General features: G+C 43.6%; 2 protein-coding genes across 2 annotated transcripts; both read right to left on the bottom strand.

Annotated features, from left to right (window-relative positions):
- Nucleotides 1–2875: 2875 nt before the first annotated feature.
- Nucleotides 2876–4505, bottom strand: LOC138371257 (uncharacterized). The gene is made up of 5 exons (XM_069336064.1): nucleotides 4229–4505; nucleotides 3912–4004; nucleotides 3604–3721; nucleotides 3363–3491; nucleotides 2876–3180 (listed from the first exon to the last, which is right to left on the bottom strand). The coding sequence occupies exons 2-5, from the start codon at nucleotides 4002–4004 to the stop codon at nucleotides 3059–3061; spliced, it is 462 nt and encodes a 153-aa protein (XP_069192165.1). The 5' UTR covers nucleotides 4229–4505; the 3' UTR covers nucleotides 2876–3058.
- Nucleotides 4506–5541: 1036 nt separating this feature from the next.
- LOC138371134 (tripartite motif-containing protein 59-like) lies at nucleotides 5542–99216 on the bottom strand. The gene is made up of 5 exons (XM_069335968.1): nucleotides 98988–99216; nucleotides 89229–89299; nucleotides 27131–27802; nucleotides 26542–26688; nucleotides 5542–5556 (listed from the first exon to the last, which is right to left on the bottom strand). The coding sequence occupies exons 2-5, from the start codon at nucleotides 89232–89234 to the stop codon at nucleotides 5542–5544; spliced, it is 840 nt and encodes a 279-aa protein (XP_069192069.1). The 5' UTR covers nucleotides 89235–89299; nucleotides 98988–99216.
- Between the last annotated feature and the right edge of the window lie 25000 nt (nucleotides 99217–124216).

Genomic DNA, 124216 nt, shown 5'->3' with positions numbered 1-124216 from the left:
ACCTTCCTTCATCTGCAAAAAAACTAATCAAAAGACATATGTACAAGGCTAAAAAAATTCAGCAACACTTACCATACTCAGGCTAAAAGAATTAAGCAACACTTACCATACTCTTTTTATATTCACTGTTAACTTTTAGCTCATGTGACAGACTTTCCACCTGCTCAACAGTTTCAAGTGGGGATGGAAGAATGTCTTCCAGGATTGGTATATCTCCATGTGTTTTTGACATATGGGTTTCCGTCATTTTGACAATATTCAGGATATCCCCTGATAAAAATGTCAATTTTGATAATTCCTTCATTATGTATTCCATTTTTTCTGTTACTGCAAAAAAAAAAAGGCTTACTAGAACAAGCATTTAGTGTTGCATATATATGATATATGTATTGATCCTTAGTGGATCCTATTTTAGTGACAGACACATTGGTGTCAGGTCACTGTCAAATGGGCTACTGTCATGTAGCCTTCAATTATGTAACCTCTCCCATTCTATGATAGGGGTGACACAGGGCAGCATCCTTAGACCCCCTCCTATTTGTTATATACATCAATGATCTGCTTTATGTCTCTAACATGATTAAACCTGTATTGTTTGATGATACTACCATCATCTACTTAGTTGCTTTACAAGAATGTAAAATTTCAAGTCTGTACTCTCCCTCAATGTATTTTCTTGTATGTATAACAAAAAATAATCAACACATAATAAATCGGTACTTACTAGATTTTTCGAAAGGAGAGCTTTCAGTTCTGTCTTGTCTTGGAGTTTGAGGGGAAGGTTTTGTACTCGGCCTGTAGATAGACTTGTTGGTCCCACAAGATTCTGTCAGGGGTGGAAGCGTATTAGCATTGTATAGAAAATATTTACAAAATAGTTTTAAATACATAAAACTACAAATAGAAATTATTGAATTATTACATTAGCTTATAGCTTTTATGAATGCATTAAAAAATTTTGTTTCACACAATGGAGCGACACCATTTAAAGTGTTTCCATCACCCTGAAGGCTGGTAAAAATATATTACATTAAAATCATACACAAGTACGTTACTATCTGTGTATGTAAATGTTTCAACAGTTACTTAAAGCTTACCAGTTCTGTCTTGTCTAGGAGTTTGAGGGGAAGGTATTTTACTGGGCCTGTAGAGAGACTTGCTGGTCCCACATGATTCTGTCAGGGGTGGAAGCGTATTAGCATTGTATAGAAAATATTTACAAAATAGTTTTAAATACATAAAACTACAAATAGTAATTATTGAATTATTGCATTAGCTTATAGCTTTTATGAATGCATTAAAAAATTTTGTTTCACACAATGGAGCGACACCATTTAAAGTGTTTCCATCACCCTGAAGGCTGGTAAAAATATATTACATTAAAATCATACACAAGTACGTTACTATCTGTGTATGTAAATGTTTCTCCAGTTACTTAAAGCTTACCAGTTCTGTCTTGTCTAGGAGTTTGAGGGGAAGGTATTTTACTGGGCCTGTAGAGAGACTTGCTGGTCCCACATGATTCTGTCAGGGGTGGAAGCGTATTAGCATTGTATAGAAAATATTTACAAAATAGTTTTAAATACATAAAACTACAAATAGTAATTATTGAATTATTACATTAGCTTATAGCTTTTATGAATGCATTAAAAAATTTTGTTTCACACAATGGAGCGACACCATTTAAAGTGTTTCCATCACCCTGAAGGCTGGTAAAAATATATTACATTAAAATCATACACAAGTACGTTACTATCTGTGTATGTAAATGTTTCTCCAGTTACTTAAAGCTTACCAGTTCTGTCTTGTCTAGGAGTTTGAGGGGAAGGTTTTGTACTCGGCCTGTAGATAGACTTGTTGGTCCCACAAGATTCTGTCAGGGGTGGAAGCGTATTAGCATTGTATAGAAAATATTTACAAAATAGTTTTAAATACATAAAACTACAAATAGTAATTATTGAATTATTATATTAGCTTATAGCTTTTATGAATGCATTAAAAAATTTTGTTTCACACAATGGAGCGACACCATTTAAAGTGTTTCCATCACCCTGAAGGCTGGTAAAAATATATTACATTAAAATCATACACAAGTACGTTACTATCTGTGTATGTAAATGTTTCTCCAGTTACTTAAAGCTTACCAGTTCAGTCTTGTCTAGGAGTTTGAGGGGAAGGTTTTGTACTCGGCCTGTAGATAGACTTGTTGGTCCCACAAGATTCTGTCAGGGGTGGAAGCGTATTAGCATTGTATAGAAAATATTTACAAAATAGTTTTAAATACATAAAACTACAAATAGTAATTATTGAATTATTACATTAGCTTATAGCTTTTATGAATGCATTAAAAAATTTTGTTTCACACAATGGAGCGACACCATTTAAAGTGTTTCCATCACCCTGAAGGCTGGTAAAAATATATTACATTAAAATCATACACAAGTACGTTACTATCTGTGTATGTAAATGTTTCTCCAGTTACTTAAAGCTTACCAGTTCTGTCTTGTCTAGGAGTTTGAGGGGAAGGTTTTGTACTCGGCCTGTAGATAGACTTGTTGGTCCCACATGATTCTGTCAGGGGTGGAAGCGTATTAGCATTGTATAGAAAATATTTACAAAATAGTTTTAAATACATAAAACTACAAATAGTAATTATTGAATTATTACATTAGCTTATAGCTTTTATGAATGCATTAAAAAATTTTGTTTCACACAATGGAGCGACACCATTTAAAGTGTTTCCATCACCCTGAAGGCTGGTAAAAATATATTACATTAAAATCATACACAAGTACGTTACTATCTGTGTATGTAAATGTTTCTCCAGTTACTTAAAGCTTACCAGTTCTGTCTTGTCTAGGAGTTTGAGGGGAAGGTATTTTACTGGGCCTGCAGATAGACTTGCTGGTCCCACATGATTCTGTCAGGGGTGGAAGCGTATTAGCATTGTATAGAAAATATTTACCAAATAGTTTTAAATACAAAATAGTTCTGTCCAGTTCTGTCTTGTTCTGTTAAAAAGAAAACCATCATTCAAAAAGAAATAAAATGTTTTCAATTAAATTAAATTACCTGATTCCTGTATCATATTATTTTGATGTTCATCTAGAGTCAGCTTACACTCGGCAGTCTTTCGGGGCATGGAAACAGTTACTTTTCTTGGTGGTGAATCTTCACTGTCTGAAACAAAAACGTTTAATGCATTCAGAAAAACTATTAACATATATCTATATATATATTTTAATATATTACCTAGCAAAATATATTACCTAGTAAATAAGATTATTTGTTCCATTAAGCCAATCATGTTTCATTTTTTTAACAATTATTTTGAATAACTCTAAACATTCATTCCTACATACCTCTATCCACATCATTTGGTATTCTTCTGTATTTTACTGCCCTATGGTGATAACTTGTGTCTGTGTCACTTTCCATATTTGACGTTTCTTCTGCCTTTTTAAGGTGTTTTAGGGCAAGTTCCCAAGTACCTATAATAAAAATTAGAGTATATATAATTCATTATTACGAAACTTTGTATAACATCAAAACATTGAGAAATTTTTGATTTAACCATATGAATCAATGCTTGTATTTAATTACTATCAATGGAATAAATCTTGCTGATGTTGAAACGTCTCCATTTCGATGGGTCTGGTATTTCTCCTCTTTTGGCTTTCGATGATTGGTTTTCACGTGGCCAATAGCCCACGTTTGATCCCTGGAAAGGGGACATATATTTGTAAATATATGTATATGTAAATGTATGTCTCATAAATCGAGGCCCCACTGTATTTCATATATTATATACATATATATCTCTAAATCTATCAACATATATCATATACACATATTTTAAATACTAATGTTTTAATTTTGCAAATAAACAATATATATATATATTGACTTACATCAGATGCACTAAACATCCATTTGATATGGATGATTGACAATTCTCCTTCTTCATCTTCCACAACGATGTATTTATTTTCAGATTCAGCCATCTACAAATTTAAACTGATTAGGGACATTTTCTGCAGCACATTATCAGTGTCTAAGAAAATAAGCAGTCACTAATTTTATATAGTACTAAACAACAATGTTAACCTTAATTCTAATATGTTATGATGGTGAACAATACTTTTTACTAAAGTTAAAAGTTTGCAATGTAAGCAAAGAGTATTCCTACAGCTTGCACAAGAATCAAAAACAATCACAAGAAACTTACTAGTCATAAATCATGTAGTATTGACAAGAAGATATAAGTACTTTCTGTTTTCTTGATTAACATTCCTCTGGTTGATGTGTTAATCCTATACACTTTTTTTAAAAAGTCCTTACGTGGATTAACATTGAAGGCCCCAAATATTCTTGAATCACAAGGACTAGTAAATATTGGGCTTTGAAAAGGATATACCCTAACAATGAAGTAATTTTCTTCACTTCTTCGGCTGTGTACAGTCCTTAACACTTCACAGCAATTATATCCAGGTAACGAATATACATTGTTAGGAAATTTATGAGAAATTTTATTATCTGGAGATGTTTTATAAATCATGGTATTTTCAGCCTCCTTTATTCTTTTTGTAATTTGGACAATTGGATTTTTACTTGATCTGACCATCTTTTTCAGCTGATGCAAATAATTTTCAAATGGAAAAGCTGAACAACTGTCAAGAGTACCATGTTCCTCAGCATCTGCTGTTAGGTGAATCAAACTGTGAACATTGTAGACTAGAAAATCTTTCCCATACAGATCACCACACCTTGATACAAAATTCAGCAAAAGGTCATGAGCATATTTGTCGTATTTTAAGGACATACATGTGGGCGAAACAAGAAAACTTATACCAACACTGAGAGTAAGGAAATGATCATACATCTCTTGGGGTAGAATACCTTTCAATACAAGCTTTCCTGTGTAGAGAAGAAACTGTCTGTATTCAGTTGCCTTCCATCTGTCAATTTCTTCCAAACCTCGTGGTTTACGTGCAAAAATATTGGGCACAAAATCTTTTATGCTCACCAATCTAGCACTAATTTCAGAAATCTGGCGGCTACATAATTTAAATGTGTTTTTCCGTATCCAGGTGACAAGAAGTCGCTTCATAACACCAAGGCACACCTGGTGCATATAGTCAATGGGAAACGCTGCAATTAAGTCTATGTTCAAGTCACAGAATGGTGATTTACCATGATGATGTTGCGAGTTAGATTGATTACGGAAGCGTGTGTCTGTTCTAATGGTTAAATTTGTTACTTCTGGATATGTCATTTTCCCCATCCAAGTACCTTTCTGTTCACATTTGTCACAGCCATAATAACCTGAAAACAGTTTTATGGACTTCACCATAGCCTTAGCAGGTGCATCACAAATTACACATTGTAATTTTATGTTGATAGTTCTGTTACCATACTGAATCCCATGCAACAAAAGGTCATCCATATCAGATATAAAATCATATAAGAAATTTAAATCACTTGGCTTAGAACGTCCATACATGAGGACAACTGGAAAGACTTTCAAAGGTGTAATATTCATTACTGCACAGAGAACTGGCCACAAAGCATCATTTTTGCTTCTAAATATAGGAAGGCCATCAATGTTACATGACAATAATAATTGTCTCAGTCCTTTTATAGTTGCTTTTGGATATCTACTTATGTTTTTTAACAGTTCCTCTTTTAACCCAAAGTAGACATATTTCATTCCAGATTTTTGCTGAGTTTCTATGTACCTTTCAGAACTGATTAGTGTCCGAGCTGTTTTTGGTAAGTAGTCAATTCCCATTTGCCTCAAAATTTTTAATAATTCATCAACAGCATTGTGTGTAACACCATTCTTGTTTACCCACTGAATTAATAAATTCTGTGGGTAAACAAGTGAATGATGATTATCATGGTCATCATTCTCCTCCTCACTTTGAGAATTAGATAATACATCATGAATATCAGTAAGATTCATGTGTAAATCATCAATTTCAGAGCCTAATCCATACTCTTGATTTGACTCAGCTTCAAAAGAACTAATGTCATTGTCTGACGACTCAATCTCTGAACTTGATGCTGCCTCAGTAAGATTAATGGGTTCACTAGTGTGTACAGCTGTATTTGGATGCATTTTGTGTATACGTTTTAGCCTTCTTGATACTTGCATCCATCTGTTGTTGTATTGGAGTCGCTTTTTTCGCTTATACTCGTACATTCTGTTAAAGAGTGTCAAATTTCTACATTAGACTACCATATTACCTATATTATTGTTAATAATGTATTGACAGATGCAATATGTATTAAAATTCTAAAAATAAGTCATTCATTATATACAATGTGTGATAATTAAAGCTGGTGCATATAACATCCTTGTCAGGCACATGCAAAAGTGAACACTTCCAGAATTGGAGACATGCAGAAATGTAACATATGGAAATAGAGGCATGCCAAAACAAAGACATGCATAAATTCAAATTCTTATCGAAATAATTTCTAGTGATTATTATATAAATTATTCCATCAGTACTAGATCAAATATTCAATACCATCCTCCCATTGGAAAGAGTAATCATGTCCTGTTAGACATTAATTATATGTTGAGATATAATCTAAAAGAAAATAGGGACATTGAAATTGTTGTTAAACTCTATTTCAATAAAGGACACTATAGGGAACCTAGAACCCTGTATTACAAGTGTAAGTGATAATTTTGGAAAATTTAATTAAAGCTAATTGTGTAGGACACCTGGAGATATGGTGCCCATATCTAAAGAATCACATCAACTGGTAAAGGTATAGACTTGCCAATAAGTGGCTCCCAGGTTAGAGGCATAAAATGCCAAAACTAGATGGTAGAATAAAAAGAAGATATTGTAAAAGGTAACCAAACAAAGATGCCACAGAAATATTAGAAAATTAACTTTCGCAAGCAGCGTGGTAGACATGGTTGGAACAAGTTAGGTGAGAGGGTGGTGGAGGCCAAAACCATAATCATAATCATCTGTATCAAACCTTATTACAGGTAAAACCAGTAGGCAGTCTACTGTATTTTATCAAACCGATATTAGTATAATAGATCTCGTAATAATTTTGCAAAAATAATGGCATTTACTATTTTTAAAAGATTATTAGCAAATTTACAGAAATGGTGCATTCGGAAGACAAAACCAATATTTCACTTTTGACAATTGAGCACCTGCTACATCCAGATTCTAGGGAGGAAAGGAAGGACGATCTTACTGGATCCCATAGCCTCTCCGAGGCACAAACCAGGCTTTTACACAAACCCCCCCCCCCCTGCACCCGAGCTTTTTAAAATAGTAAATGCCACTATTTTTGCAAAATTATTACGAGATCTATTATTCTAGAGAATAATGCATATAAATGCATATATGCATATAAATACAAAAGTAAATGTAAATAATTTTACCTTGCACCTAGATCCACCAAGCCTGTATGGCGCGCGTTTCAGTACTTCGGAAATCTAGAACTATCTTGAATCTCTAATCTGCAATGAAACAATACATATTATTGCACTTACCAAAACATGGATGAATGTAGAAAATACAGAACTATTAGCTGAATATCAAATAAATGGATTTAATCTATTTCACACAGATAGATATATTAGATATTATATTATATTCCTTTCCTCCCTAGAATCTGGATGTAGCAGGTGCTCAATTGTCAAAAGTGAAAAATTTGGTTTATTTAACATACACGCCATAGACCGGCTTGGGAAAAAAAGTTCATAAAACCCAGGGGCCATAGACCGGCTTGGGAAAAAAAGTTCGTAAAACCCAGGGGCCATAGACCGGCTATGAAAGAAAATTTGAGAAAACCCTGGGCCATAGAACGGCTATTTAATCCCCTTGAACGGACCTGTGCATGGACCACTGAGGCATAAAAAAAAACACGGGCCATAGACCGGCTTGGGAAAAAGAAGTTCGTAAAACCCTGGGGCCATAGAACGGCTATTTAATCCCCTTGAACGGACATGTGCATGGACCACTGAGGCATCGAAAAAAAACATGGGCCATAGACCGGCTTGGGAAAACAAGCTAGGTTAGGCTAGGTAAAAAAGAAAGGAGCTAGGTTAGACTATGTATGTTTAAATCTCTGATTTAAACAGAGCCAGTGTTCAGTCAAATAACTGAATTTATCAAATCTTATCCTTGTATAATATACAAGCTGATGTGAGATCCCTGTCTACAGGTGGACTGGAACTATTATCCAGTAGGCAGTCTACTGTATTTTATCAAACCGTTATTAGTATAATAGATCTCGTAATAATTTTGCAAAAATAATGGCATTTACTATTTTTAAAAGATTATTAGCAAATTTACAGAAATGGTGCATTCGGAAGACAAAACCAATTTTTCACTTTTGACAATTGAGCACCTGCTACATCCAGATTCTAGGGAGGAAAGGAAGGACGATCTTACTGGATCCCATAGCCTCTCCGAGGCACAAACCAGGCTTTTACACAAACCCCCCCCCCTGCACCCGAGCTTTTTAAAATAGTAAATGCCACTATTTTTGCAAAATTATTACGAGATCTATTATTCTAGAGAATAATGCATATAAATGCATATATGCATATAAATACAAAAGTAAATGTAAATAATTTTACCTTGCACCTAGATCCACCAAGCCTGTATGGCGCGCAGTTTCAGTACTTCGGAAATCTAGAACTATCTTGAATCTCTAATCTGCAATGAAACAATACATATTATTGCACTTACCAAAACATGGATGAATGTAGAAAATACAGAACTATTAGCTGAATATCAAATAAATGGATTTAATCTATTTCACACAGATAGATATATTAGATATTATATTATATTCCTTTCCTCCCTAGAATCTGGATGTAGCAGGTGCTCAATTGTCAAAAGTGAAAAATTTGGTTTATTTAACATACACGCCATAGACCGGCTTGGGAAAAAAAGTTCATAAAACCCAGGGGCCATAGACCGGCTTGGGAAAAAAAGTTCGTAAAACCCAGGGGCCATAGACCGGCTATGAAAGAAAATTTGAGAAAACCCTGGGGCCATAGAACGGCTATTTAATCCCCTTGAACGGACCTGTGCATGGACCACTGAGGCATAAAAAAAAACACGGGCCATAGACCGGCTTGGGAAAAAGAAGTTCGTAAAACCCTGGGGCCATAGAACGGCTATTTAATCCCCTTGAACGGACATGTGCATGGACCACTGAGGCATCGAAAAAAAACATGGGCCATAGACCGGCTTGGGAAAACAAGCTAGGTTAGGCTAGGTAAAAAAGAAAGGAGCTAGGTTAGACTATGTATGTTTAAATCTCTGATTTAAACAGAGCCAGTGTTCAGTCAAATAACTGAATTTATCAAATCTTATCCTTGTATAATATACAAGCTGATGTGAGATCCCTGTCTACAGGTGGACTGGAACTTCTATCAACTAATCCATACATCAAACCTGTCCCTTACAGCCCACAATCTATCATTAGGAAAACCATGTGAGAAATCTTTAAGGAATTCTGATAAAGAAAGAGATCTAGGGGTGGTTCTAAATAGAAAACTATCACCTGAGGACCACATAAAGAACATTGTGTGAGGAGCCTATGCCATGCATTCCAACTTCAACAGCATGTTGTGGGGTGCCGATATTGTGTGCTAGGTTAGGCTAGGTTAGGCTAGGTAAAAAAGAAAGGAGCTAGGTTAGACTATGTATGTTTAAATCTCTGATTTAAACAGAGCCAGTGTTCAGTCAAATAACTGAATTTATCAAATCTTATCCTTGTATAATATACAAGCTGATGTGAGATCCCTGTCTACAGGTGGACTGGAACTTCTATCAACTAATCCATACATCAAACCTGTCCCTTACAGCCCACAATCTATCATTAGGAAAACCATGTGAGAAATCTTTAAGGAATTCTGATAAAGAAAGAGATCTAGGGGTGGTTCTAAATAGAAAACTATCACCTGAGGACCACATAAAGAACATTGTGTGAGGAGCCTATGCCATGCATTCCAACTTCAACAGCATGTTGTGGGGTGCCGATATTGTGTGCTAGGTTAGGCTAGGTTAGGCTAGGTAAAAAAGAAAGGAGCTAGGTTAGACTATGTATGTTTAAATCTCTGATTTAAACAGAGCCAGTGTTCAGTCAAATAACTGAATTTATCAAATCTTATCCTTGTATAATATACAAGCTGATGTGAGATCCCTGTCTACAGGTGGACTGGAACTTCTATCAACTAATCCATACATCAAACCTGTCCCTTACAGCCCACAATCTATCATTAGGAAAACCATGTGAGAAATCTTTAAGGAATTCTGATAAAGAAAGAGATCTAGGGGTGGTTCTAAATAGAAAACTATCACCTGAGGACCACATAAAGAACATTGTGTGAGGAGCCTATGCCATGCATTCCAACTTCAACAGCATGTTGTGGGGTGCCGATATTGTGTGCTAGGTTAGGCTAGGTTAGGCTAGGTAAAAAAGAAAGGAGCTAGGTTAGACTATGTATGTTTAAATCTCTGATTTAAACAGAGCCAGTGTTCAGTCAAATAACTGAATTTATCAAATCTTATCCTTGTATAATATACAAGCTGATGTGAGATCCCTGTCTACAGGTGGACTGGAACTTCTATCAACTAATCCATACATCAAACCTGTCCCTTACAGCCCACAATCTATCATTAGGAAAACCATGTGAGAAATCTTTAAGGAATTCTGATAAAGAAAGAGATCTAGGGGTGGTTCTAAATAGAAAACTATCACCTGAGGACCACATAAAGAACATTGTGTGAGGAGCCTATGCCATGCATTCCAACTTCAACAGCATGTTGTGGGGTGCCGATATTGTGTGCTAGGTTAGGCTAGGTTAGGCTAGGTAAAAAAGAAAGGAGCTAGGTTAGACTATGTATGTTTAAATCTCTGATTTAAACAGAGCCAGTGTTCAGTCAAATAACTGAATTTATCAAATCTTATCCTTGTATAATATACAAGCTGATGTGAGATCCCTGTCTACAGGTGGACTGGAACTTCTATCAACTAATCCATACATCAAACCTGTCCCTTACAGCCCACAATCTATCATTAGGAAAACCATGTGAGAAATCTTTAAGGAATTCTGATAAAGAAAGAGATCTAGGGGTGGTTCTAAATAGAAAACTATCACCTGAGGACCACATAAAGAACATTGTGTGAGGAGCCTATGCCATGCATTCCAACTTCAACAGCATGTTGTGGGGTGCCGATATTGTGTGCTAGGTTAGGCTAGGTTAGGCTAGGTAAAAAAGAAAGGAGCTAGGTTAGACTATGTATGTTTAAATCTCTGATTTAAACAGAGCCAGTGTTCAGTCAAATAACTGAATTTATCAAATCTTATCCTTGTATAATATACAAGCTGATGTGAGATCCCTGTCTACAGGTGGACTGGAACTTCTATCAACTAATCCATACATCAAACCTGTCCCTTACAGCCCACAATCTATCATTAGGAAAACCATGTGAGAAATCTTTAAGGAATTCTGATAAAGAAAGAGATCTAGGGGTGGTTCTAAATAGAAAACTATCACCTGAGGACCACATAAAGAACATTGTGTGAGGAGCCTATGCCATGCATTCCAACTTCAACAGCATGTTGTGGGGTGCCGATATTGTGTGCTAGGTTAGGCTAGGTTAGGCTAGGTAAAAAAGAAAGGAGCTAGGTTAGACTATGTATGTTTAAATCTCTGATTTAAACAGAGCCAGTGTTCAGTCAAATAACTGAATTTATCAAATCTTATCCTTGTATAATATACAAGCTGATGTGAGATCCCTGTCTACAGGTGGACTGGAACTTCTATCAACTAATCCATACATCAAACCTGTCCCTTACAGCCCACAATCTATCATTAGGAAAACCATGTGAGAAATCTTTAAGGAATTCTGATAAAGAAAGAGATCTAGGGGTGGTTCTAAATAGAAAACTATCACCTGAGGACCACATAAAGAACATTGTGTGAGGAGCCTATGCCATGCATTCCAACTTCAACAGCATGTTGTGGGGTGCCGATATTGTGTGCTAGGTTAGGCTAGGTTAGGCTAGGTAAAAAAGAAAGGAGCTAGGTTAGACTATGTATGTTTAAATCTCTGATTTAAACAGAGCCAGTGTTCAGTCAAATAACTGAATTTATCAAATCTTATCCTTGTATAATATACAAGCTGATGTGAGATCCCTGTCTACAGGTGGACTGGAACTTCTATCAACTAATCCATACATCAAACCTGTCCCTTACAGCCCACAATCTATCATTAGGAAAACCATGTGAGAAATCTTTAAGGAATTCTGATAAAGAAAGAGATCTAGGGGTGGTTCTAAATAGAAAACTATCACCTGAGGACCACATAAAGAACATTGTGTGAGGAGCCTATGCCATGCATTCCAACTTCAACAGCATGTTGTGGGGTGCCGATATTGTGTGCCATCACATGTAAACCAATCAAGCCCACAAATACGTCAACATGGACCAGCATTACACCGTCTAACATACTCTGTCAGATGTAACAACTAAATTTGTGAATTCAAGACCTAATCTATTGCATAACACAGTGTTAGTACGAGAAAAACATTACTTACATTCGAAGCCGTGTTTTAAAATGGCGCGGACCTTGGTCTACTGACGCTCCACACTGTGTGTTCGTTTGCGTATGATGAACGTGTGACAATTTACTACAACAATTATTTAATTATTCTTATTCTTTATTTTACTATTTTTAGGGTACATGAAATTTCCAAATTATTTGCACACAATAATATAATTGCATTGTCATAACCTTTATATATTACGGAAAATACGATGACATGAACGAAGTCAAAGTGAAGTTGAAGTCAAAGTCATTCGCCGAACGTATTAGTCATTTTTTTTCTCCCAAACGATAAGGGATAACAAATCCACAGAGCATATAAGTGTAGAGTAAAGTCAATTTTATTCAGGAAAGTACATACATAGTTGATTTACAAACATAATGTTGGATTTATAGATAGAGCTAGTGCATACAATACCTAAAGCCAATATAGTAGGCATATAGCATTTCAGGCAACCGGGCAGTATATATGGACCCCTTACTCAAATCTCTGAATATGTTAGATATTAAGTCCCTGCACATACTCTCATGTGTATTTTATATATATAAAACGCTGCACTGTAATGTCAATCCTGACCCTAAAAGCTTCCTAGAAGGTTGTAACAGATCCCATGAGCACCACACCAGAAACAAATACCTGTAGGTGTGTACTGATGGTGCCTTATAGTGTGTACTCGTACCTTATGGTGTGTACTGGGGCCTTATGGTGTATACTGGTGGGAATGGGAACTGTAATGTCAATCCTGACCCTAAAAGCTTCCTAGAAGGTTGTAACAGATCCCATGAGCACCACACCAGAAACAAATACCTGTAGGTGTGTACTGATGGTGCCTTATAGTGTGTACTCGTACCTTATGGTGTGTACTGGGGCCTTATGGTGTATACTGGTGGGAGTGTGGGAACTGGGCGAAGCATTAGCCGTGATTTCAGCAGGGACGACACTGGTGTGATGCAGGGCTTTGAATGTTTATACTGATTTCACTGTCCTGACATTATTTCTGGAGCTACGTATTTCATTTTTATAGCAATGTGTTCGCAATAGAAAGTTCTATAAGAACATGGGTAGAGTTGGCCAACACAGCGTCAAATAAATTTGCGGCGAATAAAATCTTACGCGTGTTTGTACCCGTGAGCGTCAAAAGTTTTTACTTTGCTCATGTTTTTCAAGTTTATACTTGTTTCACACCGTTTTTTTTTGTATAGTGTTCGGAATAAAATTCCCTACACAGACATATGCATATCAAATACAATTCCTTGGAATTCACAGCTGTAGAGATGACGGAAAACACACAACCGGAACCCGCTCTTAATTGACACTCCAACTCACACCCGCAACACCCACAAAAAAAGTTTCTCTTGTTTCATGTATACTTACTTTAGTTTTCGTGCTACAGTTCTCATTTAGGTATCAAAATATTCCTAAGAAAATAGACTACAATACTGAAACAATCTAAGACAATTATGTGTACTTACCAAAGCAAAGACGATTGTAGTAAAATAAGTTGAGCATTTTATCTCCACTCCACCTCCTTCAGGTACTGATTCCTGAAGTTGCTCAACAGATGTTCCTAGGTGGAGTGAAGCTGATGTAGGTGGTTATTTCTTGTCCACCCAATACACCCTTTTCCTGTGATAAGTGGTGTAACAAGGTATGACGCAAAGTGGAACATCGCATGTCTTGCACGCTATACCAGTTTCCTTCCTGATACCCGACTTTGAACACACTTCACACCTGCGACGTTTGGGGATTTTTACCAGCTCATGTTTCAATTTATAGTTCAGGCGAGTCTCTGCTATAACAACACGTCGCTGTTGTCTCTTGGTTGGCAATAAACTACTGTCTGAATCGTCGCTCTCACTATTGTTTTCAAACACTAATGTGGAATATGAATTATCTTCATCAGATTCAGCTTCAGCACTAGGTGTAGACGTGAAGAGAGGGCGCCTCACACCCGACGGGCCAGGTGTTGACGGGTCAGCAGCAGGATACACAGGACCAGTGTCATGATTTATGTCTGGAGCATGAACTAGATGTGGAGATGGTGTAGTTGTTGCAGGCCACTCTGCCTTGTCAAATTTCAATAAAGACCAAATAGCAACTTCATGGAACTAGAGCAGAGTTAGTTTCCTTCGATCATCTGTGTTGGCCTTGTACAATGCATGTACAATGCATTGAGTAAAGACCAAATAGCAACTTCATGGAACTAGAGCAGAGTTAGTTTCCTTCGATCATCTGTGTTGGCCTTGTACAATGCAACCACAAGTTGACATTGAATGTGAATTAACAATGAGACAAGTAAGATTTATACTAATACATTTATACTAACTCTGTTGAGCGTTGACCATTTATACATCAAATCTGTTGAGCGTTGACCATTTATACATCAAATCTGTTGATGTGAGCACTTTAGTTTAGTCTGCCGTTTAAAGAAAAAAAGAGCATATCAATGGTATATCACAGAAAACGAATTTATCATAAACTCATGTATTTGTCTTATCATATTGAACTGCATTCATATTTTTAATATATAACAATATGAATATACAAATTTCTGTAAATCCCCTACCTTGTTGGAATCTGTGGAAATGAATGAGCAAATGTGCTGGCTGAAGGCGCTGAAGGAAACCACATTGGTTTCATTTTGGATACAAATGTCCATGGAAATTCAAAATGGAAACTAATTATATAGTTGAACCTGCAGAGACGAGTTTAAGAATCTGTGTTGAGAGTGATGGACACAGCCTTCACAATTATACTTCAGAGAATGTAAACATCTAAGAGTCATTAGAAATATGTGTAGAATAATAAACCCTACATTGTTTGAGTTAGGGAAAACACCATTTGTGATATATAGATACTATAGCTGTTCTTAAAGATTCACCCTTTTTTGCACCAGCAAGATAACATATAAGATTTTAAGAGTTGACGAATGTTAATATTCTTGTTTGATAAACTGTGAACTTGAGACATAGTTAATAAGAACATATTAACACAACAAAATGTTTTCATAATCTTTAACACCACTTTCCAGCAACTTATATAATTTATATAAATTATTTTAGAGAATAATACATAAATTATATATTTAAACATGATATAGTGTTTAGTGGAATGTATAAGGAGTCAAATTGTGTTAAAAAGAGCAATTTTTAGAAAATTTGGAAAAATACTTTTTTCTGTTCAAATTATAACTAAATGGATTTTAAAGGTTTCACTCAGCCAATATATATCATTCACAATTTATTAATGAATTTTACAAAAAAACACCATAAATTTTATATTTAAACATGTAAAAACTATTTGTTTTACATTTGGAAGAAAATAATTGTAGAAAAACAATTTATAATTAAACCTTTGTGTTTGGATTTTTTGAGTAAAAGTTTCTCAAAGGCTTTCCTGCACCATTCTCAATGCAAATCATTCCCACACCTATGGCAAGAGATAGGCGAACGTTGTGTAGATGATTTGTGTTTGCTGGGCCTCTACTAGCAGGGAGTTGGTGCTGGACCTGTAGCTCTAGCTCCCCTCTACTGGCAAGGGGTTGGCCCTGAATCTGTAGCTCCAGCCCCCTCTACTGGCAGGGGGTTGGAGCTGGACCTGTAGCTCCAGCTCCCTCTACTGGCAGGGGGCGGTTGGTCCTGGACCTGTAGCTCAGCCCCCCCCCTCTTCTGGCAAGGGGTTGGTGCTGGACCTGTAACTCCAGCCTCCCCCCTCTACTGGCAGGGGGTTGGTGCTGGACCTGTAGCTCCAGCCCCCCCCCTCTACTGGCAAGGGGTTGGTGCTGAACCTGTAGCTCCAGCCCCCTCTACTGGCAGGGGGTTGGTGCTTGACCTGCAGCTCCAGCTTCCTCTACTGGCAGGGGGATGGTGCTGGACCTGTAGCTTAAGCCCTCCTCTACTGGCAGGGGAGTTGGTGTTAGACCTGTAGCTCCAGCCCCCCTCTACTGGCAGGGGGTTGGTGCTAGACCTGTAGCTCCAGCCCCCCTCTACTGGCAGGGGGTTGGTCCTGGACCTGTAGCTCCGGCCCCCATCTGCTGGCAGAATGTTGGTGCTGGACCTGTAGCTCCAGTCCCTTCTCTACTGGCAGGGGGTTGGTCCTGGACCTGTAGCTCCAGCCCCCTTCTCCTAGCAGAGGGTTGATGATGGACCTGTAGCTTCAGCCCCTTCTACTGGCATGGGGTTGGTCCTGGACCTGTAGCTCCAGCCTCCCCCCTCTACTGGCAGGGGGGTGGTGCTGGACCTGTAGCTCCAGCCCTGCCCCCCTCTACTGGCAGGGGATTGGTGCTGAACCTGTAGCTCGAGCCTTCCCCCTCTACTGGCAGGGGGTTAGTGCTGAACCTGTAGCTCCAGGCCTCCTCTACTGGCAGGGGATTGGTGCTGGACCTGTAGCTCCAGCCCCCCTCTACTGGCAGGGGGTTGGTGCTAGACCTGTAGCTCCAGCCCCCCTCTACTGGCAGGGGGTTGGAGCTGGACCTGTAGCTCCAGCCCCCCTCTACTGGCAGGAGGTTGGTGCTGTAGCTTTAGCTGCAGCCCTCCTCTACTGGCAGGGGGGGTGGGGTGGTCCTGCACCTGTAGCTCAAGCACTCCTCTACTGGCAGGGGGGTTGGCCCTGGATCTGTAGTTCCAGCCCCCTCTAGTGGCAGGGGGTTGTTGCTGAACCTATAGCTCAAGCCCCTTCTCTACTGGCAGGGGGTTAGTGCTGGACCTGTAGCTCTAGCCCCCTCTACTGGAAGGGGGTTGGTGTTGGACTTGTAGCTCCAGCCCTGCTCTGTTGGCAGGGGGTTGGTGCTGGACCTGTAGCTCCAGCCCCCCCCTACCTATACTGGGAGGGGGTTGGTGCTTGACGTGTAGCTCCACCCCACCTCTACTGGTAGGGGGTTGGTGCTGGACCTGTAGCTCCAGCCCCCCCCCCCCCTTTACTGGCAGGGGGTTGGTGCTGGACCTGTAGCTCCAGCCCCCCTCTACTGGAAGAGGGTTGGTGCTGGACCTATAGCTCCAGCCCCCCCTCTACTGGCAGGGGGTAGGTGTTGGACCTGTAGCACCAGCCCCCCTCTACTGGCAGGGGGTTGGTGTTGGACTTGTAGCTCCAGCCCTGCTCTGTTGGCCGGGGGTTGGTGCTGGACCTGTAGCTCCAGCCCCCCCCCCCTATACTGGGAGGGGGTTGGTGCTTGACGTGTAGCTCCACCCCACCTCTACTGGTAGGGGGTTGGTGCTGGACCTGTATCTCCAGCCCCCAACCCTCTACTGGCAGGGGGTTGGTCCTGGACCTGTAGCTCCGGCCCCCATCTACTGGCAGAAGGTTGGTGCTGGACCTGTAGCTCCAGCCCCCTCTCTACTGGCAGGGGGTTGGTGCTGGACCTGTAGCTCCAGCCTCCCCCCTCTACTGGCAGGGGATTGGTGCTGGACCTGTAGCTCCTGCCCCCCTCTACTGGCAGGGGGTTGGTGCTGGACCTTTAGCTCCAGCCCCCCTCTACTGGCAGGGGGTTGGAGCTGGACCTGTAGCTCCAGCCCCCCTCTACTGGCAGGAGGTTGGTGCTGGACCTGTAGCTCCAGCCTCCCCCCTCTACTGGCAGGGGGTTGGTGCTGGACCTGTAGCTCCAGCCCCGCCCCCTCTACTGGCAGGGCTTTGGTGCTGAACCTGTAGCTCCAGCCTCCCCCCTCTACTGGCAGGGGGTTGGTGCTGAACCTGTAGCTCCAGGCCCCCTCTACTGGCAGGGGATTGGTGCTGGACCTGTAGATCTAGCCCTCCTCTACTGGCAAGGGGGGTTGTTGCTAGACCTATAGCTCAAGCCCCCCCTCTACTGGCTGGAGGTTGGTGCTTGACCTGTAGCTCTAGCCCCCCCTCTACTGGCAGGAGGTTGGTGCTGGACCTGTAGCTCCAGCCCCCCTCTACTGGCAGGAGGATGGTGCTGGACCTGTAGCTCTAGCTCCCCTCTACTGGCAGGGGATTGGCCCTGAATTTGTAGCTCCAGCCCCCCCTCTACTGACAGGGGGTTGGTCCTGGACCTGTAGCTCCAGCCTCCCCCCTCTACTGGCAGGGGATTGGTGCTGGACCTGTAGCTCCAGCCCCCTCTACTGGCAGGGGGTTGGTGCTAAACCTGCAGCTCCAGCTCCCTCTACTGGCAGGGGATTGACCCTGGATCTGTAGCGCCAGCCCCCCGTCTACTGGCAGGGGGTTGGTCCTGGATCTGTAGCGCCAGCCCCCCGTCTACTGGCAGGGGGTTGGTCCTGGAAATGAAGACTCCAGCCCCCCTCTACCGGCAGAGGGTTGACGCTGGACCTGTAGCTCCAGCCCCCTCTACTGGCAGGGGGTTGGTACTGGACCTGTAGCTCCAACCCCTTCTACTGGCAGGGGGTTGGTGGTGAACCTGCAGTTCCTTCCCCCCCCTCTACTGGCAGGGGGTTGGCGCTTGACCTGTAGCTCCAGCCCCCCTCTACTGGCAGGAGGTTGGTGCTGGACCTGTAGATCCAGCCCCCCTCTACTAGCAGGGGGGTTGGTGCTGGACCTGTAGCTCTAGCTCTCCTCTACTGGCAGGGGGTTGGCCCTGAATCTGTAGCTCCAGCTCCCTCTCCTGGCAGGGGATTCCTGCTGGACCTGTAGCTCTAGTCCCCCTCACCTCTAATGGCAGGGGGTTGAAGCTGGACCTGTAGCTCCAGCCCTCCTCTCCTGGCACCGGGTTGATGCTCGACCTGTAGATCCAGCCCCCTCTACTGGCAGGGGGGTGGTCATGGACCTCCAGCAACCCTGTACTAGCAGGGGATTGATGATGGACCTGTAGCTCCAGCCCCCTCTACTGGCAGGGGGCGGTTGGTCCTGGACCTGTAGCTCCAGCCCCCCTCTACTAGCAGGGGGGTTGGTGCTGGACCTGTAGCTCCAGCCCCCCTCTACTGGCAGGAGGTTGGTGCTGGACCTGTAGATCTAGCCCTCTTCTACTGGCAGGGGGTTATTGCTGGACCTGTAGCTCCAGCCCCCCTCTACTGGCTGGAGGTTGGTGCTGTAGATTTAGCTCCAGCCCTCCTCTACTGGCAGGAAGGGGGGGGGTGGTCCTGCACCTGTAGCTCAAGCACTCCTTTACTGGCAGGGGGGTTGGCCCTGGATCTGTAGTTCCAGCCCCCTCTAGTTACAGGGGGTTGTTGCTGAACCTATAGCTCCAGCCCCTTCTCTACTGGCAGGGGGTTGGTGCTTGACCTGTAGCTCCAGCCCCCCTGTACTAGCAGGGGATTGATGATGGACCTGTAGCTCCAGTCCCCCCCCCCCCCTCTTCTGGCAGGGGGTTGGTGCTGAACCTGCAGTTCCTTCCCACTCTTCTGGCAGGGAGTTGGTGCTGGACCTGTAGCTCCACCCCCCTCTACTGGCAGGGGGTTAGTGCTGGACCTGTAGCTCCAGCCCCCCTCTACTGGCAGGGGGTTGGTCCTGGACCTGTAGCTCCGGCCCCCCTCTACTGGCAGGGGATTGGTGCTGGACCTGTAGCTCCAGCCCCCTCTACTGGCAGGGGGTTGGTGCTGAACCTGTAGCTTCAGCTCCTATCTACTGGCAGGGGGTTGACCCTGGATCTATAGCGCCTGCCCCCACCCTCTACTGGCAGGGGGTTGGTCCTAAAAATGAAGACTCCAGCCCCCCTCTACTGGCAGAGGGTTGATGCTGGACCTGTAGCTCCAGCCCTCTCTACTGGCAGGGGGTTGGTGCTGGACCTGTAGCTCCAGCCCCCCCTCTACTGGCAGGGGAATGGTGCTGGACTTGTAGCTCCAGCCCCCTTCTACTGGCAGGGGGTTGGTGCTGGACCTGTAACTCCAGCCCCCATCCTACTGGCAGCGGGTTGGTGCTGAACCTGCAGTTCCTTCCCCCCCTCTACTGGCAGGGGGTTGGCGCTTGACTTGTAGCTCCAGCCCCCCTCTACTGGCAGGAGGTTGGTGCTGGACCTGTAGATCCAGCCCCCCCTCTACTAGCAGGGAGTTGGTGCTGGACCTGTAGCTCTAGCTCCCCTCTACTGGCAAGGGGTTGGCCCTGAATCTGTAGCTCCAGCCCCCTCTACTGGCAGGGGGTTGGAGCTGGACCTGTAGCTCCAGCTCCCTCTACTGGCAGGGGGCGGTTGGTCCTGGACCTGTAGCTCAGCCCCCCCCCCTCTTCTGGCAAGGGGTTGGTGCTGGACCTGTAACTCCAGCCTCCCCCCTCTACTGGCAGGGGGTTGGTGCTGGACCTGTAGCTCCAGCCCCCCCCTCTACTGGCAAGGGGTTGGTGCTGAACCTGTAGCTCCAGCCCCCTCTACTGGCAGGGGGTTGGTGCTTGACCTGCAGCTCCAGCCTCCTCTACTGGCAGGGGGATGGTGCTGGACCTGTAGCTTAAGCCCTCCTCTACTGGCAGGGGGTTGGTGCTAGACCTGTAGCTCCAGCCCCCCTCTACTGGCAGGGGGTTGGTGCTAGACCTGTAGCTCCAGCCCCCCTCTACTGGCAGGGGGTTGGTCCTGGACCTGTAGCTCCGGCCCCCATCTGCTGGCAGAATGTTGGTGCTGGACCTGTAGCTCCAGTCCCTTCTCTACTGGCAGGGGGTTGGTCCTGGACCTGTAGCTCCAGCCCCCTTCTCCTGGCAGAGGGTTGATGCAGGACCTGTAGCTCTGGCCCCCCTGTACTAGCAGGCGATTGATGATGGACCTGTAGCTTCAGCCCCTTCTACTGGCATGGGGTTGGTCCTGGACCTGTAGCTCCAGCCTCCCCCCTCTACTGGCAGGGGGGTAGTGCTGGACCAGTAGCTCCAGCCCTGCCCCCCTCTACTGGCAGGGGATTGGTGCTGAACCTGTAGCTCGAGCCTTCCCCCTCTACTGGCAGGGGGTTAGTGCTGAACCTGTAGCTCCAGGCCCCCTCTACTGGCAGGGGATTGGTGCTGGACCTGTAGCTCCAGCCCCCCTCTACTGGCAGGGGGTTGGTGCTAGACCTGTAGCTCCAGCCCCCCTCTACTGGCAGGGGGTTGGAGCTGGACCTGTAGCTCCAGCCCCCCTCTACTGGCAGGAGGTTGGTGCTGTAGCTTTAGCTGCAGCCCTCCTCTACTGGCAGGGGGGGTGGGGTGGTCCTGCACCTGTAGCTCAAGCACTCCTCTACTGGCAGGGGGGTTGGCCCTGGATCTGTAGTTCCAGCCCCCTATAGTGGCAGGGGGTTGTTGCTGAACCTATAGCTCAAGCCCCTTCTCTACTGGCAGGGGGTTAGTGCTGGACCTGTAGCTCTAGCCCCCTCTACTGGCAGGGGGTTGGTGTTGGACTTGTAGCTCCAGCCCTGCTCTGTTGGCAGGGGGTTGGTGCTGGACCTGTAGCTCCAGCCCCCCCCCTATACTGGGAGGGGGTTGGTGCTTGACGTGTAGCTCCACCCCACCTCTACTGGTAGGGGGTTGGTGCTGGACCTGTAGCTCCAGCCCCCCCCCCCTTTACTGGCAGGGGGTTGGTGCTGGACCTGTAGCTCCAGCCCCCCTCTACTGGAAGAGGGTTGGTGCTGGACCTATAGCTCCAGCCCCCCCTCTACTGGCAGGGGGTAGGTGTTGGACCTGTAGCACCAGCCCCCCTCTACTGGCAGGGGGGTTGGTGTTGGACTTGTAGCTCCAGCCCTGCTCTGTTGGCAGGGGGTTGGTGCTGGACCTGTAGCTCCAGCCCCCCCCTCTATACTGGGAGGGGGTTGGTGCTTGACGTGTAGCTCCACCCCACCTCTACTGGTAGGGGGTTGGTGCTGGACCTGTATCTCCAGCCCCCAACCCTCTACTGGCAGGGGGTTGGTCCTGGACCTGTAGCTCCGGCCCCCATCTACTGGCAGAAGGTTGGTGCTGGACCTGTAGCTCCAGCCCCCTCTCTACTGGCAGGGGGTTGGTGCTGGACTTGTAGCTCCAGCCTCCCCCCTTTACTGGCAGGGGGCTGGTGCTGGACCTGTAGCTCCAGCCTCCCCCCTCTACTGGCAGGGGATTGGTGCTGGACCTGTAGCTCCTGCCCCCCTCTACTGGCAGGGGGTTGGTGCTGGACCTTTAGCTCCAGCCCCCCTCTACTGGCAGGGGGTTGGAGCTGGACCTGTAGCTCCAGCCCCCCTCTACTGGCAGGAGGTTGGTGCTGGACCTGTAGCTCCAGCCTCCCCCCTCTACTGGCAGGGGGTTGGTGCTGGACCTGTAGCTCCAGCCCCGCCCCCTCTACTGGCAGGGCGTTGGTGCTGAACCTGTAGCTCCAGCCTCCCCCCTCTACTGGCAGGGGGTTGGTGCTGAACCTGTAGCTCCAGGCTCCCTCTACTGGCAGGGGATTGGTGCTGGACCTGTAGATCTAGCCCTCCTCTACTGGCAAGGGGGGTTGTTGCTAGACCTATAGCTCAAGCCCCCCCTCTACTGGCTGGGGGTTGGTGCTTGACCTGTAGCTCTAGCCCCCCCTCTACTGGCAGGAGGTTGGTGCTGGACCTGTAGCTCCAGCCCCCCTCTACTGGCAGGAGGATGGTGCTGGACCTGTAGCTCTAGCTCCCCTCTACTGGCAGGGGATTGGCCCTGAATTTGTAGCTCCAGCCCCCCTCTACTGACAGGGGGTTGGTCCTGGACCTGTAGCTCCAGCCTTCCCCCTCTACTGGCAGGGGATTGGTGCTGGACCTGTAGCTCCAGCCCCCTCTACTGGCAGGGAGTTGGTGCTAAACCTGCAGCTCCAGCTCCCTCTACTGGCAGGGGATTGACCCTGGATCTGTAGCGCCAGCCCCCCGTCTACTGGCAGGGGGTTGGTGCTGAACCTGTAGCTCCAGCCCCCTCTACTGGCAGGGGGTTGGTGCTTGACCTGCAGCTCCAGCCTCCTCTACTGGCAGGGGGATGGTGCTGGACCTGTAGCTTAAGCCCTCCTCTACTGGCAGGGGGTTGGTGCTAGACCTGTAGCTCCAGCCCCCCTCTACTGGCAGGGGGTTGGTGCTAGACCTGTAGCTCCAGCCCCCCTCTACTGGCAGGGGGTTGGTCCTGGACCTGTAGCTCCGGCCCCCATCTGCTGGCAGAATGTTGGTGCTGGACCTGTAGCTCCAGTCCCTTCTCTACTGGCAGGGGGTTGGTCCTGGACCTGTAGCTCCAGCCCCCTTCTCCTGGCAGAGGGTTGATGCAGGACCTGTAGCTCTGGCCCCCCTGTACTAGCAGGCGATTGATGATGGACCTGTAGCTTCAGCCCCTTCTACTGGCATGGGGTTGGTCCTGGACCTGTAGCTCCAGCCTCCCCCCTCTACTGGCAGGGGGGTAGTGCTGGACCAGTAGCTCCAGCCCTGCCCCCCTCTACTGGCAGGGGATTGGTGCTGAACCTGTAGCTCGAGCCTTCCCCCTCTACTGGCAGGGGGTTAGTGCTGAACCTGTAGCTCCAGGCCCCCTCTACTGGCAGGGGATTGGTGCTGGACCTGTAGCTCCAGCCCCCCTCTACTGGCAGGGGGTTGGTGCTAGACCTGTAGCTCCAGCCCCCCTCTACTGGCAGGGGGTTGGAGCTGGACCTGTAGCTCCAGCCCCCCTCTACTGGCAGGAGGTTGGTGCTGTAGCTTTAGCTGCAGCCCTCCTCTACTGGCAGGGGGGGTGGGGTGGTCCTGCACCTGTAGCTCAAGCACTCCTCTACTGGCAGGGGGGTTGGCCCTGGATCTGTAGTTCCAGCCCCCTCTAGTGGCAGGGGGTTGTTGCTGAACCTATAGCTCAAGCCCCTTCTCTACTGGCAGGGGGTTAGTGCTGGACCTGTAGCTCTAGCCCCCTCTACTGGCAGGGGGTTGGTGTTGGACTTGTAGCTCCAGCCCTGCTCTGTTGGCAGGGGGTTGGTGCTGGACCTGTAGCTCCAGCCCCCCCCCCTATACTGGGAGGGGGTTGGTGCTTGACGTGTAGCTCCACCCCACCTCTACTGGTAGGGGGTTGGTGCTGGACCTGTAGCTCCAGCCCCCCCCCCCCTTTACTGGCAGGGGGTTGGTGCTGGACCTGTAGCTCCAGCCCCCCTCTACTGGAAGAGGGTTGGTGCTGGACCTATAGCTCCAGCCCCCCCCTCTACTGGCAGGGGGTAGGTGTTGGACCTGTAGCACCAGCCCCCCTCTACTGGCAGGGGGGTTGGTGTTGGACTTGTAGCTCCAGCCCTGCTCTGTTGGCAGGGGGTTGGTGCTGGACCTGTAGCTCCAGCCCCCCCCTCTATACTGGGAGGGGGTTGGTGCTTGACGTGTAGCTCCACCCCACCTCTACTGGTAGGGGGTTGGTGCTGGACCTGTATCTCCAGCCCCCAACCCTCTACTGGCAGGGGGTTGGTCCTGGACCTGTAGCTCCGGCCCCCATCTACTGGCAGAAGGTTGGTGCTGGACCTGTAGCTCCAGCCCCCTCTCTACTGGCAGGGGGTTGGTGCTGGACTTGTAGCTCCAGCCTCCCCCCTCTACTGGCAGGGGGCTGGTGCTGGACCTGTAGCTCCAGCCTCCCCCCTCTACTGGCAGGGGATTGGTGCTGGACCTGTAGCTCCTGCCCCCCTCTACTGGCAGGGGGTTGGTGCTGGACCTTTAGCTCCAGCCCCCCTCTACTGGCAGGGGGTTGGAGCTGGACCTGTAGCTCCAGCCCCCCTCTACTGGCAGGAGGTTGGTGCTGGACCTGTAGCTCCAGCCTCCCCCCTCTACTGGCAGGGGGTTGGTGCTGGACCTGTAGCTCCAGCCCCGCCCCCTCTACTGGCAGGGCGTTGGTGCTGAACCTGTAGCTCCAGCCTCCCCCCTCTACTGGCAGGGGGTTGGTGCTGAACCTGTAGCTCCAGGCTCCCTCTACTGGTAGGGGGTTGGTGCTGGACCTGTATCTCCAGCCCCCAACCCTCTACTGGCAGGGGGTTGGTGTTGGACTTGTAGCTCCAGCCCTGCTCTATTGGCAAAGGGTTGGTGTTGGACCTGTAGCTCCAGCCCCCCTCTACTGGCAAGGGGTGGGTGCTGGACCTGTAGTTCCAGCCCCCCTCTACTGGCAGGGGGTTGGTGTTGGACTTGTACTTCCAGCCCTGCTCTATTGGCAGAGGGTTGGTGTTGGACTTGTAGCTCCAGACCCCTCTACTGGCAGGGGGTTGGTGCTGGACCTGTAGCTCCAGCCCCCCTTTCCTGGCAGTGGGTTGGTGCTGGACCTGTAGCTCCAGCCCCCCCTTTACTGGCAGTGGGTTGGTGCTGGACCTGTAGCTCCAGCCCCCCCCCCCCTCTACTGGCAGGGGGTTGGTGCTGGACCTGTAGCTCCAGCCCCCCCTCTACTGGCAGGGGGTTGGTGCTGGACCTGTAGCTCCAGCCCCCCCCCCTCTACTGGCATGGGGTTGGTGCTGGCATTGTTGTTGAGTTCGTTGGCAATTTTAAGGCTTCAGTTTCTTCGTACCAGCAGTGGTCTGATTTGGTTCGCTGTCTTACTGGATTCAACATCCTCCCAGCGAGCATAAGAAATATTGCCGGAACAACCGTACACATCTTCAAGTGGAAACTAGATTGTTTCCCCTAAGGAGTGCTAGATCAACCGGGCTGTGGTGGATATGTGGGCCTGCGGGCCGCTCCAAGCAACAGCCTAGTGGTCCAAACTCTCTCAAGTCAAGCCTGGCTTCGGGCCGGGCTTGGGGAGTAGAACAACTCCCAGAACCCCATCAACCAGGTATCAACCAGGTATACTTTTTTGGAAAGGTTGGTGGAGTGTCTCCCGCTCTCTGCGCCTCTGTGAGGGGGGCCAGGATCCCGGGTTCAATAGAGGATCACGGGTTCAATCACCATGCAGGCCAGAAATGGTTAACATGTTTCCTGTTGCCTTTCACCTGTTGCCTCTGTTCACCAACCAGTAAATATTTATCCAGGAGTTAGGCAACTATTGTGGATTGTATGTTAAGGAAAGTCAGTAGTTGACCTTGGGGAACCCCGATAAACCTAACAACAGGCTTCCTCTCCTCAAAACTCAACTCAATATCTTGTGGTATGACATATGAGAGAAAATAAAAAACTTACTGTTAATTGCTTCTGGGGGATCTCTAAAGTGATTTCCTGAACTTTATCCATGATGCTGGAGGCTGAGTCTCCCAGGTGTACGGGGCCAGCTGTGGCACCTGTCTCCATGGTCGTCATCTCCAGGGCCTCCCTGATGGTCTCCTGCACCTGTCATTACCAACACAAACATTAGTGGTGGAACCTGGACCATAATGAAGCATCAGGCTCTGAGTAAAGTAACTGGACTATAATGAAGCATCAGGCTCTGAGTAAAGTAACTGGACTATAATGAAGCATCAGGCTCTGAGTAAAGTAACTGGTCTATAATGAAGCATCAGGCTCTGAGTAAAGTAACTGCACTAAATTGAAGCATCAGACTGAGTAAAGTAATTTGACAATATAAGTAATGTTTCTCTACACTGACCACAGTGTAGAGAAACACCAAGATGACAGTTGACTTTATTAATAAAAATGTTTCAGGTGTTAGAGCAAAAAGTTTCCTATCTATAAAGTCAACTCTCATCTTGATGTGTCTCCATGTCAAAAGTGTTTATATAGAGGCAATACTACACTCAGTTGGGTGAGAACAATGTGAACTTCAGCAGCGTACCTTCACTGAGGTGTGGACAGTCTTGACATCTGGGAAGAGTTCCTGGCACTTCTCCAGCCAATCTTTTATTTTCGTGCTGCACTCATCAGCTGTGTCTATGGTTGTGTCAACCTCCTGTAGGGTGTTGACTGTGTCGAGGTTCCCCAACATGGCCTGCAGCTGAGTCTTCCCTTCCTCTCCTTGAGTTGTCATATCCACCACACTGGTATCCTCCAGTTCCAAGAGCTTCATTGCTGACTTGTTCTGCTCTACCAGAGCATAGAGTCTGTCCTGGAGCTGGAGGTGGTGAGTCTTCCAGTCCCCCAGCTGCCCCCGGTACTCCCCCAGCTGGGACAGTACCTCTTCACAGCTTTTAATGAGGCTGCTAATGCTGCTCTTCTGCTCTTGCAACATGGAACGAAACTTCTTTTTTGCGGGTACAGTTTTCTCTTGTGTTTCCTGGATATTTTTGAGTTTCCTAACTAAAGCCTCCATGCCATAGCTAATTGGGAACTGAGTAGCAGCTGTGGCAGCGTGCTGGCCACGGCAGCTGGGGCAAGTCAGCTGACCATTCTTGATAGCATTGTCAATACACTGGGAGCAGAATGTGTGGCCGCACGGCAATGTGCGAGGCCGTAGCTGATTGTCGTCATAATCGTTATAACACACTGAACATTCCTCTGGCTTGTTATCCTGTGGAAAGAATATTTGGTTAAGCTAGATGTATTTACAACAAAAAGTAATATTACAGTACTTTATTTACTATACAAATTACGTAATATTTACATACATTCTTTGTATTAGCTATTCTAGAGTTAATATTAGAGTTAGTTAATATTACTGACAGATTAACATATCCACAGCAAGGTCAATATTTTTTAAAAACATATCCCAGAGTATGGGATATGTTTATATTATAATATTTTTTGTTATATAATTTTTTTTGGTAATAATATTTGATAATATTTTTTGGTAACATTTGCAGCAGCAGGGTTGCTTGTAAGTCATACCCAAGAGTATGACTAACAAAACCCGTCCTTACTTTCTTACTAATAATAGAAGGAAACAAACGTGTATATATCGTATGTGATAATTGAGGAAGGGTCAAGTATTCTTAGTCTAAGTTGGACAATAAGTGCACAGTGGGTTAAATCTTTACACATGGGTTTTATTGACCAACTCCGGATTATTCTACACTTATTAACTATGGGAACACATGATTATGTTAATGGATTGTTGAGATTGAGGGATACTCTTCACCAAACATAAACATGATGGATGAACTGACTATTGGTCCCACACAAATCTGGGCTTAGTCATTATTTTACTGTAGACTCTCTTGGTAATATACAAATGTAGCATGGATTTTTACAATATAAGGTCTCTACACTTAATCACTTTACTAACGAGGACCAAGGTTGATGGAGTTTAAACCACGTATTACAGTACTCCTTAACCCCTTAACTGCGTTGCCTCCAAATGTGACACCCCCGCAGTGCGCTGGAAATAAATTCTCTGGAAAAAATTCTTTTTTCTTTTTAAAGTGTCAAAAACCCTTCCCTGAGTATGGGTATGTAAAAAAAAATTTGAAATTGTACTTACTTTGGCTGCTATGGGGTCCGGAAGTTGGGGCGTGACGTCATCATTCCCCGTGCGCCCGTGGCGTAAGCTCTCGGAGGCGGTGGGGCACGCGAGTTGCAGCGAATATATTTTCGTTCATTTATTGCGCACATTTCCAGATACATTTTCATTGTTTTTATGTGCCAATCCAATGTATAATGAACACGTACACTATAATATCGCAGTACAACATCCGTACTGTCCGTAGACACTGTGTTACGTGCATCGCAAACAAGTTCACTTATCCTGCACAATTTCCAATATATCATGCCAAATAAATTTATATTTACACTTTATATACACACTGTACAGTATCACACACTATATACACACACCATAAACACACTCAGTACTCCGCGAGTGTGTGATATGCTGCGAAACAGCCAACGGGGCAGAGTGGCACCTTGCACTCCACGCACCAGGTGCTGATACATCTTCGTTTCCGTTCTCTGCGGGTAGTGTTCCTGCATACTATACACGCACGTTTACCCTTCTCCCGTGATGCTGTGCCTGGCATATACTCGAGCATGTGTACTCCGAAGTTCTCATTACCCTTCAATCTGTCTGGAGCTGCATGTGGCATTGTTGCTTGCACTCCGCGCGATACAACAGAACCCTCCTTGCCATACTTTACTAGCAGCTGTGACACAACACCCGCACTGAATGTACGTATAGACGGTCTCCTGCCAGATTTTACTAAGTACATATTGAAGCAGTTGAGCACTGCAACATCCATGAGGTGGAAGAACTTTTTAGTCCACTTCACAGACTTGCGCACGCACTCCACTCCACCAAGCATCATGTCACACTTATCGACGAGGCGCATGTTCACGTTATAGTCTATGACACAGTCTGGCTTATACACGGTGTTGCGTGTCTGAAAGTGGACCTTCCCACTGTCCAACATGGCACCGGTGTGAATCGTAGTCAGCATATTCACCTCGCGTCTGTCCTTCCACCGCACTGACAGCGTATTGTCACACTTGCTCTGCTGGCACTCACCCACGGCTATAGCTATACCGAACACTGGCATTTCCTTCCTGTGGCTCTTCACAGTGCCACATACGCCGGTGTTGTGGGCAAGGAGGTATCTGGTCAATAAGGGGCTGGTGTAATAGTTGTCAGTGTACAGTACATGCCCCTTGTTCAGCAACGGTTCCATCAGGGTTTTTACAACACTGCCAGAGAACCCGTGTTCATCTTGAGCCGGTATGTCGACGTCTGTACCAGAATATAATATCATGTCCAAGACAATACCAGTCTCACAGTCGCATTGCACAAAAAACTTCAGTCCAAATCGGTGCCGCTTTGATGGAATGTACTGCTTGAATGCCAGTCGCCCCTTGAATAGTACAAGCGACTCGTCAATAACCACATTCTGTCCAGGTACAAAATAATCCCTGAACTTCCCTCTCATGTCACTGAACATCTTCCGTACTTTCCACAGTCTGTCGTGTCTGTCCTCATTTGCATTATTCTCGAAATGCAGGCACCTGAGAATCAAGAGAAACCTATCACGCGACATGTACCGGTTGAACACAGGCGATGGAACAAGGCTGTCTTTGCTCCAATAATCCTGGATGACAGCTTTCTCAGAGTGCTTCATCATCATACAGAGTGCCAGAAACACGTACATTTCGTCGATTGTCGTGTCCTTCCATCGTGTGAGCCGTGAGGCAGGTAAAATGCCTTCGTCTATGAGGCTGTGAGCGAACCTGTTTGTCTCAGTCACAAGATGCGTCATGAATACATTGTCAAAATATGCCTGAAAATATTCCATGTCTGCCATATCATCACCAGTATATGGGAATAATGGTGTAACACCAAAATCGCTATCATCAAATGTTGGTATTTGAGGGACAAATGTGGTGCAATCCTCCCACACAAGTACACCAGGGGGTTTGGTGTTGGCGCCAACACCACCACGAGCACCAAAACTACGGCTACGTCGTCCGCTGCTTCTGCTGGAGCTGCGTGAGGGTATGCTAGGCGCTGAGGCAGATTTACGTACTGTAGACCTACCACGAATAAATGATGTTGAGGGGCCACTGTCGTTGACCACATGCTGTGAGGCACGCTTCCGCCTGCCGCGGCGTGTTGCTGAGGTAGCACAACCCCGCCTGGTAACACCACCACTGCTCGTACTCGGGTCGTCCACACTACTCGTATCGGAGCCAATGTCACTGAAGCCCGAGAAAGATTAGTCACATGTACTATCACTGAATAAACTACTAGCGTCTGGGGACATACATGGTGGTGATGATAAAGGTGTTGGCCCAGGGCGGTGAGGCAGGCCGGGTGAGGCACGAGTACCACACACACTCGCCACATCTTCCAATTCTGTCTCTTCCTCACTCGTATCAGATCTCTGAGTTAGGTCTTTCTCTGGATCATAGTCCAGGTCATCATCCAGAGCACCGTCATCATACAAAATATCGCGTATTTCCTCCTCAGAGAGTCGTTTTCCATGACCGCGGGTCACTGTCTAGCGGGAGCTCGTAGAGGATGCGTCAGACATGGTTGCTGCCGTGAAACTGAGGCTCCCCACGGCCGCAGGGCATGCTGGGATTTTTTTTTAAGATGGCGGACGATCACTGGGGCCCCCACCCACACATACCATACCCGCGTCACCGCGCGCCAGTTTTGAATGGAATGTGAAAAATCAAAATACCTGGAGGCGCGTTGCGCAGTTTATGGGTTAAAGTGGGAGAATGAGCCCAAAATAACACAAGACACACAGGGTTCTACAAACACACATTCCTAAAATTCCTATCCCTAAACTAACAAAGAAAAAAAGCACTAGTACAGTTAATGTACTTATCATTACTGTAGAAGACCGCCCAAGCGTCGCATTGACGTCTACTGGACACTGGAGTAGTCGCCGCCTGAGTGGACAACTTGCTGCCGCTCTCCACTCTGTGTGCACTCCCTTGGTTCCAATACTGTTTCACACAAAACTCATATCCCAAAATTGGTCATTTGTATGTCTTATAGAGTTCCAGACTGTTTTCAACATTTAACACTGCTGTTTCTATATATATTTTCAACCAGTGAATGTCTTAAATAAGTGTTTCCTATACTATTCCATTGCTTTGGGGAGGATATATAATTATTAATAATAATAATTTTCCTTTCTAAGTCACTGTGCTTTACATGTGCAGAACAGACTATTGTACTGGCAGAAATCATAAATTCATGTTTGTCCTGCCCTTCAAGAAGACCTGAACAAAATAAGTGTATGAGCACCACTTGGCAAATGGAATTTAATGTGAACAAATGCCATGTTATGGAATGTGGAATAGGAGAACATAGCCCCCACACAACCTATAAACTATATAATTACCTAAGTGTAGTTACAGGATGAGAGCTATGCTCATGATGTCCCGTCTTCCAAGCACTCTGTCATATAACAATTTGAAATTACTGACGCTTTTGTCCTCCATCACCTTTTCACCTAACTTGTTCCAACCATCTACCCCACTTGTTTGCGAAAGTGAATTTTCTTATTCACTTCTAAAAAATTAAATTTTCTTTGGCACCTTTGTTTAGTTTAAATCTATGACCTCTTGTTCTTGAAGTTCCAGGTCTCAGGAATTTTTGCCTATAAATTTTATCAATTCCCGTTAATATTTTGTACGTAGTGATCATATTGCCTCTTTTTCTTCTATCTTTTAGTTTTGGAATATTTAACCCTTTAACTGTGCAACGCACCTGCTGGCCCACGCTTGGGGTGCACTACGCGCCTCCGGGTATTTGTATTTTTCACGTTCGATTTAAAAGTGACGTGCGGTGACGCAGGTATGGAATGGTTGGCTGGGGGCCCCAGTGATAGTCCGCCATCTTGAAAAAAAAATCCCAGCATGCCCCGTAGCCATGGAGAGCCCCAGTTCCCAAGCAACAACTATGTCTGATGCATCGTCAACGAGCTCCCGCTCCACAGTGACCAGCGGTCATGGAAAACGACTCTCTGAGGAGGAGATTCGCGATATTTTGTACAACGACGATGCTATGGATGATGACCTGGACTATGATCCAGAGAAAGATCTGACACAGAGGTCTGATACGAGTGAGGGAAAGACGCAAGTGGATGATGTGGCGAGTGCATATGGTATACGCTCCTCACCCGGCCTGTCTCACCGCCCTGGGTCAACACCGTTATCACCACCACCATCATGTATGTCCCCAGATGCTAGTTTATTCAGTGACAATACATGTGACAAATCTTTCTCGGGCTTCAGTGACATTGGCTCCGATACGAGTAGTGTGGACGACCCGAGTACTAGCAGCGAGGGTGGTACCAGGCGGGGCTTTGCTGCCTCAGCAACACGTCGAGGCAGGTGACAGCATGACGACAGTGGGCCCTCAACATCAGGTGATTGTGGTAGGCCTACGGTACGAAAATCTGCCTCGGCGCCAAGCATACCCTCACGCAGCTCCAGTAGCAGCAGCAGACGACGTAGCCGTGGTTTTGGTGCTCGTGGTGGTGTTGGCGCCGACATCAAACTCCCTGGTGTACTTGTGTGGGAGGATTGCACCACATCTGTCCCTCAAATACCAATGTTTGATGATACCGATGTTGTTGTTACAGCTTTATTCCCGTATAACGGTGATGATATGGCGGACATGGAATATTTCCAGGCATATTTTGACAATGTCTTCATGAGGCATCTTGTGACCGAGACAAACATGTACGCCCACACCCTCATAGACAGCGGCATATTACCTGCCTTACGCCTCACGCAATGGAAGGCAACGACAATCGACGAGATGCACGTGTTTCTGGCTCTATGCATGATGATGAAACACTCCGAGAAAGCTGTTGTCCAGGACTATTGGAACAAAGACAGCCTTGTTCCATCACCCGTCTTCAACCGGTATGTGTCGCGGGATAAGTTCCACTTGATTCTCGGGCACCTGCATTTCGAGAACAATGCAAATGAGGACAGACGCGACAGACTGTGGAAGGTACGCAAGGTATTCAGTGACCTGCGAGGGAACTTCAGGGATTATTTTGTACCTGGACAGAATGTCGTTATCGACGAGTTGCTTGTACTGTTCAAGGGCAGACTGGCATTCAAGCAGTACATCCCTTCCAAGCGGCACTGTTTTGGACTAAAGTTTTTCATGCTGTGCGACTGTGAGACTGGTATCGTCCTGGACATGATCTTGTAGTCTGGTACAGACGTCGACATACCAGCTCAAGATGAACATGGGTTCTCTGGCAGTGTCGTAAAAACCCTGATGGAACCAGTGCTGAACAGGGGGCATATACTGTTCACTGACAACTATTACACCAGCCCCCTGTTGACCAGATACCTCCTTGCCCACAACACCAGCATATGTAGCACTGTGAAGGTCCTCGGGAAGGAAATGCCAGTGTTCGGTATAGGTATATCCATGGGCGAGTACCAGCTGCGCAAGTGTGACAATATGCTGTCAGTGCGGTGGGAGGACAGACACGAGGTGAATATGCTGACGACGATTCACACCGGTGCCATGTTGAACAATGGGAAGGTCCATTTTTATATGCGCAACCCCATGTATAAGCCGGACTGTGTCATAGACTATAACGTGAACATGTGCCTCGTCGATAAATGTGACATGATGCTTGGTGGTGTGGAGTGCGTGCACAGGTCTGTGAAGTGGACGAAAAAGTTCTTCCACCTCAAGGATGTTGCAGTGCTCAACTGCTTCAATATGTACTTAGTGAAGTCCGGCAGGAAACCGTCTGCTTGATACCTGCTTGATGGGGTTCTAGGAGTTCTTTTACTCCCCAAGCCCGGCCCGAGGCCAGGCTTGACTTGTGAAAGTTTGGTCCACTAGGCTGTTCCTTGGAGTGGGCCGCAGGCCCACATACCCACCACGGCCCGGCTGATCCGGAACTTCTCTTAGAAAACAGTCCAGTTTTCTCTTGAAGATGTCCACGGTTGTTCCGGCAATATTTATTATAGTCGCTGGGAGGACGTTGAACAACTGCGGACCTCTGATGTTTATAGTGTTCTCTGATTGTGCCTATGGCACCTCTGCTCTTTACTGTCTACACGTACCTTCAGTGCCAGTGTTGTGTCACAGCTGCTAGTAAAGTATGGCAGGCAGGAGTCCGTAGTACCGCGTGAGGTGCAAGCAACAATGCCATACGCAGCTCCAGACAGATTGCGGGGTAATGAGAACTTCGAGGTACACATGCTGAAGTATATGCCAGGCACAGCATCACAGGAGAAGGGTAAACGTGTGTGCACAGTATGCAGGAACACTACACACAGATCACAAAAGCGAAGATGCATCAGCATCTGGTGCACGGTGCCACTCTGCCCCGTTGGCTGTTTCGCAGCATATCACACACTCGCGGAGTACTGTGTGTGTATAGTGTGTGTATATAGTGTGTGATACTGTACAGTGTGTGTATATATAATGTAAATATAAATATATAAGAGTGATAAATTGGAAATAAGTGTACTTGTTTGTGATGCACGTAACACAGTGTCTACAGACGGTACGGATGTTCTACTGCCATAATATAGTGTACATGTTCACCATACATTGGATCAGCACGTAAAATCTAATCAATTGTATTTGGAACTGTGCGCAAAAAATGAGCAAAAATATATTCGCGGCAGCGCGCGCATCCCGCCCCGGGCGCCCCACCGGTCCCGGGAGCTTACGGCATGGGCGCACGGGAAATGATGACATCACGTGCCACCTTACGGACCCCATAACAGCCAAAGTAAGTACAATTTTGACATTCCATTGCTATACCCAAATACAGGGAAGGGTTTTTGACACTTTTAGAACAAAAAAATAAATAATTTTTTCCTGAGAATTTATTTCTTGTGCATTGGGGTGGTCATATTTGGAGGCCGCGCAGTTAAGGGGTTAATGTCTCTAACCACTCCTCGTAGCTCTTGTCCTTCAGTTCTGGGAGCCATTTAGTTGCATGTCTTTGCACCTTTTCCAGTTTGTTGCTGTGCTTCTTAAGATATGGGCACCATACAACCACTGCATATTCCATTTGTGGGAGTATGTCTCCCAAGATTCTCCCACAGCTGACTGGAATGGCTCATTGCAGTGCACAGTACACAGACTTTGTGCACAAGGTCCTATTTCTGTTAACCCTGGATAGTGACCTGGCATGCTGGGTATCTCCAGAATGCCCACTTAACCAGGAACACTTTCATAATACGGAGGCTGCCGTATGTCCAGGCAGGAAGTAGATACAGGGACTTAAGCATACTTGCCACAGGGTCAGTGAGTACATTGGCTGGGGCCAGCGTGAGAGTAGAGGGGAGACGCCAACGACCGTCTGACCTCTGGGGTCAACTGGCACGATGAAGAATAACAGCTCCTGCTACTGATCATCGAACGGTCAATATGATTGGTTCCCGCTCATTTGGTGCAATGCTATTGGTCAAATTGTAACTCTTTTTGTGTTGTGCCCATGGGACGCCCTGAGCTTCAGGAAAAAGCATTCTCGTGAGGGATCTCTTGCAAAGTGGACGTGTAGCTGTTCTGTCTATCAGCCAATAGACTGAACACCGTCTATTCCTCACCGTCAAGTTAACTCAGCGCCTCTGTGATATACCACACACTCGCCCAGAATCACGAGTGTGAATATATTGTTCAGAAGCCTAAAGTGACAAATCTCCAGAGTGAAACAGACTGGTATCAGGTAACCCCTGGTGACAAAGATCGTTGTGAGTGACTTAGAGTGAACTAAGGCAGTGCTGCCGCCTAAGTAATCTGTGTGTGACTTTACCACAGTGTACCTGTACCAGTGTACAGTGTAGTGCATGGTGCCATATAACCTGCAGCCGCCAGCCGGCGCTGCCCTCACTGTACCACGTGACATCACCACCCTTACTCACCGCCAGTGCCAAGAGTGTATGCGTGTTTCTGTACGCCCTATTGCAAGTACCCTCCGTGTCTACGAGCGAAACAGCTGTCTGGCCACCTACGAGTTCTTGCATAAATGTGCCTGAGTGAGTGAGTGAGTAAAGAGAGGTACCTTATCTGTAAGTACAAGATCTTGTCATTGTTTATTGTGTCTGTGTTGATCTGAGGTATCAACCACAGTTTTCGCCTTCTCATACCTGTCACAGTGAATCGACGGTGTATGCGTGGTTATCTGTGTGGTATCACGGCATTTCACTCGTCTTTGAATGTGACCTTCACATACACCACACATTTAGTTATCGTGTGTGATTATTATTGTGCATGTTATTGCCTGTCCCATTGACAGTGCCATTGTGATTTATTGCATATCATCATTACCGAGTATCCGGTTGGAACTCTTGTGATTCCTTTGCATACCGGCAGTTAGGTTGCTGTATTAATGATTGGCTGTCAACTGTGTTAAGTTAGATGTTTCTCCACGAGTGGATACAGGTCGTTAGCCAGACGTCAAGAGTCTCGCTAACATAACCATAGCTTTGCTGACGCCAATCTAAAGTAAATCAAACACCCTGTGTATTAGTGGTTAAGTTAGTAAACTACTGTTAAGCTTAAGTGGTGTTTGCGTTGAACCACTTCTGAATACTGCCAATATTACTCAAGCCTTCAGCTCTAGGTGTCTTCAACACCGAATTGCCTAATTCACTAAACTATAAATGTGATGAGGACCCTAGGAGTCCCTTAAAGTGTTACATCATTAAGGAGATTCCAACGATCAACGTGGAGCAGGACCAGGTGAGACTAGTCTGAGAAGAGACCCTCAAGGACTCTAACTCGACCTTGCTCCCAGGCCCTGTACGGTTGCTCTCGTATTTTCTATTCTGCTAATTCCGACAGTTTCGTGAAGCGTCTGCCACATGTACATTGGCGACGTACGCATTGCAGTCGTGAAAGCAAAAAAGAAAACCCCCACACCATTCCAGCTTTGGTCTAACAAAAGTTGTGAACAATATCTTTAGTATCTTGCCATCCAAGTGTTTAAAAAAAAAATTTAAGTTAGAAAGTATAGCATAGGCTCCTCACACAATATTCTTTATGTGGTCCTCAGGTGATAGTTTTCTATTTAGAACCTCTCCTAGCTCTCTTTCTTTATCCAAAGTCTTTATCGATTTCTCACATTTCATAGAGGTGTCTAGATATGAAATGAAAAAAAATGCTAAAGGAGCTAAGTAAGAACAAAGCATTTGGCCCAGGTGGAGTTTTACCATGGGTCCTGAGAGAATGTGCACCTGAGCTCAGCATTCCACTTCAACAGACCATCATATATAGACCTGTCCCACTATGCTACCTATTTCAGACTCCTAGTTGATATTAGAGGCAGCAGCACTCTACAACAGTGGCAGCAGGGAAGATCCCATTAAATATAAACGTATATCATTGACAAGTGTAATAGTCACAATATTGGAAAAAATAATTAAAACTAAATGGGTAGAACCCCTGGAGAAAAACTATATAATAACAGACAGACAGTATGGTTTTGGATCTGGAAAATTTTGTGTAACAAATTTACTCTGTTTCTAGGATCTAGCCACAGAGATTTTATAGGAAAAATATGGTTGGGTATTTTTATTTTGGCTCTCCTAATATTTTGGACAGCATTGATGAGTATCTCCTTGAAACTGCTTTGGAGATGACCCCCTAACCAATACTGGTACTTCTTCTCATGGTCATGCTTTTTATTAACCCTTAAATTGCACATCGCATCATATGATGCTTTGACCGACTTGCAGTAAATTGCGCATCGCATCATATGATGTTTTGGAGTACTACGCAAGATTTAAATGGCCCGCTGATACAAAGGGTTCACCACACCTTCATCAGGGCTCTTGTAAACAGACGCCATTTTTTTTTTAAATCGTGGGTCAAATTCCCGGGTGTTAGGGGCCTCAGTATTGAGTGAGCCACCAAGCCTGACGCACGCAGCATGAGCTCACAGCACTGCTGTTCAGCTTGTGACCACAGTATCCCCTAAAAATGCCATAATATACTTGTTCATGCAATTATGTAGCGATGATATTATTACAGAAGACCCCTGACTGATAAAACTGACCAGGGTTCTGATAATAACAGGATTGTGGTGATATTTAGTGCTGTGCTCCATGTTGGGAGGAGTAATGCTGAGGGAGGGGAGGGTAGTGGCGTTGTCTTCTGACTGTGTATGGCCACCTTTTATTGACTGCACTCACCATACCAGCTTAGTGGTTCGCTATGGTGAACACAAATGTAGATACTTATATATAACATGTGTATAGAGGGTATAAACAGCAAGAGGAGTAGGTTGGGAGCCGCCATTTTGGTGAGGGCGGTGGCGTCGTCTCCACGATTTATCATGTTTCCTGGTGGCCACTATGGTCTTTGGGCACCATACCAGTTTACTTGTACAGGTATGGTGAATAAAACAGGTAGATATTTATATATAATGTGTGTATATAGCATAATAACACCACAAACAGTATTGTTGGAGGAGAAATATTAGTGCGTCTGGCCTTGAGGTCGGTAGCCATCAGCTGACTATGTGAGTAGCTACGTCTTTGTGCCTTTACTCACCATACAAGCTTAGATGTACAGTTATGGTGAACATGTAAATACTTATATATATAACGTCTGTATATAAAAGCAAAAACAGTATGGTGGGTGGAGAATGATGCCAAGTCAGGTGAGGTGAGGGAGGGAGTGGCAACCAGGGGCGGGCTGCCACTGGCTGCCACAGCCACTCAGCATACCAGCTTAGTGGTTCGTTATGGTGAACACGAATGTAGATACTTATATATAGCGTCTGTATATAGTGAATAACAGCAAAAACAGTATTGTGCGAGGAGAATGTGGGTGAGTCAGGTGACATGAGGGAGGGAGGAAGTAGCAGCCAGTGGCGGGCTGCAACTGGCACTGCCACTCAGCATGCCAACTTAGTGGTTCGTTATGGTGAACACGAATGTAGATACTTATATATAACGTCTGTATATAGTGAATAAAAGCAAAAACAGTATGGTGGGAGGAGAATGTGGGCAAATGAGGTGTTGAGGGAGGGAGTGAGTTGCTGGCTGGTGTTCTTCTATCTTTTAGTTTTGGAATATTTAACCCTTTAACTGTGCAACGCACCTGCTGGCCCACGCTTGGGGTGCACTACGCGCCTCCGGGTATTTGTATTTTTCACGTTCGATTTAAAAGTGACGTGCGGTGACGCAGGTATGGAATGGTTGGCTGGGGGCCCCAGTGATAGTCCGCCATCTTGAAAAAAAAATCCCAGCATGCCCCGTAGCCATGGAGAGCCCCAGTTCCCAAGCAACAACTATGTCTGATGCATCGTCAACGAGCTCCCGCTCCACAGTGACCAGCGGTCATGGAAAACGACTCTCTGAGGAGGAGATTCGCGATATTTTGTACAACGACGATGCTATGGATGATGACCTGGACTATGATCCAGAGAAAGATCTGACACAGAGGTCTGATACGAGTGAGGGAAAGACGCAAGTGGATGATGTGGCGAGTGCATATGGTATACGCTCCTCACCCGGCCTGTCTCACCGCCCTGGGTCAACACCGTTATCACCACCACCATCATGTATGTCCCCAGATGCTAGTTTATTCAGTGACAATACATGTGACAAATCTTTCTCGGGCTTCAGTGACATTGGCTCCGATACGAGTAGTGTGGACGACCCGAGTACTAGCAGCGAGGGTGGTACCAGGCGGGGCTTTGCTGCCTCAGCAACACGTCGAGGCAGGTGACAGCATGACGACAGTGGGCCCTCAACATCAGGTGATTGTGGTAGGCCTACGGTACGAAAATCTGCCTCGGCGCCAAGCATACCCTCACGCAGCTCCAGTAGCAGCAGCAGACGACGTAGCCGTGGTTTTGGTGCTCGTGGTGGTGTTGGCGCCGACATCAAACTCCCTGGTGTACTTGTGTGGGAGGATTGCACCACATCTGTCCCTCAAATACCAATGTTTGATGATACCGATGTTGTTGTTACAGCTTTATTCCCGTATAACGGTGATGATATGGCGGACATGGAATATTTCCAGGCATATTTTGACAATGTCTTCATGAGGCATCTTGTGACCGAGACAAACATGTACGCCCACACCCTCATAGACAGCGGCATATTACCTGCCTTACGCCTCACGCAATGGAAGGCAACGACAATCGACGAGATGCACGTGTTTCTGGCTCTATGCATGATGATGAAACACTCCGAGAAAGCTGTTGTCCAGGACTATTGGAACAAAGACAGCCTTGTTCCATCACCCGTCTTCAACCGGTATGTGTCGCGGGATAAGTTCCACTTGATTCTCGGGCACCTGCATTTCGAGAACAATGCAAATGAGGACAGACGCGACAGACTGTGGAAGGTACGCAAGGTATTCAGTGACCTGCGAGGGAACTTCAGGGATTATTTTGTACCTGGACAGAATGTCGTTATCGACGAGTTGCTTGTACTGTTCAAGGGCAGACTGGCATTCAAGCAGTACATCCCTTCCAAGCGGCACTGTTTTGGACTAAAGTTTTTCATGCTGTGCGACTGTGAGACTGGTATCGTCCTGGACATGATCTTGTAGTCTGGTACAGACGTCGACATACCAGCTCAAGATGAACATGGGTTCTCTGGCAGTGTCGTAAAAACCCTGATGGAACCAGTGCTGAACAGGGGGCATATACTGTTCACTGACAACTATTACACCAGCCCCCTGTTGACCAGATACCTCCTTGCCCACAACACCAGCATATGTAGCACTGTGAAGGTCCTCGGGAAGGAAATGCCAGTGTTCGGTATAGGTATATCCATGGGCGAGTACCAGCTGCGCAAGTGTGACAATATGCTGTCAGTGCGGTGGGAGGACAGACACGAGGTGAATATGCTGACGACGATTCACACCGGTGCCATGTTGAACAATGGGAAGGTCCATTTTTATATGCGCAACCCCATGTATAAGCCGGACTGTGTCATAGACTATAACGTGAACATGTGCCTCGTCGATAAATGTGACATGATGCTTGGTGGTGTGGAGTGCGTGCACAGGTCTGTGAAGTGGACGAAAAAGTTCTTCCACCTCAAGGATGTTGCAGTGCTCAACTGCTTCAATATGTACTTAGTGAAGTCCGGCAGGAAACCGTCTGCTTGATACCTGCTTGATGGGGTTCTAGGAGTTCTTTTACTCCCCAAGCCCGGCCCGAGGCCAGGCTTGACTTGTGAAAGTTTGGTCCACTAGGCTGTTCCTTGGAGTGGGCCGCAGGCCCACATACCCACCACGGCCCGGCTGATCCGGAACTTCTCTTAGAAAACAGTCCAGTTTTCTCTTGAAGATGTCCACGGTTGTTCCGGCAATATTTATTATAGTCGCTGGGAGGACGTTGAACAACTGCGGACCTCTGATGTTTATAGTGTTCTCTGATTGTGCCTATGGCACCTCTGCTCTTTACTGTCTACACGTACCTTCAGTGCCAGTGTTGTGTCACAGCTGCTAGTAAAGTATGGCAGGCAGGAGTCCGTAGTACCGCGTGAGGTGCAAGCAACAATGCCATACGCAGCTCCAGACAGATTGCGGGGTAATGAGAACTTCGAGGTACACATGCTGAAGTATATGCCAGGCACAGCATCACAGGAGAAGGGTAAACGTGTGTGCACAGTATGCAGGAACACTACACACAGATCACAAAAGCGAAGATGCATCAGCATCTGGTGCACGGTGCCACTCTGCCCCGTTGGCTGTTTCGCAGCATATCACACACTCGCGGAGTACTGTGTGTGTATAGTGTGTGTATATAGTGTGTGATACTGTACAGTGTGTGTATATATAATGTAAATATAAATATATAAGAGTGATAAATTGGAAATAAGTGTACTTGTTTGTGATGCACGTAACACAGTGTCTACAGACGGTACGGATGTTCTACTGCCATAATATAGTGTACATGTTCACCATACATTGGATCAGCACGTAAAATCTAATCAATTGTATTTGGAACTGTGCGCAAAAAATGAGCAAAAATATATTCGCGGCAGCGCGCGCATCCCGCCCCGGGCGCCCCACCGGTCCCGGGAGCTTACGGCATGGGCGCACGGGAAATGATGACATCACGTGCCACCTTACGGACCCCATAACAGCCAAAGTAAGTACAATTTTGACATTCCATTGCTATACCCAAATACAGGGAAGGGTTTTTGACACTTTTAGAACAAAAAAATAAATAATTTTTTCCTGAGAATTTATTTCTTGTGCATTGGGGTGGTCATATTTGGAGGCCGCGCAGTTAAGGGGTTAATGTCTCTAACCACTCCTCGTAGCTCTTGTCCTTCAGTTCTGGGAGCCATTTAGTTGCATGTCTTTGCACCTTTTCCAGTTTGTTGCTGTGCTTCTTAAGATATGGGCACCATACAACCACTGCATATTCCATTTGTGGGAGTATGTCTCCCAAGATTCTCCCACAGCTGACTGGAATGGCTCATTGCAGTGCACAGTACACAGACTTTGTGCACAAGGTCCTATTTCTGTTAACCCTGGATAGTGACCTGGCATGCTGGGTATCTCCAGAATGCCCACTTAACCAGGAACACTTTCATAATACGGAGGCTGCCGTATGTCCAGGCAGGAAGTAGATACAGGGACTTAAGCATACTTGCCACAGGGTCAGTGAGTACATTGGCTGGGGCCAGCGTGAGAGTAGAGGGGAGACGCCAACGACCGTCTGACCTCTGGGGTCAACTGGCACGATGAAGAATAACAGCTCCTGCTACTGATCATCGAACGGTCAATATGATTGGTTCCCGCTCATTTGGTGCAATGCTATTGGTCAAATTGTAACTCTTTTTGTGTTGTGCCCATGGGACGCCCTGAGCTTCAGGAAAAAGCATTCTCGTGAGGGATCTCTTGCAAAGTGGACGTGTAGCTGTTCTGTCTATCAGCCAATAGACTGAACACCGTCTATTCCTCACCGTCAAGTTAACTCAGCGCCTCTGTGATATACCACACACTCGCCCAGAATCACGAGTGTGAATATATTGTTCAGAAGCCTAAAGTGACAAATCTCCAGAGTGAAACAGACTGGTATCAGGTAACCCCTGGTGACAAAGATCGTTGTGAGTGACTTAGAGTGAACTAAGGCAGTGCTGCCGCCTAAGTAATCTGTGTGTGACTTTACCACAGTGTACCTGTACCAGTGTACAGTGTAGTGCATGGTGCCATATAACCTGCAGCCGCCAGCCGGCGCTGCCCTCACTGTACCACGTGACATCACCACCCTTACTCACCGCCAGTGCCAAGAGTGTATGCGTGTTTCTGTACGCCCTATTGCAAGTACCCTCCGTGTCTACGAGCGAAACAGCTGTCTGGCCACCTACGAGTTCTTGCATAAATGTGCCTGAGTGAGTGAGTGAGTAAAGAGAGGTACCTTATCTGTAAGTACAAGATCTTGTCATTGTTTATTGTGTCTGTGTTGATCTGAGGTATCAACCACAGTTTTCGCCTTCTCATACCTGTCACAGTGAATCGACGGTGTATGCGTGGTTATCTGTGTGGTATCACGGCATTTCACTCGTCTTTGAATGTGACCTTCACATACACCACACATTTAGTTATCGTGTGTGATTATTATTGTGCATGTTATTGCCTGTCCCATTGACAGTGCCATTGTGATTTATTGCATATCATCATTACCGAGTATCCGGTTGGAACTCTTGTGATTCCTTTGCATACCGGCAGTTAGGTTGCTGTATTAATGATTGGCTGTCAACTGTGTTAAGTTAGATGTTTCTCCACGAGTGGATACAGGTCGTTAGCCAGACGTCAAGAGTCTCGCTAACATAACCATAGCTTTGCTGACGCCAATCTAAAGTAAATCAAACACCCTGTGTATTAGTGGTTAAGTTAGTAAACTACTGTTAAGCTTAAGTGGTGTTTGCGTTGAACCACTTCTGAATACTGCCAATATTACTCAAGCCTTCAGCTCTAGGTGTCTTCAACACCGAATTGCCTAATTCACTAAACTATAAATGTGATGAGGACCCTAGGAGTCCCTTAAAGTGTTACATCATTAAGGAGATTCCAACGATCAACGTGGAGCAGGACCAGGTGAGACTAGTCTGAGAAGAGACCCTCAAGGACTCTAACTCGACCTTGCTCCCAGGCCCTGTACGGTTGCTCTCGTATTTTCTATTCTGCTAATTCCGACAGTTTCGTGAAGCGTCTGCCACATGTACATTGGCGACGTACGCATTGCAGTCGTGAAAGCAAAAAAGAAAACCCCCACACCATTCCAGCTTTGGTCTAACAAAAGTTGTGAACAATATCTTTAGTATCTTGCCATCCAAGTGTTTAAAAAAAAAATTTAAGTTAGAAAGTATAGCATAGGCTCCTCACACAATATTCTTTATGTGGTCCTCAGGTGATAGTTTTCTATTTAGAACCTCTCCTAGCTCTCTTTCTTTATCCAAAGTCTTTATCGATTTCTCACATTTCATAGAGGTGTCTAGATATGAAATGAAAAAAAATGCTAAAGGAGCTAAGTAAGAACAAAGCATTTGGCCCAGGTGGAGTTTTACCATGGGTCCTGAGAGAATGTGCACCTGAGCTCAGCATTCCACTTCAACAGACCATCATATATAGACCTGTCCCACTATGCTACCTATTTCAGACTCCTAGTTGATATTAGAGGCAGCAGCACTCTACAACAGTGGCAGCAGGGAAGATCCCATTAAATATAAACGTATATCATTGACAAGTGTAATAGTCACAATATTGGAAAAAATAATTAAAACTAAATGGGTAGAACCCCTGGAGAAAAACTATATAATAACAGACAGACAGTATGGTTTTGGATCTGGAAAATTTTGTGTAACAAATTTACTCTGTTTCTAGGATCTAGCCACAGAGATTTTATAGGAAAAATATGGTTGGGTATTTTTATTTTGGCTCTCCTAATATTTTGGACAGCATTGATGAGTATCTCCTTGAAACTGCTTTGGAGATGACCCCCTAACCAATACTGGTACTTCTTCTCATGGTCATGCTTTTTATTAACCCTTAAATTGCACATCGCATCATATGATGCTTTGACCGACTTGCAGTAAATTGCGCATCGCATCATATGATGTTTTGGAGTACTACGCAAGATTTAAATGGCCCGCTGATACAAAGGGTTCACCACACCTTCATCAGGGCTCTTGTAAACAGACGCCATTTTTTTTTTAAATCGTGGGTCAAATTCCCGGGTGTTAGGGGCCTCAGTATTGAGTGAGCCACCAAGCCTGACGCACGCAGCATGAGCTCACAGCACTGCTGTTCAGCTTGTGACCACAGTATCCCCTAAAAATGCCATAATATACTTGTTCATGCAATTATGTAGCGATGATATTATTACAGAAGACCCCTGACTGATAAAACTGACCAGGGTTCTGATAATAACAGGATTGTGGTGATATTTAGTGCTGTGCTCCATGTTGGGAGGAGTAATGCTGAGGGAGGGGAGGGTAGTGGCGTTGTCTTCTGACTGTGTATGGCCACCTTTTATTGACTGCACTCACCATACCAGCTTAGTGGTTCGCTATGGTGAACACAAATGTAGATACTTATATATAACATGTGTATAGAGGGTATAAACAGCAAGAGGAGTAGGTTGGGAGCCGCCATTTTGGTGAGGGCGGTGGCGTCGTCTCCACGATTTATCATGTTTCCTGGTGGCCACTATGGTCTTTGGGCACCATACCAGTTTACTTGTACAGGTATGGTGAATAAAACAGGTAGATATTTATATATAATGTGTGTATATAGCATAATAACACCACAAACAGTATTGTTGGAGGAGAAATATTAGTGCGTCTGGCCTTGAGGTCGGTAGCCATCAGCTGACTATGTGAGTAGCTACGTCTTTGTGCCTTTACTCACCATACAAGCTTAGATGTACAGTTATGGTGAACATGTAAATACTTATATATATAACGTCTGTATATAAAAGCAAAAACAGTATGGTGGGTGGAGAATGATGCCAAGTCAGGTGAGGTGAGGGAGGGAGTGGCAACCAGGGGCGGGCTGCCACTGGCTGCCACAGCCACTCAGCATACCAGCTTAGTGGTTCGTTATGGTGAACACGAATGTAGATACTTATATATAGCGTCTGTATATAGTGAATAACAGCAAAAACAGTATTGTGCGAGGAGAATGTGGGTGAGTCAGGTGACATGAGGGAGGGAGGAAGTAGCAGCCAGTGGCGGGCTGCAACTGGCACTGCCACTCAGCATGCCAACTTAGTGGTTCGTTATGGTGAACACGAATGTAGATACTTATATATAACGTCTGTATATAGTGAATAAAAGCAAAAACAGTATGGTGGGAGGAGAATGTGGGCAAATGAGGTGTTGAGGGAGGGAGTGAGTTGCTGGCTGGTGTTCTTCTATCTTTTAGTTTTGGAATATTTAACCCTTTAACTGTGCAACGCACCTGCTGGCCCACGCTTGGGGTGCACTACGCGCCTCCGGGTATTTGTATTTTTCACGTTCGATTTAAAAGTGACGTGCGGTGACGCAGGTATGGAATGGTTGGCTGGGGGCCCCAGTGATAGTCCGCCATCTTGAAAAAAAAATCCCAGCATGCCCCGTAGCCATGGAGAGCCCCAGTTCCCAAGCAACAACTATGTCTGATGCATCGTCAACGAGCTCCCGCTCCACAGTGACCAGCGGTCATGGAAAACGACTCTCTGAGGAGGAGATTCGCGATATTTTGTACAACGACGATGCTATGGATGATGACCTGGACTATGATCCAGAGAAAGATCTGACACAGAGGTCTGATACGAGTGAGGGAAAGACGCAAGTGGATGATGTGGCGAGTGCATATGGTATACGCTCCTCACCCGGCCTGTCTCACCGCCCTGGGTCAACACCGTTATCACCACCACCATCATGTATGTCCCCAGATGCTAGTTTATTCAGTGACAATACATGTGACAAATCTTTCTCGGGCTTCAGTGACATTGGCTCCGATACGAGTAGTGTGGACGACCCGAGTACTAGCAGCGAGGGTGGTACCAGGCGGGGCTTTGCTGCCTCAGCAACACGTCGAGGCAGGTGACAGCATGACGACAGTGGGCCCTCAACATCAGGTGATTGTGGTAGGCCTACGGTACGAAAATCTGCCTCGGCGCCAAGCATACCCTCACGCAGCTCCAGTAGCAGCAGCAGACGACGTAGCCGTGGTTTTGGTGCTCGTGGTGGTGTTGGCGCCGACATCAAACTCCCTGGTGTACTTGTGTGGGAGGATTGCACCACATCTGTCCCTCAAATACCAATGTTTGATGATACCGATGTTGTTGTTACAGCTTTATTCCCGTATAACGGTGATGATATGGCGGACATGGAATATTTCCAGGCATATTTTGACAATGTCTTCATGAGGCATCTTGTGACCGAGACAAACATGTACGCCCACACCCTCATAGACAGCGGCATATTACCTGCCTTACGCCTCACGCAATGGAAGGCAACGACAATCGACGAGATGCACGTGTTTCTGGCTCTATGCATGATGATGAAACACTCCGAGAAAGCTGTTGTCCAGGACTATTGGAACAAAGACAGCCTTGTTCCATCACCCGTCTTCAACCGGTATGTGTCGCGGGATAAGTTCCACTTGATTCTCGGGCACCTGCATTTCGAGAACAATGCAAATGAGGACAGACGCGACAGACTGTGGAAGGTACGCAAGGTATTCAGTGACCTGCGAGGGAACTTCAGGGATTATTTTGTACCTGGACAGAATGTCATTATCGACGAGTTGCTTGTACTGTTCAAGGGCAGACTGGCATTCAAGCAGTACATCCCTTCCAAGCGGCACTGTTTTGGACTAAAGTTTTTCATGCTGTGCGACTGTGAGACTGGTATCGTCCTGGACATGATCTTGTAGTCTGGTACAGACGTCGACATACCAGCTCAAGATGAACATGGGTTCTCTGGCAGTGTCGTAAAAACCCTGATGGAACCAGTGCTGAACAGGGGGCATATACTGTTCACTGACAACTATTACACCAGCCCCCTGTTGACCAGATACCTCCTTGCCCACAACACCAGCATATGTAGCACTGTGAAGGTCCTCGGGAAGGAAATGCCAGTGTTCGGTATAGGTATATCCATGGGCGAGTACCAGCTGCGCAAGTGTGACAATATGCTGTCAGTGCGGTGGGAGGACAGACACGAGGTGAATATGCTGACGACGATTCACACCGGTGCCATGTTGAACAATGGGAAGGTCCATTTTTATATGCGCAACCCCATGTATAAGCCGGACTGTGTCATAGACTATAACGTGAACATGTGCCTCGTCGATAAATGTGACATGATGCTTGGTGGTGTGGAGTGCGTGCACAGGTCTGTGAAGTGGACGAAAAAGTTCTTCCACCTCAAGGATGTTGCAGTGCTCAACTGCTTCAATATGTACTTAGTGAAGTCCGGCAGGAAACCGTCTGCTTGATACCTGCTTGATGGGGTTCTAGGAGTTCTTTTACTCCCCAAGCCCGGCCCGAGGCCAGGCTTGACTTGTGAAAGTTTGGTCCACTAGGCTGTTCCTTGGAGTGGGCCGCAGGCCCACATACCCACCACGGCCCGGCTGATCCGGAACTTCTCTTAGAAAACAGTCCAGTTTTCTCTTGAAGATGTCCACGGTTGTTCCGGCAATATTTATTATAGTCGCTGGGAGGACGTTGAACAACTGCGGACCTCTGATGTTTATAGTGTTCTCTGATTGTGCCTATGGCACCTCTGCTCTTTACTGTCTACACGTACCTTCAGTGCCAGTGTTGTGTCACAGCTGCTAGTAAAGTATGGCAGGCAGGAGTCCGTAGTACCGCGTGAGGTGCAAGCAACAATGCCATACGCAGCTCCAGACAGATTGCGGGGTAATGAGAACTTCGAGGTACACATGCTGAAGTATATGCCAGGCACAGCATCACAGGAGAAGGGTAAACGTGTGTGCACAGTATGCAGGAACACTACACACAGATCACAAAAGCGAAGATGCATCAGCATCTGGTGCACGGTGCCACTCTGCCCCGTTGGCTGTTTCGCAGCATATCACACACTCGCGGAGTACTGTGTGTGTATAGTGTGTGTATATAGTGTGTGATACTGTACAGTGTGTGTATATATAATGTAAATATAAATATATAAGAGTGATAAATTGGAAATAAGTGTACTTGTTTGTGATGCACGTAACACAGTGTCTACAGACGGTACGGATGTTCTACTGCCATAATATAGTGTACATGTTCACCATACATTGGATCAGCACGTAAAATCTAATCAATTGTATTTGGAACTGTGCGCAAAAAATGAGCAAAAATATATTCGCGGCAGCGCGCGCATCCCGCCCCGGGCGCCCCACCGGTCCCGGGAGCTTACGGCATGGGCGCACGGGAAATGATGACATCACGTGCCACCTTACGGACCCCATAACAGCCAAAGTAAGTACAATTTTGACATTCCATTGCTATACCCAAATACAGGGAAGGGTTTTTGACACTTTTAGAACAAAAAAATAAATAATTTTTTCCTGAGAATTTATTTCTTGTGCATTGGGGTGGTCATATTTGGAGGCCGCGCAGTTAAGGGGTTAATGTCTCTAACCACTCCTCGTAGCTCTTGTCCTTCAGTTCTGGGAGCCATTTAGTTGCATGTCTTTGCACCTTTTCCAGTTTGTTGCTGTGCTTCTTAAGATATGGGCACCATACAACCACTGCATATTCCATTTGTGGGAGTATGTCTCCCAAGATTCTCCCACAGCTGACTGGAATGGCTCATTGCAGTGCACAGTACACAGACTTTGTGCACAAGGTCCTATTTCTGTTAACCCTGGATAGTGACCTGGCATGCTGGGTATCTCCAGAATGCCCACTTAACCAGGAACACTTTCATAATACGGAGGCTGCCGTATGTCCAGGCAGGAAGTAGATACAGGGACTTAAGCATACTTGCCACAGGGTCAGTGAGTACATTGGCTGGGGCCAGCGTGAGAGTAGAGGGGAGACGCCAACGACCGTCTGACCTCTGGGGTCAACTGGCACGATGAAGAATAACAGCTCCTGCTACTGATCATCGAACGGTCAATATGATTGGTTCCCGCTCATTTGGTGCAATGCTATTGGTCAAATTGTAACTCTTTTTGTGTTGTGCCCATGGGACGCCCTGAGCTTCAGGAAAAAGCATTCTCGTGAGGGATCTCTTGCAAAGTGGACGTGTAGCTGTTCTGTCTATCAGCCAATAGACTGAACACCGTCTATTCCTCACCGTCAAGTTAACTCAGCGCCTCTGTGATATACCACACACTCGCCCAGAATCACGAGTGTGAATATATTGTTCAGAAGCCTAAAGTGACAAATCTCCAGAGTGAAACAGACTGGTATCAGGTAACCCCTGGTGACAAAGATCGTTGTGAGTGACTTAGAGTGAACTAAGGCAGTGCTGCCGCCTAAGTAATCTGTGTGTGACTTTACCACAGTGTACCTGTACCAGTGTACAGTGTAGTGCATGGTGCCATATAACCTGCAGCCGCCAGCCGGCGCTGCCCTCACTGTACCACGTGACATCACCACCCTTACTCACCGCCAGTGCCAAGAGTGTATGCGTGTTTCTGTACGCCCTATTGCAAGTACCCTCCGTGTCTACGAGCGAAACAGCTGTCTGGCCACCTACGAGTTCTTGCATAAATGTGCCTGAGTGAGTGAGTGAGTAAAGAGAGGTACCTTATCTGTAAGTACAAGATCTTGTCATTGTTTATTGTGTCTGTGTTGATCTGAGGTATCAACCACAGTTTTCGCCTTCTCATACCTGTCACAGTGAATCGACGGTGTATGCGTGGTTATCTGTGTGGTATCACGGCATTTCACTCGTCTTTGAATGTGACCTTCACATACACCACACATTTAGTTATCGTGTGTGATTATTATTGTGCATGTTATTGCCTGTCCCATTGACAGTGCCATTGTGATTTATTGCATATCATCATTACCGAGTATCCGGTTGGAACTCTTGTGATTCCTTTGCATACCGGCAGTTAGGTTGCTGTATTAATGATTGGCTGTCAACTGTGTTAAGTTAGATGTTTCTCCACGAGTGGATACAGGTCGTTAGCCAGACGTCAAGAGTCTCGCTAACATAACCATAGCTTTGCTGACGCCAATCTAAAGTAAATCAAACACCCTGTGTATTAGTGGTTAAGTTAGTAAACTACTGTTAAGCTTAAGTGGTGTTTGCGTTGAACCACTTCTGAATACTGCCAATATTACTCAAGCCTTCAGCTCTAGGTGTCTTCAACACCGAATTGCCTAATTCACTAAACTATAAATGTGATGAGGACCCTAGGAGTCCCTTAAAGTGTTACATCATTAAGGAGATTCCAACGATCAACGTGGAGCAGGACCAGGTGAGACTAGTCTGAGAAGAGACCCTCAAGGACTCTAACTCGACCTTGCTCCCAGGCCCTGTACGGTTGCTCTCGTATTTTCTATTCTGCTAATTCCGACAGTTTCGTGAAGCGTCTGCCACATGTACATTGGCGACGTACGCATTGCAGTCGTGAAAGCAAAAAAGAAAACCCCCACACCATTCCAGCTTTGGTCTAACAAAAGTTGTGAACAATATCTTTAGTATCTTGCCATCCAAGTGTTTAAAAAAAAAATTTAAGTTAGAAAGTATAGCATAGGCTCCTCACACAATATTCTTTATGTGGTCCTCAGGTGATAGTTTTCTATTTAGAACCTCTCCTAGCTCTCTTTCTTTATCCAAAGTCTTTATCGATTTCTCACATTTCATAGAGGTGTCTAGATATGAAATGAAAAAAAATGCTAAAGGAGCTAAGTAAGAACAAAGCATTTGGCCCAGGTGGAGTTTTACCATGGGTCCTGAGAGAATGTGCACCTGAGCTCAGCATTCCACTTCAACAGACCATCATATATAGACCTGTCCCACTATGCTACCTATTTCAGACTCCTAGTTGATATTAGAGGCAGCAGCACTCTACAACAGTGGCAGCAGGGAAGATCCCATTAAATATAAACGTATATCATTGACAAGTGTAATAGTCACAATATTGGAAAAAATAATTAAAACTAAATGGGTAGAACCCCTGGAGAAAAACTATATAATAACAGACAGACAGTATGGTTTTGGATCTGGAAAATTTTGTGTAACAAATTTACTCTGTTTCTAGGATCTAGCCACAGAGATTTTATAGGAAAAATATGGTTGGGTATTTTTATTTTGGCTCTCCTAATATTTTGGACAGCATTGATGAGTATCTCCTTGAAACTGCTTTGGAGATGACCCCCTAACCAATACTGGTACTTCTTCTCATGGTCATGCTTTTTATTAACCCTTAAATTGCACATCGCATCATATGATGCTTTGACCGACTTGCAGTAAATTGCGCATCGCATCATATGATGTTTTGGAGTACTACGCAAGATTTAAATGGCCCGCTGATACAAAGGGTTCACCACACCTTCATCAGGGCTCTTGTAAACAGACGCCATTTTTTTTTTAAATCGTGGGTCAAATTCCCGGGTGTTAGGGGCCTCAGTATTGAGTGAGCCACCAAGCCTGACGCACGCAGCATGAGCTCACAGCACTGCTGTTCAGCTTGTGACCACAGTATCCCCTAAAAATGCCATAATATACTTGTTCATGCAATTATGTAGCGATGATATTATTACAGAAGACCCCTGACTGATAAAACTGACCAGGGTTCTGATAATAACAGGATTGTGGTGATATTTAGTGCTGTGCTCCATGTTGGGAGGAGTAATGCTGAGGGAGGGGAGGGTAGTGGCGTTGTCTTCTGACTGTGTATGGCCACCTTTTATTGACTGCACTCACCATACCAGCTTAGTGGTTCGCTATGGTGAACACAAATGTAGATACTTATATATAACATGTGTATAGAGGGTATAAACAGCAAGAGGAGTAGGTTGGGAGCCGCCATTTTGGTGAGGGCGGTGGCGTCGTCTCCACGATTTATCATGTTTCCTGGTGGCCACTATGGTCTTTGGGCACCATACCAGTTTACTTGTACAGGTATGGTGAATAAAACAGGTAGATATTTATATATAATGTGTGTATATAGCATAATAACACCACAAACAGTATTGTTGGAGGAGAAATATTAGTGCGTCTGGCCTTGAGGTCGGTAGCCATCAGCTGACTATGTGAGTAGCTACGTCTTTGTGCCTTTACTCACCATACAAGCTTAGATGTACAGTTATGGTGAACATGTAAATACTTATATATATAACGTCTGTATATAAAAGCAAAAACAGTATGGTGGGTGGAGAATGATGCCAAGTCAGGTGAGGTGAGGGAGGGAGTGGCAACCAGGGGCGGGCTGCCACTGGCTGCCACAGCCACTCAGCATACCAGCTTAGTGGTTCGTTATGGTGAACACGAATGTAGATACTTATATATAGCGTCTGTATATAGTGAATAACAGCAAAAACAGTATTGTGCGAGGAGAATGTGGGTGAGTCAGGTGACATGAGGGAGGGAGGAAGTAGCAGCCAGTGGCGGGCTGCAACTGGCACTGCCACTCAGCATGCCAACTTAGTGGTTCGTTATGGTGAACACGAATGTAGATACTTATATATAACGTCTGTATATAGTGAATAAAAGCAAAAACAGTATGGTGGGAGGAGAATGTGGGCAAATGAGGTGTTGAGGGAGGGAGTGAGTTGCTGGCTGGTGTGTGGCGGTCACTCCTCGTTACTTTTTGACTCATAATAGCAACTTAGTGGTTCGTTATGGTGAACAAAACATGCAGATACTTATATATAACCTGTGTATATAGTGTAATAACTGACAAAGTATCTGTTCACTGTTTGATGAACATAATTGAATCAACAATATGCACACCATATTTTTGAGTACAGCAATGATTCACTCATTTTATTATATAAATATATCACACTACACACTATTGAATAATATTACAGCAAAAAAAAAAACTATGAAAAATCAATCAGAGACATTGAAATAATTAGGTAATTATCTCTTTGTGGCAACTCCGGCCTAACAGCTGGCAAGCAACAGACCGCCTGGGATGCACGCTGAGTCAGCGCCTGTTTTTTGCCAGACTTTCCCGCCCTATAGCGGGCAATATATGCTACTTACGATTTTTTTATTATTTTTCCCATGATCAGTGAACACAAGTTAACAGGTTAGGAAGAAAAAAGAATTTTTTTTTTTTTTTTTGGTATGCGCCTGTGGGTGTCAAATGGTATATAGCCATGTGCCATTTAAGGGTTAACAGATTTAGGTATACCCTTAGTAAGCCATGGATTGTTTAACCTTTTAGTTGTGACTTGTTTACTTAGCATTGGACAGTGGGTATTATAGATGCCAACACAAACAATATGGTGGAAGTGCTGATAATCAAAACAGGGATCCTAAATGTAGTTATTGTCCTTGTATATAAGTCACCAGAGGCAGCAGTTTAAACACAAACTAATGAAAATAGAACACTGCTTAGAAAATCTCACAAATCCAGCCCCAAACATCATCCTGCTTGGGGACTTCAACCTACGGCATCTGAAATGGAAGACCCTAGCTAATACAGTTCTATCAGGGAGAATTCCTAGAAGTAGCCTAAATGAACAGTCACATGCAAATGACCTGCTACAGATGTGCAACAGGTTTGCCTTAAATCAGCAGAGTTGAACCAACTAGGAAGGAGAACACGCTGGACATCATTTTCACTAATAATGATGAATTGATCAGGAACATAATGATTACAAATACCTGTTACTCAGATCACGACATCATTTTCACTAATAATGATGAATTGATCAGGAACATAATGATTACAAATACCTGTTACTCAGATCACAACTTAATTGAAGTTCTGATAAGCATGGGGAATAGACCTTCAAAACCAGTCTTGATTCCCCGTGGAGGAGATTTCAGCAAATTCAACTTCAATAATAAACAGATAAACTAGGGGCAAATGAACCAAGACTTCACAGAAATAAGATGGGAAGAACAGCTAAAAAATGCAAACCTGAACCAGTGCCTGAAAAAAATAAGCTCAGTAGCACTAGAAATATGCTCAAACCGCATATCCCTAAGAAATATTACAGGAAGAGATGCAGATTGGAATGAGAACGTCGTTCCCTCTATAGGCGAAGAAAACAAATCACGGAACAACTTGAGAGTCGCACCCTCTCTCATGAACGGCGAAGAAGGTTAGGTAGAGAAATAGAAACAATTGAACTAAAGCTACAAGAATCATACAAAACCCAGGAGAGGCAAAGAGAGCAAAAGGCCATCAGTGAAATAGAGAGAAATACTAAATATTTTTTCTCCTATGCAAAATCAAGATCAAAAACAACATCTAGCATCAGGCCCCTGCGAAAGAGATATGGAACTTTCACAGATGACAACAAAGAAATGAGCGAAATACTGAGGAAGCAGTATGCGAGCCACTAAACACACTAAAGATTGATAACTGTTATGATCTCAGCCTGCAGGAGAAACGAGTCTCCCCTTGAAAGTCATTCTACCAGACTTGACCTAAGAGGTTAAAGAGATATAGACCTGGATATTTATATAGTAGACATTTGATTGAATTTGACTAACGGTTTGTAAGTGTAGCGAGTAGATTATCCCAATAATATACTCACTCCAAATGCATTGTTAATATTCCTGTCAACCTTTGGAGATGAATGAGGTGAGGCGTTGCCCGGGCAACACGGTGAGGTGTTGCCCGAGCATATAAGCAGCGGAGTAGCGAACATTGGCTAGTCTACTTTCAAGTGTGGTCTAGAGCAGACACTTGCGAGATACTGTACCGACGCTCAGTGTGCTCAACTCACACCAAAGTATCACCTGTGTACTTCTGTATATTCGACCAAATATATATATAGTATCTTAGTGTCTGTGTTTATTTGTCACCATACTTTACGTAACAATAGAACCGTTACACAAGTATGGCAGTGAATTAGGATATAAATAAATGGCTGGTCATGAGATGTGGAGAATTTGCTGGGGGTGTGAGGCTCGCTTATAAGGACGTTGACCTCACTTGAGCACCAGAAATTGTGATGGGGATGTTGAGCTCCGTTGGGCTCCGGTTAGAAAAGAACCCCCTAGTTGATGTACCTTCAAGAGGAGGAAGGAAGTGTGCAAACGTTTCCGCTGTGGAATTAATCTGGAAACGTGTGGTCACGAGTCCTGGATGGCAGGAAGAGTTTTGAAGCTGTCCAGAAACATTTTCGTGGGCAGCTGCGTGTACGCTCTGGTCAGGCGTCATCAAGTGAGAGTCCTCACAAGAGACATTTTTGTGGTAAGCTCAGTTTTAATCACAACAGTGATTGCCAGAAGTTGGTCGTGTGCCCAGCAGCCATAGCCAGTATTTATTGATATGTTAGGCAAATTTTAGTAAAGCAAAAAGTTCAAATAAGAGAGTAAAGATGGAGGAACATCCTGGAGGGCGGAGCGACGTCCGTCCCCTCCGAGCACTCGTGGGTGACTGAAAGAGCTTAGCTCCTGGCAGAGTAGCTGCCTCGCAGCGGCAGGCGGAGAAACCGCTCAGCGGGCGAGGCGGAGGATGGATTCACACGAACGGGGGAGTCCATGCTAACGGTGCTCGTGAAACAGGGAGATGTCAGGTGAAACATTTATTGTGTGTAGTTCATTAAAGTTATATGTTTGTAGAGGAACATATTTATTGGCGTATCGATGGGTTGCAGGTTTGTTCTGAGGAAGGAGTTGATGGGAGTACTCTGAGGCCAGAGAAGAAGTTAATAAGTGGAACTCCAAGACTGTAGGAGTAGATGATGTACTCTGTGGAAGAGCAAGCCCCATAGTGAGGAATTGGACCTCAAATTGTGTGAAGAAGACCAGTCAAGTGAAGTCTCACATGCTTCTGTGGAATCAGTGGTGGAGTACCACTGCAATCCAAGGAAAACTTCATGGTGCAGCAGCCTGGAAGAGCTGTAGAGGATCTTATCTTGAGATTATCTTGAGATGATTTCGGGGCTTTTTAGTGTCCCCGCGGCCCGGTCCTCGACCAGGCCTCCACCCCCAGGAAGCAGTCCGCGACAGGTGACTTAACTCCCAGGTACCTATTTACTGCTAGGTAACGGGCATTCAGGGTGAAAGAAACTTTGCCCATTTGTTTCTGCCTCGTGCGGGAATCGAACCCGCGCCACAGAATTACGAGTCCTGCACGCTATCCACCAGGCTATGAGGCCCCCTTTAAATAAATTACTGGGCTCGACCTGACGGCCATCCGGCCACCGGCGGCAGACCACACTCTGAGGCCGTGACTTTTCCTAGTAGATGAACCTGGAAGAACCTGTTGATGTCAGGGTAGTGAACCTCAGATGTGGGAAGGAAGTTCTTATTGACTACTTGTAGGGAGTTGGTAGAGTGCTTGAGTGCCATTAGCATGCTAGGAGTTGGTAGAGTGCTTGAGTGCCATTAGCATGCTAGGAGTTGGTAGAGTGCTTGAGTGCCATTAGCATGCTAGGAGTTGGTAGAGTGCTTGAGTGCCATTAGCATGCTAGGAGTTGGTAGAGTGCTTGAGTGCCATTAGCATGCTAGGAGTTGGTAGAGTGCTTGAGTGCCTTTAGCATGCTAGGAGTTGGTAGAGTGCTTGAGTGCCATTAGCATGCTAGACGCAGTGAAAGGTGGGTGATTGATTATCATTTTTATGCCAAGGAATACTTATACTGAAGTTTATAGAGTTACAACTGTAGGCTGGAGTAACTGCAGAGATAAATATGTTCTAGGCCTGATAGTGCCATATTTGTTTTACAAGGTTAAACTCACTAAGTGAGGTTGGTAGCATAAGTGGCAAGCCAGTAGTTAGGCTACCACTTGGTATAAGCAACTGATAGAGTCCTAATAGTAATGGTTTGCAACCAGGTTATAATATCATAAGGTGTTGAAGTTTATATACTTATATACTGTATGTGAGTGTTTTATATATGTTATGTGTTGTTATTAAACAACACTAATTAAATTCATAATCATCAGATGTTTGCCCTTCTCCTAGTGAGGCTTCCCTGGAAAAAAAAAGAAGGAAGGAAGGGAGGAAGAGGGGGGGGGGGGGAGGGGAGGGAGGGAGGGAAAGAGAAAGAAAGAAAGAAGGAGCGAGAGAGAGCGAGCGAGTGAGAGAGAGAGAGAGAGAGAGAGAGAGAGAGAGAGAGAGAGAGAGAGAGAGAGAGAGAGAGAGAGAGAGAGAGAGAGAGAGAGAGAGAGAGGGAGAGCGAGAGAGAGAGAGAGAGAGAGAGAGAGAGAGAGAGAGAGAGAGAGAGAGAGAGAGAGAGAGAGAGAGAGAGAGAGAGAGAGAGAGAGGGGAGAGAGAGAGAGCGCACTACAGCTGTTGACAGAGTAGTACAGAATAATAATTCAGGAAAGGGGATTGGGGACATCATACCATCCGAGGAGATAGTGAGGAGTCACGGCGGCTCAAGTGGGTGTGTGCACATGACAACGAGGCTGGTGTTGGAGCCGCATCCCCTTCAGATGTGATGCTGAGCCCTCTCCAAAAGTAAGAAGCCTGCAGGGTGATCTCCTGATTTAAGTGTAAGCACTCTACAGAGGTTTTGGGTTTGGTGGGTTGTCCGGGAGAGACAATCTATCGACTCACAACATAATAATATTATTACGAATACCACAACGTAAAATAACCCAAATGAATTTTTCATGGATATGATACCAACATCAACTCATATATCAGATGTCACCCTATCTCCACTGGATTTTGAAGAAGCCATAGACAGTATGCCTATGCACTCTGCACCAGGCCCAGATTCTTGGAACCCTATATTCATCAACAACTGTAAAAAAAACACTATCGCAGGCGTTTCACATTCTTTTGAGACAAAGCCTAAATACTGGCGTTATTCCTGACATACTAAAAACAGCAGAGATAGCACCACTCCATAAAGGAGGAAATAAGGCAGAAGTAAAAAATTACAGACCGATAGCACTAACATCGTACATCATAAAAATCTTTGAGTGCTAAGATGTATGATTACAAAACACATGGAATCCCAGCTTCTCCATAACCCCGGACAACATGGTTTCATAACAGGGCGCTCTTGCATATCACAGTTGCTGGACCACTATGACATGGCATTAGATGCCATGAAGACAGACAAATCGCTGATGTAATTTATACAGATTTCACAAAAGGCTTCAACAAATGTGACCATGGTGTTATTGCACATAAAATGCGTTCATAAGGAATTACCGAAAAAATAGGCAGATGGATCTACAATTTTGTGACTAACAGAACCCAATGTGCAATAGTCAACAAAAGAAAATCCGGTCCATCGACCGTGAAGAGCTCAGTCCCTCATGGCAATGTGCTTGCTCCAGTACTCTTTTCTCATCTTCATATCGGACATCGAGAAGGACACAATCTATAGTACCATACCATATTTTGCAGATGACACTAGGATCTTTATGAGAGTAGACAACATAGAGGACACAGCAAACCTGCAGATATAAATCAGGTCTTTCTAGGGGCTACAGAAAATAATATGGTGTTTAACGAAGATAAGGTCCAGCTTATGCGCCACGGAAAAAATTAAAATCTAAAAATGGAAACAATGTACAAAACACAGTCAAATCATAACATAGAACAAAAAAGCAATGTAAAACTCATGTCGGAAGACCTTACCTTTAAAGAACACAATAAAGAAGCCGTCACAACTGCAATAAATATGACAAGTAGGATAAAAAGAACCGTTCACACTAGAGATGCTATACCAATGATGATACTCTTCAACACGCTAGTGCTCTCTAGAGCGGAATACTTCTGCACAATGACAGCCCCTTTCAAAGCTTGTGAAATTGCTTACTTGGAGAGCATGCAGAGATCCTTTACTGCTAGACTCCACTCAGTAAAACATCTAAACTATTGGGATCGACTAAAATGCCAAAATCTGTATTCTCTTGAGCGTAGGCGGGAAAGATACATAATAATTTACACGTGGAAAATAGTAAAAGGGCTGGTCCCAAACCTGCATACAGAAATAATATCATATGAGACCGGAAGGTATGGCAGGATGTCCAGAATACCCCTGTTGAAGAGCTGAGGTGCAATAGGTACTCTAAGAGAGAAATCTATTAATATCAGAGGCCCGAGACTGTTCAACAAACTTCCACTACACATAAGGGGCATAACTGGCCGACCCCTCACAATGTTCAGTAGAGAACTCGATAAGCACCGCCAAAGGATACCTGATCATCCAGGCTGTGACTCATAAGTCAGGCTGTGAACAGCCGCACCCAACAGCCTGGTTGACCAGTCCAGCAACGAGGAGGCCTGGTCGACGACCGGGCCGCGGGGACGCTAAGCCCCGAAAACACCTAAAGGTAACCTCAAGGCAAGGCTCAAAGTTTTGTAAAGACATGTTTGCACTGCAAGGTTGATATTCACTATGTCACCTATTTCAGACTCCCAGTTGATATTAGAGGCAGCAGCAATACAGCTGCTTTTAGAAGTTTCATTGTGCAGCTTAAAGCTTATCTTCATTGTATCTAGAGGTGATTTATTAATGTTTGTTAGAAGAAATATAGGGTAATTGTCTGTGGTCCTATCAGTGATTATTCCTGAGGTAAGTGGAGAGGTTATGTTAGTCCAGATGTGGTCAGGAGTAAAGGCAGTCGTTTCAGTAATTCTAAAAGGTTTAGTAATTAAGGGTATGAACAAGCAGGAATTCATACACATGAGGAAACTAGCAACTTGAAGGTTATCAGAATCACAGAGGTCAATATTAACTCTTTTGCTGGCCCGGTGGGCGACCTAGCGCACATACCGCAAAGAAGGCTGAGCATTGGCCATGAGTGTACAAACCACACTCAAATGTTTATACTGTACTCTTTTCAGCTTTCTAACCTCAATTTTCTTGCTACGTCATTCATTTTGCTATCAAATTGTTCACAATATAAAGGGGAACATTTAAAACCAGTCCCATAATATTTGGACAATAAATGGAATTTTTAAAAATGCATTAATTGATGACGGCATTACCTTCATCAGGGACTGTGCATGTTTCGGTTTTATGATGTCGATTCCCTCATCACGCCGCAAAACCCCTGATATTATTAGTTGGTTTTTGTTAAGCCCTGGGCTGCTCTTGCGATTTTAGCCTGCAACACGTCTTATAAAAGTGTTCATTTGTGTTCCCTGATCATGGGAAAAATAGAAAATAAATTGTGACATATTTTGGCCGCAATAGGGCAAGGAAGTCTGGCAAAAGTGAGGCGTTGACAGAGTAATCATCGGAGGCGGTCAGCTCCACCCGAGCTGTCAAGCGGGAGTTCCCACAAAGATATTATTACTTAATTATATCAATGTCTCTGATTTTTTCTGTTTTTTTTTGAGTAATATTATTCAATAGTGTGATATATTTATATAATAAAATGTGTGACCCATTGCTATACTCAAAAGTATTATGAGCATATTAGTCCTGCCCTGGTGACGCTCTATTACTCTCTTATCTATCCTTATCTCAACTATGGTATTTGTGCTTGGGGTTCTACTACCCAAAATCATGTACATCCTCTAATTACCCAACACAAAGCGGCTATTAGAACAATATCTAACTCTGGCCCCAGACATCACTCAGTACCCCTACTCAAATCTCTGAATATGTTAGATATTAAGTCCCTGCACATCCTCTCTTGTGTACTCTATATATTTAAAACTCTGAACTGTAATGTCAATCCTGACCTTCAACGCTTCCTAGAAGGTTGTAGCAGAGCTCATGTGCACCACACCGGAAACAAATACTGTACCTATTTGATATTCCAAGAGTACGACTTAATCAAACTAGGAATGCTCTACAAATCAAGGGACCCAGAATGTGAAATGACCTTCCCAATTATGTCAAAGATTGTACCTCTCTCAACCAGTTTAAGATGAAAACTAAGTACTACCTAATTAACTCCATGTAACCTACCTTCTAAATGTCAACCCATGTCATACTATTAAAAAAAAAAAATGCGGTTTGTTAACCATCTTGTATATTGGCTATTTTGTACCATGTTTCCCCCTTTTTTTATCTTTTATTATTTTTTTCATTCAACACAATTTATACTTTAAGCTCAATTACAATTAAGTTTTAGTCTAATTTTTTTTTTCCCAACTCTCCTTACCCGAAACGCTATGCGTACTAGTGGCTTTAGGTATTGTATGTACTACCTCTATCTTTAAATCTTACAGAATGTTTGTACTGTAATGCTGCAACTCTATATGTAGTGTTCCTAAATAAATTATTATTATTATTATTATTATTATTATTATTATTATATTATTCAATTATTATTTTCATCTATATAAATAAAAATGTAAATGTTCGTTTGTTCAAAATTGCTAATCTCCAAAAGTTCTTCACAGATTGCTTTGAAATTTTGACAATGTTCCATTCACAACAGAGCATGTTTTTATATTCTTACTATATAGATGTCACGCCTGTAACGGGAAGAACATGCTTTTCTTGAAAAACTGTTTTACCCATGTTTTTTGTGAGGGGAAATCTTCGAAACCTCTTTACCGATTGCCTTTAAATTTTGACACGACGTTGCATTTGAATAGGTGGGTGTTTTTATATACTGTACCTACTATATACATGCCTCATCTGTGACAGGTAAAAATAAAAAAAAAAAATTAAAACAGCGCCATCTGTTGCACGTAATAGCAACACACGCTATACCAAATATGTTACGACTCCATTTCAATGTTTCCAATTGCATTGATAAATTTAATTTTCATAGATTTTTATTTATTTTTATTTTGATTTAATTATTTTGTGTGACACTGTGTTGGAATTGAGCTGTGTTGTTTACCATACTGTTCATTTTGTGGGTATAGTTTATTTTTTTTATTTCTTTCATTGTTTTCATTTTTTTTTTTAAATGTTCTACTTATTTTTCAGTGATGGGAACATCAGATCATTTGGGAACGCATTGGACGAGGGAGTGCGGAATGGTGGGGAGGACGAGGGTACAGGAGTGGGGAATGGTGAGGAGATCGAGGGGTACAGGGGAGTGTGGCATGGTGAGGAGAATGAGAGAATGGGGGAATGGAGAATGGTGGGGAGGACAAGGGGATAGTGAAGTGGGGGATGGTTGGGAGGACAAGGCGACAGGGGAGTTGGGTATGGTGGGGAGGACGAGGGGACGGAGAGAGTGGAGGATGGTGGGGAGGACAAGGGGATGGGGAAGGGAGGGAGGAATGGTGGGGAGGATGAGGGGACGGGGGAGTGGGGAATGGTTGGGAGGACGAGGGGACAGGGGGAGGGGGGGGGGAATAGTGGGAAGGACAGGGTGACAGGGGAGGGTTGCTGTGGCTCAGCAACGTGCATGCATTTTGAGACATCTACCTTTCAGGGTGTCTGACCCGGTCGATGGCAGACATAGAATGCTCCCAGCCACATGCGGGTTTTAATAGGCCATTGCTCCTCGTGCCTCTCTGAGGGGGCCCAGGTTCTGGCTCATGATCCCCAGTAGTCAAGACCTCTATGCACATTGACTGATGCCAGAAAGTTATACATATCCATTCAGCCTGGATAGCTCCAGGGAGCTGATGGGGCTCCCCCTAGAAAATACTGTGTTACAGTTTTTATTTACCTTATTGTTGGAATTATGTCCATCTTTAATTCTCATGATGTTGTGAATACTGTACAGTAAATATCTACTGTGCTGTATGTTGAGTACTATAAAACAGGTTATGAAACTTTTGTACACTAAAATTACTGCAACCTTAATCATAACACATTAACACTATGTACTTAAATTTAACCCTTGTTCTAACTGTACACTCCACACAGGATGTTCTTAGATGTTTGCATCAGGTTTGCTGGCGCTTGCTGCTGCTGTGTTTGCCTCAGCTGCTTCTGAGCTGGTGCTGGCTGCTGTTGTACAGGTGCTAGCTACTGTTGTGATCGTGCTGGGTACAGCTGTGCTCGTGCTGGGTACGGCTGTGCTCGTGCTGGGTACGGCTGTGCTTGTACTGGGTACGGCTGTGCTCGTGCTGGGTACAGCTGTGCTCGTGCTGGGTACAGCTATGCTCGTGCTGGGTACAGCTGTGCTCGTGCTGGGTACAGCTATGCTCGTGCTGGGTACAGCTATGCTCGTGCTGGGTACAGCTGTGCTCGTGCTGGCTACAGCTGTGCTCGTGCTGGGTACAGCTATGCTCGTGCTGGGTACGGCTGTGCTCGTGCTGGGTACAGCTGTGCTCGTGCTGGATACAGCTGTGCTCGTGCTGGGTACAGCTATGCTCGTGCTGGGTACGGCTGTGCTCGTGCTGGGTACAGCTGTGCTCGTGCTGGGTACAGCTATGCTCGTGCTGGGTACAGCTGTGCTCGTGCTGGGTACAGCTGTGCTCGTGCTGGGTACAGCTATGCTCGTGCTGGGTACAGCTGTGCTCGTGCTGGGTACAGCTGTGCTCGTGCTGGGTACAGCTATGCTCGTGCTGGCTACAGCTGTGCTCGTGCTGGGTACAGCTGTGCTCGTGCTGGGTACAGCTGTGCTCGTGCTGGATACAGCTGTGCTCGTGCTGGGTACAGCTATGCTCGTGCTGGGTACGGCTGTGCTCGTGCTGGCTACAGCTGTGCTCGTGCTGGGTACAGCTGTGCTCGTGCTGGGTATAGCTTTGCTCGTGCTGGGTACAGCTATGCTCGTGCTGGGTACAGCTGTGCTCGTGCTGGCTACAGCTGTGCTCGTGCTGGGTACAGCTGTGCTCATGCTGGGTACAGCTGTGCTCGTGCTGGGTACAGGTGTGCTCCTGCTGGGTACAGCTGTGCTCGTGCTGGATACAGCTGTGCTCGTGCTGGGTACAGCTGTGCTCATGCTGGGTACAGCTGTGCTCGTGCTGGATACAGCTGTGCTCGTGCTGGGTACAGCTGTGCTCGTGCTGGGTACAGCTGTGCTCGTGCTGGGTACAGCTATGCTCATGCTGGGTACAGCTGTGCTCGTGCTGGGTACAGCTGTGCTCCTGCTGGGTACAGCTATGCTCGTGCTGGGTACAGCTATGCTCGTGCTGGGTACAGCTGTGCTCGTGCTGGCTACAGCTATGCTCGTGCTGGCTACAGCTATGCTCGTGCTGGGTACAGCTATGCTCGTGCTGGGTACAGCTATGCTCGTGCTGGGTACAGCTGTGCTCGTGCTGGTCATGGGGCACTGAACTATGACGACACAGATGCAAGCGAGTGAAACTTCACTGTAAAGTGAGGTTTACAGTACAGTATTCCCTTATCTGTCCACCCTCACTCATATTGTTTCATCACAGAAAATGTATATATGAAGATTTCAACATATTAGCTAGCTATTCACGCTTCAGCCTTTAAAGTAAGTACTGTAATCTACAAAGATACGTGCGCCACAAATCAGTGAATGAAAATCATGAAAACACAGACGTTCACTTGTGTGGACCACTCTGGCTGGTGTTTGGTTAATATGCTTCACTTGTTGTGTGGACCATTCTGGCTGGTGTTTGGTTAATATGCTTCACTTGTTGTGTGGACCACTCTGGCTGGTGTTTGGTTAATATGGTTCCCTTGTTGTGTGGTCCACTTGTGTGATCCAACTTGTAATATGAAGGAATTATTAATTATAACCTGTGATAGAATGGGAAAGTTTTTCACCAGTCTGTAAACTCTGTCCCAACATCGTAAGCTTGTGGACCACTTGTCCACGTGTGTGATCAACTTGTCATATGAAGGAATTATTAATTGTTATCTGAGATAGAATAGAAAAGTTTTCCACCAATCAGTGAACTCTGACCCAACATTTTAAGCAAATCCGCACATCCCGCCGCTTCGGCGAACCAGAGTAAACCGAACTGGGTGAATAAATCCAGCCTGTGAAGTGTGCGACTTAGCCAGAGATACGGCAAATTCGGGTACATTGAATTGAGGTTGTACTGTACTTGTCTTCTTTGTGCATCGGACAGGTGTTTGCATCTTTATTCCTGATTGCCAGTAAATAGGAGGTGTTATCATTATTATCAGTATCAGTTGCCGCCCATCAAGAACGCATTTACTTTTTAAAAATTCGTCAAAAAACTATTTCTTGACATATTCGGATGAAATTTTCACGACGCTGATGCCAAATAACGGGAGATATGTTTAAAAAATTTCACTATACAGTATTTCATATACGGAGAAATCTCTACCGTCACCGGGCCCCTTAAGTTTGTTGGCTAGTATTACATTTCTAAGATTAGAGTTGAATTCAGCAACATCAGTGTTAGGCATTCTGCAACTGCTCCCATAGTCAAGTCAGCCTCGGTACCCTTGACTCTGAAATGGGCAAAGATATACTCGCCACAGGTGTCTCTAGTTTGAATTACATTTAAGGAAGTCAATTTTTGGTGGTAGTACTGTAGTACCACCTCTCTGGATTGGCCAACAGTTATGAATTGCCAAGTAGTTTGGTATGTTAAAGAGTATGCTGTATCCTCTTTCAACCACGTTTCATTAACCCTTAAACAGCTAAGGGCTATTGGCCTGCAACACCACCAGGCACCACAAAAAAAATCCAAATTGTTTTTCGTTTTATAAAGGTGTTCATTTATGTTCCCTGATCACTGCAAAAATAATAATAAAATCCTAGGTGACATACAGTGCATCCTCACTCTAAAGAACCCCGCTCTAGCAAATTCCCGGAAGATCCAAACAAATTGAATTCGTTACTAAATGTTCAGTAGAACATATAAAATGTTTGATTAAGTGAGGAATATTAGTCCAAGTGGTTACCGAGACCGAGCGTCAGAGGAGGTCTTCATCAACTATGATTCAAAGTGTAAACAGTTATACAGTGTTTTATTATGCTTACCCATTGTTTCCAGGGAGAAATGGTTGAAGGATGATAAAATTGTGTCAGGAGTCATTGGTAAGAGTTGTTGTCAGGGGGCAAGTGGTATGAGTAGTCAGGGCTTATTGTTAGGGGGCAGGCGGTGTAAGTTATTCTCATGGAAGGGAGGTTGTCAGTGGGGGAAGTTGTCAGGGAAGATGGAGTAATAGTGGTGTCAGGGGAGGCAGGTTGTGTCAGTGGTGGAAGTTGTCAGGGAAGACGGAGTAATAGTGGTGTCAGGGGAGGCAGGTTGTGTCAGTGGTGGAAGTTGTCAGGGAAGACGGAGTAATAGTGGTGTCAGGGGAGGCAGGTTGTGTCAGTGGTGGAAGTTGTCAGGGAAGACGGAGTAATAGTGGTGTCAGGGGAGGCAGGTTGTGTCAGTGGTGGAAGTTGTCAGGGAAGACGGAGTAATAGTGGTGTCAGGGGAGGCAGGTTGTGTCAGTGGGGGAAGTTGTCAGGGAAGACAGAGTAATAGTGGTGTCAGGGGAGGCAGGTTGTGTCAGTGGTGGAAGTTGTCAGGGAAGATGGAGTAATAGTGGTGTCAGGGGAGGCAGGTTGTGTCAGTGGTGGAAGTTGTCAGGGAAGATGGAGTAATAGTGGTGTCAGGGGAGGCAGGTTGTGTCAGTGGTGGAAGTTGTCAGGGAAGATGGAGTAATAGTGGTGTCAGGGGAGGCAGGTTGTGTCAGTGGTGGAAGTTGTCAGGGAAGATGGAGTAATAGTGGTGTCAGGGGAGGCAGGTTGTGTCAGTGGTGGAAGTTGTCAGGGAAGACGGAGTAATAGTGGTGTCAGGGGAGGCAGGTTGTGTCAGTGGGGGAAGTTGTCAGGGAAAACAGAGTAATAGTGGTGTCAGGGGAGGCAGGTTGTGTCAGTGGTGGAAGTTGTCAGGGAAGATGGAGTAATAGTGGTGTCAGGGGAGGCAGGTTGTGTCAGTGGGGGAAGTTGTCAGGGAAGACAGAGTAATAGTGGTGTTAGGGGAGGCTGGTTGTGTCAGTGGTGGAAGTTGTCAGGGAAGACGGAGTAATAGTGGTGTTAGGGGAGGCAGGTTGTGTCAGTGGTGGAAGTTGTCAGGGAAGATGGAGTAATAGTGGTGTTAGGGGAGGCTGGTTGTGTCAGTGGGGGAAGTTGTCAGGGAAGCTGGAGTAATAGTGGTGTCAGGGGAGGCAGGTTGTGTCAGTGGTGGAAGTTGTCAGGGAAGATGGAGTAATAGTGGTGTCAGGGGAGGCTGGTTGTGTCAGTGGGGGAAGTTGTCAGGGAAGACGGAGTAATAGTGGTGTCAGGGGAGGCAGGTTGTGTCAGTGGAGAGCTCTGGCCAGAGTTATCATCTAAATGGCAACACGTGGCTGGCGCCTTCATGCTCCACCTAGATAGTTCACTCACTGTCTGCTTTTCATCAAATTAGCCGAGAAAATGTTACCATTTCAGTTGTTTGTAACACACAGCTCAATCATATTCCATAGTCAAAATGAAGAATTCATAATAGCTAGCCTCTACGCAGTCAACATTATTTGAGACGGGTCAAGGTCTGGGTCTGAGGTATATAAACAACACCGCATCCAGCGCCCGGCCCAAAGACACCAGACTGCAGAAACTCACCGGGCGAAAGGTGGCACGAACGTGACACGACTCAACCGTGCCCAGAAGAACCTGGGAGCCACGCCAGGTGAAGACGCCAGAGCCGGACCCAGCCGGACCCGCAGGAGAGCAGGGTAGAGGCGAAGGAGGCGACCCACACCCATGACAGGGAAAACCTCGGCGTCCTCCCCACAACTAGAAACCAGGACAGCCCCGGAGCGAAGGGGCACATACCACAGCAAGGAAGAAGAGCGAGAGGTGAAGCACTTTAGCAAAAAAGGCGCAAAACACCAGCACTGAAACACACCGCCCCGACCAAAACAAACTCCACGGCGCATGCGCATGACATGCTGGCCAAACCGCACAACCCTCTCTGCGGGAAGGTGCCAACCAGGACTACTGCCCTAGAAAAGTAGCCAAAAGAGGAAGCAGGAACAATAAAACCGGCCAACGAAGCGAAGACAGAGCCCAAAAATGTACCCAACCGGGCCACAAGCAGCCCAACAAGGCTACAAGTAGCCCAACAGGGCTACAAGTAGTCCAACCGGCCCACAAGTAGCCCAACCAGGCCAAAAGTAGCGCAAACTGGGCCACTGGCCACAAGCAGCCCAACTGGGCTAAAGTAGCCCAAAACAGCGACAAGGAGGAGGAGTCGACAGACGTTCCAATAACGTGGGAAGTAACGAAAACCGTCCCGAACCCTCGAGAACACAGAAGCCAACACTAGTCCCGAAGGCACACAAAAGTGCAGGCGCACCCGAGACCAGAAGTCATGTAGAACCCCAAGAACGGGGAAACATGACGAAAACACCGTCCCAAAAAGGGTGGGAGGAAACATCCACCCACAGGACGGAACCAACCGACTCAAAGGCCAAGGAACCGAGCCCGGGGAGAGGCCGACGCCCAACAGCACGTATGGCGAGTGGGGAGGAAAAACCCCACTCCGCGTAACCACAAGCCCCGCCTAGAGGGGGATAAAAACCCCCACAGGGTCCAACGGGGACAATGCCCCCCCCAAGTCAGCCCCTTCCCAGCCCCGGGATCCTACACGACAGGCCCCGGGGCCGAACCGTCCCCCCAAAGCCCCGGCCGTACCAGAAAACACTAAGGAAGGGAGCCCACTGGCAGACTCATACAACACGGCTGGAGGAACAGGCTCAAATGCCCCCTTACTACCCCGGAAGGGGAATTCCCCGAGACTGCCCGAGTCTCAACACCATCAAACCCCGCCCCGAACCTACAGACGGTAAGGAACCGGATGCAGGCAGGATGGGGATCCAGGGGGAAAGACAAGGGGGCTTGGAAGGAACTGAAGCAACCAACTCCCCCCCAAGTCCCAACACGAACTAAAACGGGACAGCCCCGGGGCTCCCGGGGAGGAAACCACGAGAGCGTTGCCACCACCAAGGCTCAAAGTGCAACGTCCCTGCTGCCCGCACCCGCTTAAGTCAGCACAACTGGGTAACCAATCCACAACGAGCAACCAAACTCGCAGGACTCTGGGTCGAAGGTGTCACCGACCCCACAGGCAGCAGACGGAGGCAAAACAGAGAGTCACCCAGAGACAAAGGGTGAGAGCAACCCTCAAACTCGCTGGAAGTGAGGGGGGACTCTGGGGTCACATCCATCGGACCCACGCGCCCCCAGGGGTTTTCCAGGGTCTCGAGTGTTTACTATAAGAGGACTCGCGCCCAGGTAATCCCAGGCAGGGTACTGCTAACCGGCACCCAAAGCTAACAAACAACTTTCTAAGAGCTGAACCCCCCGGGATGTGTACACTCTCGGGGACCTAGCAGGGGGTACCACCAGAAAATACTCAGAACACAAGGGACACAAGGGGCAAGAACGAAGGCAGACCCCCCCCCCCCACCAGGTAGATAAACAAAAAGAAAAAGAAAACCCCGCAAGAGGACAGCATACCCAAGCGGAACAGAGCCGGCCGCCATGATTGGTAAAGACAAGCTGCACAGTACCCTGCGCCCCACCAGTGCAAACACTGCCCCTTACTCTAAGGAAAACAAGGAAGACAGAACACCCAAGCACACAAAGAGCGGCCAAAAACCAAGCAGTGAACGGCCTAGCAAAGGCAGGACCTAAGGAACTTGCGGAAGGTGGCCCCAAGCCCCAAGGGCAGGACTTACAGGGCACCTAGGGAAGGGAACCCTAGGCGCATGCAGCCCGAGTACTGGAGAATCACTCCCGGCTCACGCACCACCTAGAAAACGGACACCACACTCTAGGTACAGTGCTGAAACAACCACTGGAGCCGGAGCACATAACCGGTGCCTATAGCATCAGCCGAAGAACTGATGGGTGGATAGTCGGCATGGGAGGTTTGGGGCTCCCCCTTCCCACTCCCGGGGAGGGGGGAGCTGCGCAGACAGCGGAGCGGCGACGTGTGACGTCACACTAGTTTGCTTGTTTTTCTGTTGGGAAGTTCTATCCACTAGTTCGGCTTTTGGTAGCAATTTTAACCAGAATAGAGGTTTGTTTTGAGGCGCTTACCTTTCTGGGTGCCTGTTCTGGTCGATGGCAGACATAGAATGCTTCCAACCACATGGGGGTTTCTATAGGCCATTGCTCCCCTTGCCTCTCTGAGGGGGCCAGGTTCTGACTGTGGTCCCCGGTAGGCCTTAGAACTCCAAACACATGACTGATGCCAAAGTCTGACATTAGCATATCAGCCTGGTAAAGCTCCGGGGAGCCGACGGGGCTCCCCCCCAGAAATGACAGGTTGGATAACAAGAACTTTTCACACTAGAGATGCTATACCGATGATGATACTTTTCAAAACGATTGTACTCTCTAGAGTGGAGTACTGCTGCACAATGACAGCCCCTTTCAAAGCTGGAGAAATTGCTGACCCTGGAGAGCATGCAGAGATCCTTTACTGCTAGAATCCACTCAGTAAAACATCTAAATTACTAGGAACGACTAAAGAGGCTAAATCTGTACTCTCATGAGCGCAGGCGGGAGAGATACATAATAATCTACACGTGGAAAATAAGCAGTCTCCGTGGTGTAGTGGTAAGACACTCGCCTGGCGTTCCGCGAGCGCTATGTCATGGGTTCGTATCCTGGCCGGGGAGGATTTACTGGGCGCAATTCCTTAACTGTAGCCTCTGTTTAACGCAACAGTAAAATGTGTACTTGGATGAAAAAACGATTCTTCGCGGCAGGGGATCGTATTCCAGGGACCCTTAGGATTAAGGACTTGCCCGAAACGCTACGCGTACTAGTGGCTGTACAAGAATGTAGCAACTCTTGTATATATCTCAAAAAAAAAAAAAAAAAAAAAAAAAAAAAAAAAAAAAAAAAAAAAAAAAAAAAAAAAAAAAAAAAAAAAAATTGAGGGGCTGGTCCCAAACCTGCACACAGAAATAACATCACATGAGACCAGAAGACATGGCAGGATGTGCAGAATACCCTGTTGAAAAGCAGAGGTGCAACAGGTACTCTGAGAGAGAACTCTATCAACATCAGAGGCCCGAGACTGTTCAACACGCTTCCACTACACATAAGGGGCATAACTGGCAGACCCCCTCACAGTGTTCAAGAGAGAACTGGATAAGCACCTCCAAAGGATACCTGATCAACCAGGCTGTGACTCATATGTCAGGCTGCGAACAGCCGCGTCTAAATGCCTGGTTTATCAGTCCAGTAACCAGGAGGCCTGGTCGACGACCGGGCCGCTGGGACGCTAAGCCCCGGAAGCACCTCAAGGTAACCTCAAGGAGGTCTGACCTGAGGCCTAATCTGAGGTCTGGCCTGAGGCCTGGCTTGAGGTCTGGCTTGAGGCCTGATCTTTGGCCTGGGCTGAGTTCTGGCCTGAGATCTGGCCTGAGAACTGGCCTGAGGTCTGGCCTGAGGCCTGGTCTGAGGCCTGGCCTGAGGCCTGGCCTGAGGTCTGGCCTGAGGCCTGGTCTGAGGTCTGGCCTGAAGCCTCGTCTGAGGTCTGGCCTGGTCTTACCCGAGGCCTGGTCTGGTCTGCCCCGAGGCCTGGTCAGGTCTGGCATGAGGTCTGGCCCGAGGCCTGGCCTGGGGCATGGCCAGAGGTCTGGTCTGAGGTCTGGCCTGAGGCCTGGTCTGAGGTCTGGCCTGAGGCCTGGTCTGAGGTCTAGCCTGCTTGATGGGGTTCTGGGAGTTCTTCTACTCCCCATGGGGACTACTATGGGGAGCCGGTCGGCCGAGTGGACAGCACACTGGACTTGTGATTCTGTCGTCCTGGGTTCGATCCCAGGCGCCGGCGAGAAACAATGGGCAGAGTTTCTTTCATCCTATGCCCCTGTTACCTAGCAGTAAAATAGGTAGGTCAGCTGTCACGGGCTGCTTCCTGGGGGTGGAGGCCTGGTCGAGGACTGGGCCGCAGGGACACTAAAAAAAAAAAAAAAAGCCCCGAAATCATCTCAAGATAACCTCAAGATAACCCAAGCCTGGCACGAGGCCAGGCTTCACTTTTTAGAGTTTGGTCCACTAAGCTGTTATTTGGAGCAGCCCACAGGCCCTCATACCCACCACAACCCGGTTGATCATGCATTCCTTGGAGGATACCATCTAGTTTCCTCTTGAAAATGTCCACGGTTGTTCCATCAATATTTCTTATGCTTGCTGGGAGGACGTAGAACAACCGCGAACCTCTGATGTTTATACAGTGTTCTCTGATTGTGCCCATGGCACCTCTGCTCTTCACTGGTTCTATTCTGCATTTTCTTCCATATCGTTCACTCCAGTATGTTGTTATTTTACTGTGTAGATTTGGGACCTGGCCCTCCCGTATTTTCCATGTGTATATTATTTGGTATCTCTCTTGTCTCCTTTCTAGCGAGTACATTTGGAGAGCTTTGAGACGATCCCGATAATTTAGGTGCTTTATCGCATCTATGTGTGCCATATATGTTCTCTGTATTCCCTCTATTTCAGCAATCTCTCCTGCTCTGAAGGGGGAAGTGAGTACTAAGCAGTACTCAAGATGGGACAACACAAGTGACTTGAAGAGTACAAAAATTGTGATGGGATCCTTAGATTTGAAAGTTCTCGTAATCCATCCAATCATTTTTCTGGCTTGTACAATATTTGTTTGGTTATGCTCCCTAAACATTAGGTCGTCGGACATTATTATTTTCAAATCCTTGACATGCTGTTTTCCTACTATGGGCAAATTCTATTATGTTTTGTACCCTGTATTATGTTTCAGATCCTCATTTTTGCTGTACCTGAGTACCTGGAATTTATCACTGTTAAACATCATGTTACTTTCTGCTGCCCAAACCCGAGAAGGCCTGGCCCAGGCCTGAGGGCTGGTCTAGCCCAAGGCCTGCTAGTCTGGCCACCACCCCCCACCCCAACTCCTCTACTGCCAACATGCTACAACCTTCCCCCCTCCCACACCTGACTACCAGCTACCGGCCCCGACGCTATCCCGTGCCTGACTACCAGTGACCGGCCCCTCCCTCCCTCCCCTACCACCGGCCTCCCGCCAACCGCCCCTTTTCTTGTCAGTTTGTTGAGAAAATTATGTGATTTTGCTTGACTGGATTCATTAATGCTTAAATTCATAGCATTTTTATTCCAAATTGTTTGTAAATGATTGTTCTATCAAATGCCAAAGTGAAAATTAATTCATAATAAATGAATTGTTTATGAATATTTATATAGACTGATACATTTGGCTTATGGAAATCCTGGCCAATACATCATATTTGCAGCCACCAATAACCATCACATAGTTATGATTTTGATATGGAATTGTTTACCAATGACTGTTCTATCATGTGCCGTGTTCAAAATAATAAATACATAATAAATAGATTTTCTGTGAATTTTGTTTAGTTGATAGTGGATGTAGGACCTCTGTTATTTTCACATTAAGGGGTTTGCTATATGAAAATTTAAAAGTTGCTGTAGGGCATTGAAAATTTATTATCCTAATACATGTGAAAGGTGCTGCAACTGGGCCAAGTTTCAGTATCGCATCCTAAATAGAGAGGGAGAAAAAAATAAAAAAAATTTTTTAGACAATTTTTTAACAATGTTCAAATCATTTCACAGCCCACAATTGTGAACCGAAATCAGTTCTATGACACTTAGCTGTGACCTTACTATATAATAAAGATTTGTCTGGTGGATTTTTATCCCAGATGTATTTAGTGCAATAATACAGATTTTGTAAATTTCCCAAAAATTCTATGCAACAATATGATATTTATAAATATTTATAAAATCAATATATCTACGTAGAAAGAAAAGCCACCACAATGTTTTAGAGGCATAAACTCTACATATAATGTGCAAGTTTCATGTAAATTGAATAATAAATAAAGTCTGTGAAATCAGATAAAATTGTAAAATATTTACCTGCACAAACGGAGGTTAAAGTTCAGCCACCTTTAGCTGAGGTTGATGTTGACCAATATCATTCAAAATTTGCACCCTTGTAGATAGGCATGGGTTCAGTAAGGTGTGCAAGTTCCATGCAGATCGCCTGATAAATAAAAAAAAATATATATATATATATATTTGCCACCAGTTTTATATGTACAAATATTTATGAAGTAATATCACAATATAACACTAAAACATACTAACCTAATATAATTGGTCAGAAATATGGGTCCTCAAGGTGGCACTGGAGTGGCACTAGTAGGCACCAGCGCCATAGCTGGGGGTCAGCCCCCTCAGGCCCCCTCAGGGGCCTTTCTTGGTTTGGTTGTGCATCTCGTTGGTCTCTGCATATCCTTGTCCTTTTTGTTCAAGTACCAGTCCAGTTAGATTTGGAGTAGCAGGTGCAAGATCTGGAGTAGAAGGTGGAAAATGTGCGGTGGCAGAGGGTGGGATTGTGGGGGGGGGGGGCAGCGGGCTGCATCTACGGGCAGCTAGCATGCTTTCAGCTTTCATAGTTTTCCTCATCTTCGTTTTGTACGTCATTTTGCAGTAAAAATAGCACAAATTGTGAGAGCGCGTCCATGATAGGTCCACCAGCTGAGGGACACAAAGAGTGACTGACTTAGCCAGCAAGCCCACCCCTCTCTCACACGAGACTGTTGCCAATGAGTGAGTTTATATTCGTTTTATGCATAACACGTTATTTTCCACGCTATTACGAAATATTAGACTTCTACAACGTAAGACACAACACCAAACGGCGCACCCAGGCCGCGAGAACCGGATTCACAAAAGTTGCAGCGGGAAATTTGACTCTAATTACGTTATTTTTCAAGATAACATAAAACGGTTTGCACCACAGTGTTGCCAGAACGTTGTAGTATTTTTCAGAATTTTTAGTAAATTTTCGAAATTTTTTGGATTTGAGCATAGATGTCCCCTTAAGGGGAGGGACAGCCTGGGGCTGACAGGTAGAACGAATTCCGCGGTGAAATGAATCAGCCTCGCCTCATATAGTTCTTTCAAGTGAAAACACACTGTACATCATCATGTATATATTTTTGGTTACAGATTTTGTTTAGAAATATTATTAGGATAATAAAAAGTTATAAAAATACTTGTTTCATGACACCTTTATTGTATTAGATGGAAATTCTCCAGGCTATCTCTGGCTGGCAATCTACTGCCACCTACAGAAGGATCTCTTGGGGAGGGAGGGAGGGAGGGAAGCAGTGAGTGTGGGCAGGGCAGAGGAAGTGAGCAGCAGTGAGTGACCCCCTCCCTCCCTTCAGGATTCCCTCCCTTCCTGGGGGTGGTGTACAATGAGTGTTAGGCCGCTGATCCAGCCAAATATCCGCTAGTTCGGCTTCCATGGACATTTTGGCTGGATAGGGAGATAACTTTATCCGGCCACGACTTTTGCCGGATTAGGGCATTTTCCGGATTGGCAGATTCCGGATAAGTGGGTTTCTACAGTACTTAGGTATGGTGGAAACAAAGAACTTAAACAAAACACAGGGTACAGGATGCAATCAGACCTACTCATAGAAGGAAAGCAACAGGTAAAAGACCTGGGAATTATGATGTCTGACAACCTGACATTTAGTGAACATAACTGAGCAAATATAGTGGCAGCCAGGAAAATGGTAGGATGGATTATGAGAACGTTCCAGGGACCAGCAATGCTAATACTACTTAAATCACTAATGCTGTCCCATCTTAACTATTGCTTGTACTCACTTCCCCTTACAGACCAGGAGAGATCTCTGGATTAGAGGAAATACAGAGAACAAATACAGCATACATAGAAATGATAAAACATCTAAATTACTGGGACCGTCTCAAAGCTTTTAAATGCACTCTTTGGAAAGGAGATGAGAAAGATATCAAATACATGGAAGATACTTGAAGGCCAGGTCCCAAATTTGAACAGTAGAACAACAACATACTGGAGCGAAAGGTATGGAAGGGAATGCAGAATAGAACCAGTGAGTAGTAGATGTGCTATAGGCACAATCAGAGAGCACTGTCTAAACATTAGGGGTCCACAGCTGTTCAATACCGTACCAGTAAGCATTAGAAATATTGCCAGAACGAAGGAGGATGTATTCAAGAGGCACATGGACAGGTTCTTGCAAGAAGTGCCGGACCAACCAGGCTATAGTGGATACGTGGGCCTGCAGACTGCTTCAAGCAACAGCCTGTTGGACCAAGTTATCAGAAGTCGAGCCTGGCCCACCAAGTCAGGCTTGGGGAGTAGAAGAACTCCCGAAACTCTCTCCAGGTGTGCTCCGTATGAGAGAGAAACTTTAATGATACTATTAAAAGTCTATCAGAAAAGATAAAAACAGTCACCATAGCACCAGACAGATGCTCACTAAACTCGCTTATCCCAATGATAAGTAAGATCTCATTCAATAAACTGCAAATAAAAAAAAAACTATACATTAACCCTTTAACCGCTAGGGGCTTTTTGGCCAGCAATACCACCAGGCACAACAACAAAAAATCCAAAAAATTATTTCATCATATAAAAGTGTTCATTTGTGTTCCTTGATCATGGAAAAAAATTAAAAAAAAAAATCACAGGCGACTTATTTTGGCCACTATAGGGCGGGGAAGTCTGGCAAAAAAAACAGGCATTGACAGAGCAAGTGTCCGAGGCAGTCTGCTATGCCCGAGCTGTCAGGCGGGAGTTGCCACAAAGATATTATTACTTAATTATTTCAGTGTCTTTGATTGATTTTTTCTTAGTTTTTTGCAGTAATATTATTCAATAAAGTGTAGTGATATATTTATATAATAAAATGTGTGAACCATCACTATACTCAAAATTATGGTGTGCATATCAGTGATTCAATTATTATGTTCATAAAACTATAAACAAATAGTTTTGCTGTTATTACACTATATTCACAGTATAAGTATATGTATGTTTTTTTCGCCATAACGAACCACTAAGTTAGTATGGTGAGTCAAAAAGGAGCATGGAGTGGCTGCCCCGCAAGCACAATTAGGTGAGTACACAACAGCCACCCAGCCACTGGCCGCGACTCCCTCACCTTCTCACTCGCCAACATTCTCCTCCCACCATAATGTTTTTGCTTTTATTCACTATATACAGACATTATATATAAGTATCTACATGTGTTGTTCACCATAACTGTACATCTAAGCTGGTATAGTGAGTTCAGGCAATAAGAGACATAGCTACACACACACATTCAGTTGGTGGCTGCCTCTCTCACTGGTTCAAGGGCAAGATGCCTAATATTTCTCCTCTAACAATACTGTTTGTGGTGTTATTACACTATATACACACATTATATACAAGAATCTACATGTTTTATTCACCATAACTGTACAAATAAGCTGGTATGGTGCCCAAAGACCAAAGTGGCCACCAGTACACAACATGACTTGTCATGCACATGACACCACCTACCTCACCAAATGGCTGCTACCAACACACTCCTATTGCTGTTATTACACTCTATACACACATTATATATAAGTATCTACATTTGTGTTCACCATAGCAAACCACTAAGCTGGTATGGTGAGAGCAGACAGTAAAAGGTGGCCACACTGAGTCAGCAGACAACGCTACCTCCCTCCCCACCAAGACGACTACTCCCACCACAGCGCTAATTATCACCACAATCCTGCTATTATCAGAATCATGGTCATTTTTATCACAGTCAGGAGGTCTTCTGTAAAACTATCATCGCTAAATAATACTGTAACCCCGCGATTATCCGGGATTCAAACATCCGGAAAACGCCCTTATACGGCCAAAATCGTGATCGGATAAAGTTATCACAATATCCGGCCAAAATGGCCACAGGAACCGGATAAAAGCTGGTTTGGCCGGATGAAAATACGGCCATACCGTATTAATCCCGTCTCTGGCTCTAGACGCATGGTGGAGGAGGGGGGTGGGTGGTGTTGGGAGGGGTGCATCAGGAGGGACCACCTGGGTACAGGAATTACCATTAATTTTAGAACAATTAATCATAGCCAAAAACAAATTAAATAAGTACTAGTAATTATGTAATAACAAATAAATAAGTTTCCTAAAAGCATTGTGCACAGGCTGAAGTTTCCTTCAAAAATATTGTGAATTTTTTTCCTCCTGGCGGCCTACGTAACGCGCTATAGCTGCCCCACCCCAAGTGGACCCGTCCAACACTGGTCAACCCATGTGCGTCCGTCCCTCGTGTTATACACAGTGCTGCGCCATTAGTGAAATATTTTTTTAAATAACTTTTTTATTTTCATAGTAACTTTGAACATTTTTGGCTAAGACTATGTCTGGTAGCAGCATCAATCGTTCTGGAGGTGTTAAGAGGAAGAAAGTTGTCCTAACAATAAAAGACAAGTCACAGATATACACCTCAACCAGTGCGGCCTCATAGTGTTGCGCCATTAGTGAAATATTTTTTTAAATAACTTTCTTAATTTTCAAGGCAATTCAAATTATGTTGTTTATAATATAAAAATAGTTGGAAATGGTCACTTTAGGACTCGTCGGTGAAAAAGTACCATTATCCGAAAAATGTGATAATCCGGCTGGGGGTCCTTCCCATACAGTCCGGATGATCGAGTGGAGACAGTACCATGTACATATATATATTTTGACATTTTCAGGCGATGCTGTGGTCACAAGCTGAACAGTAGTGCTGTGAGCTCATGCTGCGTGTGCCAGCCTTGGTGGCTCACTCAGAACTGAATCTCTCACATGAGGATATGTTACCCACCATTTTTTTTCTAGGCGGCGTCTGTTTACTATCGGCCGTGGCTGGACTATATATAGCTGCCCCTGTCCCTTGCGGGGCATATAAAATTGTGCGCTAGACCTTCAATTGTATATGTATGTATTGCGTGGTGTTCGGGAAAGTTACTCCCATCGTATATGTATGTATTCCATGGTTTAAGGGGTTAATGAGTGCCTACCCAAGCAGCGTTGATCCTCCTCTACAGAATGCATATTCGCAAACAAAACCCAAATTTTATCAAGCAGTGCTACACCAGGAATGGAACGATCATTGTTAAGAAAGAAGAGGCAAAAGATATGAAATAAAAAATGTCCAACAATTATAGGCTTTCTTTGTTGATTGTGACATAACTGGAAACCAGCAAACTTCCAATGTCATTGCTGAAACTAACACACGAGTGACCAAGCCTTACCTAGTCTAACCGTATTTAAATTGTGGCTTTTTTATATTTTTATATTAATAAATGCTTCTTTTTTATATTATTGGCTTCAATTTCATGTAATTTACCCCTCTTATAACTATTACTACAATGACTTCAATTTTATAAAATGTAATATTTTTTTGAATGCTTAATTTGTCTAGTTATCAGATTCTTACCTTACAATATTTGCAACTTACCCATTTATCTGTTGATACTAACACTTCAATTTCCCAAAATGTTATAAACCTTGAACTCTTAATTTGTCAAATTATCTGAATCTTTAATTCATTACTTTGTGAATTAAAAATTAATAATTTAATTTCTCACTTATATATCTGCCCATTAATATTAGCTACTAGTCTTGTTTGTCTAATATTCCAGTATTGTTAATGGATTCTTAAGCTTTAAGTACATCAGTGCTTCCAGGCGATATGTGTTTGTTTCTATTGCATACCCTTATCCAACTTGTCTTATTACCATATGATATTACTGTATTACAATCTTAACCCTTAAACCACGCATATCATATATATATATATATATGATATCAGTGACTAAACCGAAACCGCACACATCATTTAAGTATGCTTTTGTGTCTAGCTCTATAATTTAAATGCCCCACCTAGGATAGGGGCAGCTATAGTACAGCCATGACCGATAGTTGCCAAATGCCACCTAGAAAAAATCTAGCCCAACATTCTTGGGTGTGAGAGCGTCAGTATTGAGCAAGCCACCAAGGGCTGGTGCACGCAGCATGAGCTCACAGCACCGCTGTTCAGCTTTTGACCACAGCATCGCCTACAAATGCCATAATATATATGATCCTGCTATTATTTAGTGATGATAGTATTATAGAAGACCCCTGACTGTGATAAAACTGACCAGGATTCTGATAATAGCAGGATTGTGGTGATATTTAGTGCTGTGCTCCATGGAGGAAGAAGTAAGGCTGTGGGAGGGAGGGTGGTGGCATCGTCTTCTGTGTGTGGTCTTCTTTTATTGACTGCACTCACCATACCAGCTTAGTGGTTTGCTATGGTGAACACTAATGTAGATACTTATATATAATGTGTGTATAGGGTGTGAAGCTGATGCAGGGAAAGCGTCCAACAGGCATGCCCCAGCTACGGTACAAAGACGTATGCAAGAGGGACCTAAAAGCCATGGACGTCGATCTTGCTATGTGGAAGACACTGGCTGCAGACCGTTCAGCCTGGGGGCAGTCTGTTCAAAGAGGTCTCTCCAAGTTCGAGGAGTCACTTGCCAAGGAATCGGAGGCAAAGAGACAGAAGGAAGGCCGGTAGCCAGGAAGACAGACCAGAATTGGACTTCGTTTGTGCTCGGTGTGGGATGGACTGCCACTCTCAGATTGGCCTCATCAGTCACACCAGACGCTGCACCAGGATTGACAACTAGGGCGCAACTCCATAGTCTACCGAGACTGAAGGATGCCTACTACTAGGGTGTGATAACAGCAAGAGGAAGAGGTTGAGAGCCGCCATTTTGGTGAGGGAGGAGCGTCCTCTGCACGACTTGTCATGTTGTTTACTGGAGGCCACTAGGGTCTTTGGGCACCATACCAGCTTATTTGTACAGGTATGGTGAATAAAACAGGTAGATACTTATATATAATGTGTGTATATAGCATAATAATACCACAAACAATATTGTTGGAGGAGAAATATTAGTGCATCTGGCCTTGAGGGCGGCCGCCACCAGCTGACTGTGTGAGTAGCTACGTCTTCGTGTCTTTACTCACCATAAAAGCTTAGATGTACAGTTATTATGAACAAAAATGTAAATACTTATATATAACGTCTGTGTATAGTGAATAAATGCAAAAACAGTATTGTGAGAGGAGAATGAGGGCGAGTGAGGTGTCGTTGCGGGAGGGAGTGGCTGGCTGGTGTGTGGCAGTCACTCCTCGTTGCTTTTTGACTCACAATACCAACTTAGTGGTTCGTTATGGTGAACAAAACATGCAAATACTTACAAATAACCTGTGTATATAGTGTAACAACAGCAAAATTATTTGATTATTGTTTTATGAACATAATAATTGAATCACTAATATGCACACCATAATTTTGAGTACAGCGATGGTTCACACATTTTATTATATAAATATATCACAATTCACTGTATTGAATAATATTACTGCAATAAAACTCAGAAAAAATCAATCAGAGACATTGAAATAATTAGATAATAATATATTTGTGGCAACTGCCGCCTGACAGCTCGGGCGGAGTAGACCTCGTCTGGCGAAGGCTCTGCCAACGCCCCTTTTTTGCCAGACTTCCCTACCCTATTGCGGCTAAAATATGCCACCTACGATTTTTTTGTTATTTTTTCCGTGATCAGGGAACAAAAATGAGCACTTCTATCAGATGAAAGAATTTTTTTGGAATTTTTTTTTTTGTTGCGCCTGTGGGTGTTAAATCCATTTGGGCCCCTAGCGGTTTGAGGGTTAAGAGATTACTGAATTTTTAATTTGATTAATTATGTTTCCTTTTTTATTAATTATTTTGAATCTGAATCCATATATTTATTCATAATCTTAATCTAATTGTCTAATTCTTTGTTCTCTTCTTTTTTTTTTTTTTTGCCTGTGTATTGCCTGTTTATATTGCATATCCTTGCCCATCTTGTATTATTACCGTATAATATTCATGTATTACAATATTAATGTAATTCTTAACTTAGCTAATTATTTGTATTTCATTTGATTAATTATTTGAATCTCAATTCGTTTACTCTAGAAATCTTAATTTGATTAATTATCTAATTTCCCACTCTTCTGTTCTTTATTATTTTTACTTGCATATCTGGTAAATTTTATTACTTATATACAGTATCTGCTAAATGTTATTACTTACATATCTGCTGAATAATATTTGCAATCACTTCTCTATTCTTGCATTTTTTTCTTTTCAAATACAGTGCATCATCACTCTAACAGACCCCGCTCTAACGAATTCCCGGATGGTCCAAGTGAATTGCATTTGGCACTAAATGTTCAGTGGAACATACAAAAATTCATTTGTGTTGTTCCACTGATGGTGATGACCTAGTCCGGCACGGCAGGGCTGTGAGAGCTGTGTACTGTACACACTCTTCACATCGTTCACTTCAATATGCATATCACTAGTAGCAGATACCTGTGTTAGGTCTTTTTCCAGATTTGGGATATCAAAATTATTGGCATGCTCATCTTCAAGCAATATGCCTTTCTATTCCAACATCAAATGATGTTTTCTTGAAAACAAGGCCGACTAGGGCTGGGAGCTTGATATGGATGAATACGACATGGTTGCTACCTTGAATATGAGCCTGCCCATGACCGTGGGGAATGCTGGGAATTTTTTTCAATCTGGCAAACACCTCAGGAATCCATCTTGTACCCAAGTCAACACCGTGTTGGACAGGTGTTTGGGAGCCAGAGGCGCGTGTGCCACCCATTGTTGCTCACTCAGTACTTACCCAGCCAGCAGCCCTACGACATTCTGGGAATTTTTTCCAAGATGGCTGCCTCTCACAGTAAGTCCTAAGAGTCCATTTTGTACCCAACCTACCGCGAGCGTGCTTCGACCGTATACAAAGAAATAAAAAATACTTTTGTCAGTTGGCACAGTAATTGGCGAATGGCATTTGTCGTTTTGCGCAATGCAGTGGTTAAGGTGTTATGCGCACCCCTGATTGAGCAAAATTATGCGCTATTTGCATTTCAGAGGGTTAATACACTCAACATAACTGGGTAATAACACCATGATTAACCCTTAAACTGCGCAACACATCATATGATGTGTTGAGTAACTTGCTATATATTGGGCAAATGACGTGATGGAATACCGCACAAGATTTGAATGGCCATCGGGGTAGGGGGGCCCCCATTCGCTGCCCAGGGGCTATAGTAAACCAGCTGCCATTTTGTAAAAAATAAACCAGCTCACGCTACCAATGCATGGGAGGCCCCAATTACCCAGCGGTCACCATGGCAAATGCACAGCCAAACGCCTCCTGCGCACGCACCACGCAATCACTTACTCAAGAGCAAATAATTAGTGAATTATTTTCTGATGGTGAGGAAAGTGATTTTTGATGACCCTGACATTGATAAGGACTACAGACAATTGACCGATGATAGTAGCACAGACAGTGAATATGAGATACAGTCCCCTCCCACGGCGAGGCCTACATGCTCACCCGTGCCTCCTCGCCCAGTGTCTACTCCAATTCACCCACGACCACACAGTTCTTGTGCTTATTTAGAGTACGAGGATATTTTGGGCGACGAGTCAGAGGAAGGCGACTCATTTTCTGGTTTTAGTGAAGTGGATTCAGAGCATAGTGTTACCGTGCCTGTTGCTAGTACCAGTGGTGATACCGGGCGAGAATTTGTCGCGTCAGCAGCGTCTCGCCCAGCCAAGCGCTGCAGTATGGCACCACATGAGGAACCAAGACCCTCATGTTCACATGATTTCACCTCACGTTCACATAGCGGCCGTACTTTGTGTAGACGGGCTACAGCTCCTGGTCCATGGTGTGCAACGCTTCCTCGCTGTCGTGCCACTGTTGCGCCTCGCAGGACCCCAGTTGTCCTTGTGTGGAGTGATAGTGACGATTTTATTCCTCTAATTCCTGCCTTTGACAATAAAGAAGTTGGGATTACAGACCTTTTCCCTGATAATGGTGAGGACATGTGTGAAATGGATTACTTTAGAGCATTTTATGATGAGCCGCTCATGGAATATAATGTACACCAAATGAACCTTCATGCGACTCATCTCATTGGAAAAGAGATAACAGAATATTCACGATTGCAGCATTGGAACAACACTACTGTAGGTGAAATGTATGTATTTTTGCCAATATGTATGTTGATGAAACATTGTGTCAAACACGCTATCACAGATTATTGGAGCAAAGACCAGACTATTCCAACACCTTTCTTCGGGAAATATGTCCTGAGACAGGTTTCAGATACTCCTCAGGTGTCTTCATTTTGCAAGTAATGAGGACCGGACAGAGGATGATAGATTTTGGAGAGTCAGACACTATATGAATGAAGTGACTGGAAAGTTCAGAGATTTCTACGTACCAGCACAGAAGCTGGTGATTGACGATTCCCTTGTGCTTTTCAGAGGACGTGTTGCATTCAAGCAGTATATTCCCTCCAAACGCAACAGATTTGGATTGAAATTCTTTGTTCTTTGTGACTGTGAAACAGGATACGTGTTACACACGATTCTGTATTCTGCTAGCGATGTAGACATTCCCGGTAACAACCAACATGGTTTCTCAGGTAGTGTGGTGAAGTCACTGATGGTACCATGGATGAACAAGGGCCACATTTTATACACGGATAACTGCCATACAAGTCCCTTGCCAGCTAGGTTCTTGATTTAAAATAGAACTGGATTGTTTGGTACAGTAAAGCCAAGAAGAAGGGAAATGCCAGTGTTTGACAATAAACTTGAAGTTTATGACTGCCAGCTAAGAAAAAGTGATCAAATACTCTCAGTTACGTGGAAAGACAAAAGAGAAGTGAACTTGCTGACAACCGTTCGTGATGGTACAATGATGAACAGTGGCAAGGTGAACTGAGTAACGCAAGAACCAGTATATAAGCCAGATTGTGTTCTTGACTATAATATCAACATGCGTTTGGTTGATAAATCTGACATGATGGTGGGCACTGTCGAGTGAGTGCGGAAAACATTGAAGTGGACGAAAAAAGTGTTTTTCCGTCTTGTTGACATAAGCATGCTGAATAGCTATAATATGTATCTGGTGAAAACTTGACGTAAACCAAGTTTCCGTTCGTTTGCTTTTACACTTGGGACACAGTTATTAGCAAAGTTTGGCAAAGATGTTCCTGGCATACAAAGACCCATCATGAACCCAGTGTTGCAGCATGCTGCTACACCCAGGCACGCTCACATGGAGGTCATTCAAGCACACAGACTAAAACATTTGCCACCAGCTGGAAAGCATGCAATAGGCAAGCGTGATTGCTTAGTTTGTAGAACAAAAAAAAAAAAAGAGATCAGAAACGTAAACATGTGCAAACATGGTGTGAAGCGTGTGCAGTTCCATTATGTGCTGTCAACTGCTTCAATGCCTACCACTCTCTCCAAGACTTCTTAAATGTGCAATAATATTACAAAAACCTGTAAATAGTGTGTGCATGTGTGTAAATATAATAATGAACAATGTGAATACATATTATATTGGCATAATGGGAAAATATTTTTGTGCGCATGTGTATACTCAATGTATGCAACATTTATTACCACTGAACATGAAGTAACATTATATGCAACACAATTAGTGAATATTTGTGATAAAATATGCGTAGACACTATAAATAATGCCGCGAAAATAAATTCGTAGCAATTCTGGCTGCTTGAAGACTGCGCCCGATGCCTCTGGGCCGCACCTTGCATGAGCAAGCATGCAGGGTGTGACGTCATCGCTCATATTGTCGACTCATTTATGCCATTTGTATGTACGATTAATTTTTTTCTCTCTTGTGGTCAGGGAACACAAATTAACAGGTTAGGAAACATTTTTTTTTCTTTTTTGTTATGCACCTGTGGGTGACAAGATGCAAATAGCCCTTAGCAACACAAGGGTTAACCCTTAAACTGCGCAATGCGCCTGCAGGCCCACGTCTGGTTTGCGCAACGCGCCTCCAGGTATTTTTATTTTTCACGTTCCATTCAAAACTCCCGCGGCTACGTGGGGTTCACATCAGCTTCCTCAGGGCTCTTGTAAACAGACGCCATCTTTAAAAAAAATCGTGGTCCACATTCCCGGGTGTTGGAGCCTCAGTAGTGAGTGAGCAACCAAGGCCGGCGCATGCAGTATGAGTGCACAGCACTGCTGTTCAGCGTGTGACCACAGCATCGCCTAATAATGTCAAAATATATATATAATCTGTATTATTTAGCCATGATAGTATTATAGAAGAGCCTGAGTGTGATAATGACCTGGAACAATGTTCAAATATCAGTGATTCAATGCTGTTCACGATGTTCACAGCACCACAGCATTATTTCGTCCATTTGGAATCTTCGAATGACTTCTTAGGTTCCTTTTCAAAATAAACGTGTGGTCAATTATTCATTTACAGGAATTAGTGACCAGGATTGTGGTTATAATTAGCATTGTGCGTAGTATTGTGGAAGGAGGAATTTTGGTGAGGGAGGGAGAGAATTGAGGTAGCCTCCACTGTGTGTGGGAGCCAATCTTGTTTTGCTCACCATACTAGCTTAGTGGTTCACTACGGGGAACACATATGTACATGGGTATATACAGTGTGTGTATATAGTATAATAACAGCAACAAGAGTATGTTGGGAGGAGCTATTTTTGTGAGGGAGGTGACGTCGTAATCGCAGCGTCGTCTGCTGTGTGATTTCTCATGCAGTGTATGGTAGCAACTGTACTGTTAGGACACAATACCGGCTTACTTGCATAGTTCTGGTGAATAAAACATGTAGATAGGTATACATAACATATGTAAATAGTGTAATATAAACAGTAAGAATATGGTGGGAGGAGGGGTGATGGCGAGTACGATGTTGGAGAGAGGGAGGACTGGCTGGCTAGGTGTGGCAGCTCACACTTGCTGAGTTCTGAGTGTGTTTATGGTGTGTGACAGTGCAGAGTGTGTAAATGTGTTGTAAATATACATAAATGAACCTGAAACATTGGTGTGAATGTGGGAGGAGGGGGGGTGATAGTGAGTACGATGTTGGAGGAATAAGAGAGGACTGGCTGGCTGGGTGTGGCTGCTCACACTCGAGGAGTTCTGTGTATGTTGATGGTGAATGTATATACTGTGTGACAGTGTATAGTGTGTAAATAGATTGTATATATACATAAATTAGCATGATACATGGTAAATATGTGCAACATACGTGTACACATGTCTTGCACGTAACACAGTGTCTTCGGACAGTACGGATGTTTTACTGCCATAATATAGTGTACGTGTTCATTATACATAGAATTAGCACGTAAAAACAAATAAAATGTATTTGGAACTGTGCGCAAAAAATGAAAAAAAATATATTTGCCGCAACTTGCGCGCCCCACGCCCTACTGGCCCCGGGAGCGTACGTCACGGGCGAATGGGGAATGATGACGTCACGCGCCAACTTATGGACCCCATAGCAGTCAAAGTAAGTACAATTTCGATTTTTTTTTTACATACCCATATTCAGGGAAGGGTTTTTGACACTTTAAAAAAAAAATTCCAGAGAATTTATTTCCTGCGCACTGCGGGGGTGTCATATTTGGAGGCAACGCAGTTAAGGGGTTAATACACTCAACATCACTGGGTAATGCCAATATGATTAATACACTCACCATCACTGGGTAATGATTATAATTAATACACTCGCCATCACTGGTAAATGACAACACCAACATTAATACACTAGTTAATGAAAATATCTTGATTAATACACTCACAATCACTGGATATCAACATCAACATGATAAACACACACACTGGTAGTACAGTAAGAATAAAATTGTCCTTACCATCATTAATGGGCAAGAGTTGTGTTTGCTATCGTCCTGGGTAGCCGAGCAGAGACTGGAAGCAGTATTACCTATTAAGGCAAAATAAAACAAATTTAAGGTTTCTATGACTAAATTTTTCCCACCAAAACACAGTAAATATTTAGAAAAATTAAATAATTTTTTTTAGGTATTATGCTTTGAGCAAAAGTAAGGAGGGTGGGCATGAGTAAGGAGGGTGGGCAGGAGTAAGGAGGGTGGGCAGGAGTGGGGAGGATGGGCAGGAATAAGGAGGGTGGGCAGAAATAAGGAGGGTGGGCAGGAATAAGGAGGGTGGGCAGGAGTAAGGAGGGTGGGCTGGAGAAAGGGGGGTAGCCAGGAGTAATGAGGGTGGGCAGGAGTACGGAGAGTGGGCAGGAGTACAGAGAGTGGGCAGGAGTACGGAGAGTGGGCTGGAGTAAGGAAGGTGGGCTGGAGTAAGAAGGGTGGTCAGCAATAAGGAGGGTGGGCAGGAGTAAGGAGGGTGGGCAGGAGTATGGAGAGTGGGCAGGAGTAAGGAAGGTGGGCTGGAGTAAGGAGGGTGGGCAGCAATAAGGAGGGTGGGCAGGAGTATGGAGGGTGGGCAGGAGTATGGAGAGTGGGCAGGAGTAAGGAAGGTGGGCTGGAGTAAGGAAGGTGGGCTGGAGTAAGGAAGGTGGGCTGGAATAAGGAGGGTGGGCAGGAGTAAGAAGGGTGGGCAGCAATAAGGAGGGTAGGCAGGAGTAAGGAGGGTGGGCAGGAAAGGGGAAGTGGGTATGGGCGGGTTCTCGGGTGCCCCCCCTCCCTCTCTAACAGCCTACGTAATACAAACCATGTACATTAACCCTAAAGCTGCTACAGCCTGGGCTGTAAAAGCTGAGGCTGGGCAAAAAATATTTGAATTATGTGAAAATTAATATTAAATGTTAAACAAGTCTCCAACTTATTGGCATAAGCATCATGAAAGTTTCATCCCAATATGTTCAGAATTGTATTTTAGACAATTTTTTTTTAAAAAGGAGAACATTTTGTTGATAAGGAGAACAGCTCCTGTTAACTGGAACTGAGGGATAATGCAGTAATAAAGAGATGCAAGCACTTGTCCAATGTACAAAGAAGAATAGTAGCAAGAAGTATCCACAAAGTGGATATGCAGCTGGTGCCTGTATAGCATTGCTGAGTAATACATAATAATACCAATAATAATGAGTATGTTATCATGCTCTATTTTGTTATATATCATAAAAATGCATTGCCTAATGTTAATATCTGTTACTTTCACCAATGTCCATATTTTTGTCTCCTTTGTTTATTATCTCATTTTGTTGTAACCTCTACATCCTGGAGAGTGCATACCCATCCCTAACTATGTCAAGATAGAATGAAATTGATCACCAAATGAATCAGTCACAACTGGCAGAACTTAGGACTTTGAATTTTTATATTTTGTTTTTTTGAGGGTTATTTTTTCTTGACATCATTCCAACACACATTGACCTACAACTTTCACATACTCGAGTACGAATGTCGAGCAACGTTTATTAAAACATACAAGTAAATTAATGAATTAGTTCATTAATTATTCAATGAATAAGGTAGTTCAATGAATAAGAACTACCTTATTCATTGTTGATAACTTCAAATATCTCAAAAACTAGAGTTTCAACTTTGAGTCGGCTTCAAAAATATCCAGTTTCTGACCAATTCTCACCATTTTTACAAATAATGTGCACAGCTGTCTGTTCTACAATCCTATTACAATGGACTTTTCACAAACCCTAAACGTTTAAAGTTATCCTTTTTTTCTAAATTTGGCGCATAATTCAAATGCCACATTGACAATTTTTTTTACAGTAAATTAAACTGAAAACATATATTCTAAATCTATGAAAATGAAGATCATATACTATTCTGAGAGCATAATAACACCAAATGAACAATTGGTGATAGTTTATATTTTTGCAGCTGATTTAAAAATCTGAAGTTTTCAATATACAATTTTATAATTATTATTTATTTTCTTAATTTTCAAGTTACGTTTGTGATCATTTAGACAAAGTTACAGGATTTGCTAGCATGCACAAAAAATTGGAAAGCATTAGAGCAAATTTGAGAAATTGAACTTTGCCATCAGGTCCTGTCGTATATGTATGCCATGCACAGCTTAAGCGTCATGAAAGTTTCATCCCAATATTTTCAGAAATGTATTTAAAAAAAAAAAATAAAAAGGAGAACAGCTCCTGTTAACTGGAACTGAGGGATAATGCGGTAATAAAGAGCTGCAAGCACTTGTCCAATGTACAAAGAAGAATAGTAGCAAGAAGTGTCCACAAAGTGGATATGCAGCTGGTGCCTGTATAGCATTGCCGATTAATACATAATAATATCAATAATAATGAGTATGTTGTCATGCTCTATTTTGTTATATATCATAAAAATGCATTGCCTAATGTTAATTTCTGTTTCTTTCACAAATGTCCATTTTTTTTGGGGGGGAGGAGATTTGTTTTTTTTTTCCTTTGTTTATTATCAGATTTTGTTGTAACCTCTACATCCTGGAGAGTGCATACCCATCCCTAACTATGTCAAGATAGAATGAAATTGGTCATCAAATAAATCAGTCACAACTGGCAGAACTTGGGACTGAATTTTTTGACAGTTTTTCAGATTTCAAATTCTATTTTCTTTGTATCTTTAGGCAGTTTTGATGATTAGGGACCAGATTAGGGCTTTATAACTTTTATACAGAATACATTTTTATCCCCTTAATCCCTATATTTTATTTCTCTGGGGGGGGGGGTATTTATTCTTGACATCATTACAACACACATTGACCTAAAAGTTTCACATATTCGAGTAAGAATGCCAAACAACCTTTAATAAAACATATAAGTAAATTAATGAATAAGAACTAAATTATTCATTGTCGATAACTTCAACTTCAATTATCTCTAAAACTAGAGTTTCAACTTTGAGTCAGTTTTAAAAAATCCAGTTTCTGACCAATTCTCACCATTTTTCCAAATAATGTGCACAGCTGTCTCTTTTACAATCCTATTAGAATGGATTTTTCCCAAACCCTAAATGTTTGGAGTTATCAATTTTTTTTCTAGGTTTGGCGTATAATTCAAATGCCACATTGACAGATTTCAATTGACAATTGAATTGATTGATTGACAATTGATTGACAATTTTTTTTACAGTAAACTAAACTGAAAACATACATTCTAAATCTATGAAAATGAAGATCATATACTACTCTGAGAGCATAATAACACCAAAGGAATAATTGGTGATAGTTTATATTTTTGCAGCGGATTTCAAAATCTGATGTTCTCAATATTCAATTTTATAATTATTTTTTTATTTTCTTATTTTTTAAGTTACGTTTGTGATCATTTAGACAAAGTTGCAGGATTTGCTAGTATGCACAAAAAATTGGAAAGCATTAGAGCAAATTTGAGAAACTGAACTTTGCCATCAGGTCCTGTCGTATATGCTCCCAAAATATGATGTATATGGTCCCGAAACACTATGGGTGCTAGTGGCTTTACAAGAATGGTTATCTTCTTGAGGTTATCTTGAGATGATTTCGGGGCTTTAGTGTCCCCGCGGCCCGGTCCTCGACCGGGCCTCCACCCCCAGGAAGCAGCCCGTGACAGCTGACTAACTCCCAGGTACCTATTTACTGCTAGGTAACAGGAGCATTCAGGGTGAAAGAAACTTTGCCCATTTGTTTCTGCCTCGTGCGGGAATCGAACCCGCGCCACAGAATTACGAGTCCTGCGCGCTATCCACCAGGCTACGAGGCCCCTGGTAATGGTAATTTAACTTAATTTCTAAATTCTCTGTTAACCCCCCAATATATCTTCTTGTAAATAAATAAATAAATAAATAAATAAATATGTATGCCATGCACAGCTTAAGGGTTAATACAGAACTGTACTGAATGAAATGTATATAATGTCAAACTAACAATAATAATATTTTTAATAAAACAATTTGTAAGTTGATTCTATTAGAAATGTAGCTGAGAGACTTGCTGTAAAGTTAAACATAGACAATTTCAAGGCTAGCACTGAATAGGTATGTCGATTTAAAGAGAGCTAATGCATCATTAACATGAAAATTTGTGGTGAGGCATTAAGTGCAGATGTTGGAAGTGCTAATGCATATAAGCATAAACTTTCTCAGCACATGATATCTAATAATCAAAGCTGGTTTTAAGTGTACAAAGCAGATAAAAATGGCTTTATCTGAAAGATATGTATATGATAAGATATATGATAAGATATTTAACTGAAACTATATATTATGAAAGATATTGTAATGAAGCTCACAAGAAAGAAACAAACTAAGATTCAAAAGTTTTGGTATGGTTTCACAGTAGGCCTACAGGACCAGCAACCAGCACTAGCAAGGACTGACCTTCCGAGGATGCCCAGGCAACTGGACCAGCACCCAGCACTAGCAAGGACTCACCTTCCGAGGATGCCCAGGCAACTGGACCAGCACCCAGCACTAGCAAGGACTCACCTTCCGAGGATGCCCAGGCAACTGGACCAGCACCCAGCACTAGCAAGGACTCACCTTGGGGCTGACAGTGTGGGGGCCTCGTAGCCTGGTGGATAGCGCGCAGGACTCGTAATTCTGTGGCGCGGGTTCGATTCCCGCACGAGGCAGAAACAAATGGGCAAAGTTTCTTTCACCCTGAATGCCCCTGTTACCTAGCAGTAAACAGGTACCTGGGAGTTAGTCAGCTGTCATGGGCTGCTTCCTGGGGTGTGTGTGTGTGTGTGTGGTGTGGGGGGAAAAAAAAAAAAAGTAGTAGTAGTTAGTAAACAGTTGATTGACAGTTGAGAGGCGGGCCGAAAGAGCAAAGCTCAACCCCCGCAAACACAACTAGGTGAACACCTTCCAAGAATGCCCAGGCAACTGGACCAGAACCCAGCACTAGCCATAACTTACCTTGGAGTACCAATTGAGCTGTACAGCACAGTTCTAATGACATTAAATATACAAAGTGTAGTTTATATGATATAAGTGTACTGCAGTAGTGTGATTCTAGTGGTCTGTACTTTATGTACTGACTGTAGTGTATAATGTACATTTGTTAGAAAAGTTACTGTTCTTTAAGCAATTTATATTCATGTGTGTGGCACTCTCAGGATATTAAGGCTAACAAAGTTTGCACTACAAAACTCAACTGGTAGAGTAAGTACAGTACTGTAGCGTGCAATATCATTTTATTTCATTGCAATTCAAATTCTTTGTTATTTAAATTTTTCAAAAGGTAAATGTGTACTGGCATATGTATTATTATTTTTTTTTGGGGGGGGGGGGGGGGAAGGGGGATGCTGGGGCCGGATTGATGGAATGAATTCCACACATGAATGAATCGGCTACGCCCCCATATAGCTCGTTCAAGCGAGGGCACACTGTATTACTCATATAATTTCTACATTTACTATCTACATTTAATTTCATGCATTTCTTTGATAAAGTGTTTACTCGTGTCCTTTATGATCTTGGTAATTTGTAAGTTTTTTATTTATTTATTTTTATTTATTTATATACAAGAAGGTGCATTGGGTTTGTGAGAATACATAGCATAGTACAGTATTTACAATCTTGTAAAGCCACTAGTACGCGCAGTGTTTCAGGCAGGTCCTTAATCTAACAGATAATTTTAAGTAGGTAAATTCTATCAGAATTAATAAAATGATAAATATATTGCAAGAAAAAAAATGAGATGAGAGAGATTAGTAAGTATATTAAAGCACATTGGTATATTAAAGCTCTGATTAATTACATTGACAGCTTGATTGGTAATTTAAACAAGATTAATAGACACCATACAGCAGATTGACAGCACATATAAGACAGCAATGATCACAATGGTAAAGGTGTTCAAATTGGGAACATAAAGGTTGGGAGATTGGGTAGCAATAGACACAGTGTAATTTCAAGGCAAAAAGTGAAAAACTATGAAGATGAAATTAGGTACTTTTTAGTATTGATTTTGATTGATGTAAAAGTTGGACAGCTTTTCAATTCAGTAGGGAGTGAGTTCCATAAACTGGGTCCCTTTATTTGCATAGAGTGTTTACACAGATTAAGTTTAACTCTGGGGATATCAAAGATATATTTATTTCTGGTGTGGTGATAATGGGTCCTATTACATCTGCCCAGGAAGAGTTTCAGAGCAGGATTTGCATTTAAGAACAGGGTTTGTAAATGTAGTTGACACAAGAGAATGTGTGGAGTGAGATTATGTTTAGCATGTTTAGGGAGTTAAACAAGGGGGCTGAGTGTTGTCTGAAAACAGAATTTGTTATTATTCTGAAAGCAGATTTTGCTGGGGGATGATGGATCTGAGGTGGTTTGCAGTGGTTGAACCCCATGCACAGATACCATAATTAAGATAGGGATAGATTGGTGTATAATATAGTGAGATGAGAGCAGAGTTAGATACATAGTATTTGATTTTGAAGAGTATACCAACTGTTTAGAGACTTTCTTAGTTATGTAACTTTAGACTTTAGACTTTCTTAGTTACTTTCCATCATTTTTATTATTAATGTTAACATTGTCTATCTGAAGCTGAATTGCATTTGTTGATTTGCTTCCAAATAAGATGTAGTAGGTCTTTTCTATGTTAAGTGTTAGTTTGTTGGTTGACATCCATAAGTGGACTTTTTTTTTAGTTCATTATTAACAGCATTATTTAGTGTATGTGTTTTGGGGTTAGAATAGATGAGGGTAGTATCATCAGCAAACAATATAGGATTCAGAATGTTGGTGACATCAGGCAGACCATTGATGTATATAAGAAATAGGAGAGATCCCAAGATGCTGCCCAGTGGCACCCCAATGGTTATTGGTAGAGTGGGAGAGGTTATATTATTGATGGCTACACATTGGTGTCTATCACTAGGATAGGATTGTATATAATCCAGGGCATGGCCTCGGATTCCATAATGATGCAGTTTACATAAGAGGTAGTTGTGATTAACAGTATCAAAGGCCTTTCTCAGGTCAATGAAGAGTCCAATCGGAAACTCATTTTTGTCAGGGGCTGAGTAAATTATATCAAGGAGACTAATAATTGCGTCGTTAGTACTCTCTTGGGAGCGGAAGCCAAACTGACAGGGGCCGAGTATGTCGAGTTTTACGAGGTAGGAGTACAGCTGTTTGTAGATAATTTTTTCAAATATTTTTGATACTACAGGTAGGTTTGATATGAACAAATTTGAAATGAGTTTGTTTGTTTGTTTGTTTGTTTCATTTCAAGTTTGAAATAAACAAATCCACAAGAGCCATGACGAGGGTTCAAATCTACGTCCGAGAGTGTATAATGAAGTAAGGGTGAAGAGGTAGAACAAGCTTATTGACAGAGCTCAGGTGCATGGGGGAATTGTGTAAAAACCTAGTTTGTGTCTCGGAGAGACTGCAGGATCCGTGGTAGGTCAAGTTGATTTCTTGGTTGTAATTCTTATCCATGTCGTAGCTCAGTCGATTAACCACCATACTGCGCCAAGTTTATTGTGAAATTCCCCCCTGTGCGCATGAAATAAAGTGTTCCCCAAAAATTCTTTTTTCTTCGTAAAATGATAAATTCCCTTCCCTGAACATGTCTATGTAAAAATAAGTACCAAATTCCTCTTACTTTGCCTCTGGGGACGTGGACAAGGTGCGTTGTGATGTCATCAGGGGCTGGTCGCCCGTGCGTGACACGCCCAGACACGGTCGCGCGGGCCATTCAAGCACCAGATGTTGGCACAAATATATTTTCAATTATCTGTTTTATGTATTTCCAATGCGGATTTATTTGCTTTTTTTATCGTATATGATGCATATTTGTATTCTTTACCATATGTATACAGTAGAAAGTTCATAATGTTCCGTGGAACTGTGATACATGTGTCAGCAATGTGTCCAAAATAAATGTTTATTGTCGCAATATTACTTGTTAAAAATTCACTAAAATTACAATATGTACAGTTTCACACACTATTTACACAGTAACACACTGTATTACACACTCAGTACTTCAGAAGTGAGTAATAATCAACAAAGTAGTCCAGGGTACACAGTGCGACTTCGCTCTCGTTGCACCAGGTACAGATAGATTTTCGCTTCCTGTTTCTTTGTTCTGTGTGCTTGCAAATAACGCACTCATGCACACCCTTGGCATTAGTACCTGTAGGTGGTTTGTAGCCAAGCTTGTAAAATGTAAGGTAGTCTTGCAAAGATTACAGGAAAAGATCAATTTGTAAGGTAGTCGTGAAAAGATCGCCTTGTAAGGTCCCACACAGGAAGAAATTCAGCCAGCCTCAAAGAGTGTCCGTCAGTCTGGAAGAGATTCAGCCAGCCTCAAAGAGTGTCCGTCAGTAAAGAAGAGATTCAGCTATTCTTGAAAATATCTATGGAAAACACCACCATGGAAGCCGCTAACACTGTTTATCTATGCTACTTGTATCAGATGCATCATCACTGAACGCAGAAAACGATTCATCTATGTATCATCTAAATAAATTGGAGATAGCATAGGTGGGCAAGGGTGGCGCTCAGAGCTACAACTGGATACGCTCGCTGTATTGTCCTCATAGGTGCTGTATCACTTGCATCTGACCTTTGTGTTAGGTCCTTATTGCACCTAGCTTCACAAATATTATAACCCTTATATTCTTCAAACATTAAGGTTTGAATTTCACCGACAAAGCGCGATCTTTCAACTCCGCGTCGGACAGGTGTTTGGGAGCCCGAGGCACGTGCACCACTCATGGTTGCTCACTCAGTACTAACCCAGCCAGCAGCCTTAGGGCATAAGGGGAATTTTTTCCAAGATGGCTACTTCTCACTGGAGGTCCTAAGAGTCCATTTCGTACACAACCAACCTCGCACACATTTAGAATGGGTACGAAAAAATCAAAACGCGCTTTCTCAGTTGGCAAACCGAGTATTCTTGGTTGGCACAATTAAGTGGTTAAGGAGCGTCTGGGATCTTCTTGGATGTAGGTTCGAACCCTCATCACGGCCCTTGTAGATTTATTCATTTATTACTCTTATGTTCTTTGTACACACAATCTTTTGAATAAATAATAATATTATTATTATTATTATTTACACACACAAAATCACACTAACGTGATATACATCAATGAGAAAATTCACTCGGGCTGTGAGGCGATGCGAACCTGCAATGTTTGTGTCACCTCACAGCCCCAGTGGATCGTTCATTGATGTATATCTCCTTAGTGCGATTTTCTGTGTATCTGAAGATGGGCGTACAGTGTTCAACTACAATACTGCACCCCTTCACCTGAGTGCTTAGGGGTCTTAAGTAAAACTTGGACTGGCTTCAGGACTTCCTGTGATATCAGGATATCACAGACTTCCTGTGATATCAGTAGAAATCTGATTGCAAGACTTTTAGGAAGTCAGTGGTGGTACAGTGGTAGAGTACGCAGCTGGCAATGCCTAGGTCGTGGGTTTGCAACACCACACAGTCCCAGTGGATTTTTGTATTATTATTATTATATATAAATTATTATTATATATTATTATAAATTATAAAAAATATCATATTCGATAGGCAATGTCCACACCCCAACAATGCCATAGGCCTATTTCCACAACCCAACAATGCCATAGGCCTATTTCCACAACCCAACAATGCCATAGGCCTATTTCCAGACCCCAACAATTGCATGTTGAGGTGTAAGACAATGGTGGAGCAGAAAGTACTCCAGTACTTACGGTGGATGATGAGAGTGCGAGGAACAAGGTGGTCAGGTGGAGCCAGTGACTCCTTCCTTCAACAGTTTTGTCTCTCCCTCGTGGTATATCCTCAATGTCTTCAGTGGTGTGGCCTCACTACACACTTACACTGCCATAAGTGTCCTGAGAGTACTGTGGGAGGGACAATTTGGCGGGTATTGTGGACACAGGTCTTTAAGACAGGCGAACTTCACGAGTCGTGGAGACGTCTATAACAACCTTTGTTGTGATGACGTCACTCGCTCGCTCGCTTACCCGCCACGTTGCTCTTCCCATTTTCTTTGGTTACTGATCTTTGCCGACGTTAAGTGTACTTCATATTACCCGAGAGCCACTAATACTAGTGACCTCGACGAGGACAGGAAGCTGGCGGCTTGTCAAAGGTTCCATCCATTTGCCCAGATAATCTTTTCTATCTGTATTTTAAAACCCAGTAGAGTTTTGGCGTTTACCTTACCTACTCTTCAGCGAGTGGACGGTTCCATGGGTTTACAACATACAGGTGAAAGAGCATCTCCTGTTTTCTGTCCTACATTGTGGCTTGTTGAACTCGAACCCGAGAATCTGACCTTTTGAAGAAAGTGTCCAGATCGACATCGTCCAAATTGTTTAGTATTTGAAAGGTTTCGATGAGCTCCGCCCTGTCATGCTGGTTTGCAGTGTTATATATTTATTTATTTATTTATTTATATATACAAAAAGGTACATTGGGATTGTGAGGATACATAGCATAGTAATTACATTCTTGTAAAGCCACTAGTACGCGCAGCGTTTCGGGCAGGTTCTTAATCTAAGAAAATTTTAAGTAGGTAAATACTAGCAAAATTTATAAAAATGATAACAGATACATAGCAAGAAAAAAAAGATGAGAAAAATTTGTAGGTATATTAAGGCACATAGGTAGCTCAGATTGATTGCAATGACAGCTTGAATGGTAGTTAACAAAAATTAGTAGGCACAATACAGTATATAGCTTGCCCAAAAGCACATAAAAAGAAGACAGCAATGAACACAATGATAGAGTTGTTTGGATTAAGTACATAAAGATTGGGAGATTTGGTAACACTAGATACAAAGCAAATTTAAAGCTCAGCGTGGGAAACTACGAAGATGAAATTAGGTACTTTTTGGTTTTGTTTTTGAATGGGGCAAAAGTTGGACAGCTTTTCAATTCATTAGGGAGTGAGTTCCATAGATTAGGTCCCTTTATTTGCATAGAGTGTTTACACAGATTAAGTTTGACCCTGGGGATATCAAAGAGATATTTATTTAGGGTGTGGTGATAATGGGTCCTATTACATCTGTCCAGGGAGAGTTTCAGACAAGGATTTGCATTTAAGAACAGGGTTTTGTAAATGTAGTTGACACAAGAGAATTTGTGGAGTGAGATTATGTTTAGCATGTTTAGGGAGTTAAACAAGGGGGCTGTGTGTTGTCTGAAAGCAGAGTTTGTTATAATTCTGATAGCAGATTTTTGCTGGTTGATGATGGGCTTAAGGTGGTTTGCAGTGGCTGACCCCCATGCACAGATACCATAATTCAGATAGGGATAGATTAGTGCATAATATAGTGAGAGGAGAGCAGAGTTAGGAACATAATATCTGATTTTAGAGAGTATACCAACTGTTTTAGAGACTTTCTTAGTTATGTGTTGAATGTGGGTGCTGAAGTTGAGTCTCTTGTCTAGGAATAAGCCAAGAAACTTTCCATCATTTTTATTACTAATGTTAATGTTATCTATCTGTAGCTGAATTGCACTAGATGATTTGCTTCCAAATAAGATGTAGTAGGTCTTTTCTATGTTTAGTGTTAGTTTGTTAGTTGACATAAGTTGACTTTTTTTAATTTATTATTCACAACATTGTTTAGTGTATGTGGGTTGGAGTCTGAATAGATGAGAGTAGTATCATCAGCAAACAGTATAGGTTTAAGAATATTAGAGACATTAGGCAGATCATTGATATATATAAGAAATATAAGAGGTCCTAAGATGCTGCCCTGTGGCACTCCAACGGTTATTGGTAGAGTGGAAGAAGTTGTATCATTGATGGTTACACATTAGTGTCTGTCACTAAGATAGGATTGGATATAGTCCAGAGCAAGGCCTCTGATTCCATAATGATGGAGTTTAAGTAAGAGGTAGTTGTGATTAACAGTATCAAAGGCTTTTCTTAGGTCAATGAAGAGTCCAATCAGAAATTCATTTTTGTCAAGGGCTGAGTAGATTACGTCAAGGAGATTAATGATTGCATCGTTGGTGCTCTTTTGGGACCGGAAGCCAAACTGGCAGGGGCTGAGTATGTCGAATTTTACGAGGTAGGAATAGAGCTGTTTGTAGATAAGAACACTGCTTTTCCCAAAAACGGTGGGTTTTCTGAGGGAAGAGAAAACGTATGCCTGGAAGCTGACTTTAACCGCCCAAGCTGTGCACGCAACGTGCCGAGGTTATAAAGCTCGGCGTGAAGACTGTGTGGCCCCTCTTCCCGTCAAGCAAGCAGCTGCTCACTTACAAAACGCTGCTCACTGCTGCTTAGCGAGTCGTAAACACAGAAGTTTAGCCCGCTCAACTGTTCCCCCAGCATGGACCCTACACCAGTCCCTATCGACAACGACTCAGAGCGACCCGTCAGGGGCGTCCTGCCCTTCTCAACATACAAGGTACAGTGTTTGTGTGTGTGTTGGCGCGCCACGGTCCCTCCGTGGCACACCTGGCGCGCCCCTGAAGCACGCCTGTTGGTTCAGCCTTGGCGACCAAATGCAGGTGCAGTGGACCTAGAGGGGGAGGTGACCCTCGGTGTTGTTATGGGGCACTGGTTTTTTCTCCAGTAGGTGGCTGTTATTTGAAGCACAATCGGGAGGAGGCCTGTCCACCCCCCCCCCCCCACCTCCCGAATCTGCTCAGCCCTGTACCTTAAGCTCCCTCACCCAGTCGACGTAAGGTCTGCTGCTTGGGCGACTTCTGTTGTGCCGTTAATTATTATCTATGTTCTTCAATTTTCCAGTTCAATTTCCACAGTCAACAATGTAGCACTCGGCGTGTACAGTCCTAATCAACCCAAGACGCTACAGCTTCGACACAGAGCAGACAGCAGACTACGACCGCATCGAGCCGCCACGCTCTCGCTCCCCGAGTTCAGACACTCACAATTCTCAATCGAGCCGCCACGCTCTCCCACATAGAGCTCCACGACTCCGGCCACACTCAGCTCTCTGCTCTGCTCCAGGCTTCGACTCAACGTCTACGACACTGCTGTATCCAGGACTACTAAATAAATATGAAACTCACTAAACACTGTGTAACTAATCAACCCAACAAAGTAATATAAACGTACGTTACTATCCACAGTCTCTGTACCTAAAGCCTACTAATTCCACTGACGTCAATGAGATAATCCTTTCTTTTAAAACCAAGTCTAGTGCCCTTGAGGAGATACCAACATTAATTTACAAAAAAGCCTCCAGATCTTTAGCCCCTGCTATTGCATTGCTCTTCAACAAGTCATTTGAACTCCAAACCTTTCCAGATATTCTAAAAAAAGCGAGAGTAACGCCTGTCCACAAATGTGGTGATCTCACAGATGTTAACAACTACAAACCTATATCAATCCTGCCAAACTTGTCAAAAAATTTTGAAAAACTAATCTATAAGCAGCTTTACTCTTATCTAGCTAAACACAATATACTTAGCCCTTGCCAATATGGCTTCAGACCCAAATAAAGCACTAACGATGCACTTATTAGTATGCTTAACTCGATTCATACAGCTCTTGATAAAAATGAGTTCCCTGTTGGGTTATTTGTGGACCTGCGTAAGGCTTTTGACACTGTCAACCACCAAAACCTTCTTCTTAAATTACATCATTATGGAGTCAGAGGACACTCCCTGCAATACCTCAAATCCTACCTTACTGACAGGCTCCAGTATGTTTCTGTGAATAATTCAATTTCTCCCACCCTACCCATCAACATTGGTGTTCCTCAGGGCAGCATACTTGGCCCTCTCCTCTTTCTCATCTACATTAATGACCTTCCAAATGCCTCCCAACACCTCAAACCAATTCTATTTGCTGACGACACAACCTTCATTTACTCCAGTCCTGACCCTCTTGCTCTAAATGCCACAGTAAATGCTGAAATTGAAATTGAAATAAGTTTATTGAGGTAAAATACACACAAAGGGATGAGGTAGCTCAAGCTATTCTCACCCCATTCAGTACAACGTGTTAATATATACATAGACACACATCACAAATAAACATATTGCCAAACATTCTGAGAGGTAAACATATACATTTCCTCCTTCACAAGGAGTATGTTATCAGACGTACACACAAATACTTTTATGACCTAGGTATACTGTATAGACAATTTGCAAGAGACATGCAGATAATTCAACAAAATATTACAATCTTGGTGCAAAATTCTTATATCTCTCAAGAATATCATCAACCTTTCCGTTGTGACACATCCAGGCTATTTGTTCAGGAACAGTCCTTATCTCAGTGTTTCTATATACATTAATCAACGGACAATCAAGAACATAATGGGCCAGGGTGTGAGACCTTAACATACCACATAGTTTACACCTCGTGTCATTATCATGAACATCTAACCCATATTCCCAGTAATATTTGTACCCAAGCCTGATGTGGGAACCGACCTGTGAGATTTATATTTATTTAATTTATATGAATTTATATTTACGTTAATTTGTATACTTCGATAGCAATTGGTATGATGATAAGTGGACTGTATTTCTGCAATAATCTCTTAATCTCACAAATCGATCCTCTACACATTAGGGGGGGTTATTAAATTAATATATATGCAGCCAATCAAACTACAGTAACTACATACATTGATGAGGTTCCTTATCTTATAGTACAGCAGGTTAGTCCACCAGGTATAACTAGGGTGTAGACACCAAATTATCCTCTTTGAGGTAGCTTCCATATCACCCAGTAACTGGTGCACAAATCTTGCATCCTCGTCTTGACCTGTCAAAAGTGCGCTAGCTGTGAAGCCAGAATCCTATATATGACAAGTATATCAGAGAAAACAGTACATGGAACATGAAGACCTGGCTTAATTACCTTTAGTTTGAGGCTTCCATGTGATCTAACCGGATCACCCTATATAATGACATTAATGGCCACTAATGATAAATAATGGGTTTCGGAAAGAACACTTAACTTGATTTGTTGACAGCGTGTTGACAGATGGTACACCTTTGGTATCCATAACACTACGTCCAAGTAAAATTAACAGGAGCCGAATTTGCTCCCGTGTGAGCCTCTGGTCTCGTATAACAATGGCTGCCCTCCTTCCCCACTGACGCCTGGCCTACTTTGTCCAGATTTCAGAAAGTGATAGAAGGGTCACATTTACTCTACTTTAATATTGATAATTAAGTTAATTTATATAAGATATTTTTATGATGGTAAAGTCCAAAGACTAATGTATTTAAGAATAATTCCCAGCAGAATAGCTGGTGAATTATAATGGTATGTGGTGATGATATCCCGTTTTCTTTAGATGGTAATTCCACTACAAGTTACGTTTTCTATGGGTAACTTGTTTATACAACACAGCTATTATCTGTATGATATATTAAATGGTGTCGGATTTTCCGACACCTGAGTCGCATGTACACAGAGTCACTCCAAGCATTTCTCCTTTTACCATAAGTGAAATGGGTGTTTTGACTCACATACATGTAGTGTTGCATGGTTTGACTACTCTCATACATTATCTCTCTCCTCTCCACTCCCGCCTGTGCCTGAATATTTCTGATTTTGCTTCTTATTTGTCTCATTGTGAATTCACATTCAATGTCAACTTGTGGTTTTGATGTGGCACGTTTGGCCAAGTCATCCGCCACCTCGTTGAGCACTATTCCAACATGAGATGGAATCCACATGAATTTCACACTATAACCTTTCAGCTGTATCTCAGTTATTCTTCTCTTACAGTCCTCAACTATAGACATGAAGACTGGGTTTCGACTGTTTAAGGACTCCAGTGCTCCTCGGCTATCGACAAATACAAAAACATTTTTGTCGTCATGACGTACTTCCTCCAAACACGCCAGAATGGCCTGCAGTTCAGCTTGTGTGGATGATATATAATTACTAAGCCGGAGTTCAATTATCCTGTCCACAGTCCCAAACTCCGTATAATCCCTTATTAGGACACCACACCCTGCCCTGCCATCCTCCGCCACCGACCCGTCGCAATATACATGTAAACTGTTGCCTCTTGGTAACCGAGATATCATGCTTCCATACAAACACCGTAATTGTCCCGGTTCATGATGAATCTTTTTCGCCTTGAGGGGTACAATTTCGATGTCTATTTTCTGTACTTTCCAGGGAGCAGACATATTACACTGTCGAGAGGGTTTACAGCAGTCAAGTACGTCGTATTCCCTGAGGTCATGAGCTAATCCCCTCGTGTAGCGACAAAACTTTCTATATTCTGTTTGGCAATAAATCCTCTAATCAAATAAATCTCAAAATAAACAATACCCAAATTTGTAACAAATTAGATGACAAATTCCTTGGCATTCTCATTGATCACAAGCTGAATTTCCAGGGACACATTCTAAATATATCAAAAAAAGTTTCAAAAACTGTTGGCATTCTTTCTAAGATCAGATATTATTTACCCCGCCCTGCCCTGGTTACTCTCTATTACTCCCTCATCTATTCATATCTCAACTATGGTATTTGTGCTTGGGGTTCTACTACCCAAAATCATTTACGTCCTCTAATTACTCAACACAAAGCTGCTATTAGGATAATATCCAACTCTGGCCCCAGACATCACTCGGTGCCCCTACTCAAATCTCTGAATGGCACAATTGGTTAGTGCGTTCGGCTGTTAACCGAAAGGTTGGTGGTTCGAGCCCACCCGGGGGCGATTATTTAGGCCAACTCTAGGGGTTGACCTCAGACAAGACCGACATAACACACTTGACAGCGATGTCACACTTGGCCCCGTGATCCAGCCCGTCCTCCTCAAGTCTCCCAACGTCAACAAACTCTCGCGCGTAAGTGACCTTATCCTAACACAACAGAGAACGGCACAGTATGTCAACGTCGCGACCCATCCTCCTGTTTACACAGTAGTTGTTGTATATGCTCCATAGTACAAACGTTGACGTACTAAGTCATTACATAATAGTACTTACTGATCACTTTATAGTCTGAAGTCTTAATTATAGTCTTAATTATAGACTGTCTTTATAGTCGGAATGAAGTATATAGTATCAATCACTTTATAGTCTGAAAGAATAAAGCTAAAAAAAATATATAAATTCCAAGGTCTAGTATAGCGCACACATGTACGATATTAGGCCTCAAATAGCGCGTATTAGGCCTAGGAAGGTTCAGTTAGTTAAGGTTGTCCAATAGTACAAATTTCTACTTTCTAATTGCGTTGTACGTCGATATATTACTTTGATCATCATCGTTACTATAAGTATTACTAACACAAGAGGATGGGCTGCAATTTCACGAGCCGCTACCATTTTCTTGTACGACAATTGTTGGTCTTGGGAAGAGTATTCGTCAAAAGGCGCTGTTCTATTAGGAGGACGGGTTGAACATCTACATACCGAGTTTTGGCGGCATAACACAACAATTTAGAAAATAATATATAATTATAAACAGCCTCCCAGTCCTTCGGAGCTCATCAACTGTTTAATATGTGTAAAGTCGCCAAAGATTGAGATAAGATGTTCGTAAGTACTTGCGTAACTGACTGATGAATCTCGGTCCAGACACTAAATATAATTCTTATGCTTGGAATGTTTACATGCAAGAAGAGTTGCTATAGACCTCAACAAACACGACAGATCAGCCTCCAGGGCTGAGTGGATCCCATACTTATCCTGTAGACCCCATGTATACCTATCCTGTGAGCGTTAGCGCCTCCAATACATGTCCTGTTCATGAGTGGTAGTGAACCCATACCCATCGTGTGCAGCAGTGATCACATACCCATGCTATGATGTATGTCATACGCAGCTGGCTGTGCTATGATGTATGTCATACGCAGCTAGCTGCGCACAGTTACCATGATGTATGCATCCCATGCGCAAGATGACGCATGGGATGTCTCTTACCACGACGCCAAGTTGTGGTAAGACGCTCGCCTGGCGTTCCGCGAGCGCTTTGTCCTGAGTTTGTATCCTGGCCGGGGAGGATTTACTGGGCGCAAATCCTTAACTGTAACCTCTGTTTAATTCAACAGTAAAATGGGTACTTGGTTGTAAAAACAATTCTTCGCGGAGTCGTATTCCAGGGAACATAGGATTGAGGACTTACCCGAAACGCTACGCGTACAAGAATATACAGGCTGTACAAGAATGTAAGAACTCTTGAATATATAAATAAATAAAATAAAAATAAAATCCGTACATACTGGAGCGTTACTGCGCAGAAACACTGGTACTTTTATTTATGAAGAAAATATTACCAATTATAATTTTATAAAAGACGTATAAAATGTATCATCCAAATAATATGAGCAGCAGAGTGGCGCAGTGGAAGCGTGCTGGGCCCATAACCCAGAGGTCCGTAGATCGAAACTACGCTCTGCTACGAAATTGTTTTAATGTATAAATAATGTTTTTTTTTCATTACAAATGTAAGTACTTAGCAGTACATCCGCCCGGCCCGAGGCCAGGCTTGACTTGTGAGAGTTTGGTCCACTAGGCTGTTGCTTGGAGCGGCCTGCAGGCCCACATACCCACCACAGCCCGGTTGGTCCGGCACTCCTTGGAGGAATAAATCTAGTTTCCTCATGAAAATGTCCACGGTTGTTCCGGCAATATTTCTTATGCTTGCTGGGAGGATGTTGAACAACCTCGGACCTCTGATGTTTATACAGTGTTCCCTGATTGTGCCTATGGCACCTCTGCTCTTCACTGGTTCTATTCTACATTTTCTTCCATATCGTTCACTCCAGTACGTTGTTATTTTACTGTGTAGATTTGGTACTTGGCTCTCCAGTATCTTCCAGGTGTATATTATTTGATATCTCTCTCGTCTTCTTTCTAGTGAGTACATTTGGAGGGTTTTGAGACGATCCCAATAATTTAGGTGCTTTATTGCGTCTATGCGTGCCGTATATGTTCTCTGTATTCCCTCAATTTCAGCAATCTCTCCTGCTCTGAAGGGGGAAGTGAGTACTGAGCAGTACTCAAGACGGGACAACACAAGTGACTTGAAGAGTACAACCATTGTGATGGGATCCCTGGATTTGAAAGTTCTCGTAATCCATCCTATCATTTTTCTGGCTGTCGGAATATTTGCTTGGTTATGCTCCTTAAACGTTAGGTCGTCAGACATTATTATTCCCAAATCCTTTACATGCTGTTTTCCTACTATGGGTACATTTGATTGTGTTTTGTACTCTGTATTATGTTTAAGGTCCTCATTTTTACCGTACCTGAGTACCTGGAATTTATCACTGTTAAACATCATGTTATTTTCTGATGCCCAGTCGAAAACTTTATTAATATCAGCTTGAAGTTTTTCAATGTCTTCAGCCGAGGTAATTTTCATACTGATTTTTGTGTCATCTGCAAAGGACGATACGAAGCTGTGACTTGTATTTTTGTCTATATCTGATATGAGAATAAGGAAAAGCAGCGGTGCAAGAACTGTATCATGAGGTACAGAGCTTTTAACTGCACTTGGACTAGATTTTATATGGTTGACCGTTACTCGCTGAGTCTGTTTGACAGAAAACTGAGTATCCAGCGTCCTACTTTACAGGTTATTCCCATTGACTTCATTTTGTGTGCTATCACGCCATGGTCACATTTATCGAAAGCCTTTGCGAAGTCCGTGTATATCACATCAGCATTCTGTTTTTCTTCTAATGCCTCAGTGACTTTGTCGTAGTGCTCAAGTAGCTGTACGATCTTCCCGCTCGAAATCCATGTTGGCCTGGGTTGTGAAGGTCATTGGTCTCCATGAAATTGGTGACCTGACTCCTAATCACTCTCTCAAATACTTTTATGATGTGCGATGTTAGTGCAACTGGTCTATAATTCTTTGCCAATGCTTTGCTCCCTCCCTTGTGTAGAGGGGCTATGTCTGCTACTTTAAGTGCATCTGGTATCTCCCCCGTGTCCAAGCTCTTCCTCCACACTATACTGAGTGCCTGTGCTACCGGCACTTTGCATTTCTTTATAAATATTGAATTCAGATTCAGATTCAGATTCAGATGTTTATTCAGGTAAGGTATATACATACAAGTAATGTTACATTAATGGATTGATATATAGATAGAGCTAGTACATACAATGCCTAAAGCCACTATTACGCAATGCGTTTCGGGCAAGAAAAACATTAATATCTAGAACTTAATACTAATTGAGCATAAAGATAAAAGGTGTTGAGAACAAATACAAATAAAGATAAAAAAAAAAAGGGGGAACATGACTGAAAAAAGCAGCACAAATACAATAGGTTGACAAACAGTGTTGATTAAAGGAGTGAGGTAGATTACAGGGAATTTATTAGGTAGTGTTTAGTTTTTATCTTAAACTGGTTGAGAGAGGTACAGTCTTTAACATGGTTGGGAAGGTCATTCCACATTCTGGGCCCCTTGATTTGCAGAGCATTTCTAGTTTGATTAAGTCGTACTCTAGGAATATCAAAGCTGTATTTATTTCTGGTGTGGTGCTCATGGGTTCTGTGACAACCTTCTATGAAGCTTTTAAGATCAGGATTGGCATTATGGTTTAGCGTTTTATATATGTATAATACACATGAGAGAATGTGCAGTGACTTAATATCTAACATATTAAGAGATTTGAGTAGGGGTACCGAGTGATGTCTGGGGCCAGAGTTGGATATTGTCCTAATAGCGGCTTTGTGTTGGGTAATTAGAGGACGTAAGTGATTTTGGGTAGTAGAACCCCAAGCACAAATACCATAGTTGAGATAAGGATAGATAAGGGAGTAATAGAGAGTCACCAGGGCAGGGCGTGGTACATAATATCTGATCTTAGAAAGAATGCCCACAGTTTTAGAGACTTTTTTTGATATATTTAGAATGTGTCCCTGGAAATTCAGCTTGTGGTCAATGAGAATGCCAAGGAATTTGCCATCTAATTTGTTACAAATTTGGGTATTGTTTATTTTGAGATTTATAAGACTAGAGGATTTATTGCCAAACAGAATATAGAAGGTTTTGTCAATGTTAAGGGTGAGTTTGTTGGCAGTTAGCCAAAGATGGACTTTATTTAGCTCAGTATTTACTGTGGCATTTAGAGCAAGAGGGTCAGGACTGGAGTAAATGAAGGTTGTGTCGTCAGCAAATAGAATTGGTTTGAGGTGTTGGGAGGCATTTGGAAGGTCATTAATGTAGATGAGAAAGAGGAGAGGGCCAAGTATGCTGCCCTGAGGAACACCAATGTTGATGGGTAGGGTGGGAGAAATTGTATTATTCACAGAAACATATTGGAGCCTGTCAGTAAGGTAGGACTCGAGGTATTGTAGGGAGTGTCCTCTGACTCCATAATGATGTAATTTAAGAAGAAGGTTATGGTGGTTGACAGTATCAAAAGCTTTACGCAGGTCCACAAATAACCCAACCGGGAACTCCTTTTTATCAAGAGCTGTATGAATCGAGTTAAGCATACTAATAAGTGCATCATTAGTGCTTTTTTTGGGTCTGAAGCCATATTGGCAAGGGCTAAGTATATTGAGTTTGGCTAGATATGAGTAAAGCTGCTTGTATATAAGTTTTTCAAAAATTTTTGACAAGTTTGGCAGGATTGATATAGGTCTGTAGTTGTTAACATCTGTGGGGTCACCACATTTGTGGACAGGCGTTACTCTCGCTTTTTTTAGAATATCGGGAAAGGTTTGGAGTTCAAGTGACTTGTTGAAGAGCAAAGCAATAGCAGGGGCTAAAGATCTGGAGGCTTTTTTGTAAATTAAAGTTGGTATCTCCTCAAGGGCACCAGACTTGGTTTTAAGGGAAAGGATTATCTCATTGACGTCAGTGGAGTTAATAGGCTTTAGGTACAGAGACTGTGGATAGTTACCTGTAAGATAGTCCTTAATGTCAGTACTGGAAGATGGAATATCATTTGCAAGGGATGAACCAATGGAAGAGAAGAACCTATTGAACTCAATAGCAGAATCAGAGGCTGAAAGCTGACCATCGTTATTAGACAGGAGAGTCGGTTTGTTATTTAAAGATTTCTTTGATCCCAATATTTGTGAAATTGTGCTCCAAGTTTGTTTAATGTTGCTCTTTATTTGAGTAAATTTATCTTCGTAGTATTTAGTTTTGGCTCGTCTAATTATCTTAGATAGCAATATTCCATATTCCATGAGTCTGGACCTGGGGCCGAGTGCATGGGCATGTTTTCAATTTCTCTTTCAAAATTTAGTGCGCTCGTGTTTATATCAGTTATATTTACAGGGGTTTGAATATCCCGCATAAAGAAATTGTCTGGATCTTCCACCTTCATGTTGTTTATTGGAGTGCTAAACATGTCCTCATACTGCTTTTTTAGGATTTCACTAATTTCTTTGTCATCCTCCGTGTATGAACCTTCACTTGTACAAATAGGTCCAATACTGGCAGTGGTTTTTGCTTTTGATTTCGCATATGAGAAGAAATATTTTGGATTTTTCTTTATTTCCTGAATTGCTTTCTGTTCTAACTGCCTTTCTTCAGTTTCATATGAGTGTTTCAATTTCCGCTCGATTTCTTCAATCTCCCTATTTAAATTATTCCTTCTTTGACGGGAAATTCGTGTCTGCATAAGCAGTTCCGTTATTTTTTTTCTGTGTTTATAGTGTCGTCTGCGTTCTCTTTCTACGTTAGATCTCTTTCTGGCTTTCCTCAAAGGAACATGTTTCATGCAGACTTGATACGCTTCTGAAGTCAGTTTTTATATTCCTTCTGTAGGACTTGTATTACTTAGAACAGTCCCCTATGGAATGTTTGTAAGTTCCCTGTTTATTATCTCCCAGGCTATCCTTTTATTATTAAAATTGAATTTACTGAATAGCCCCTCTCGCTTTATCAACGTTTTAGGTCTATTCTGAGTATTGATGGTCGCTTGCACTTCAATGAGCTTGTGATCTGAGCATGTGGTATCTGATATCGTAATGTCTCTGATAATGTCTTCATTGTTCGTAAAGACCAGATCTAGAATATTTTCATTTCTCGTTGGCTCCGATATCTGCTGATTGAGTGAAAATTTGTCACAGAATCTAAGTAGTTCTCTAATCTGTGGTTGGTTAGGTCCTGATAGATTTCCTGGTATAATATTATTGTTTGCTATTTTCCACCTGAGACTAGGCAAGTTGAAGTCACCTAGGAAGATAATATCAGGTATCGGGTTCTCCAAATTATCAAGGCTATTCTCTATTTTGCTTATCTGTTCTGTGAATTCCTCAGCCGTTGCATCTGGCGGTTTGTATATTAGAATAATCACTAAATTTATTTTCTCTATTTTTAATCCCAGTACCTCTACCACCTCATTTGTAACGTTTAGAAGCTCCGAGCATACAAGGTCTTCCTTAATATACAGACCCACTCCTCCATGTGACCTAATTTTCCTATCACATCTGTATAGGTTATATCCTGGAATCCAGATCTCACTGTCCAACAATTCCCCTGCATAGGTTTCTATGAAAGCTCCAAATACTGCATTTGACTCCGTGAGGAGGCCATTTATGAACTGTACTTTGTTGTTTGTTCTTGTTTTCAGTCCTTGTATGTTGGCAAAGATGAATGAGGTTACTCTATTAGTGATAGTTTGGATGGGAGACTTTTTCGGCAAGCCCATTATGCGTGGACATAATGAATTTGTTCTGACCAGTACTGATTGTTGTAGGGCAGTTGTCTGTCGTAGTTGTAGTTCCCTTTCGGTGGGTAATTGTATCTGTAATTCTGGAATGCAAGTGGATCTGGCATCCAGTTTCATACACTCTCCATGCTGCTCCTTTTGAATTCTCTGTCGGTCTGGTATAAAAAATTTATAGTTTCCTCCAAATTTATTATCCTGTTTGCCACTCTTTATGTAGCGTTCCGTGCCTTTCACGTGAAAGTGTGGGCAGCTGAGGTCATAGCATTTTCTGTCCTCCAGTGAGGTTTGGCACATGTCAGGATGGAAAAACCTACATATTGATCCAAATCGACACTCACCTTTCCTAAGCATATTTAAACATTTTTTGGGATGTTGGTAACTGCATTCTAATCCTTTCTAATTACCAGCATATCTATGTCTGCATATGCCCTTTGCATAAAATTTGCATAAGTCTGTCCTTCTGTTCTGAATTACTCTATCGGGAACCGTCGTAGTGTCTGTACCTATCGAGCTGTCAGTGCTGTCTGTTACACTTTCTAGTTTACTGTCATCTACATCCTGGCCTACTGAGTCAGAGTTTACAACTTCCTGAGTTTCAGCCTCAGTTTCATCCCTGACTATATCCTCCGCCCCTTGTATATTAATTTTGTTGTTCCTTTCCCACTCCTTCTGGATGGCTGGTAGGCTTCCAATGAATGATGTTTTCCGATCATGCGTCATGTTATCTAGAAGGTTTTTTAGGATATTCCAAGCTGGCAGGTCGTTTTTACACACCCAGAGCAAGTGGCCAGCTCTCAGTGCCGTAGTGTTACTCACTCCTGTACAAGCCGAATGGAATCTAGTCTTACAGATATAACATTCAATTCCCGTTACCTTCGTCTTTAAGGAGTTGTTACAGTGGCCACAAATTTGTTTATTTACTCCCATTTTGCCTTGTTTTGTTGTATATATCTATATATTTATAATATTATATGTATATTGTATATTTGTAACAAGATATATGTTTATTTGTTCTACTGTATGGTCAGTATTTATCGCACGGTCGAGAGTGAGGGTCTCAGAGGCTGTACAGTTGACACGTTGTATTTGAGAGTCACTGTATGGATCACTTGTTGATGTCAGTCCTTTTAACTCTTTATAAAATTATATGTATATATATTTATATGTTTAATATTTATAATATTATATGTATACCGTATATTTGTAATATTATGTATGTTATTTTGTTCAAACTTTATGGCAGGTACTTAGCGTAGGGTGCGAAGCTGGTCCCCGGTCGGTACAGGTGACCTCTTGTTGTCCCAGGTTGATGTCACCAGTTTCCAGTTACCCGATTTATAACCACTGATGCCGCCTCTTGCCACTATTCTATATTTCTAGTATTCTATATTTATAATATTCACTTCCAACTTATATGTTGTTGTGATACCCGTTCCACATCACTGTTCCACGAATCACCGTTCACTATTTTTTTTCCCTAATACACGCATGTACACAAAGCCTCGTTCACTGGCTCACACGTGGTCTCCCGTTTATTCTCTATTTAACACAAAGTTCTATTGTTAATGACTATTTTCAATTTTTTCCAGCGGGTCACTATGCACTTTGTTATGTCCGTAATCAGTAATCCACGGTAGTAGTCCTAAGAATCCCGGTTAATGTCACGATTTTAACGGAGCGCGCACGGTACGTCTTCCCCCTCCCTCGACCTTGTTTATAGTTTAGTTCAATTAATATGCACCCCATACCTGTCCTTTGGGCGGTAGTGGAAAGAGTTACAGAGGCACATAATGGGCTCATAGGGATTGAACCCCACAATTCATTTACCTGAGCAAGTTAATCTTGCTGAGAGAGTTACAAAATTCAATGCACATCATCACATCAACAATGGGCTCGAGACCGCCAACAAGTACAGTTTCTAAATTAAGCAACTGACATGGTGAGAGCCCTACAGCGAGAAACATTTGTACGCTAACCAACTGTGTTACGGAGGCTACGCTCTCTAAAACCTTACAAATAAATATTTCCTCCTGCTTCTTACCGTTCCTTCCCGCCATCGAAAGCCCTAAAAACACTTCCTCCTGCTTCCTCCCGCTCTCTGAAGCGCTAGTAACACTTCCTACCACTCTCTGAACCCATAAAAATACTTCCTCCTGCTCGTTCCCGATCTCTGAAACCCCATTAATATTTCCTTCTGCTACCTCCCACTTCCTCCCGCTCTCTGAAGCCTTAAAAATATTCCCTCTCGCTCTCTCACGGGAGACATCTCCTGTCACGCAGGGTGCAGTCGCACCTCCACAGATCTCCAGTATCAGCTCTTGATACTGGTAATGGCTCAAAAGGGCCACCACTTACGAGCTATTCATGCCCGTGCCACCTTTTGGGTGGCTTCATCTTCATCTTAACACATTCATAAGGGAGACATCTCCCGTCATGCAGGGTGCATTCGCACCTCCACAGATCTCCAGTATCAGCTTTTGATACTGGTGATGGCTCAAAAGGGCCACTACTTACGGGCTATTCATGCTCGTACCACCTTTTGAGTGGCTTAATCTTCATCAATCAATCGCTCTCTGAAGCCTTACAAATTATTTCTCCTGCTTCCTGCCACTCGCTCCCGCTCTCTGAAGCCCTAATAACAATTCCTTCCGCTCTCCGAATCCCTAAAAATACTTCCTCCTATTTCCTCCCGCTCTCTGAAGCCTTAAAAACACTTCCTTTTGCTTCCTGAAGCCCTAAAATCAGTTTTTCCTGCTTTTTCCCGCTCGCTCCCTTTCTCTGAACCCTTAAAAACACCTGCTCCCGCACTCTGAGACCCTAATATCACTTCCTTCTGCTTCCTATAACAAATTAAATGTTCCAGAGATGTGTAAATATTTAATTCAAAATGATCTGCTATCCACCGCTGCCCACTGGAGGGGGGTTCTGGCGTTCCGCGAGCGCTGTCATGGGTTCGTATCCTGGCCGGGGAGGATTTACTGGCCGCAATTCCTTAACTGTAGCCTCTGTTTAACGCAACAGTAAAATGTGTGCTTGGATGAAAAAACGATTCTTCGAGGCAGGGGATCGTATTCCAGGGACCTGCCCGAAACGCTACGCGTACTAGTGACTGCACAAGAATGTAACAACTCTTGTATATATCTAAAAAAAAAAAAAAAAATTGTGACACTAGCTCTCCACATGTCAGTTGCTTAATTTAGAAACCGTACTTGTGGTCAATCACGAACCCATTTATGATGTGACGACTTATACTGAATTTTGTAACTAGTTATCAAGATTTGAACTTGCTTAACTAAGTGAATTGTGGGGTTCAGTCCCTGAGCCCATTATGTGCTTCTGTAACTCCTTCTACCTCCCACAAGATGGGTATGGGGTGCATAATAAGTGAACTAAACTAAACTAAACCTCTCATGTTATCGTGACGTCATACACCCCGTACACACATAAAACAGGATTTTCTCTCTATTTTCGTTATTAAACCTTGTTTAATTTATATAATTACTCAAGCAATGTGTTTTGATCATATTATATCGCTGAAGAAAAACTATGCGCATCTTTGGTAGCAATTAACCGGATTTGGTCCATATAATAACAGGTCGCTATACTTCAGGTTTCCGTAGTGTAGTGGTTATCACGTGCGCCTCACACGCGCAAGGTCCCCGGTTCGATCCCGGGTGGAAACATTTGACTTTTTAAATGTTTGTTTTCATAACCTATTGAAATAAACTCAAAGTGTCCGACCACTTGGGTCGGACGGTAGAGCGACGGTCTCGCTTCTTGCAGGTCGGCGTTCAATCCCCGACCGAGCAAGTGGTTGGGTACCATTCCTTTCCTCCGTCCCATCCCAAATCCTTATCCTGACCCCTTCCCAGTGCTATATAGTTGTAATGGCTTGGCGCTTTCCCCCCTGATAGTTCCCTTCCCTTCCCTTCAAAGAGCTAAAATTAATAACAAAGAACATTGACAATATTTATTAAATCATAAAACTTATACCAATTTGTAATTTGCTAATACTACATTATACTAATTATTAATATTGAGAGTCATATAACTATGCATTGTGGAGCAGAGTGGCGCAGTGGAAGCTTGCTGGGCCCATAATCCCACTAGAGGTCCGTAGATCGAAACCACGCTCTGCTACAGTCTAAATTTTTCCTACCATAACAAACCAAAAGAAATGTTTTTATCTTTAATGATAACAATCCATCCTCCGGTACATTTTGTAACTATGTAGAGCATCGTACATATAAATTAAATATTGACGTAATGGACAATTACATAGTAGAATTTGGTACTATTCACCTTATAGTCGGGAAAAAATACAGCTAAAACCAAACAGATATATTCCTAGGCCTAGTATAACATATATATGTACTATATTTGGTGTCGGAAAATCCGACACCATTTAATATTACATGCAGGCAGATAATATTGCTGCTGCGTTGTATAAACAAGTTAACCCATAGAAAATGTAACATGTAGTGGAATTACCGTCTATAGAAAACGGAATATCATTACCACATACTATTATAAATTCACCACCTATTATGGTGGGAATTATTCTTAAATACATTAGTCTTTGGACTTTACCATCATAAAAACATCTCATATAAATTAACTTAATTATCAGAATTAAAATAGAGTAAATGTGACCCTTCTATCACTTACTGTCATCTGGACAATGTAGGCCAGTAGCGTCAGTTGTGAGGGAGTGGTCAGCCATTGTTATTGTACTTAGACCAGAGGCGCACGGGAGCATTTCGGCTCCTGTTTATTTTACTTGGACGAAGTGTTATGGAAACCAATGGTGTACCGTCATCAACACGCTGTCAACAAATACAAGTTAAGTGTTCTGCCAAAACCCATTTATCTATCATTTGTGGCCATTAATGTCATTAGATAGGGTGAGCCGGTTAGATCACGAGATCGCCTCATACTAAAGGTAATTAAGCCAGGTCTTTATGGTTCCTTGTACAGTCTTTTCTCTAATATAGCTGTCATATATTAGGATTCTGGCTTTACAGCTAGCGCCCTTTTGACAGGTCAAGACGAGGAAGCATGCTTTGTGTACCAGTTACTGGGTGATGGAAGCTACCTCAAAGAGGATAATTTGGTGTCTACATCCTGGTTATACCTGGTGGACTAAGGCCTGCTGTACAATAAGATAAGGAACCTCTTCAATGTATGTAGTCTAATACTGTAGTTTGATTGGCTGCATATATATAAATTCAATATAAACCCCCCCTAATGTGTAAAGGATCGATTTGTGAGATTATTGCAGAAATACAGTCCACTTATCATCATACAAATTGCTATCGAAGTATACAAATTAATGTAAATATAAATTCTATATAAATTCATATAAATCAAATAAATATAAATCTCACAGGTCGGTTCCCACATTATTTGGTCCTTCGAAACCGAATTATTTGGACCTTCGGAACTGGATTATTTGGTCCTTTGAACCCACATTTGGTCATCTTAGTACCGGATGAACCAGTTAACCAGTGGATTCATTAAATATACTAGTGCAGTGTGATTTATACAAAGCCAGCAGTCAAAGACGGTGGCGTTGCCTCGAGCGAGTTCACGAGCCCCGCTCAGTTCAGATCAGCCTCATCAGCGGTTTCATGCACACCCACAGATTTGGTGGCGTGTTATTCTGTGAAATGACTGCGCTAATATTGAAGCCAGCCAAATTAGTGGCTGTGTCGCGAGATTGTTCACGGATTTCATGGTGTTAAATTTCGCGAGAGATTATCCACAAATTTTGTGGACTTTATTTCGCGAGGTCACTAATAATATTTAATACTTCTAGATAATATTAGAAGTTTCATAGAGGCTAATTAAGAGGCTATTCTCAATAATTGTGTATATTATTTCTCCAAAATAGAGAATTATTTAATATATATTGCACTAGTGATCACAGTATAATATTTACCAATTGCCAACCCACAACAGGGTAGGATATTACCATTGACTAGTTGAACTATTTATTGTTCATCCTAGTCCCATTATTACCATAGTCTAGTTGTACTATATTGAACAACCTAGCACCATTAATGAATGGTGCAGACCCTATTTTGGGTGTAATTTTTATCAACTCGAGTTGAGTTGTATATATAATAATTTACTTATGATCATTACACCTTTGAGTGATTAATTAGTGTATTCCATCCTAGGGTGATATAGAAGAGCTAACCTAAAGGTACTTCCAGTGACACTGGTTTATCACTCAAATCATTAGTGTGTATGATTGTATATATATAATGTGTATTAATTTTAAGTGCTAACCTCTAGTAGAGGTAGGATTACAGCCTAGCGAGTGCAGAAATTTACCCTAGGCTACCATTAGTACTTGCTCACAATTTATGAGCCAGTGGTGCCCAATTAACAAGTCACCATGACTAAGCCACAGAAAGCAAAGTGTGCTTTAGTAGCAAGCAAACGCCAACTAACAAGAGATCTCAACCAATATGAACAGTTGTTATATGAGCCTGTAATTAATTATCGTCGGTTGAAAATACCACTATTACAGATTCAAACCCAATTGCATATATTGAAAGCAAATAGGAAATCTTACCAAAATCAAGTCCACGACGACGTAGTAGTTGAAGATGTGGAACAATTCCTGTCTGACCTAGCACAATATGAAGAAGAAACTCAAGGCAGGTTGGAACATTTACACAGGATAATTGAATCAGAACAATTAGTCAGTACATCAAATAAAGTAGATAATGTTATGGATGATCTGGATCTTTTTGAGAATAAATGTCAAGCCAGATTAGATCCTTTAATCAACAAGGATAAAGCTTCACCCAGTAAAGCTTCACCCACTACAGCTTCACCCAATATTATACCACCAGAAATTAAGCAGTTCTCAGACAATTTATCCACAGTCTCTGTGGATTCTGAAAACCCAATACTTGAGGCTACTAAGTTAACATGCCTCCAAGCTAGAGGTGAAGCTGAACCAGTAGTAGAAAATGTAAATGAAAATAGCGACAGCACTAATTTCCCAGTCCAGCTTCCTAGGGATAATGCTGGCAATGAGAAAACTGTCATACATCTAGTACTACAACTGCTAGATTTACCTCAACCTGATCAGACTGCTGACTCATTACAATCCTTCAGCATGGAGTTTGAGTCACTACTAAGAACATTCAGTCTTAAGGCTGATATAACTACTAGTGAATGGATGACCAAAGTAGTCCTTCAACGAAAATTGTCCAGGGATATACTAGATGAAATATATACACATCAACATAACACCATCCTGACAGTACAGGACATCACTGAAGGTTTACATTCCATCATAAACAAACGACGAGCAAATGAGAAAGTTAAAGCCTCATGCAAGCCTTCAGAAATAGAAAATAATAGTCAATTAAAGGGTAAACCAACTACCCCAAATAAACGTCAGTCAATTACTCTAACATCAAGTTGCAGAAAATCTGACAATGCAGCAGAATCCTCCAAGCCTACTGTTACTAGTTCACCCAAACCGGTAACTTCCAAACGTGCAGTAGGCTGGGGGACATGTATGTTCTCCAAAAAGAAACATTCAACATACTGTTGTGCTAATTATCCAACCAGAGACACTCGTATTGAGCGACTCCAGGAATTAGGGAGATGTTCAAGGTGTCTCAAGTCACACAACATAGACTATTGTGATACCCAATTCAACACCTGTAACAGGTGTAGAAGAGGTAGGCACCATGCAGCACTGTGCAAATATTCGAAATTAACGTATTCAAGACCCAAGGTGGAAGATTGCATTCCCACCACAGTACAGTACTGCAAAGTGCAACAAACAAAGAGTGTCCAATCGGCAAAGTCTAAAGGTAATACGACTTTGCCTACTGCCCAAATTACCATCCTGAATAACTGGGCCAAGGTCCATACCCGTGGGTTGTTTGACCAAGGATCCCAGAGAACATTTGTCACTAAAAGGCTGGCCGATGAACTACAATTAAGGCCTGTAGCCCAGATGTCATTCAATATCTCGGGGTTTGTAACAGATGCAGGACCTCAAGTCTACCAGGTGGTACAACCATCAGTACGTATAGGCAGGTACGTCTGTAGAGTACAAGCCATTGTGGTGGACAAAATACCAGTAGACCTACAAGTTCAAGGTCTGAGAGCAACAGCCAAATTCCTGAGAAATAGAGGAATAAAATTGGCAGATAATATTAAGTCTGATCACCTCACCGACTTCGGTCTCCTTGTAGGGACAGACTATTGCCATCGATTCATCGGTAGCCCTACTAAATATCAGGGCATAACCATGTTAAAATCTGCAGGAGGTAAATTACTCTCAGGCCCAGTATCAAGCCTGAGGAGACCTATGGCTGCAGATAAACAATACCAGTAGAAATCTAAATTTGTCAGCTGATTATATTTCTCCAGTAGCATTATACTAATGAGATTACAGCTGACTATACCAACAGAGGTTGATGTTAGTATCATCATTTAAAGCTGAAGATGAGTTCATGAGGCCTCAGTGGCAAATCAGTGAACAGTAGCCTAAAACAGCTACAAGTCACTGCGACCAGTGTCACTGAACCCACTGCAGTCTCAGAACCATATTTTACTTTAATGATGAGCTATTCAATCCTCTGAATCAATTAACTGAATTAAACCCCAATAAATCTGATGACTGATTTGATACATTTATTATTTAATCAAGATGTATTCCATGGGCCTCAGTGTTTATATATCAGTGACCAGTTACCTGAACAAACTTCAAGTTATATCTAATGTCACTGATCTCACTGCAGTCCCTGAATCATACTTGACTGTAGTACTTGATCACATTCAGTCTTCTGGGTTAAATAATATGTAATTAGGCTTGAATATTAGCCTTTCAAGAGTTAACAGGGAAATGAAATCGCATTAGACTTCTAACCCCTGCAACTCTAGTACGGGACATCCGTCCTGTACGAACAGACGCACAAATGTGTGATTACTAACTACTAACATCAAATTAATCTAATAATTCGAAGGAGGAGTATCGGTGTTCGTCTGTTCTAAATAAGACTTCGACCCGTGAGCAGCCCCCTGGGGAATTATGTCGGAAAATCCGACATCATTTAATATTACATGCAGGCAGATAATATTGCTGCTGCGTTGTATAAACAAGTTAACCCATAGAAAATGTAACATGTAGTGGAATTACCGTCTATAGAAAACGGAATATCATTACCACATACTATTATAAATTCACCACCTATTATGGTGGGAGTTATTCTTAAATACATTAGTCTTTGGACTTTACCATCATAAAAACATCTCATATAAATTAACTTAATTATCAGAATTAAAATAGAGTAAATGTGACCCTTCTATCACTTACTGTCATCTGGACAATGTAGGCCAGTAGCGTCAGTTGTGAGGGAGTGGTCAGCCATTGTTATTGCACTTAGACCAGAGGCGCTGGGAGCATTTCGGCTCCTGTTAATTTTACTTGGACGAAGTGTTATGGAAACCAAAGGTGTACCATCATCAACACGCTGTCAACAAATACAAGTTAAGTGTTCTGTCGAAACCCATTTATCTATCATTTGTGGCCATTAATGTCATTAGATAGGATGAGCCGGTTAGATCACGAGAGCGCCTCATACTAAAGGTAATTAAGCCAGGTCTTTATGATTCCTTGTACAGTGTTTTCTCTGATATAGCTGTCATATATAAGGATTCTGGCTTTACAGCTAGCGCCCTTTTGACAGGTCAAGACGAGGAAGCATGCTTTGTGTACCAGTTACTGGGTGATGGAAACTACCTCAAAGAGGATAATTTGGTGTCTACATCCTGGTTATACCTGGTGGACTAAGGCTGGCTGTACAATAAGATAAGGAACCTCTTCAATGTATGTAGTCTAATACTGTAGTTTGATTGGCTGCATATATATAAATTCAATATACACCCCCCTAATGTGTAGAGGATCGATTTGTGAGATTATTGCAGAAATACAGTCCACTTATCATCATACAAATTGCTATCGAAGTATACAAATTAACGTAAATATAAATTCTATATAAATTCATATAAATCAAATAAATATAAATCTCACAGGTCGGTTCCCACATTTGGCCTCAGTTAGCATGTATTAGAATTAGACCTTGGATGGTAAGTTACGTTAGGATTTATGAGAAACAAATACAAAGGTTCGGGCCAACCTTGCCCGAAACGCTTGGCGTAATAGTGGCTTTAGACATTGTATGTACAAGCTCTATCTATAAATCCCACAACATATTTGTGTCTCACCTTGTATGTATGTACTTTACCTGAATAAACATTTGATTTGATTTGACAAAACCTTTGCCGGTTTATCCAAATTCAATAATACCAAATTCTGCTATCCAATTGTTCATTACATCAATATATGTACGATGGAGGATGGATGTGTTGCATATAAGCACTGCTATTAATATATCATAAGCTCCTACATAGATTACAGACAGAAATCACAATAGCGTGATGCATCATATGAACAAATCTACAAGGGCCGTGACGAGGGTTCAAACCTTTGTCCGAGAGGATCCCAGACGCTGCCTTAATCGACTGAGCTACGACATGGTAAAAGAATTGCAACCAGAAGTTCTACTGACCTTACTTGGATCCTGCAGCCTCTCCGAGACACAAACCAGGATTTTACACAAATCCCCCCATGCACCCGACCTCTGTCAATAAGCCGTTCTACCTCTTCGCTCTTACTTCATTTTGTAAAGAGGTAGAACGGCTTATTGACAGAGCTCGGGTGCATGGGGGGAATTGTGTAAAATCCTGGTTTTTGTCTCAGAGAGGCTGCAGGATCCAAGTAAGGTCAGTAGAACTTCTGGTTGCAATTCCTTTACCATGTCGTAGCTCAGTCGATTAAGGCAGCGTCTGGGATGCTCTCGGATGTAGCTTCGAACTCTCGTCACGGCCCTTGTGGATTTCTCCTACATAGATGTTATTACTGCACGGTTGTCTTAGGTTTGCTATTAACATAATTGCCGATATTTCTTAAAGTATTACAATTCGGCGGACACCGACTAGGCTATGACGCTCCCCTACCCAACATGACTCATCTTGGAAAGCTGGGCGAGGCAAGTCCCACCAAGTGTCTGGTCACCATCCTCGGATAAACATTCTATTTTATAGATATAGGTTATATAAATATATAGGGGTTACCATCTTTGGTTGCGTTTGTAGGGACCCTCGACCTCGAAGAAGACGACATGCAGCATCCGGGGAAGCCTTGTGGGGCACCCGCGTACACTCACATATTGTCTTTTCATACCATCCCTATATTTTTTTATTTTGTCATTATATTTTATTTAAAATTTCATTACACAAAAAGAGTTACAACATT

Source organism: Procambarus clarkii, chromosome 35 (genome assembly GCF_040958095.1).
Source record: "Procambarus clarkii isolate CNS0578487 chromosome 35, FALCON_Pclarkii_2.0, whole genome shotgun sequence".
Lineage (NCBI taxonomy): Eukaryota > Metazoa > Arthropoda > Malacostraca > Decapoda > Cambaridae > Procambarus > Procambarus clarkii.
Note: the sequence above shows the minus strand (reverse complement) of the source record. Positions and strands in the feature narration are given on the sequence as shown.

What these genes read in the sequence shown, in the direction of transcription:
- LOC138371257 (XM_069336064.1), bottom strand. Translation starts at nt 4,004, where the DNA reads ATGGCTGAATCTGAAAATAAATACATCGTTGTGGAAGATGAAGAAGGA. An exon ending in GGATGTTTAGTGCATCTGAT is followed by an intron (nt 3,722 to 3,911) that starts GTAAGTCAATAT and finishes TCCCCTTTCCAG; the next exon opens with GGATCAAACGTGGGCTATTG. An exon ending in ACCAAATGATGTGGATAGAG is followed by an intron (nt 3,181 to 3,362) that starts GTATGTAGGAAT and finishes TTTTTGTTTCAG; the next exon opens with ACAGTGAAGATTCACCACCA.
- LOC138371134 (XM_069335968.1), bottom strand. An exon ending in CTGTCCACACCTCAGTGAAG is followed by an intron (nt 26,689 to 27,130) that starts GTACGCTGCTGA and finishes TGGTAATGACAG; the next exon opens with GTGCAGGAGACCATCAGGGA.